This window comes from Antechinus flavipes, chromosome 4 (genome assembly GCF_016432865.1).
Source record: "Antechinus flavipes isolate AdamAnt ecotype Samford, QLD, Australia chromosome 4, AdamAnt_v2, whole genome shotgun sequence".
Classification (NCBI taxonomy): domain Eukaryota; kingdom Metazoa; phylum Chordata; class Mammalia; order Dasyuromorphia; family Dasyuridae; genus Antechinus; species Antechinus flavipes.
The window spans coordinates 443,985,243-444,129,421 of record NC_067401.1 but is presented as its reverse complement, the minus strand read 5'-3'; the positions used below and the strand labels follow the sequence as shown (position 1 = coordinate 444,129,421).

At 34.1% G+C, this 144,179-nt stretch overlaps 1 protein-coding gene across 3 annotated transcripts; it reads left to right on the top strand.

Moving 5' to 3' along the window:
• Positions 1-54,070: 54,070 nt before the first annotated feature.
• SSX2IP (SSX family member 2 interacting protein) lies at positions 54,071-125,037 on the top strand. Of its 3 annotated transcripts, none has more exons than XM_051999201.1 (15): positions 54,071-55,900; positions 78,305-78,360; positions 86,879-87,002; positions 88,634-88,803; positions 89,003-89,215; positions 91,968-92,078; positions 93,623-93,758; positions 100,151-100,226; positions 100,332-100,509; positions 116,728-116,878; positions 118,261-118,397; positions 118,611-118,784; positions 120,094-120,208; positions 121,162-121,324; positions 124,157-125,037. In XM_051999201.1, the coding sequence occupies exons 3-15, from the start codon at positions 86,960-86,962 to the stop codon at positions 124,335-124,337; spliced, it is 1,848 nt and encodes a 615-aa protein (XP_051855161.1). In that variant the 5' UTR covers positions 54,071-55,900; positions 78,305-78,360; positions 86,879-86,959; the 3' UTR covers positions 124,338-125,037. The 3 variants fall into 3 exon arrangements, with proteins under 3 accessions (XP_051855161.1, XP_051855162.1, XP_051855160.1); XM_051999202.1 differs by lacking the exon at positions 54,071-55,900 and adding an exon at positions 56,072-56,093 and having other exon boundaries at positions 118,614-118,784; XM_051999200.1 differs by lacking the exon at positions 54,071-55,900 and adding an exon at positions 56,074-56,093.
• Positions 125,038-144,179: the final 19,142 nt, after the last annotated feature.

Here is a 144,179-nt window from a genome sequence, read left to right as displayed (position 1 = left end):
TGCCTCAATATGAGATTACCCTAAATCATACTCAGTTTCTCCTACATGCCTAATAGAATTCATAGGGCCGATCAATTCTCATCCCAAGCAGTAAAAATGACCTCAAAGAGCAGGAGCAGGAGATCATTATATACTTCAACAACAATACTATATGATGATTAGTTCGGATGGACCTGGCCATCTTCAGCAATGAGATGAACCAAATCAGTTCCAATGGAGCAGTAATGAACTGAACCAGCTACACCCAAGGAATGAACCAGCTACCCAAGGAAAGAACTCTGGGAGATGACTGAACCACTACATAGAATTCCCAGTCCCTATATTTTTTTCCACCTGCATTTTTGATTTCCTTCACAGGCTAATAGTACACTATTTCAAAGTCTGATTCTTTCTATACAACAAAATAACTGTTAAGACATGTATACTTATATTGTAGTTAATTTATTCTTTAAAATATTTAACATGTATTGGTCAACCTGCCATTAGAGGGAGGGTATGGGGGGAAGGAAAGGAAAAAGTGGAACAAAAAGTTTGGCAATTGTTAATGCTGTAAAATTACCCATGCATATAACTTGTAAATAAAAAGCTATAATAAAAAAATAGAAAAATAAAAGAAAAGAAAATGACCTCACAGTATAACACTAAATTTTCAAGAGTATAAGACAAAGACCTGTGAGTTTGATTGAGCAAATGATAGATGTGGTTTGATCTCAATGGGCACGGCCAATGGGATTGAGTCTGATTTCCAAATCCTGCTAGTGTTTTTCAAGATGAATGAATACCACAGAAGCAATCAAGAAAGTAATTATGTCTGATGTCTTGCAAATCTAACCAAAAGAGCTTTAAAATATGTAGATTAGTGAAGTTATAATAGAGTTGAGCTACAATGAAAAGGAACTAAGAAACCCAAGAGTTCACAGAATTTAAAAATCCAAGAAAGAAGATGGCAGCAAAATCTGTGACCCTAAACATTTGCACACAAATTAGCCAAGTTTTAGAAAATAAGCAAGAATAATTATTGCTGCCAACAGTAAGAGGTAATTTTGATCTGATAAGACAGAGTGAGTATTGACAATGTCAAACTTGTGACTAGAATATAGCTCTGAATAGATATTACTTAAGTAAAAGGTAGTAGGTAAACAAGTAGGAATGAGGAATAGGAAAAGTTTGTAAAATAAAAAATAGCACTCATGTGAGGAAATCTAGGAACTAGAAAAGGGAATTAAGGTAGAGAGTATTTGGGTGAAGACCATTGGAGGGAGAAATAGAAGCAACTTCACTTTTGGATTATACTACAGTCTCTGGACAAATAAATGATGGAAATAGTTGAAGAGATCCAAGAAACACATTATAAATTAGACAGAAAGAAATATTATAGTTGTGACTATATCTTATCCATATATCTTCTGGGGCTTTCTTTCTCTCTCCCTGTCTCCATCTCTTTGTCTATCTTTCTTTCCATCTTTTTTTATCTCTCTTTGCCAAAAAGAGACTACTTAATAACATCTTCCTTTTTTAAATGAAATTTCATCCTTTTATAGGGAAATTCTATATTGACTCTGATTCTCTCTAACAGGGAGTTAAAGTAACTTGATGGGGAAACTTCTAAGATGTATTATTAAAATATATTATTAAAGATCATCAGTAAATGTCTAGAAAAGGAAGAAATAGGAGGGATTTCAGACAAATACTAGCCTGGCTTCCACAAAAATCAAGTTATATCCTTTTATGATAAAGTTTCTTAAGTAGTAGAAAGCTGATTAGTAGGACAGAAATGAGGAAAAATTTGAAGGGTAGTGACAACTCTGTCAAGAGTTTGTGATAGTTGAGTTGGAAGTTGGGGTATGGTCTGATGCTCATCCTAGATTTTGTAAGATCAAATATCAAAAAGTTCAGAAAAGAATAGTCAGAATCTTCTGGACTACAATTTTACAAGAGAAAAATCAACTCAGGAACTCAGGAAGCTATTTTGAATTAGGATATGAAGAAAAACAATTCTGAGGAGAAAGAAAAAAAACAAGAGGTATCTGAAGAAATGAATCAAAATGCATAGAGAAATCATTAATCAGCTTAGATTTTTAAAACTATTTTTAAAAGATATCATGAAAAGAGAAGCAAGGGCAGGTAACAGAGGATAATATGATAAAATTGAGGCACAGTTCTGTGAAAAATAATAATGTCAGGAATCAAAGCTTAAAATGAAGTTATTCCATAAAGGAAAATCAGGACCACAAAATGGCTTTTGTTTTAACTACAGTGGTGGGAGAGGGCACTCAAAGAAGGAATGAGCCTTCTACTTTAGATAGCACAATGACAACAAAATACACAGAAACAAAAAGTACTCATTTCCTATTTTTCAAATGCCAATGAACATAACCATTGGATTGGAAAAACAAACCAAAAATGGCTAATGGGAAGTTGTGTGTGTGTGTGTGTTTTTTAAATGGAATTGTTGTTCAATTGTTTGACTCTTCATGACCCCATATGGAATTTTCTTGGCAAAAATACTGGAACGGTTTGCTATCTCCTCCTCCAGCTCATTTTACAAATGAAGAACTGAGACAAACTGGGTTAAATATTAGCTCAGGGTCATTATAGCTAGTGTGTTTGGAATCAGATTTGAACTCAGGTCTTCTTGTCTCCAAGTCTGATACTTTATCTACTTTATCCACCTAACTGTCCTAGATGGGGAAATAAACCAAAAACAAACAAAATCTCCCTGGAGATATGATGTAATTCATATAGGGAACAACCTTATTAAGGAAAATACTTCAACCACTTTGGATGTGTGCCTGCTTTGCTTTTTTATAGGCTTGAACAGTTGCTTGGGGAAGTTAGGTTATTCACCTGTGATCATGCACCTGGTAGTCTCAGGGCCAGGACTCCAATGGAAGTCTTCTTAAATCTGAGGCTGGCTTTCTATCCATTAAGTCAGTCTGCTTCTTGAGAAGTTAATACCCACCATAAATAAGGAGGTGGTAGGAGAGCACCTAGCTGCTTTTGATAGATTCAAGTCATTTGGCCAAGATGAATTACTTCAAGCCCTGAAAGGCTTGGCAGTTATGATTGCTGAGCCCCCGTCAGTGTTCGGTGAAAGATTGTGGAAAGCAAAAAAAGGTGCCATAGGACGGCACAAGGGCGAACCAATGTTCAAAAAAAGAAAGAAAGAACAGAAAGATGCAAGTGAGCTTGACTGTGATTCCTGGCAAAATTCTAAAATGTATGATTCAAAAGATGATCAATGAATGCTAAAAAAAAAAAAAAAAGAAGAAGAAGAAGAAGAAGAAAAAGAAGAAGAAGAAGAAGAAATAGGAGGGATCTCAAAGAAATCCACCCAGCCTGGCTTCTGCAAGATCAGCTTATTCCAGATGCACCTTATATCTTTTTGTCATAATGTTTCTTCTAAGCTACTTTAGAGGCAGTTTACCTAGGCTTTAACAATGTACTTGAGGATATTTCTCATTTGGTTCTTGTGAAAAAAAATGGAAAGATATGCACTAGATAATTGCACAACTAGACAGATTGAGATATGGTTTAATAGCCAGACTCAAAAAACAATTATTAATAGTTCAATGTTAATACGGCAGGAGTTGTACAGTGCCCCAGGGGTCTGTTCCTGTTTCCTGTGCTGTTTAATAGTTTTTATCAATGACTAGAATCAAAACATAGTTGGAATATTCATTAGATTTGCAAATGACACACTGGGTTAAATCTTATTGAGATAATATTTAATTGAAGTAAATGTAAAGTCTTATTCTAGAATTAAAACTATCAACATCACCTTACAAGATGGGGTAAATGTGATTCAAGAACAAGTCTAGAGACTTTTACTGTGGGGCTTGGCCTTTAAAACCTAAGATCTTTAACAGATTTCAGTTTGACTGAGGCAATGCCCAAACAGTGATTAAAGCTAGATAAGAATTATAGAGCTAGGGAAAAAATGTCAAAATTAATTGGGAAAAACAAAAGGACAAGAATTTCAAGTGAATTAATGAAAAAAAATCATATGAAGATGGCTTAGCAGCACCAGGTCTAAAATTATAAAGTGGCAGTCATCAAAGTTATGAGGTACTAGTTTAAAAAATTAGTGGATCAGTGGGAGATATATATGTATATATATATATATATAGATAGATAGATATACATATATATCTAAAATCTATATATATATAGTAATTGACTTTAGTAATCTTGTGTTGTGTTGTGTTGATAAAAAGTCTACAAAGACTACAGCTTCTGAGATAAGAACTCACTATCTGACAAAGATTGTTGGGAAAACTGGAAAACTGTAGAACTAGGCACTGACCAACATTTAACACTCTACACCAACATAAGGTTGAAATGGGTTCATGATTTAGACATAAAGGGTGATACTATAAGCAAAGTAGGAGAACAAGGATAGTCTATCTCTCAGATCTGTGGAGAAGGGAGGGATTTATGCCAAAGGAAACTCAAAAACATTATGAAATACAAAATGGATTATTTTGATTACATTAGATTAAAAAGTTTTTGCACAAACAAAACTAAAGAAGCCAAGATTAGAAGGGAAGCAGAAAGCTGGGGAAAATTTCTTATTGTCAATAATTCCTATAAATATCTCATTTCTAAAACATATAGAGAATTGACTCAAATTTATAAGAATAAAGCCATCCCCCAATTAATAAATAGTCAAAGGATATGGACAATGATTTTCCAGATGAAGAAATTAAAGCCATTTCCACTTATGAAAAATTGTTTTAAATCACTTTTGATTAGAAAAATGCAAATTAAGACAATTTTGAGGTACCACATCACACCTCTCAGATTGGCTAAAATGACAGGAAAATGATAATTATGAATGTTGTAGGGGATGTGGGAAAACTGGAACACTAATGCAATGTTGGTAGAGTTGTGAGTTGATCTAATTATTCTGGAGAGCAATTTGGAACTATGTCCAAAGAGTTGTAAACTATACATATCCTTTAGATCCAGCAGTGTTTCTACTGGGTCTGTATCTCAAAGAGATCATAAAAGAGGGGAAAAGATCCACATGAACAAAATGTTTGTAGCTCCCCTTTTTTGAAGTGGCAAGGAACTGGAAACTGAGTGGATGCCCATCAGCTGGGGAACAGCTGAATATAATGAATATAATGGAATATTATTCTATAGGAAATGATGAGCAGGCTGATTTTAGAAAATCCTAGAAAGACTTACATGAACTGATGCTAAATGAATTGAGTGGAACCAAGAGAACATTGTACACAGCAATAACAAGATTACATAATGATCAACTGTGATGAACTCGGTTCTTTTCAACAATGAGGTGATCTAAGACAATTCAATAGACTGATGATGGAAAGCCAGCCACATCTGAAGAGAGAACTCTGGAGACTGAATGTGGATCAAAGTATATAGTATTTCCACCTTTTTAAATTGTTGTTATTTACTTGTTTTTTTTCCTTTCTCATATTTTTCCCCCTTTTTAATCTGATTTTTTTTGTATGTGCAGCATGACACATGGAAATACGTTTAGAAGAATTGCACATGTTTAATTTATATTGGATTGCTTGCTGTCTTGGCGAAGAGGGGAGCAGGGAGAAAGGGAAAAAATTGGAAGAAAAGATTTTGCAAAGATGAATGTTGAAAACTATCTTTACATGTATTTGGAAAAATAAAATACTATTTTTAAAAGGCTATAAGAAATGAGGCAGAACATTTTTTTGACTAGATAAAAGGAGCCGTGTGTGTGTGTTTGTGTGTGTGTGTGTGTGTGTGTGTATATATATATATATATATATATATATATATATATATATATACATATATATATATATACATATATATATGTTATGCACATATATAAAAATGAGAGGGGAAAACACTCATAGTTTCTGGCCAAAACAGAAATAATTGCTCTTTACCTTCACTCTGAACCAATCGTGGCTACTATGAATAAACAATGTAATATAATAGCAAAAAAAAAAAAAAAAGGTAATGAAAAGTTGAGCTGCATAGCTTTGTGGAATAAAAAGATAATAGTCTCACTGGACTCAGTTCCAGATTCCACAGATTAGGAAGGATATTAATAAGCTAAAGAGTATCTATAATAGAGATTCTTCCTCTGGGGCCCATGGCCCCTAAGATCTTATTGAATAGCTTTCAGTTGGTCTATGAACTCAGATGATTTTTAAAAATACCTTTTCATTTTCACTAAAATCTAATTGAAATCTAACATTTCATTCAGTTATTAATTGTTTTTAAAATATTATCTTGGGGAGGGTTCCACAGGCTTCCCCATACTGCCAAAGAAGTCCATGACACAAAATAAAGAACTCCTTATCTAGAGAAAGGTACAGGGATAGTGAAAGATCTTGAGTCCACATTATGTCATGTGTCAAGTATGTCATATGATTGTTCTCCTTCATACTTGAAGATGACCAAAATGACATCATTTTGGGTTCAAGGTACAGTGTCTCTGATTGTGACTGGTCAGAACATTCTACCACAAGTTGGGCACAAATACTCCATATGAACATTTGGAATGGGGATGTCTCTAAATTTGCACATCTCATGTTTCTTTAGCGCTACTGCAATTGTGCTTTGCTTATAGAGTATAGAACCTTCTCTGAGGTGGGCATGTCATGCTAGGCAATCCCATACCAGTGTCTCCTATGTCTCACCATCAATTCCAAAGTTCTTGAAAGAGCTCTTGAGAGTATCACTATTCCTAACTTCCATGGAAGTGCTTGCCTTATATGAGTTTTCCATAAAACAGTCTTTTAGGCAAACATAATTCATCAGAGTTTCATTCTCCATGGTAGTGTTGGAATAATTGGCAGTTCATCTCAAAAAAAGACCTAAGTTTCTGCTACCTTATCTGCTATCTTCAGAATCTTCCTAAGACAATTTAAATGGAAATAATTCAATCTCCTGTCATGGTATTGGTATGTTGACCAGAATTCATAGGTATACAACAATGAAGTGTCAGCCCAAGGGCTCTGTAAACATTCAGTTTGGTAGACAGCCTAATATCTCTTCCCTTTCACACTTTCCTTCAGAGACTCCCAAACACTAGCTCCAGCAATGTGTGCATCAACCTCATCATCTTTGAGGACTTCCCTGAAAAGTATACTGCCAAGATAAGTGAACTTATCCATAGGTTCAAGATTTCTCTATTTGTAGGAAAAGAAAATCAGTTGTATACTTTAACATATTTAACATGTATGGACTACCTGCTATCTAGGGGAGGGGGTGGAGGGAAGGAGGAGAAAAGTTGAAACAGAAGGTTTTGCAAGGGTCACTGTTGAAAAATTATCCATTCATATGTTTTGTCAATAAAAAGCTATAATAAAAAAAAGGTGGGGGGAGAAAGAGGGAGAGAGGGAGAGAGAGAAAGAGAGAGAGAGAGAGAGAGAGAGAGAGAGAGAGAGAGAGAGAGAGAGAGAGAGATCTAAATCCTGCTTCTGGCACTTAACAGCTATGTGACCTTTCCAAACCTCACCGTTCTTATCTGTTGTTCTAAGCATGAAATTAAATAATTTACCTGGAAAAAAAAAGATCAGTTGAAGGAACTGAATTTATTTAACCTAGAGTAGAAGTGAAGGCTTGGAGGTAACAATCCTTGAAGGTGGTCGTGGGGAAAAGGGATCAGATTTCTGTTTTACTTAGATGGCAAAACTAAGAGAAATGGATGAATATTACAAAGAAGTCAATTTAAGGTTGATGTCAAAGGAAAAAACTCCTGGTACATAGTAGGGTGCTTAATAAAAGTTCATTGATTGAATGATTAATAATTAGAGCTATCCAAGCTTGGAATGAGTTATCTCAGGAGTGATTAGCTTTATAGTGGAAGCCTTCAAGGAGAGATTAGAGAACAATTCATCAGATATGGTTTGTTTATGACCTTTTGTGTCTTCCAATTCTAAAATGTTGTGATTCTGTTTCTTCATTGACAATGATATTCTAAGTTGCCATAGATCTAATCTGAAGTTCACAGAACTTAGGGCCAGTACACACTATTTCCCCTGATAGAATATAAACACCTTGAGGGAAGGCTCTGCCTCATTTTTGTATCCCGTAGTACCAAAGTAAATTATATTCATTTGATGAATGCTTGTGGATTGATAATTTGAGTAAAGATCATCTAGTTAACTTTCATGCTTGTACAGATGAGGAAACTGATTCCCAGAAGGTAAAAGTGATTACATATAGCCAGTAAATGATGAAGCTCAGATTCAAATACAGAAATCTGGTACTTCATCCAATATGATGAGACAATTGCCTCTGACACCTAATTTCTTCATATTCTCTGTCACAGGCTGGAAAATAATACTGATTGGTTTATACAGAAATATGATCTTTAGACTTGCAATTGTTCACGATTTCTTTTTCTGCTGAGCACCTTTCCCCCCTATTGATTCCTTGCCTGCGCACACATTGTGTAAGCTCCTTCCCAGGGGACCATGTGTGAGTCACAGATAGAAGTAGGATTGATTAACGTCTGCTCATACTTGTCTTAATATAAAATAGGATTGCTTGCGCTCCAAATCCTGTCAGATCATTCAGTCTAGCTACTTTGTGTCGGCCAATTATGAGACCTTGAACTTGGGAGTGAGATTGCTGTGTTTGTGGAGACTCGGGGAAGAATGGGAGAAGTCTCCCTGTCATTTTCATAGCAAGGTTTATTTAGGGATAAGACACCTGAGAAAGGAGCAGTCCATGAGTCAATGAGGACTTGGAACAGAAAGGGTACATGCTCATCACCCCACTCCCTCACACTCATGGGCTTTAGCTCACCCTGAAGTGGGGTTTTAGCCCTCTACAAATTCTATTCTACATCCAAATGTACTGCTCTCCTAAGCTATCCCCTATACCTGCTTCCCCACTTCTGCTCTTCCTCATCTGTTGAAACAATAGCTTTTATTTAATCACAGATTCAGATGCCACTTTCTTCACAGAATCTTCTCTGATCTCTCCAATGGGGAATGACCTCCTTTGTTCTCCCTCTGCAATCAATTTTTTTTTCCCATATCACTGTTAAAGTCAGTGGTCTCAGTATATACAGTGAACACATATAGTGATCAGGCTGCAGGTGTTTTGCCCTCTGCCCAATTGGGAAGGATGCTCTGGGCTAACATCCTGGCTCTCTCTGGCTCTCAGACAGCTGGCTTCCTCTATCTTCTTAGCTCTCCCCTTTTGTGAGCTTTTGTGCTTCCCTCCTCCCTTTCCTGTTTTCGCATTCCTTATTCTCTGTTGGGTACTCTTCCAGTGTACCATCTAGGGACAATGGCTTTCTTGCTATTACACATAGGCTCCATCTCTAAGTTCTGGGCATTTTCTCTGCTGTCCCTCATAACTAGAATGATCTCCCTCTTTACCTCCACATTAGCTTCCTTCTAGTATCAATTAAATTCTGTCTTCTACATAAAGCATTTTCCAACTTCTCTAGATTTGAATATCTTCCCGATTAAACTGCTTCCTATTCATGTCACAAGTGGCTTGTTTGTATATATTTGATTACTTGTTATCTTTCCCAGTAAAGTGTGAATTCCTTGAGATCAGGGCCTCTTTTTTGGCTTCTTTTTCTATCTCTTAACACAGCACAGTATAGGGCTAGTTTAATAAATGTGTATTGACTGATTGAACTGGTGACTGACCAGCTTTTTCATCTTGGGGTTTGGATGAGTATTTACCCAATTTGTCTAAAAGGATCATGACTCTCAATGCTGATATCTGTTTAAAAAAAAAAAAGCTACCCTACTCCTATTTATGCCATGTTTTAATTGAGGTTGTTTATAAAGGCAGAATCATATTCAGCACTTTAATGGTAAATACTAGAAAAGAACAGATCAGATACCTCCATGTACCTTGTATAGAAATCCCTTCCCAGTCCATGAGACCCTCTTCAGAGTTGACTCTATTCCATTCTCAACATTCAAATCAAAAAAACAGAGGAGCTCAGTTCATCCTTTAGGTCCTCTCAGGGAAAGTTAGTAAGGTTAAAGTACAGAAGTTTAGAGCTGGGAGGACCCTAAGAAGCTCTCTTGTCCAACCTCCTTATTTGGTATCTAAGAAAACTGAGGTCCAATAACTATGTGACTTACACAGCTACTAAATGGAAGAGCTATGATTGAGACTCAACCCCTCCTGATTCCAGATTCAGCACCCTTCCATTATGTCACAGGGGGTTTTCTCACTCAGGGCAAAGCTTCCTGGAGTAAGCATCTAGTCATTTGAATCAACTTATCAATCAACAAATAAGCTTTTAATCAGTGTCTATTATGTGTTGAACATTGAAATACAAAGACAAGTGAAACAGTACCTCCCCTCAAAGAGCTTTTATTCTACAAAGATATAGAAGTGAGGCAACAACAGCTAGATACATAAGAAAAGGGATAAGAACTATTTCTCTGATACCACTGATATAGGGAATTCCCAGATGAAAAAACTTCTGTTAAATTAGCACTTACTCTGTCCTAATTATCTTAGAGTTACCTAGATTGCAGGGCTTTTAAACTTTTTCATTTGCAAACCCTTTTCAAATGAGAAATTTTTAACTATATAAAATAGGTATACAAATCAAACATTTACTGATAATAAATCCCTCATTTCATACCTCCACATTCAGTTACAAGACGCCATATAGGGCTTAGAGTTGAGATATTAAACATTGGCTGTAACATTATTAAGAAAGATTCCAACTAACACTAGCCCAGCTCTCTCTCTCTAAGTATAAAAATAAGGTGATTGGAGATGGAGAGGCACTCAAAGATTTTCTGTTTCCTCCCTCTCTCCTTTCTTCTCTACATCCCTCTATCTCTGTCTCTGTCTCTCTTCTCCATCTTTCTCTGTATATCTTTTACTCTCTGCATGTCTTTCTGTGTCTCTATCTCTCTGTCTCTGTCTGTCTCCCCCATCTCTCTCTCTCTCTCTCTCTCTCTCTCTCTCTCTCTCTCTCTCTCTCTCTCTCTCTCTCTCTCTCTCTCTCTCTGTATCTCTTTCTTTCTGCATGTCTTTCTGTGTCTCTGTCTCTCTCTCTGTGTCTCTCACCATCCTATCCCTTCTTCCATCACACAAACCCGGAGTTCACTTTTTCTTACACTCTTGATACTCCATTCTCTACCCTTCTTTCAGATGATTAGATGTGAGGGTAGGGAGTTTCCTACTTGCTGCCCAGATCTTTCAGTCTGGTCCAAAAGGTTGGAGGGAAAGAAAAACAAAACCTCCTCTGAGCCAGGTGTTATTACCCCCAAGGCTCCCCTTCCCAGCTTAGTTCAACCCCTTCTTTTGAAAACATTCTCATGCCTCTAGTTTGTTTTCTCATTACTCCAACTCTGAAGCTCTGTGGAAGGGCCATGGGTTCATTCCCTACCCAGGCAGGTTGTTTTGTGTATTGTGTATGTAATCATAGAATGGGAATTAAAAAGTCATCCACTCCTTTTTTCCTCTTTTGACAGACAAGATCATTGGAACAGAGAATCATAGACTCATCAGGGAACTTAGAGATCATCTAATTCAACCTCTTCATTTTATAGATGGGGCAACTGAGACCCAAAGAAATTAGGCAACTTGCTCAACTCACAGAGATAAGTGTGAATCTGAGAAATGAAGTCAGAGATTCTGACTCCCGATGTAAGACTCACGCCAATACACCAAGGTTGAATCCACTACATCACCTTCTCATAGTGTCCTACTGGGAACCAATGTTGATTGAGTTAAGAGGAAACATGGTCTTTGTATTTATAATTCTTGTTCAGGATTGTTGACCTCCTTTTCCTGCCTTATTGATCACTGTCTGCGCACACAGTGTCTAAGCTCCCTCCTGGGGGACCACGTGTGAGTCATAGATAGCCCAGGGCGGGGTGTGTTTGCGTGTGTGAATTGATTAATGTCTGCTCATACTCACCTTAATATGAAATTGGATTGTCTGCATCCAAAATCCAGACAGTTTGTCTTGTGTAGCCAAAACCTTAATACTCAGTGTTGACCAACTCTGGAGGATGGCTTGGGTCTTGAATAAAGAAATTGTGACAATGAGATTGATTTTCATAAGCCAGACAGGAAAAGCAGACTCCTTATTTCATTGTCATGCCTTGTGTATGTTATTCTGAATAGTTAAAAATGATTGGATTTGGGTCATCTCATCCAACTTCCTTTGTGGCTGAGTAGATTGTGACCCACTCCAGGTCAGTGTTGAAGACAAGGCTAGAACCCTCATGTTTTGAATCCTTGTTTAGTTCTTTTATGATCCCTCCAATGTTCAAGGTGGCTTGTGTCCATTCTTTGGTTTTCTTCCTAAAACAAGCATCTTTAACTTGGGGGGTCAGAGAACTTGTTTTTTAAAATATTTTGATAATTTTATTTCAATATAATTGGTTTTCTTCTTAATACTGTGTATTTTATGCATGTGAAACATTATTGTGGGAAGGGATCCATTAGCTTCACCAGACTGCCAAAAGAGTTTGAGATATACACACAACACACAACACGACACACACACACACACACACACACACACAGAGTCAAGAAGCCCTGTTTTAGAAGATGATATTCTATCGTTCCAAATACTTATAGAGTGAAACAGCAGGGTCAGAGAATTCCAGGAAAGAGCTACTTTTAATGTTTTTTTTTTATTATTCTGCAAAGGTATGGAAGGACCATTGGGGTAGGGTGCCCATCTCCTGGGGAAAAAAATTGGCATCCTATACCTTGCAAGAAAGATATCACTGATCCAACATAGCATGAACAAGGAGTTTTCAAAAAGCATGGTTTCTGATGGGCACCCACAAAGCCTTTTAGAAGGCTCAGAGATGCTGTGACCAGCAACATCTCAGGTCAGCAACATTCAGATAATAGTTGTGCTGACCTGGACATGATGCTGAAAAAATCTGACCACACTTTGAACTTGGAGGCTGAAATCGCTGTTTTTGTGTTTACTGAGATAGAAGTAGCCTGGGCACACTAAGATTGGGTGGGAAGATGGGTGAAAGGTATTTCAGGTATTATGAGGATGCAATGGGATAATTGTGATGCACACACTACAATATCTGGCATATAATGGTACAATATGAATGTTAGCTACAACAATAACAACTCCTCTTCTTTCTCCTCCTCTTCTTTCTGCTCTTCCTCCTCCTCCTCTTCTTCTTGCTTTTCCTCCTCCTCCTCGTTGTCCTCCTTACTACTACCATTAGTACTACTACACACAGTTACTGTGGCTACATAGGGTATGATTTCATGGGGAGATTGTGCCTCATTTGTTTCCTTCAGTCTTCTCATTTATGAAAGGCCATGTGGCAGGCTAGCTGGAGTCTAGACTTGCAGTGACCAGTAAGGGAACTCTTTAACTCATCTGCTAAGTTATGTATAGATTGTGATCTAGGTTCTTCGATGAATTGAAGTCCAACTCAAAAACCACCTCCCCTCCATGAAGTTTTCCCTGCTTCTCCACGAGATCATGTCTTTCTCCCCCTTCAGATCTCACATAACACTTTATTATTTCTCTTGTGCATTTCTCATGTATTATACTTAATTCTTTATATTTTCTACAACTGTAGAATGTTAGAACTGGAAGGAAACTTAAGGATCACATAGTCTGTACTTTTCATTTTAGAAATGAGAAACAGGGACCTCAAGAGAAAATAGAATCTGGAAGAACTCTGAGGTCAATTAATCCAACCCTCTCATTTTTACAGATAGGGAAACTGAGACCCAGAGGTTAAATTATTCATCCAAGGTCTCCCAACTAGTTACATAGCAGAGCCATGTGTCAAAACTAGATTCTCAGCTCTCAAATCCATCAGTCCTTCTAGTGCCTTCTTCCTGCCTGGAACCCTACTGTCATTTGTGTGGTTTCTTGAAAATTGATTAAGGATTTTCATTTATGTAACTGCTGTGTTAAGGGAACATTCATTTCTGTAGATTTTTATTTTTAGGGTTTGCATTTTTTATGAACATGAGCCAGCCCAGGAACCAAAAGAAATTAGACTGCTGGGAAGTAATTTAATAATTGTACCATTTGTATAGCACTTTAAAGTTTGCCAGGCACTTTGCATACTTCATCTCATTTGAGCTCCACAGCAACTCTTGGAGGTGCTGAAGGTGTTATTAGCCCCATTTTACAAAAGAGGAAATAGAGGCTCAAAGAAAGAGATTTCTTGTTAATAAGCACCAGAGGTGGGATTCAAAGCCATATTTTCCCCAGCTTCTAAACCAGAAGTTAAGACTTTTATTCATTCTTCTTTATCCTATAGCATGCATGCATAGTCTGACTATTAATGTTGCCCATCACCAGAGGCAGATTCATATGATTTGGATAAATGAGGGAAGGGCTCATATATTATATATGCACCTGGACTGGACTCAGGTGATAGCAACCATTTCAGCTCATGACTGAGGATGTTTCAGGTAACGGTGAACATTAACCAATTACCCCTCTCAACACTCTCAGGAGGTAGGTAATGATTATGGCAATGCTTGGCTGGAGTAACTTAGAATGTCTTAATAATCACTTTTTACAGAAGCTCACCATGAGAACCAAATTACATTAAATGGGCAAACCAAGTCAACTGTGAGAATCAACCTTCGGAAATAAAATACTGTGGGGTTTTTATTCTGGAAAATTTCAATTAACAGTTTGCCTTAAAAAAGAAAAAAAGGGAAGGGGAGATTTGGTCAAAGGGCTTGGACACTCCAGAAGATGAATTGCACAAGATCAGACTTGCTTTAGAATTATTACATGAAAAGGCAGCATGGCATAGTAGATAAAGTGTTAGACTTGGAGTCATTTTGAACCTAATTTTCCCCAACTATAGAATGGAAATCATGACAGCCCCTGCCTGAGAGGGTGTTGTGAGAGTCACACAATGAAATGTCTGTAAAGTGCTCTGCAAACTTTCAGGTCTATAATGTAAGCTGTTAGCAGTGCATTTTGTAAATGATGATCCAAGTTGTTTAGTTGTAAAGTGAAATAAACTCTACCTGTGGACGAAGCAGGGTGCCTGTGTGATTTGTCGATTAATGTAATGCTGTATTTTAGAATTCAGTAAAGAACAAATGTGTTCCCTGCTCTTGAGAAGCTTACAGACAATAGGGAAGTCTGGACTATTGAGGTAATCTCCTACTGGGTCCTCCTGCGCCAGTCTTTCCCCTTCTATTATACAGTTCTGACTTGCCAAAAAGGTCCCATTATGCCCTTTTCTACATTCAGTGTATGATAATCTTTATCAAAGCTTAGCCACTTGACTTGACTTCTACATCTTTTTTCCTGTCATTTCTTATCAGCTGTATTCTTTGTTAAAAGATTTTGTTAATTTTGTTAAAAATCTTGTTTTTTTTTTTCCTATCAATCCAGATTCTATACTTCTTCCAATAATTTTTTCTGTTGTTGTTCAGTCATGTCTTATTCTTTGTGACCCTATCTGGGGTTTTCTTGGTAGAGATACTGGAGTAGTTTTGCTATTTCTTTGCCCAGTTCATTTTACAGATGAGGAAACAGAGGCAAACAGGATTGTGACTTATACAGAATCACACAGCTAGGAAGTATCCGAGGTCATATTTGAACTCAGGTCCTTCTGTCTCAGGTTTGATGCTTTATCTATTGCACTTCCTATCTGTCTTTAAATAACTCTAGTGGTTAGCAAGCTTTCTTATATAAAGCCAAACTTGTCCCTTTGCAAACTCTGCTGTAAGACAAGAATTACAAGGCAAGTTTTATCTATTATTCCTTGACCTATTATACATCGAATATGTGTGTATAACATGCACACATATTGGCATATATACACATGCATGTATGTATTTCTGTATATCTTCAATTTAATAAATATCTATTAGGTAACTTTTATTTGTCTGGGACACTGTGAGGTGCTATGAAAATATTTTTTAGTAGACCTTGGTGCAGTGATTTCCTTGATGCAGGGAGGAAACATCTTCTACTGACACTGTTAGTACCTATTAACAACTTGTCATCTTAGAGAATTTTGTCTGGGTCACATAGTCAGGATATGTCTGTCAGAGAAAGGGCTTGAACCTTGGTTTTTCTGGCTCCTCGTTTTAAGAAGTTTTATATTCTCTGTGTTTTGTCTTTCCAGTGAGCTTACAATCTCTTTAAAAGTGAGGGCCGTGTCTTTTGTTTATCTCTATCTGCTATAGTGCTCAAGGAGGTGCCTTGAACATAGTAGATTGTTAAGTTAATTTTGGATAAAAAGAATGTGAAAATGAAGAGCAAATGTATTTTAAAAAAACAAACAAACCTAGGTTCCACAAATATAAAAATTCCATTTTTAAAAGAAACATAATTATTGAATAATAAAATATAGTAGTACAAACATTTTAAACATAAAATATTCCTTTTATTATTTTTTCCCTGAGGCAATTGGGGTTAAGCGGACTTGTCCAAGTTCACACAGCTAGGAAGTGTTAAGTGTCTGAGACTATATTGAACTCAGGTCCTCCTGACTTCAGGGCTGGTGCTCTATCCACTGCACCACCTAGCTGCCCCTTCCTTTATTCTTAAAAAAAAAATTCCAGGCAAAATTTATAGTATCTCAAGATGGAAGAACAATGATTTCCAGTGTCTTCATCTGTAAAATGAGGGTACACTAGGGTGACTTCTAAAGTATTTTTCAACTTTGAATTTATGATTTTTAAGGATACTGGACAGAGTGTTGGTCTTGGATTTATAAGTCTTGGGTTAAAACCTCTGGTTCTGTCATTACCTGTTTCACCTGTACTTCTCTGAGCCTGTATCCTTTTTCTCAGTAGATTGTGAGTTTCTGGAGGACAAAGACTTTTTATTTTTATCTTTGTCCTCCTGACACTTAGCAAAATCCCTGGCACAAGACAGACAACAAATGCTTGTTGAATTGAATTGTGAGAGGAGGACCTTTTTTTCCATATGCCAGAAAACTAGTAAGATTAGGAAAAAAGGGGCAGATCTATTGTGATAATGAGGACTGCAAGATGTCAAGTTCTGCTAGGGAAAATGGTGGCCCTTGGAAAGAAATGCAATTGCAGTAGGACTCTGAGGGTGGTTGTGTGGAAGCTGTTACCCAAGGAATAAATATGGATCCATGAATATCTGTCACCAGGTGGAGAGAGAGCACCTTCTACGCCACTTCCATTAGATTTCACTACTTTGGAGCTAAATGGAGAATTCCCCCTTCATTTCAAGGTAGTTACTTCTCTGTGAATTGTAAAAAAGAAAACTACTTTTTAAAAGCAGGTGATGAGAGGAATATGTGTGTGTGTGTGTGTGTGTGTGTGTGTGTGTGTGTGTGTGTGTGTATGTGTGTGCAAACCAAATGGATACTTCTAGGGAAAATTAGCTTGCTATGAAAAAAAGAAAGGAGAAAGTAAAGATGGGTAAGGTATACTAATCAAACCTAGAGTTCTTTGAGTCTTTGAGCCCAGAGTATGTTTGCAGGGCAAAAACCAAACAAATAACATCCTAGAAATGGCAAGGATCATAGGCAAAGTTGGTGAGGGAATCAGATATTAATTCAGGGAATTTAAACCAGAATTTAGACCTGATTCTAGAGGAAGCCCGAGTAGGAAATATTCCTATTCTTCCAGATGCCAGAAAATAGGCTCAAGCCAAGCAAATGAGGTGAAAATAGGGTGAATGAAGCTATGGAGGCTATAACTCCTCAGGGTCAGGAACTTGAAAAAAGGCCAGGAAACTAAGGGGCAGTAAGTGATGAGTCTCTGTACCTGGAAGGGACTGTTTGTTACTTTAAACTGTGCCCTCACCCTGTGGCCATCAGGGGATTCACTGCTTTAACTCTGAATCAAGCTAATTAAATAACATAAACTATGCTTATGAGGTGCCACAATTATATATGGTTTGTAGCCCAAAATTCCCTCCCGCTGGAGTCAAGTTTAATTGTGCACCTAAATCGTCATTGTATTCTGGACTGCAGTGGGCAAGGTGGTGAGTCATGCTAATGCCTCCAATTTGCACACTCTTTTAGCTTTTACAAAGTGCTGGCCCCACAACAACCCTGCTGAGTAAAAGAGCTATTGGTGGAAGGTTCCTGAGGGAATGGGGGCGAAATTGTTCCAAGGTAATTGGGCTTTGTTGGAGAAAATGCCCCCCTCCCCATTTCTTTTTATTTAACTCCTACATGGTTGAAGTATGAAAAAATCAAAACTGGTAGCATCAGGCAAAGTCAGATACATGATTGCACTTGATGGCCACAATAGCTCTATGAAGGAAAGAGTGTTTATCCCCATTTTATGGATGAGGAAAACAAGACTTGTCCAGCATTATATATGTAACTAAGTGTCTTAGAAGGGATATAGCTAGCTAGCTAGATACATATATACACTTATAATATGTACATTATAGATCTTTACATATTTTATATATATCCTTATATATATATATTTTTAACAAATATTTTTATATATATTACAAACCTGAGTCTTCCTATTTCTGTTAGACCATATTACTATTATGGCCTGCTCTAACTAATCAAGTAATCAATCAACAAGCACATCTACTATGTGTCAGGCACTTGTGCAAAGAATAAACAGTCTCTATTCTCAAGTACTCTACTCTTGTACTCGCAAGGAATTCTAATGGAAGAGATGAAAAGTACATTTATAAGTGTTTATACAGGGAAAAAAACATAAAGTGAATATATACAAGGTACAGGGAGCGAATCAGAAAAGGTTTCATCTAAAAGGAGGACACTCGGATTCCACTTTTGCTTATGTTCTTAGGCTCACAGGTTTACTTAGATGGCTCCAGGAAGCTTACTGATTTGCCTAAAGTTAACCAGGTAGGAAGCATCAGTGAGGATGGGAAGGTGGGGATTGAACCCAAATCCTCTGACTTGGGAGCCCTGTTCTTTCTGTTGTGCCCTTCCTACTACGGCTTGCCAACTTGTCATCTGTGCATCGGGGGAAAAGTTTCTTGAATCCTGTCTAAGGCAGTTTGTTTATCTAGGGCTGAGATGGAGTTCTTTTCTGGCTGTTCAGCATTACAGCTGTGTCCAGTGGATCTGTGGCAAGGTGGCAGTTTGATCTGCTGCCTTGGTGATCAAGGGATGCTCAAATCCAAAGGATCCATGAGGGGGGGATTTGGGGGGCTGTGGGGAAGAGTAGGAGTTGTCCAGTGGGAACAAAACTTCTGTACTCTTTCAGCTTGTTCGATGTTCTCTGGGCTTTTGGGGGGAGGGGGATTGTGTGTGGAAGGGGCTTACAAGAAAGAACAAGCAGGAGGTGTCATTTTTCTCCGGCCGACGATCAGCAGCTGTCAGAGACCGGTTTCCTAATGAACACAGGGAGCTAAGTGAAATTGATCAGGCCAGTCCCAAGTTGCCTAAAGACTGGAGTTGCTTAATGCAGCCTTCAGGCCTGGAGCGGATTATGCTCACAGCAGCTTAACAGTTCTATCCAAATTGGTTTTCAAAAAGTTGTGCTTAGATGGGAATCACTGACACAAAATCTGAGGTACCTTTTCTTTTGGGAACAAACGCTTTCTCTCTCTCTCTCTCTCTCTCTCTCTCTCTCTCTCTCTCTCTCTCTCTCTCTCCCCTCCAATCCCCCTCCTCCAGCCTCTATTATCTATCCCTCTCCCCAATCTCTCCTACCCCAATAGATTTTCAAAACAAGACATTTAGGAAAAAGAGGAATCAAATCACATTGGGTTCTTCCAACATTAAAAACACACTAAAGCAAAACAAAGCTTGAAAAACAACTGTAAAAACAGAGATGGGTATTTGGAGGGAAAAAAGGCAAGAGGATGTGTATATGTGAGTTTTTCGGAGTACTTAAAAGCAAAAGCAAAGTCACCATAGCAACTGCTAAATCCATTCCAGTGTAATGTTTCGGGGAAAGGAAGGGCAGGGAATGTGGCTACAAGAAATCAGTTTGCAGGATGCTTGTTATTGTTTTGTTTTGGAGGGGAAATGATCAGGAAAAGCACTAAGCTGGGAAAGGATCAATCACTATTAAAAATCAGAAATCAGATATCATCCATGCAGAAAGTCCTGGAAAATTGCAAAAACAAAACAAAAAACTGCTTGGATTGAGATAAATGGCCGGTTGGTGGAGCTATTGTTTCATCATGACTACATTGCCCCAGACACCAGGACTGGGAAAAACAAGTCCTGCATAGCAAAGGGTTTGAGGATGACTAGGCAGGAATGAAATTACTTTTTTTTTTTTTCCCTCTTCTTTATAGGACTTTGGGGCTCATTCTCTAAACCCCCTCCATTGTCGAGTTCTTTTTCAACTTTTAACTTTCAGAAATATACTTTGTGTTCTGCTGGCTCAGTTCAATTCAATAGAGTTCAATTCCTTTCAGGGTGATATTGGGGAATGGGCACTGGATGGATACTAGACATATATACAGGGTAACCTTGAACATATTCCTTCACCTGTGAAACCTCAGCATCCTTGTACAGGAAATAAACAGGTTGGATCTGTTATGGTTGCTTCCAGCTGTCACATTCTATGATTATATAATTTTACTTTGATAGACACTTATCAAGCAGCTTCTCACAGCCAAGCCCTTCTCTGGGAATAGACGGGAAGAAGTGAAGGATTTGGAGGTAGATCTGAAAATTTGGGTATGAGAAATTGCCTCCTTTATAGAGCTTAAAGCATAAATGATAAAGGCACCTGCAGCTGTGGAGCAGTCAAAAGGATGCTAGTTTTGGACTCAGAATATCTGGATTTGGGTATAAGCTCTACCACTTTCTAGCTGTGTACAACTTAGAGTAAGGAGCTTCCCCTTTCTGAACCTTTGTTTCTTAATCAGTAAAATGAGGGAACTGGACCAAATCAGGGATTTTAAACCTGGAAGAGGGGTAGAATGGTCTGTGATCTTTAATATGAGTATATATATATGTGTAACTATATTTCAACATAATTGGTTTCCTTTGCAGTCCTTTACATTTTCTCTCTTGTCTTTAAAAACATGACTTTGAGAAGTGGTCCTAGGCTTCAAGAGATAGCTGCCCAAGGGATCTAGGATACACAAAAAAAGATTAAGCTCCTCCAGACTAGATGATACTAAAGGTCCCTTCCAGGTCTAACATTCTATTATTGTGTGACACATATACAGATCAGTATAATAGAAAATAATAGAAGTGCACAAGAGAGGTGTAATGTGCTATCGGGGAGAAGGAAGGTCATTACATCTTGGTGAAAACAGGGAACCTTTCAAGGAGGAAACTGTAATTGAGTTGCACTATAAAAGTGGGCAGACCTTCAATCCACCATGAAGGAGTTATGGGGAGGGGAAAGGGCTTGGGGAGAAGCATATTTTAAGAGAGACAGTGGTAGGAACAAAGATGCAGCAATGTTAGTCTGTGGGGAGAGCAGCATGAGATAAAGCTCATGAACCTTGCAGATGAGGGGCTATCTCTCTGGGTGCTCAGAGTTCACAGTGACACTGTGAATGTTTTATCTTTGAACACGTTTTTTAAAAGGAGATGAGAGGGTGACTCTTTCAATCTCTCCTCCCATTTCAGTGTGCCCCAGGGGCTTCTATCTCTAGAAGCACACAAACGACAGCCTCAAACTTTTTAAATTTAAGGTCTGTGGCCAGAACTGGACCTCAGAGACAAAAGCCATGGTACTGTAGCCAATATCTGGGCAATTCAGAAACCTCAAGAATTTAAAGGTAAACCTGGTTGTTATTCCCAAATCTTCCAAAGGGCTTTGGGACTGCCTGTCAAAGACCTTGCTTGGTTTCTGGCCCCAGGTGTGTGACAGGCAGCTCTCCTGCAGGGTCTGTGTCCAGTTAACCACAGGAGGACAGTTTTCTTCCCAGAAATGAATATTCTCTCACAGAGTAGTCTGCGTGAAAAGAACATTCAACTGAGATTCAGCTTTGTGAGTTCTTTTCCTGACTCTTACCCACTTGAGGAAGCCTAATCACCTTGCTCAACCTCAATTTCCTCATCTGTAAATTATAAGGTTGGATCAGATGACCAAATCCAGTCAGTTTAAAATTATTCAGAACAACATATGAGCTGTGTCAGTGAAGTAATGAAATCAGACGATTTTCCTTTGGGGCTTGTTAAATTAGTCTCATTGTTACATAGTCATAAGCCTTTCCTGATCCTTTTTAATACCAGTAGTGCCTTCCCTCTGTGATTCTCTCCAATATATCCTGTCTCTAGCTTGTTGTGTACATGGCTGTTTGTATGTTTTCTTCCCCAGTAGTCTGTGATCTCCTGGAAAGCAGTGATTTTGCCCCCTTCTTTTCAACTTCTCTTTTTCAACACTTAGCACAGTGCCTGGCACATAGTAGGCACTTAATAAATGCTCATTATCTTGACTTGACTTCACATATACAGGATCCAAACCAGACTCCAGACTTAGTCAACACCAAGTATCCAAGTTTTAGTCACACAAAACAAACTGTCTGGATTTGGAATGCAGACAATCCAATTTTATATGAAAGCGAGTATGAGCAGACATTAATCAATCCCCCCTCCTTCTATCTGTGACTCACACATGGTCTCCTGGGAGAGAGCTTAGACACTGTGTGCGCAGACAGTGATCAATAAGGCAGAAAAGGTGGTCAACAGAAGAAAAAATCCTGGATAAGAATCCTAACTATAAAGACCATGTTTTTTTCCTTAATCCAATCTGTATTAACTCCTAAGAACTGAAGGAGAACATAGAGACAGCTGTGGTAGAATGCAGAAAGAACAGTAGATTTGGATTCAGACCTTTGGCTTTAAACCCTTACCTGCCCATTTTGTAGGTGTATAATCTTGGGGATATTATTTGACCTCTCAGCTTCCTTCTCTTTAAGAGATGATCTCTAATGTTCCTTTTTAACTAAAAAACTCTATGTCTTACAGGGTTATTGTGAAGAAAGACCTTTGTAAATCACAAAGCTCTAAAGTAGAAATGTTATTATTGTAGTAGGCTCATCTGAGCAGCTTCTTCCCATCACAGACCTTCCCTACCTATCTTTGGTCTAGCATTCTTTCCATCTTTGTTTTCTTTAGTGTTGTTGTTGTTGTTGTTGTTTTTCCTATCTAACTGTAGCTTTTTTGGAACTGTGGTTAGAGTTTGAATACTCAGCTGCCATTGACAGAGAAAAGAGCTGGTGATGGAAATTTTTACTGACCTCCAGTCCATGACATATTCTAAGACAAAACAGCAATCTAACAGACTGTGAGACTAGACCAGATGACTTCTAACTCTGCTACAGTAACTCTTTTCTAACTTTACATTTCTGAATAATTGTCAAGAAGTATCATATGTCAATCAGCAGAATTTTGCCCCTCCTTGATATTAGGAACACCAAAGTTCAAATCTTGCCTTTGACAGTTGCTAACTGTAACCATAAAATAACTCTGCCTTTCTGAAGCTGTTTAAAATGTAGCTACTCCTGTATTCCCTATCTCACAAAGTTGTGGTATTGTCCAGGAGGAAAATAGAGAAATAGAGAATTAAGGAGGTAGCTTGCTTCATTCTCTGAGAAGAAGGGAGAGAAGAGATTAAGCAAGAAAGTTTCAGGTGTGGAGAAGGAAAAAGAGGAATTTCAGGGAAGATGGTCTCCTAAAGTAGAATGGTCTAGAGAAAAGGATTGGGAATGGATTTTTGGTTTATGGAGAAAGAAGATGGTTGAGAATAGCTACTAAAAGGAGTGTAGTAAGGGTTTATACAAAGGAGTATAAGAATTGGGGTTCCTCTATAACCATCTTGCTGAGGGTAAGATAGCCTGATTTGTAGTAGACTCAGGCTGAAATTTCATGATTTCCTCCATCTTTCTGCAGGTCATTAAATTCACCATCTAGTTTGGTCATTCTTTTGACACATAAGACTGGGGAAATACAATGACATTTCTCCTTATTCTCCAAAACTAGAGGCTGATATTTAAAAGCATGATGATATAAATCTAGGAAATTATTCTTTTTTTTTTTAATTGAAGCTTCTTATTTTCAAAACATATGCAAGAATTTACCTGGGTAAAAAAAAAAATCACTCTCTGCCTCAGTTTCTCCATATGAAAAATAGGAATAATAATAACATCTGCCTTTCAGAGTTATCATGAGGATCAAATAAGAAAATATTTGTTAAAAAAAAACACTTAGCACACAGCCTGGCACATAGGAGGTTTTATGTGATTGCTTATTTCCTTCACTCTTCTAGCATATGAAAGTAATCTGAAAAGAGTTGAACTGAATGGATCCTGAATTCTCTTCAAGCTCTAAATCTCTGATGTTATGATTCACAAAGATGTGTTTTACATTGTCTGAAAAAGGGAAAAGACGCTGTTCTTATTGTTTGGGATACCTTGATTAGAGTGTGGACTAGGGCACTTAGCATCATGTGAGAAATGTTGTGAAATTTGCAGAGATGGCAGTCAGTTCAGCACACAGAGAATTATTCCTCAAGGAGTTGGGAATGGAATAGCAGAGCAATAGAAGTATCAGTTAATGAAAAAAAAAAAAGAGGTGAATTTGTATTAACCTCTGTGCAAAATGGGCTTTCCAAATGAACCGATAGGATTATACTGACTACTCATCTTCATTCTGTACCAAGGAGTCCGGAATATCACATTATCAATAGTTAGTCAATCATAGGGTTTAGCCAGAAAGCAAAGCAGTCTACTGTAGCTCAAAAGACTTAGCCCTGATGACTTCCCATGCTACTCATTAAATATGGAGTTTACAATTTCATTTCATACAAATTGGATTTTTTTAAAGTCTTTTTTTTCACATTTTTAAAAAACAAATAGCAAACTCAAATAGGATATTATCCAGTTCTTCAAGAGACAATAAGGATAAGAAGCTTTTTTTTTTTTTGCCAGAGCATAAAGGGATAATTTTGTCTTTTAAAGTCAGAGGTTTGATAGCCAAAGACTCAATATTATTTAATTTCACATCTGAGACTGAAAACTAGTACAAGAAAGTAAAATCTCAAATATAAGTTAGAAAGTGCAGTGGATGGAGTGATGAATTTAAAGTCAAGAAGATGTTAGTTTGAATCTGGTCTCAAATACTTGCTAGCTGTGTGACCCTGGCCAAGGCACTTAAACTCACTCAGTCCCAGCTTCCTAATTTGTAAAATGGGGATAATGGCAGCACTTAGCTGTAGTCTTGTTGTGAGGATAAAATGAGTTAATATTTTTGGAGTACTTTCCAAATCTTTTTTTTCTTTAAAATTTTTTTTGTTCAGTTTTATTTTATTTTTAATTTCAAATTTTTTCCTTTCTCTTCTCCATCCAAGAAAACCAAATCTATTACAAATATTTATAATCATGCAAAATAAATTCCTAAATTAGCCATTTAAAAAAAAAGTCCATCAGTTTTCTTTCTAGAATAGCATGTTTCATCATGAGTCCTTTGGAATTATGGTTGGTTGGTCACTGTATTGATCAGAGTTCCTGAGTATTTCAAAGTTGATGATCTTTACCATATTGTTGCTATTGTATTAATTGTTCTCCTGGTTCTGATCACTTCACTTTCTATCAGTTCATGCAGTTCTCAGGTTTCTCTGAAACTATCCCCTTCATCATGTTTTATATCATATCATAACTTGTTCAGCCATTCCTCATTTGATGAGCATATCCTTAATTTTCCAATTCAAAAGAGATGCTACAAATATTTTTATACAGATGGTTCCTTTTCCTCTTCCTTAAATCTCCTTGGGGTGTAGACCTAGGAGCAGTATTCCTGTGTCAAAGAGCATACCTAGTTTTAGAGCTCTGGAGGGTATAGCTCCAAATTGCTTTCCAGAGTACCTGGACTAATTCACAGCCCCATCAAAAAAACACTGTGTATACCTTAAAGTGCAGGCTATTTTAACTGTCATTTTCCTGTTTCTCAGCCCTGTGTGACTCACTTGAGAAACAAAACAGAGCCCTTGATTCCTACAGCTCAGTCTCTGAGGTACCCAGTAATCTTTTTTGCATTTGATTATACCCTGGTTTTGGTCTAGTCTCTTTCAATGACTGCTGGAGGCCCATTTAATTTTATAATTGATAATCCTAGTTACTGAACCTAGTTTTGCCTTCACGCATCCCTGCTGCTTGAACCTATTAATTCTGAAGCCCATATTGTTGGGCACTGACCTCTGACTGCCTATGCTGTGACTCACCTTCATCCCAAGACCTGATCCTGGCTGAAACCTCATCCCTGATCCTCCTGTGGTGGGCGAGCTTCCATCAGTAATCCCCCAACCCTGCAGCTGAGCCTCCTATCAGGCCCTGACCCTGGGGAGAGCAAAAAGATCTATTATGTGGTTGAAAGCATTAATTTTGGGAAGGATGGAAAAATGAGTACTGCCCCTTCATTTTTTGAGACAGAACACACAAATGTAGCATTTGTGCTGAAGAAGAGGAGGCAGGAAAGGAAAATTCCTTGAGTTTCACATGATCCCCTCTTTGGACACTCTCATAACTAAGGCTCCATAGAGAAAAGATGGACTGATTTTTAGTTGGACAATTTTTTCCTTGGACCCTGACTTCCTCCTTTATTCCTTAAATCTTCCCATCATCTAACTGAGTAGGGATGCAGAAAAACAGATGACAGTCAACAGGAAGATGAAAGGAAAGGAGTCTGAACAATCTCAAGCCTGCCTGCCTCTCACACTCCCTCTGGATGGCACAGTGGATAGAGTGTCAGGACTAGACTCTGGAAGAGCTGAATTCAAATTCAGCCTCAGACATTAGCTGGATGACCTTGAGCAAGTCCCTTAATTTCAGTTTCCTCAACTCTAAACTAAGGCTAAGTTGTTGTAAATCTCAAATGAGATAATAATTGTAATAGCCTTTAGCCTGGGACACAGTAAGTGCTATATTAATGTTAGCTACCATTATCCTCATAATTATTATAGCTTTGTTTCAACATTACCAGCTGTAGTATTAAAATTGGAAGGAGTTTTAGTCATAATCTAGTCTAATACTATTCCCTCCCCATCCCTATTGTAGGGATGAGAAAACGGGTTCAGAGAAAAACTTGTTCAACATCACCCAACCAGGTGGAAGTAAAACCTAGTTAGAACCTGGATCACCACCTTAGAATTCCCTGCCTTTTCTGTTAGCTATTCCTGGACTGTGGAGGGGGTAGCAAGATTATTGATCCAGAACCTTGATGTTTAGAGACAGAGGAGGTCAGAATGGAAATAGTTCAATGACCATTAGATTTGAAATTTGTGACCTGGGCTAAATCCTACTTGTGCCATTGAATACCTGTGTGACCTTGGAAAAAACACTGAACCTTTCCCAGTTTCAATGTTTTCATCCATAAAATGAGATTGCTGGACTAGAGGATATCCTTCCAGCTCCAAATTTATGATCCTAATAGTCTGTACTCAAGTAGATAAATTTCTATTTTGTTGCTACATTTTGTTCAACCCTCTTACTAATGCCTGTGTGAAATGGCAGTCTGATTTTCTCTTGGTTTTGCTTGAGAAAGAAAACATTTATTGATATTGGGAATTCTCAGTGAGGAAGTCTCTTTTATCAATGAAGACTGGTCTTAAGGACTTACCTGGGATAGTGAGAGGCAAGTACCCAAGTTCCAAGATCAGCTTTCTACCTACCACACCACATGATCTAGTATTGCACAGAGTTGGAAGGGGCCATAGAAGTCAGCAGGGAATTTAGACTACATCTAAAGGTATTTCCTTCTGGCCTTATAACACCTTTTTCAGCACTAAAAGCTGTTACTTAAACCTGAAATTATAGTGATTGAATATGCATACTCAATAGATTGTGATTTTGTGCTATTTCTAGATAAGTCAAGACATTATTCTCTTGATGCTATTGGTCTTTTCAACAACCATAAGACTTGGATCCTATAAGATGATATTAGACAAATGTAAATTTAGAGGGAAAGGAAGATACTAAGGAGAGAAGTGATCCTATTACTTTAAAATTTGTTTCATTTATTTTGAATTTATTTTTGATGTAATTACCACATGTGAACATTGTCTTTCCCAGTAGAATGTAAGCTCCTTGAGAGCAAGGGTTGCTTTCATTAATTTTTGTGTATGGAGCCTGGCACATAATCAGAGCATAATAAACATGTATCGATTGATCAGTTGTTGTTCTCGGAACATCTCAAGTTAGTACTTTAACCAGATCTTTGGGTCATTACTAGGTCCATAGCAGATAGACAATGGGACAGGAAGAGGGAAGATTTCATTATTGTTACTTGAAAAAGAAAGGTAGGGATAACAACTTACCTAAACAACTCCAGTTCTTTTACTACTTTCCCTCTCCTCTATGACATTTCCACTTCGAGCACTGAACATTATATTGTACTGATGAAACACACAGTCTTTTTCCATTAGCATGACAAATAGCTGGTATCATTTCAAAATTGATATTTTGGTTGTAAAGTAAAATTCTGAAGTGAGCAATATACTACTTCTGTGTTTTACAGGTAAAGAAAGTGAATCACAATAAGGTTAAATAACTTCAATTCGTTTATTCATTCAGTCATCCATCCATCAACAAATATTTGCTGAGATATGTACTGTGCTGGGAGTCATGAGGAAAATAAAAAAAATTAAGATTCACTCCTTGCATTCAAAGAGCTTTCAGTTATGTTTGGAAGACAAGATAAACATATAACATGATTAAATAACAAGGTAGAGTAACCTATGGGATAACTAGGTAACCAATGGATATAGTTCATTGGGCCTAAAGTCAGGAAGACTTGATAGCCACATGATGAATAGAAGAACTTTTCTCTTTAACCAGGTCAGGTGGAATCTTTGAATAAGTCTTGAATCTTGTATGTTTCACAACTAACTATAAAATACTACATATGTCACAGAACCTTTACTACTAATAGAAATAGATATTGGGGCAGAGACAACTTCCTTTTTTGTCTCACTATGTCCAATGCCTGGCATGTAGTATATGCTTGATAAATGCCTATTAGTTGATTTAATCAGTATCAATTGTGGAGAGGGAGAATAGTGATCAATCTTAATCCACTAATTAGTCAACCAGCAGCATAGGTCATGTTGAGATTTGATCAGAAATTTGTAGTGGAAAGGGCTGGTTCTTCCAATTCTCTATCTTGGATTCCATGCTGAAAGCCTCACTATTGTATGTATAATAATTCTGATTATCATCTAGAGAAAAGGAAATCATGTATTTTTATTTTGCTATTCAAAATAAACACTTGATGGTGGGAGAACTTATTTTTCTTTTACCTTTCTACAAATACTAGAAGTCCTGAAAAGAATCTATGAGACTGGAGAAGATGATCTTTCACAGAGACAATTGTTCTCTCTGTTGGATGCTAACCCTAGGAATGGCTCATTGGAGAGAGTTTGTTTATCTGGAGGCAAGAGCATCTATGAAGTGCAAAGTGGAAGGCATTCCCAAAAGGGGCTGGCCTTTCCCAGGCTTCAAGAGTAGGACAAGATTGAAGGCTGTGACATCAGTTTACCTTTGTTTTTTATTATCCCCATATCCATTTTAATAATACCTTAAAAATGATTGGGAGAAGGAAGACTATAAGAGACAAAATTTAGCTTTACAATCAGAGGGTCCCATACCCTTTTTACCACACAGTCCATCTTTTTGCGTGGTTTTGCTCAAATAAAATACTTTTAAATTATGTTGTTTTCCCCACTCTCCCCCTACACACTCCCACCCTAAGTTCAGCTGAAAACCATTTTCAATGTTTCGTTAGTCACACACGTTTCTAAGCTACAAATTCCTCAGCTTACAATAACTAATGGTTCTGGCCAGAACTGCGATTTAATGATTTTTTTCAAGTCAGCGCCCACAGACATATCAATTAGGATTAGTCACAAAGTAAGGTTTCTTTTGTGAAGCACTGTGGGAGTAAACTAACGATTCTGTTGGCATATTGGAAAAGAACACTGAATTTGAATTCAGGTAACCTCTGGCAAGTTTTTTAACTCTCACTCTCACTGCCCCTCATTTGTACAAAGAGGGAGTAAGATTGGATGCTTCCCACAATTCCTTCCAGGTGTAAGACCTATGGCCCTTTGACTTGGGTGCAACACTGAGCACAGACATTTAACAGCTCTGTGACCATGGGCAACACATCTATACTCCCCAGTGTCAGTTTCCTCACCTATGAAATGGGAAGAGCAAACCTTTCACTACTTAGTTTATAGAATTGTTTTGAAGAAAGAGTTTTAGGGGGTTTAAATTAAAAAAAGATGGCACAGGAAAAAACAGTATAGTTGTAGCCATCAATTTAGATACCATATTGCAGGAATTCTTAACTTGGAGCTTAATACTTGTTTTTTTTTATATTTTATTTAATAATAACTTTATATTGACAGAATCTATGCCAGGGTAATTTTTTTTACAACATTATCCCTTGTACTAGCTTCTGTTCCGATTTTTCCCCTCCCTCCCTCCACCCCCTCCCCTAGATGGCAAGCAGTCCTATATATGTTAGATATGTTGCAGTTTAATACTTGTTTTTAAAAATATTTTGATAACTGTATTTTAATATGACATGATTCTGAGAAGGGACCCATAGGGTTCACCATTGTGCCAGGGCATTCATGTCACATGTATGTACACATGAGTATACATGCGCACATACACACATACAGAGAAACAAAATGGTAATAACTTCTTTACTTGCCCCAAGGACAATTCCATCTTTCAAAAAGTATAGAGTTTTTTAAGGTGGAAGAACAAAAAAAGAAATTCTATTCTGAATATATCATTGACAGAGATGATCTAGTAAATGGGATGGAAATTTTCAAAACCATGGAAGGAGTGACCACCTCAGAGATTTTGACTGAGAAGAGCAAAGTCAGACAGAGTTCACATTACTCTTTCAATTCTGGAACAGTAAATTTTAAATAATTCAGAGGAAGCATGGTAATATATAATGGAGTAAAATTCTATAAGAGAAATAGTTCAGAGGATTGGGAAACTTTTAAAAGTAAAATTCAGACACAAAGTAGTTCTAGTGTCTGAAAGTCAAGATGTGGATGCACAGTGAACTCATCACTCAATACAGATTTTAAGAAGATAAGTGCATAAGATGGAAGTAACAACTAATGACAGAAGATGAATAAAAAAGCATCGTACTCTCCTTTAAATAGTGTTGGTCTTATTGAAACATAGTTAACTGAGAAAGTTGAGGAAATGACCAAAAATATGACTAAAAACAGTGATTATTGGGAGGGGATAATTATATTGGGGAAAGAGATAATTCAAAGCAATATGAAGACTGATGCTTGCAGTGAATCAGCTAACAATAACTGATAACAAAGAGAAGACAGATTCTTATTTATTTCACTTTTCTCAGACAAGAATGACCTTTGAGTTGGAAAGATAGAACAAAACCATTCAGTAAGAAATTGATCTTCACAATAAATAAGGTAATAATGGTGTATCTAGCTACTTCTGATAAATTAAAGTCACCTGGCTCTATATTTGCCAGCCAAAAAAAATAGGTGGATGTGATTGCGAATCACTATTGTGATAGGTGAAAAATCCTGGCAAATTGAAGGAATACCTTAGTCCTGGAGAAAGACAAACATGACAGTGATTTTCAGGAAAGGGAAGTGAATAGAGTCAAGAAACTGCAAGCCAGGGAGCTTGGTTTTCATTATTGGCAAAAATTCTAGAACATATTATTTAAAGATGATTCAGGTGGACATAAAGAAAAGGAAGTGGTTATTAACAAGAACCAACATGGTTTCACCATTTCCTTTTTTGACCAAGGGAATGATGACCTAGATTTTAGCAAAGCATTTAATAAAGTCCCATATGATATTCTCACAGAAAAGATGGCGAGATATGGCCTAGACAATAGTACAATGAGACGAACTTGGAATTAACCTGTTAGATGACTTGACTTGAGACAGCCACACTAAAGGGGAAAAAAGGCATTAATGATTTGATGACACTTAGAAAGTCTACAGTAGAGTGTCTAAGATTTGGTCTTGTGCCATATAACACTCTTGCCAATGATTTGGATAAAGACAGTTGGCATGCTAACAAAATTTGCATATGATATAAATCTCTGGAGAAATAGCTAACATACTGGATGACATAGTCAGGATCCCCAAGGACATTGACAGATTCAAGCATTGGGCTGAAAATAACAAGATGAAGTTTAATAGAATCTAGATTAAAAAAAAACTGATTTTACAAATGCAGAAATAGAGGAGATATGATTAGATAGTAGCATGACTAAAAAAGATCTGGGGGTTTCAGTGGTCTGCAAACTCAATATATAAATAATGTGGCATAAAAAGTGTAAAAAAAATTAAATAGCTAATGAAATATTGAGCTGAACTGAGAGGCATAGCTCCCAAGAATAAAAAGATGATATCCTTACTCTAATCTACCTTGAATATAATGTTCAATTCTTCTCCATTTAGGAATGATACTGATGAAATGGAAAACATCCAATAAAGGACAATCAGGAGGATGAAAAACCTTTACTCAATGCTATAAAATATTCAATTGAAAGAACTGAACATGTTTAACCTCTAGAAGAGTAGATTCATGGAGAACTGTAATAGTTGCCTTAAAGTATTTGAAAAGGGTTATATATGCAAGAAGGATTTAGACAAATTCTATTTGGTCTCAGACAGCAGCACTAGTTGAAATTTCTAAAAAACCATTTAAACTGAGGCTTGATATAACTTTCAAACAATTAAATCTGTTTAAAAATGGAATGAGCCTTTGGAAACCAGTAGTTGTCTCCCTCCCATCTCTTATCCCTATTCGAGTTCTTGAAGAGAATGTTGGGATTCTTTCTTGTGTATGAGCTGGGAAAGATGCTTTCAAGGGTCCCTTCCATTTTTGAAATTTTATGAAAATACAGTACAGACCTTAAAGAGGTATAGAAATGTGAACCGTTAATTATTCATTCATCATTTCTAAATATATTTCATAATGGACCACCAGAATCACAAAAGCCCCAATGGCATCATCACTATCATATTTTTTGGTCCTTACAAGAGACTGACTAAATTTTATAAAAATTTCATCCCAGCAATGAATGGCATATATGTAAACCACAGTGGGAAAAGAATAGTCATTCAGGGTACCATCTGGTTACATCTTATTTCATCTTTGTTTGCCAACTTGTTCTTAATCTCCAAGAGATAATGTTTACAGGCTTGTTGGAGAATATGTAGTCAAAGTTGCCCTTTTCCACCTAACTCCTGACTAGATTGAACTGGGCATCTCTTTCTTGAGCTCAGAGATTCCAACTCCTTAACAGATCAGTATTTCTCTGCTTTCTGGGTAAACTGTCTTGCATCCTGAATGATCCAGCTTGTCTTTGAATTTCATATTAAGACTATTTAACCCAGTTTCCTCCTTGAATTTCTTCAGAAGTTTTTCTGTTTCTGAATTCTGTCACTTGGGAGTTTTAATTTTTTAGAGATGGTGCAGAGCATGGTACAGTGGGTAGAGAACCATTCTCGGAGTCCTGAAACATGCTACTCTGTGGCGCTAGGCAAGTGACAACATCTCAATGCTAATTCTAAGACTATAAGCTACCAAAAAAAAAAAAAAAAGACTATAAGCTACAGATGTGTTGGCAATATGCGTTTTTGGAGGTGGTCTCTACATTGGGAATTTCCTACATTGAAGTAAATCATTGGCAAGGTTCCCCAACCTCTCTCCATATCCTCAATTCTAAAGACAGGATTTGGAAATGAATTTCTTTTCCAACTACATTCTGCCATTTGCTTTTTTTTCCCCTTTGATCAGGACATACTCATCAGGTATATGGGTAATGATTTTGTCTGTTTTCTTTGCCTCATTAGTTGCATACATATATCTGTGATTCAAAAGAGAAGGGAATAAAAACAATCTGTGGCTAATGAAGGATCAAAAGTGTTGTTTTTATCCAGGTTGATCTTTTACTTTCTAAATCTTTAACCTTTAAAAGCTGAAATTCCTGAATTTAAGAAGTGAATGTTATCTCTGAGGTGATAGCCCTCTCCCCAACAATGCCTAAAACATGGCCCTGTGTTTATCGATGACTCAATCCATGGTTCAAAGTCTTTATTTGGACAAAGACAAACATTAATAAACACTCACAAAACATGAATTTAGTATTGGTATTATAATGCTCTTATATGTTTCCAATATTTTCCTTGTTTACCAGAAAATAATCAGTATTGAGGTCTCAGGGCTGCACTAATCTATTCTGGATTCACTGCTGGGATTGAGGTCATCCCTAAGGAAACTGGGTCCTTATTTGATTGGGCATGTTTAACAACAATCTCATTACAGAACTAGCTTAGCCTGAGAAGACTGACTCACAGACCTTCCCCTGGGGAGAAATGGGTTTTACTCTAGGTAGCAGCAGCTGAGAACACCAACAAAACAAGGGGGTCAGCTGCATTTTGCCTAGATAGCTACAGTTTAATTACCCTCTCAGTTATCAACAAAATAGCTTATTGTCATTCATGGGCATAGATACTGAGACAATAATGTGTCTATAATCCTTTTCTTTTGAGCCAGGATTGTAAGGGTTCAGACAGACATTCCATATTAAAGCTGAGCTAAGGTTTTTAAAAAGCTATAATTGTGTGTATGTATTTTTTCACATATATATATATATGTATATATATATACATATATAGTTTTTTTTTTCTTTTAAGAGGAACACATACACACATATAGATATAGATAGATATAGAAATGTGTTATTTGGCTGACTAGAAGGTTTTATACACATATACACACACTCACCAGTCCATTGTACATATAAACTAACTCTGCTAGAAATAATTCTATTTGTTTTGCATGGTTTCAAATCTATTATTTTCTCTTCTGAGAAAGAAAAGGATTTGCAGGTTGGAATGTTTGGTAATTTTCACTATAACTGTGCTATCATGTACTATTAATTAGAAAAAACAGTGAATTTTGGTGGCATTTTATAGAATTATCTTATTAATTTTATAGAATATCTGTTGGGAAACTTGAGTTTATGTCTTTTCAATCAATCCCTCAACCTCTCAGTAATCTAAACTATTCTCTAAGACTCTAGATTACAGATGAGATGATCCACATTTAGGAACTTACTAAATTTTGAGTTTTCTGAACTTATCAAATGACAGGGCCAGACCCCACTCCCTCTTCGCCCCCCCCCCCCAAAAAAAATTAATATATCAGAAAAGGGAGGCAGTATAAAATAGTAGATAAACTGCCACTTGGAGTCAAGAAGACCCAACTTCAAATTAGGTTATTCTTTTGCAAAGCATTTAGAGCAGTGCCTAGCACATAGTAGTTGTTTAATAAAGGTTTATTCTCTTTTCCCTTCAAATCCTGACTTTGATACTTAATAGCTATGTAACCATTGGAAAGTCATTTAAACCTATCTGAGGCTCTAACAGATCTCTGAAAGTATAAGATATAGATTGTAATGAACTAGATGACTGGAGAAAGTTCCCATGTGAACAAAATCACAGGTCTTTGATGTAATTATATGTCAGTAAAGCTCTTTGAAAGAAAAAGTATGATTGATTTAAAAATGAGATGGTGCTGGTCAATGCCCTAGGCATCCTGTGATTCCTTCAATATTTTTAAAGATGGCTAATCTGATCGGTGTAGGTGTTCTTTCCACAACTGAAGTTCTCAACTTTGAGAGTTACTATGGAAAAGGAACAATTAGGCGATTATAAAGGATAGAGCTCTGGGCTTGGAGTCAGGAAGATCAGAGTTCTAATATGACCTCAGTTACTTACTCACTGTATGACCCTGGACAAGTCACTTTGTTTGCCTCAGTTTCCTCATCTGTAAAATGAGCTGGAGAAGGAAATGGCAAACCACTCCTGTACCACTCCAGCATCTGCTGAGAAAATGGGGTCATGAAGAGCCAGACATGATTCAAATGACTCAACAATAATGTGGCTAAAATGTTACCTGAATTCAACTCTGTTCAACAAGCACTTATCAAGTAAATGCTGTTAGGCAATGAAGATGCAAAAACAAAAAACTTAGACTAAGAAGTCAAGAAAGCTGCCACTTATGAATGAATGAGTCTTTCATTGGAATAAGGCAATTAGTTCCCCAAATCCTAATCCCAGTGTAGACCATTTTTGCAAATGAGATTTAGATGTGTTCAACAGGGATGATTCACTATCTAGGATCAAATACTGATCCTAGATATACTGAAATATCTATCTAGGATTTGATATTACTTAAGGGTTGTGAATGAGCAGTATCCAAATGCTGGGCTGTGGGCCAGCTCTTCTCTGTGGCAAATATTTTAATGGTCTGCAAAACTTTTATCATCAAAGGGCTTTACTTCTTAAAACATATAAATTACTGACTCTTGTCAGAGAAAGTGAATTACAACTTAACTCACTTTGATCAATGTGAATAGGCCTTCACTCCCAATTAATTTCTTGGATAGGAAATTACAGTGAATGTATACCTAGGTCGGAGGGGTGACTTATCATGTCTCTGCCATGTGTCAGTGCTCTGAAGTCTGTCTTGAGATAAGTATCCCAGCAGACAATGGGAGATGTTCATTTTTTTAGATGTATCATTAAGTTATTTAAATTATCTCGTAAGAATGAGATTGATTCAATATTGTCTTCTGAAGCAGGAAAATACAATGATGATTTTTGAATGAAAGGGAAAAATACAAAAAAAATTGCTTAACTTTGGGTTAAAATATTAAAATATAAGTAACATTGCTTAGTCTTGGCCACAAATAAAACAGCAAATTAAGTACTTCAGATTTGGCTAAGGCAAACAACAAAAAAGAAATTCCATTGAATGCAGTAAACATTTATTAAACACAACATGCATAAGGCATTGTGTTAGTCATTGGGTATTCAAAAATGAAAAATGACATGTTCTCTTTCCCTAGAAAATTAAAGGAGGAAATAAACAGCTGGTGAAGATAATTGAGCATCCACTTAAGAAGAGGATATCTTGGGGTGGGATTTGGATTTCTGGATTATGACTTAAAATATAGGAATGATAGGTACCTGGCCAGGAATGAAGCATAACTAACAAAGGATATTAAGAATAGATTTGCTTGAACTTTTCACCTCTGACTAAAAAAACTTTAAATTGAAGAGAAAAAAAAAAACAGAGAAAGAAAGAAAACTGCTTCCATTCAGAAACCAAGCTAGATACCGTAAAGAGAAATGCCTGGTAACAAGAGATAAAATTTAAAAAGGGAGCCAGTACTGAAACCCACAGTCCCAAATGTCTATATTCAGATGTACAAAGCATAGGTAACAAGATAGTTAAACTAAATATCCCAATACAAAAGAGTATAAAAGTAGCATTGTATATTAAATTTAAAATAATTGTATGAGGAAATCTAGGAACTAAAGTCAGAGAATAAGAGAGCATTTTGGATGGAGATAAATAAAAATTTAAATAGAAATGATGTCATTTAAAAATAATACAGACTAATTCAGAAAATAGATTTCAAGTCTGACATGAAAACACTAGCATAGTAGTGATGGGAAATTTCTTTATCCAGACACTTGCTGAAATTCTTTCAGCCAAAAGTAAAGAAATTAATAATTTTTAGCTTGCTTTAATGATGTCATTCTTTAAAGACTGGAAGAGGCAGCAAGAGAATATTGTATTTTGTACCTGATACTCTATCAAGAAATCAAATATTCAATTCAATATTTATGCAATTCTTTTGCTGCACAAGAGAAATCAGATCAAAAAAAGAAAGTAAATGAGTAAGAAAACAAAATGCAAGAGAACAACAAAAAGAATGAGAATGTTATGTTGTGATCTACATTCAGTTCCCACAATCCTCTCTCTCTCTGTATAGATGGCTCTCTTCATCACAAGATCATTGGAATTGGCATCAGTCATCTCATTGTTGGAAAGAGTCCCAGAACATACTATTTTTAAAGGGGTCAGTGGACATCTAGAAAAGGAAGCAATGACCACAAAGACCCATCATAACTTCATCAAAACTATATCATGGTAGATTACCTTCATTTCCTTTTTTGACAGAATTTCTAAATGAGTCCATTTGGAAAATGTAATACCAAGCATTTTCCTACATTATAGTAATGCATTTGACAAGTATTTTATCTTTTTTCTTATAGAAAAGATGGAGAAATGTGAACTGCATATTAAAATAATTTGGTACCTTTACAACTTGGTCAGTGTCCCAAAGAATAATCTTTCATGATGCCATATTATCTTAATAGGAAGTTCTAAGTTGAGAATCCTAGAGATCAGTGGGTGATCTTTTACTGTTTTTATTCCCCTATGCTGTTTCCTGATTAGAACATTACCCATTTCTTGGTCATATTTTAGGCAAGAAGATAAATAGGGAGCATTCAGGGAAGGTTAACCAGGGTGGTGAACGGCCTCTAGATAATGTCACATAAAGAACTGGGGAAGTTTATCTTGAAGCAAGAAATGTATTACTTGAGACATAGCAATTCTTTTCAGGTACTTGAAAGGCTAGAAGATAGAAGGAGAATTACATTTACTCTGCTTGACTCTGATAAGTAGCAAGATGCAAAAGATGCAAGAGACAAAATGAGAGTGACCCTAACTAAAAATTCCTAATAATTAGAGCTATCCAAAAGAGGAATGAGGTTAGCTAGGTGGTACAGTGGATAGAATACCCAGCCTGGAGGGAGGAAGATTTGAATTCAAATATGGGTTCAGATTCTTATCAGTTGTGTGACACTGGGCAAGTCACTTAACTCCCATTTACCTCAGTGCCTCCTCTGCAAACTGGGGACACTGGAGAAGGAAATGGCAAACCACTTCAGTATCTTTGCCAAAAAAAACCCAGAACAAGTCTATGAGATTGTGAACAAGTGAACATGACTGAAAGACTGAACAACAAAAGTGGAATAGGTTATTTTAGGAATTGGTAGCTTTCCCTGCCTCAAGGACTTCGATAATCATTTGTTAACTGACCCTATGTGAAGCAATGCCATAGTCTTGGACTTGGAATCAGAAAGTCCTACATTCAAAACTTATCTTTACTTCTCAGATTTAAGAGGAAGTGGTTGATATTTCTTTATAACTTGCCCCCCATCCCCACCTACTATAGGTGTACTGCCTTGTCCTTGAAACTCTGGAATTCTTTTTATTGTTTGGATAAAGAGAACTTGCTAAAAGCAGGGGGTGTCATTTGTGGAAATACTTTGTTGGGGGGGGGGGAACATCCCAAATAATAAAACAAAAAATAAAAACAAGAGGCCAGAAAAAGCTTTTTCAACATTTAAAGACAAAACATTCAGAATTAGAGGAGGAGGAAATTAATCAATTTTTCAAATGAATGTGTCTTGAAATGAAATGCCAAAGAACTTTAAAAAAAAGATTTGTTAGTTGAAAAATCACTTGTGAAGGCTTTGTATTTAATTGCTTTTTGAATTGCTGTCAGCAAGAAACTATTTTGACAATATTAAAATCGAGGCAAAGAATTCATGTCACATCTCTAACTCCAAGGATAGAAAAATTAGTGAGTGAGAAAGAACAATTACAGTTTATCTTCAGCTTTGCAATCTTAAATTATTAGACATTTTACATAGCATTTATGAATCTCTTTAAATGTGATTTCTTAATGTGGATTTATTTTTAATGAAAGAAATAAATTGGAAAATATACTTTAAATTATTTTCCTTTTTATTGAAGCATTTAAAATATATGTATACAGAGATCACATGATCATTGAATTAGAGTTGGATTAGAGATTTCATAGATAATATAGTTCAGGATTTTTAATCTCAGGTTTGTAAAGTTGCTAATATTTTTATCATTGTTTTTTCAATATAATTGGTTTCTTTTGTAATCCGATGTATTTTATTTTGTGCATTTAAAAACAGTACTCTTTACATTGTAGGGCTCTGCTTATAGACTGTTATTTTCTTAAATGACAAGTTCAATAGTTCAAGTTCAATATTTAGAATTTCATTTTGTTGCAGAGAATAAGGACAGGAAAGAGGAATGTCAAGGCTTATTTAGTAACTGACAAGTATAGAAACAATCCATCTATAACTGTAAATGGTACTAAGTTGCCTGAGATTCAGAGAGTTTGTAATTTATTCATAGTCATATATACTGTCAGAGAGGGCATTCAAACCCAGGTCTTCCAGACCTCGGATCCAGCCATTATTTCTCCCACTGTGCCAAGATGCACAGAGTAGGTGCTTCAGAAATGTTTGTTGAATTTTTTTGAATTATTGTAAACACAAAACAATTTTGATACACAATTCTGAAAATGTGTCAGAATTTTAAATAAATTGTCATATCCCCAAATTGAAACCTGAAATGCTAGAAACTTCAGTCTTTTAGAATCTTCAGGAGTGGTGGGGTGATGGGTATGGTTAAAGTTTCTCCCACTGGAGGCTGGGTATGTTGATCCAAACACATATTCTAAGAAACTTCATCTTTTATAATGCAGTTGTTCTCATACTCAGTAGATGATGCAGTAAAGCTTTCTTTATATATGGAAGCTACTACACAGACATATGGACACACATACTCATTTTGTAGTTTTAACAATAAATTATTTGGCATTTTGGAAATGTATTTGTTTTTCTCCATGGATGTACTGCAGGATGATTAAAGTAAATTATACTTCGTTAGAATGTGGGCAAGAAATCTCATTTGGATTGTTTATATTTCAGGTATATGTCATTTATTATTAAGATTTTGTGTTCCTAAAGTAATGTACTTTCAGGCTCATTGCTCAATATTTTTCCTTGTGGAAAGCATGGGTTTATGAATTGAGTTGCTTAAAAACTTTAATATTAGGTTCAAAAAAACATAGATAATTTTGACGGATCTTTAATCTCATTGATGTGAGTAATCTGTCCCGTTATGCAGATTGCAATCTATCTGTATGTTCTCATCCAGTGGAACTTTTGTCTTCTTTGTGGCCTTCAATGGGGGGTTCTCATTGTACTGGGAGCATCACCCAGAGTTGTCTTGAGCGTGGATGACTGGCAAGGTCCTTCGGTTTGTTCTTGTTATCACTACATGAAGAGTCAACTTCCTTTTCCTACTATATATCTATCTTTTGGATGATATCTTTGATGTTCTTCCTGAACAATTTATCACTGGAAATGTGTTGCCATCTATTTACAACCAGTAAATGCACCTCTCTATTGTCTTTGAACTGACCCACCATTTTGATTTTTGAATGACTGCAGTACTGGTTGGCTTGTGACCATATGGTGCCACTGGATGGATACCCATGTTAAAAAGATAGGTTTTCATTACAGGCAGAATCATGAGGATGTTGTCTACCGTGGTCAGGTAATTTACCTGCTGGCCTCCTATTCAGGTCTGATTCAATTCATCATTCAGCTGCAGCATCAATCTAAGACATATTTACTTATGAACCAGCCCTATAGGCTGTCCTTTCAAATGCATATTATGATTATGTAGACAAGAAATAGCTAGCTGGTGTAGTGGATAGCATGACAACTTTCGAGTCAAGAAGGCTTTACGTTTACTACTTGTGTAATCCTGGGCAAGCCACTTAAAAAAAACAAAACAACAAAACAAAAACAAACAAAAACCCCAACCTTTTTCAGCTTGTTTCATTATCTGTAAAATGGGGATAATAATAGCAACTGTCTCATATATTTGTTTTGAGGATCTGACTTAAAAGAGAATCTGTTGGCCATACTCAATGGTTTAAGTACTCCGCTTTACACACTAGCTTAGTTACTTAAAAGTGTAAACAAATTTGAAGAAAGCTAATTCCTATTTTAGTTCCTTAGGGACTTAATACCTCTCTGTCTGGCTATCTGGCTCTAGGCAAGTCATTTTATTTTTCAGTAGTCCCCAGATGCTTCACTAAGACCTTATGTTTCCAATAACAATGGAATCAGAACTGGGAGCACTTAGTTGAACTCTTTTCATTTCACTAATCATTGAAATTAGCATTTAAAAAATAATGATCTAAGTGTATCCAGGTCCTTCACCTCTAGGACCAATAAGATCAATTCATAATTTACAAACTTTAGAGAGTCACTTGAGATTTAGGGACTTTAAGAAATTTGCTTATGGCTACATAGCTAGTGTGGGAAGTAGAATTGGAACTCAGGTTTTCCTGACTTCAGATCAAGCACTCTTTCTGAAGACAAATGATGGTATAGTAAGTAGATAGAACTTTGGGCTTGGTTGGAGTCAGAAAGACCGGAGTTCAAACACAGGCTCAGACACTTACTGGCTATGTGGCCCTGGGCAACTCAATTTCTTGCCTTAATTTTCTCAACTGTAAAAAGCACCTGCCTTGAAAGGCTCTTATAAGGATCAAATAAGAAAATATTTGTAAAAAAAATGCTTACTATGGTGTCTGGCATGTAAGTACTAAATAAATTCACCTTCCTTCTCCTTTCTTTCCTTCTTTCCTTCTCCACACTCTACCAAGCTGTCTCTCTCAATGGACATGCAGAGATTAAAACATTCTTAAAGGCATTGAATCTTGTGACTTAGAAATTCATCAATTTGGCAGAGAAATGGGAGAAAAAACTTTCTAGGGAGCCAATGTACTTTGTTAGTAGCCAAAGCAAAACTGAATTTGTAATTAATTATTATATTAAGTGAAAAGTATAAATGAAATGAGCTGTAAAATGGTATGTCCATTTTAAACAAGAGAGTTGGCATCTGTTGGGGAAATGTAAAATATGTTTATTTCTAGAAGAACAAACATTTGGGGTGTTCCACCCTTGGATAATATAATAACAGACATTTTCATTTGAGGCTCCTCTCCCTCCCCTTTCCCCAATCCCTAAATATATCAATTCAACTTTTGATGCATCAAATTAGGGAGACAGGGTAGATTTTCCCTTTTCTGCTGTTTTCAGCCCTTTGGGTAGACTAAAATAATTTTGATCTTAAGAAAAGGGAAATGGCACCAATCATTGTGAATAACTATTTCCTCCACTATCTGCCAACTGTCTCGCCCCCAAATGTGTGATTTCTATCTGACAATCCGTACTATAAGAAAACAAAAGCACAGCAAAGCCTAAAAGCACAACAAAGAGCTGAAGAAAATCTCTGAATAGCATCAGGTTGGGGAACAGCTGCTCAGATCAAATGGACCAAGAAAACTCAGACACAAGAAGCAAAAGACTCTCCTTTTTTTAAAGGGACAGCACAGGCTCCCGGAAGACTCAAAGACTCCAACCAACACTCTTAATAGGAGCAATATTCCCAGAGTTGTCAGGTTTGTCCACATCTGAAATTGTGTGTGGGTGGCCATTCTTTATTGTTTTACTCACAAGAAACTAGGCTTTGTTCTATGAATGGCTCTAGTCTTAAGTCCTAGAATTAATGGATTCAGATCTGATAAGGAACCAAGAAGCAGCAGGTTAAATGGAAAAACATCCTGGGATTGAAGAAGGTTCAAATCCTGCTTCTGAAATTTGTTTACCTGTGTGACCCCATTGGCTAAATCATTCTTCTACAATGAGGAAGACAATTTGGTATATAGAGTGTATAGAGGGGAAGAATAGAAGATAAGGGTAAGAGGAAAGAAGGGTAGCAATAGGGAGCCACTAGAAATTTCTTAGCTGAGAAATAAATCATTTGACCACAGAAGTACTTTATTTGGCAATGGAAAGCAGAATGGATAGAGAAAGAATAACTGGACCTGGGCTCCTGAAATATTCCTGATGAGTGATTAAAGGGCCTGATTTTAATGGAGCTAGCAGAATGGAAAGAAAAGGATAGACATGAGACTAAAGGCAAGATGATTAGATGTAAGCGGTGAGGGAATGGTAAGAGTTAAAACTGACTTCAGAGTTTCAAACTTATGTGATGGATATGATTAACAGAGAAGTCAAGAGGAGGAGCTCATCTGAGAAGGAAAGATGATGAATTCATCTCTGAATACCTGGGATGTACAGATGCTCTATGACACATAAGTGGAAATGTCTAAGCAGGCAGTTAGCATGTAAGGAAGATTTAAGTTAGAGCTGATAATTGAAGCCAAGAGATCAGAATTGATTGACAAGAGAAACATAGACAGAGTTGAGGAAATGAGCTTGTTTGGGAGTCTGAAATAGGAGAGGTGTCTGCTATTGAAAGAAAAATGAAGAAATAGGAGAAAACCCAAAGAAAGACAGTTTCAAGAAGAAAAAAGTTAGCTACAGTAGAAAATGTCATAGAGATGTCCAGGATGATAAGAACTGAGTTGGTTCATTAGATTCAGAACTTTAATGAGGAATTTTTGCATCTTGGACAATAGGTCAAAAAATTCCCTCAGTAGGTGACATTTGAGATAAAGACTCTGGGAAAACCTATCTTATCATTTGGTTGTTTCCAGTTTAATACAGTCTAATACAGCATAAACACCTGCTTTGAGCTACGGTACTTATACTGTGTTACAGTAAATGCTGGGCAATATAATGGTACTTGCTTTCAAACAGCTTACATTCTACTGTCATGTAAGAAATGAATATAGATATGCAAATACATAGTAACTTAAATAACTAGAGCATTAAAAACTAGAAGAATTAGAACAAGTTTTGTTTCCTGAAGTACTGAGCAATGAAGGAAAATTGGGATGTAAGACAGAAATAATATGGAAACTGAAATAGTTGGACGACCTAATTCAGTGAACAGGAACTAAGCAAGTTTGGGGGGAAAAGTGAATAAGGTAAGTAATGTAAAATAAATCTGGAAAGGGAGGCTGGATTTACACTGAGAAAGTCTTTGAATGCTAAATGGAGGAATTTGTCCTAGAGCTGTCATAGAGGCAATATGAAAGTTGTAGAACAGGGACTGACATAGTTAGACTTGTATTTTAGGAAGATGATTTTGGTAGCATAGATTGGAGGCTGGAGAGACTGGAAGTTGGAAGTTGACTTAAGCTGGAATTGCAAGAGGAATGAAAAGGGAATGAAAACTTGATTTACTTCTGTGGGGTGGTAGCTGAGGGAAGAACAAAAAGGGGATAGAATCAAGATATATTGTAGAAATTAAGTCTCTAAGACTTGGTCACTAATTAGTTAAAGGAAAGTAGGGTTAAAGTAGAGAGAAGAGTAAAAAATAATGCAACTATGTAAACCAAAGTGACTGAAAAGATATTAGCTTTTATTGGGAAAGTTTGGATGATGAGTGAATTTGGGAGTAAATAATGAGAGAGGAAGCATAAGATGGAGAATAGAGATGGTTATATAAATCTAGGAGACATCTACAAAGAGATAATTGAATCTATAGGAACTGATGAAATCACTAAGAAGGAAATTATAGAGAAAGAAAAAGATCCTAAACAAACAAAAAAAACTAATCCATGTTAGGTATTTGGTATGTATACCTACAGCAAAAAAGACTGAGATGAAGGGGTCAGAAAGAAAAAAAAAACATAATGATGTCATGAAAATTGAGTGAGAAAAGAGTATCCAGGAGGGGAAAATGATCAATAGTGTAAAATGTCAAGAAGGATGAGGGCTGAGAAAAGTCTATAGGATTAAGCAATTAAGAGAATTTTACTGAGTGGTAAGGTTAGCAATCAGATTGCAAGAGGTTAAGGAGGGAGTAAGAGGAGGTGAGGGAGAATGGATACATTTCTCTAGGCATCTTGCTGGAAAAAGGAGGAATGTGAGAGATGATTGATTCCAATTTAAACTTTTTTTGCTAACTAGTTGCTAGTTCAGCAGGGCCAGGATGGCAACTTTTGAGGTTTGGGAGAGGTACAACACTTTATACATTCATCTTTGGCTCCCCCAGTCCTACATGCAGTTCTGATCAGGATCTCATCTTTCCTCTCTCCCTATGATGGTGCGTGAGGTACAGTAAAAGGAAGGGGATGGCAAAGGGTCTTAATCATCTGCTGAAGATCAAGGGTAGTAGGAATGGGGATGTGTATCCCACCCTGGGCAAGCAGAAGCATTCTATAGTAGTATGCCTCCTCTCACCCTCTGGGGAGTCAGTGGCAGAAGGGACTCATTGAAATAGACTTCTGGAGTTTATGGAAGTGTCACTTCCATGCCAGTTGGGTAGTCCCTTCTGCCCAGTCTCTATCCATTGAGTGTAAGTCCCTGTTTGGCAAGTGATGAAATTGCTCTATTGAACCCACCAAATATGGGTAGCCAACTCCATTTCTTCCATGCCTTGAAGTTTGAAGATCTGGAAACAGAGCATTATAATCTTTTTGTTCTCTAAATCTCAATTTGGGTGGGAGGCATGTAGACTGTTGAAAGAACAGTTTGGAAGGGAGAATGAGAGAGAAGAGAAATTAGCTGGATTTGATTTTTCCAGACCCTAGTGGAGGGGCAATGGTGGTTGAACTGAGTTTACTGGAAGACCCCTGAATGTTGAAATGTCTTTTTCTTCCCCTTCATCCTTTAGCGTGTAATCCATATACCAGGATACCAATTTAAGAGTTTCTCAATTCAGTTCATTTGGGGTAAATTTCCATTGTCCTCATCCTGATTATAGCTCTGATTAGATTTGGCTATTAGAATGTCATTGGTAATGTTGAAGAGAGCAATTTTGGTAGATGAGAAAATTTCTAATGGTTAAGGAGTAAGTGGGTGAGGGAATATATAGAGAGAAGTTTAAAAGTAAAAGAAAGGAGAAAAATAAGATGACAATTTGAAAGAGCAGAGAATTTCTAGACTGAGAATCAGAAGAGATTTCTAAACCTATATAGTCCAGTTGAGGAAATCCATCAACTGAGATTAAATTATTGTCCTAAAACACACAGGGAGTACTCTTCAAGGTTGAGATTTGAGCTCAGATTCTATATGCTGTAAAAAACAGGTTCTTAATCTTTTTTTATTTTTAATCTTGTTTTGTTCATGGACCCCATTAGCAGTATAGAGAAGTCTATAAACCCAGCCTTAGAATGTTTTTAAATGTATTAAATAAAATGCACATTACAAAGGAAAACTGTGTTAAAACAATTTTTAGAAAATTTGAGTATTTCAGTTAAATATTTCTGATGTTGTTAAAAAGGAAGGAATAAGCAAGGAAAAAAAAGATTGAGATTCAAGAAAGAAGGAGATAATTGATGGAACAAAATCCTAAAAGAGATAGATAGGATAGGGTCAATAGCATAGATAAAAGTAGTGTACTAGATAGCAAAGGAATACATGCAGAGCTAATCTGTGACAAAATGTGTTATAATGGCCTTGACATTTATCAGCCTCCATAGGTAACTTTGATGAAACAATCAGATGGCATATGACTGAAGAAGAGTGGCATTATGTTCTATCCAGCATGTCAGTCAGCAACATTATCTAAAAACAAATACATGGTTTCTTAAGTGTGTGCCTCAAGAATGCATACAGAAGTATACAACTATTTCTCAATTTATGTCCTCCCTTTCAAGATGCTTCTGAATTGTATCACTGAAAAGTTTCCCCAGATATCTGCAAATGCATTTTGTATTCTCAGGTATTTGTGGCTTCTACATGCTTTGTTAAATCCACAAGAATGTTGCATAAAAGAGACTGAATAATACTGGACCTCTTACAAAAGAATGAGTCACTCTACTCTTCAGGAGGTATGGGGCAGTTAGAGTTTTCCCTTGACTTGATTGGCCATTGCATCATTGTGGAGACTAGAATGTCAAGGTACTTCTATACACACCCACACTGAATTAGGATCTGCCAGAATCGAAGTATATTGATGGTGGCAAATATTTCTCTGAGATTTGTGAATATAACAGAGCTATAAAAGAAACGAAACAATCTCAAGAAGAGAGCATGGCTTAGCCATAAAAGACTTCTCTTATTGAATTGCCTACCTTCCTTTGTCATTTCTTAGAAGTATTCAGAAATGAAAGTATAAAATTTAATATGTGGGGAGATTCATGTAGTCAACTTTTTTCCACCAATAGTATTTTATTTTTCCAACACATACAAAGATAAGTTTTCAACTTAAAAAAAAAACTGATGAAAATTTTTAGATTATAACATATACAAGTTCCCATCTCTTTATTAGAATCCAAACTTTTTGAAAGCAAAGGTTGTATCATAGCTTTGAGTCCAAAGCACTTAGCAAAGCAATTTGAATTTGGGTTGGGGGCTGAGTAGAAGGAGGTCTTGATCCAGACCAGTGATTTCACTTATAGAATTTGGAATCTCAAAACCCAAGTTTGAATCTTGGCTCTTCCAGTTACTTGCTAGCTGTATGACCTAGGACAAGCTACACCACCTTTTCTATGAAATAAAGGGCTGGACTAGATGACTTCTATTATCTTCTAGATACCAGGATGTATGAACCTGTTATACTGGTGTGGAAAGAATTTTCACCAACCTTTCTATAATGAGCTTTCTTAGAAAGTTGCTGGGAGTGTTGAGTTATATGCAGTTAATACATATACCAAGTAGGGCTTGAATCCTGTCAGACATTTTTTTTGAGAAAAAAAATTGGCATTCAACATGAACCAATTCTGTTGACTTCTAATGCAGGGGGTAGGATGAACATAATTATTGTCTGCTTGATAAAGAATTACATTGAAATCAGAAAAGTATTTTAAATAAATAACTGAAGGATATAAATACTTACAATTAAAAAGAGTATAAATAGGTTCTCAGTAACTTTTAAGAATGTGAAAAGATCAAAAAGATAATAAAAATTTGAGAACAGCTCTTCTACCTATTCTTTATAAACCTTTCTGAATCTGGACCCCATCTAATCTGTTATCTCTACTTCCAAGTTATCTATGTCTTTATCCACATCATCAATAAAGGGTGTTAAACTATATAGAGCCAAGAATGAGTCCCCCATGTACCTAGTACATGACTTAGGTAACATTTCTCCAATCTGACAAATGTATTAAGTCAATAAGTATTAATTAAGCACAAGTATGTGCTGGACATTCTTATAGGCAGTGGGATAAAATAGGAAATAGTTTTATATATATATGTATATATATATATATATGCATATATATATATATATATATATATATATATATATAAAGAGAGAGAGAGAGAGAGAGAGAGAGAGAGAGAGAGAGAGAGAGAGAGAGAGAGAGTGTACTGGAGGATATGTTCTTAAATTTAAATCTGACTTCAATCACTCATTAGTTGTGTTATTCTGGGCAAGTCACTTCATCTGTAAAATGGTCTAGAGAAGGAAATGGCAAACCACACTAGTATCTTTGCCAAGAAAACCCCAGATGGGGCTATGAAGAACTGGATACAGCAGAAATGGAACAACTACCACCATCACCACCACCTTTTTTTTTTTTTTCCTGAGGACAGGAGAATGAACAACAATACACTTTTTTTGGTGGGGGAGAAATAAAGAAACATTAGCAAATGGAGAAAATTAGAGGTTTCTTGTAGAAACTGGTGAAAAACTGCATTTTGAAGGAAACTAGAGATTCTAAGAAGCGGAAATAAGAAGCAAAGTACAAGCATAGGAAACAGCCTTTTCAAAGGCATAAAAATGGAAGATGAAAAGTCATTGGGGATGAAGCACAAGAAGGATGGCATGGTTGGACTATATAAGGAGAGTAATGTATAATAAGGCTATAAAGATAAAACCAGGTCATGAAAGATTTTAAATGCCAAATATGAGTTTATATTTAATCCTAAAAACAGTTGGAATCCACTGGACTTTATTGAGTAGAAGAGTGAAATGATCAGCCCTACACTTGAGGAAAATGACTTTTTGGCAGCTCTATGGGGGACGGATTGGAGTAGGAAAAGAATTGAGGCAGGCAGTCCAATTAGACAAGTTTTATTAACTTCTCCTTGGATCTATTAACCAGTTTCAAATTCACCTAATTGTACTCTCATGTAGTGCACGATCCCTCCATTTTATTGGCAAGCATAGTAAGAAAGGTGCTGTCAAGTGTTTTTCTCAAATCTAAATATGTCTGTAACAAGCTTCTGATATACCAATCTAGTTACTTGGTTAGAAAATATGAAGTTAATCTGTTAACATGTTTTTTTAAATTTATTTTTCTTCACTGGGAAATGAGTATGAACCACAACATAACATTTCCACTCTTTCTATTACTGCTTCCATTTTTGTTTTTTTTCTTAGGTTATTTTTACCTTCTTTATAAATCCGATCTTTCCTGTGCAACAAGATAACTGTATAAATATGTATACATATATTGTATTTAACATATATTTTAACTTATTTAACATTAGGACTACCTGCCGTCTAGGGGAGGGGAAGGGGTGAAGGAGGGGAAAAGTTGGAACATAAGTTTTTGCAAGGGTCAATGTTGAAAAATTACCCATGCATTTGTTTTGTATATAAAAAGCTCTAATAAAAAATTTTCTTTTTAGTATTCACTGCTAAATTTCTACAAATCATCTCTTTAAAAATGTGTTCTGGAGTTTTACCTGGGACAAAAGTTGGGATCGTTTGTGTATAGTTTTCAGACTCCAATCTCATTTATATTCAGTACATTTGCCTTTTTTTCTAGTCCTATCTCTTACAGGTGACAGACAATGGTTTAACCAGTTCTTTAGGATATAGGTCTTTTGGGTCTGGTGACATAAACTCATTAAGAAAATATAAATGCTTTCTGACCATATCATTATCTTGTTTTCTATTTCATGTGAACCATTTTGTGCTCTTTCCCAGGAAAATGACACTATCTCTTCTTTGAGCCTTTCCTTGCTTCCAACATAGCTAAAAAAACTCAAAACCCAAAACAAAATTTTTTCTGGCTTTAGTATTCACTGTCAATCTGAGTTCTTACTGGGCATTAATGCAGGTCAACACTATTCTTCTATATTCATTCTCAAGTAACTTAATTTATTTCATCATCTTTGGATAACTCCCCTTTTGTCTAGTTTTTGGAATAATGTTTTTTTACCTTCAGAATTTGATATGATTTGATTTATAAAAATCCAATACACTTTTAAAAAAACTGTTTCTGTTACATAAAATATTTTTGTATTAAGCAATAAAACACAAAAGGTTTGAAATTTTCTCAGACCATTATTATTCCCTGAAAACCCCAGTTTTAGTGTATTTGTGTATGTCTAAAGTCTATCATAAATGAGAAAAGAAAAATGTAATTGAGATAAGCATTAAGATATCACCTCCTATATATTATAATTCAAATTTTATTTGGACAGTTCAAGTTGTTTCCTGCTTCATATTTCATCACTTTGCTTACTCACACTATCATTTTGGCTTAAAACTTATATTTCACTTCTCTTCTTTTACTGGTTCACAGAATAGTTTCCACTGAAGATGCTGAACATGTTTAAACAGGCAAATGCAATAGCTCACATTCAGTTCAGTTTTCTTTATGACTGTCTGCCAAATTGTCTTTCCTGCAGAGGTAGCCCAACCCTGAAGGCAGAATGACAAAGGCAAATATTCTTAAATGGCAATGACTCAGTCCAGATCCCCAGTTTATTCTAGCATATGATTATATATCAGAAGGTTGTTTGGTTAGTACTGAATCAGAGCAAAAAAAGTTGGATGTTTGGAAAGAAATAGCTCCTCCATTTACCTGCTCCTCACACTGTATCCTAGAATAGTTCTTAATGAAGGAATCATTAGATGGCATAATTTATAGTAGAACACAATTATAGTATATTCATTATTATATATTTGTATATGCTCAGTAGCAAAAGCTGTAGCAGCTCAAATAATTGTTGGGGAGTCCTAAGTAATTGATAACATTTTCTTTCATTGATTCATTTATTTACTCAATAAAAATTTACTGAGGAGATACTGTGTGAAAATTACTGTGAAGACTACATACTGAATAAGACATAGGTAGACCTGTATACTTTGTTTATGATTTAGTAAGGGTAATAAGATGTTGACATTGGATCAGAGGAGAGAGAGAAAGCAGATCAGCTCTGTAGCTGTTCAGGATAGCTTCTATGTCAGTATTTTGATGACATTATCCTCCTCTACACCATGGCTATTTCTGAATAGATAACTGGTATGAGTCATTAAATTGAGAGTACCCAGTTATTTGTGAGCTGATTCTGCCCAATAAGAAGCAGTTGGCTACCAAAACTGAAATATTGGGAACATTAGAAAGAAGTGATTACTATATTTTAGAATTTGTAATAAAGGAAGGAATGCATGGTAAACCCTAAGCTTGGAAAGAAGAGATTTCAGAGTTCAGAAAAAGAATAGGTAGGATCCTATTCTTTAAAAGTCTACAGAAAAAGTTGAATCAAAAGTGATGGGATGCTCTTAGGAAAAAAAATCTGATGACACAAACACTAGTGATTCTGATGAAGAATAAAAGAGAGTATAATAATAAAAAGACTTAAAAAACTGATGTGGATGTTTCTGGACCATCTTGGAACTCTAAGAAAGGGATACAAAGATGATGAAAGCAAGGGAAGTTTACTGAGAATGAATACAAAACAGTGGCGTGGTCCTACAAGAATAATGCTCAGAATAAGCTAAATTTTTCAATGTATACTAAGGGAAATAAAAAAATTATTTTTATTGCTATATTGGGAGTAAGACTAAGATCAAAGAAGGGATAGGACCATGGCTCATGATAGAGGGAAAATAACAGATGATAGAGCACTACTCAACATGGTTTTTTGTTTTTTTACTAGGAAGAACAATCTTCAGTCTGATATGAACAGAACAAAAATGATTAACAAGGAGTTGAAACCCAAGATAATTAAAGAAATGGTAAGAAAATGCTCTGAATAAGTTCTAATCATTAAATGTAGATGAAATACATTTCAGAATACCAAGAGAACTAGCAGGCATCACTGACCACTGAACTGTAATCACCCACCAATCTTCTGAAAATTATGAAAAATGAGGGAAGTACTTGTAGATGGATTAACATTCCAGTTTTCCAAAAAAGAAGTAACTGATCAGGTGATAGATTGCTGAGCTTTACTTTTATTTCTGGAAAATTCTAGAATATATTAATAAAGAGATAATTTATAAGCATGTAGAAAGGGAAATCATGTCCCTTAAGAGTGAACACAGATTTATCAAGATTAAGTTAATCTAGACTAAATTCAGTTTCTTTTTGTGATTTAGTAAGGGAAATGCTATAAACACATTGTACTTAAGTTTTAGCAGATATTTGATAAAGATATCATATCATCTTTATGGATAATATGAATAAATGTAAATGACATACTGTAATCTGGTGGAATAAGCAATAGAGTTTCCCAAAACCACTAAGTATTGACAGCAGACATAAAACTGGAACAATGAGCCAGATCAAATAAAACAAAATTGAGTAAGTAAACTATAGAAGAGTAAAGTGAATTTAAAAAACCATACTTTTTGGCAAGTTTAAAAAGACAAATTGCAGAAATATCACATTTCTTGAACCACTATTGCAAATAAAAGACAAATAGTCAACATGTGTGAATATGTGTGAAATAGTCAAGATATATGAAAAAAATCTCAGGGTTTTATTTAGTCTATAACCTCAAAATTAGTCAACAAACTGTAGAATATGAAGGCTAAAAAAGAGAATTTAGAGAAGCAAAATGTAAAGAATATGGGAATTAATGCTTGTATTACCCTCTATTCTGATCAGTTGAAATATTTCGACAAGGTCTTGTGAGATATTGACAATTGCCTGATGGAGAATGTCTATTATGGTAAGACTAGAAACTCTGCCATGGAGATCAGTTGAAGGAACTAAGTATACTTAGTTTGGAGCAAAGAATTTGGAGGGACAAGAAATCTGTCTTCAAGAATTTGAAAGATGGCCATGTGCAAGAAGGATTAGAATTGGTTTTGGTCCTCAAAAGAGTAATAGGCCAACTGCAGAGGCAGACTTTGTCTCAAAATAAGTAAAACTTTGTAATACATTTGTCCAATGATAAAGGCTGCCTCTCCATCATTTAAAGGCACAGAGCTTAGACTTGGGATTTCAAATTGGCTAAAGAATTCCCAGAAGAGGAAGCACCCTTTATAGCAATATTAAAAGGTACTTTCTTGACAATTTAGGTCCTTAAGAGAGTTACTTAAATGTGGAGAGACTTGCCTAAAGTCACACAAAATGGGCCAGTATGGATCAAAAATTTGAACTTAAAGAGTCTTCTCTTTTTTTGAGCTGGTTTTAATACCAGCTCACTATCTAATATGTGGCCTATAAGAATCACTTTAAAACAATCAAAATAGTTATCATAAAAACTTTGTGTCCTGAAGTGAATCCCCCAGATATGCTGACCATAGCTTCTTTAGATCTCTTTGTCCTCCCCTTCATTATAAATTATTAGGGAAACTATAGATAAACTCATGTTTTGAACTTTTTATCCTTGCAGGTGTTTGGGTAAAATAATACCTAATGTGTTACTATTTAAGAAAAATGGCCAAAAGAAAGTACTAAGTGTATTTAAAGTTATTTTAAAATGAGAGAGCAGGTGATAATCTTCTCTTTCTTTGCATTTTAAGTGCTCAGTACCAGTGCCTGGCACATAGTAGGTTGCTTATTGACTTGTGACTTTTGAAGACCAAGAGAGATGAGGCTAATCGAGATCTTGATCTGTGATGGGTATTTTGGTCGTTTTTTCGAGAGTTTTCATTTCGGCATCATTCTTCTGGGTAAACCGACCGACTTTTCTTTTTTCCCTTTCTTTCTGCATTCTCTCATGACCAATTCGGTAGTATTGGTTGAAAGGTACGAGAATCATTCCATTTGCCTCTCAGATTCCCACTTCCATTAGCCCTTTACTTAGCGACTGGTTTGATGCAGTAACGGGACCATTACTTTGTCCATTTCCAAAACCGTCCTCTCACAAAAATTTCACCCTAGCAAATCGGAAAGTCTTTTTGGTATGAAACTTGTACTTTTCACAACTACATTTTCTTCTCACTCTCTTCTGACTTTATGGAAAGTCTTGGATTTGAAAAACAACTCCAAGACAGTTCTCGAGAGTGGCAAACTTTTGTTTTTATCTCGATTTATTATTTTACTCGGAGCAAACTGCCAAGAATCATATTAAAATGCTAAACTTGCATTTTAATGCCTCCTCTTCTAAGTCTCTTAGCTTCGATAACATTTATCGTTTTACAAGGCGTCTTGGTTTTATTTTGTTTTTTAAACTTCAATCCTTTGCTTGCCACGTTTGTTCTTCTATCCTCTCCTTTTACAAATCCTTTCTCTTGCTTTTTTTATCTTCCAGGGCATCCACAGGGGCACATATAAGAAAAACGAAGAGAGGACTAGTTTCTATCATCTCTGCTCTTGATATTTCTAGCATGCCAAACCACGCACATGGGTCGATCTACACATTTTTTTTACTGTGTAGGTAGAGTTTTGACATTCCTTCTGTTTATAGGATTCAGAGAGGCACATCAAATCTTGATCAATTTTCCTTCTGTCATAAGTTGCTCTTATTTTCTTTCTCTATACTTTCTGGTCTATTTTAGGCGTGCCAACTTCTTCTTTTTTGGAGCGTTGTCTGTATCCACGCATCTCTTGACTCTGACCTAATTCTGGAAGTCAATTATTGTTGTTCTATCGGTCTCCTTTTGCCAAAACTCATGGTTGGGCTCCAGGAAGAGGAAAAAACCTTCTCCGTCTAGAGTTGTTGGCGCGTGTTCACTTAGACCCTTTAGAAAATGTAGCCCAGAAATGCCCTCTCATCTGCATCCCGAGCAAGGACCTGAAGTGCGAGTGGAGCAGAGAGTGGGAGAACCAGGACAGCCCTCGCCGGGTGATTCACAGGATCTAACAGGTGCGTAGCTGCAGCTGCGCTCCCATCCTAAGCCTAGAGTGTGGGGAATAAGACTTTTCAGGGGGAAGGGGGTGGAGCGAATAGGGAGGCCCAATCAGGTCAATGTAGGCCGCCGTTATTCATCTCCTAGCAACTAAGGGATCCAATGGGAAGGAACTTAGGTAGAGGGAAGCGCGGGGGAGGGGTGGGAACAGTTCAAACCTGCGGCCCTAGGGAGGGGAGGCAGTGCAGAAGGGGGCGGAGCCTAAACTGGGGAGACAGTCGAAGAGGCGGGGCCTAGGAAAGGGAGGCTCAGCCTGAGGCGCCTCATTCTTGGGCCTGGCAGTTGGGGATTGTAGCTGCTGAGGGGAGTCTGGTGGTCCTAAGCGAGGAGCCCCTCACCCCCCCCCCCCGCTCGTGGGGGGGGCCATGACTGGTGAGTGCCCCCCCTCAGGGTAGGGTCACTGTGACGTGTACAGCAAAGACCTAGGAGCGTAGGTGGAGGGGGCGCCATTGATTGGGGGGAGGGGGTTGGGGTTGGAGGTGGGGGCTAGGGTGGGGGTGGGGGGGTGGGAAGAAGCGTCTTCTCTGCGGCTGGGAATGCAGCGAGGCGGGGGCAGGACAGGGAGGTGAGTGGTCGCCGCCCTTGCACCTGGCCCTGCGCCCCTCCCCCTCCTCTGGGAGGCGCCGTTGCAGCCGTTGGCCCCAGGGAGAGGCCGAGGCCCGGATTAGCTGCTGTTCCCCTCCCCCTTCTTCTCCACTAGCTGGGTCCTGGGCGTTGGGGGTGGGAGGAGAGGGACTGGGCTTCAGGTGGGGGACCCGCTGGGGGGGAGGGGAGCGCGGGGCCTGGACCCCCTGCAGAGGGAACAGGTGCCAGCCAGAAGGCATCGACGTGGGGGCGGCGGCCTCCCGGGTGAAGGTGAAATAAGGCAGGCGGGGCGTATTGCTCGGCGCAGACCCTTGGTGGGCGGGGAAGGTGGTTTCTGAGGAGGACCCTCGGCAGCGTCAATGCTGCTCTCGGAGCTCCGGAGCTCGAGGCTGGCGATTCCACGCTTTCTCCGCGGCCTGGACGAGGCGCGGTGGGGCCGAGGCGCGTGGGCACGCGTGGGGCCAGGGGCGTCCTCCCCGAGCTGCCCCGGGGACGCTCGCCCCCAGCCAGCCCTTCCTAGGCGTTCCCTCGAGGCCTGCAGAGGGTGGGGACGACAGACACATCGCTGTGGCGGTTCGGTGCGGGAGTAGCGAGATTTAATAGTGGACTGCCGGGAGTCGTCTTGAGCTGCTGTGTGCTGCGAGCATTGGTAGCAGAGCAGTGCCAGGCTCGGGGGTAGGGCGCACAGGGCGCTGGGGGGTCGCCTGCCCCCTTAACATCGCTTGGAGGAGGCGGGATGGGGCTCCCTGGAGTAAGGCGGAGATTCGGGGTCACGGCGCGGAGCTGTGCTCCTGCATGGTGGGGCGTGGTGGTGGACTGCCTGGAGTGAACTGGGGGTACTGCGGGGACGAGGCTCTCTGGAGTGCTGTGGAGTGGGGCGGCAGGGCGCCCCGAGACCTGTGGACTGCCTGGAGTGTACTGTAGGATACAGTAGGATGTGATGAAGCACGGTGCAATGCTGGGATATTGTGTGAGAAGGCACAGTCCAGGGACTGCAGTGTTGGGGAGGGGTCTGCTGCCGGATCACACTGTTCTGAGGAAAAGAGGGTGTGTACAAGATGGGGCTCCCGGAGCGGTGTCTTCCCAAGGAGTGGGGCGGCGGGGCGCTCTGACACCTGTGGACTGCCTGGAGTACCGTAGTGTGGGGAGATAAGGCGGGTGCTTCGAGAGCTATAGTGTGGTGCTGTGCTCGGGGGAGAGAGGATGGCAGGCCGGCGTCCCCGAGCGGCGCTGCGCGCCTTACACTGCCGTGGTGGCTCGGCGGGGAGTCGTGTAGTGTGGAGTGGTGGGACCCCAAATCAGACGGGGCAGCACCACTCGTGTGAGATTGGGCTTAGTGTTCGGTTACTGTAGAGTGCGAGAATGGTGGTGTGCTGCTTGGAGTACTGTGATGTTACATAGGATGATGCTGGACTTAAAAGTGCCGCTGCATCACGGTATGCTGCTCAGAGCAGCACGGCGATACTATATAGTGCAATAGCATTATATACTACATTTTGTAATGTTATAATAGCATATACTTTATTATAAAATGGTGTATATATTATGCAGTGTAGCATGGTACTACTGTATAATAGCGACTACTTAGAATAATATGACATGCTTAAAGCCTTGTAACAGTAATATACTATTGTACTAAAGAGTGTTAGGATCATATGATTATATTATTTGGAGTACTGTTATGTTAGATAACATGATATATTTAGACAACACCAATATCATGGTCGTCTACTAAAAGCAAGGTGATGGTATTATATAATCTTACATTGTAGGATTATATAATCCTACTTTATTGTACTACTCAAAGGACTTGTAATGATCTCATTTAACATAAAACCTGGAGTAATGTAATATTACATATTCTACTCATATATAGTTATATTGAGATCTATAATAATAGTATAATATACTACCTAATAATACAAGAATGGTATTCTACTTGACTCTAGTAGTTGAGCTAGACTACTAATACACATGGCATGCTTATAGTACTGTAGTAATATACCACTAATAATATAATTCATATCCTGTAATATGTAAATGCAGTATTATGTTCTTATGAGTTTTGTGATAAAATTATGACATATATTCAGTGCTATATGATATTACATACTAAGTATACTGTAAAATATATCAGATTTAGAGTACTGTAAAGTAGTATATAACATGTTGTTCATTTGCATCGGACTTTTCATGACTGCATTTTGTTGTTTCTTGGCAAAGATATTAAAGAGATTTGCCATTTCTCTATCACCAATTCATTTTAGAGGAAAATGAGATAAATGAGTTATTGACTTGAAAGGGTGGGGAAGAGGGTGTCACATAGCTACTATCTAAGCCTGGATTTGAACTCAGGAAGATGTCTTCCAGACTCCAAGCCCAGGACTGCATTTCCTGTGCTCCCTAGCTTCCCCAATATAACAAGAAACTTTTAATAACATAATATACTACTTAAGAGTTCTTTAATATACAATATAGAGTACTATGATAATTTATTATACTACTTAAATGTTGTATAATATAACATACTATAATAATTTGTGGTACAGGGTATACTATAAAGTATATTTTAACATTATACTCAGAGTAGTATAATAATGATAAACTAGACAATGTACACAATGTACTGTGATAGCATTATATAATATATTAATGTCATACAGTATGACAATAGATGAAGAGTACTCTGTAGTATATTATAACATTCTCATGATCCTATAATATATAATATTACATAGAGTAGGATAATAGGACAAAATACTAAATTAACTATATTATTATAGAGTGATGTAATATATAATATTGCATAGAGTATGTTTATAGTGCTGTAGTAGTATAATAATATGTTAAAGTGCTATAATTTATAACATTACTGTTACATACATATGTAAAACTTAAAATGCTGTAATATGTCTAGAGTACTATAATCATATAGCAGTATAATTATGTAATAACACATAATGATCACTAGTTAGCATTCATGGAAGGCAAGGTTTGCCAAGTTCTTTACCTACATAATCTGATTTGATCATATTAGCAATAAATCCTTCTACTCACTTATCCCTATTTTATGGAGGAAAATAGTTGTGATTATTTTGATATGTGACTCTTCCCTCCTTCCCCCTCCCCAACATTTATAGATTTAAAGATGCCAAATGTTTATATACATTTATTTTTATATCCTAGTGCCTGACATATTCCAATTGCTTAGTGAAGATTTGTTAGTTGATTGTTGATTTTTGAGATTTCTCTATCAACAGACCCCATGTGAATCTTTAAAGTTAGGGAGGAACCAGTAAGCCATGGAATTTAATTCTTAGCAATTTCATATCTGGAGGAAAATATTTTGGGATTGGATCTACATTTTTGATGTAGAAGAAAGGTGATCACAAATCATTTTGGGTGTGGTATGGTACAGCTCTGGTCCTGGGACTGAGAATATAGAAAGTCTTAGATTTGCAAATCACTGCTAAGGAATGACTCTGTGGCCTTGAGCAAATTATTCCCAGCTTAAGGGGTCTAGCTCTTTTCCTTATTGTTGAGATTAAGTAAAAGTATTTAAAAGTAATTTGAATATTATTAAAACATCTGCCAGCTTTAAATTTGATTTTGAAATAGAGTGGATTCAACCAACATTTGTAAAGAGATATGACTGGTTAATAATATTTTTAAAATTTACAACTTGAACAAGAAAAAAATGGCTTAAAAGACTTAGGTATGGGAGTTAAAAATTATTTGAAAAAACAAGAAGTAGATATATGGATTTAAATGTATTAGGTAAAGCTTAATAGAAGTGGAGATAGCAAGACATAACTAGCAACTTTAGACTTTTCATCCTAACTAAACTAACAACAAATGAATAATCATTAAATAATTTCACATGTCATGTCATTAGCACATGTGAAATGTCATCAGGAACCTGAGAATTAAAAATTTAAGACTTTTTGAATGTTAAGATGGTTTAATCAAATCATTTAAAACTCTCCTTTCCATATGGACAGTAAGATCATACTTACATCTAAAGCTTACAGATTCAATAACCTTATACAGCAGCTGGAAAAGAACTCTGCATAGGCTAGTTATTTACTTTACTTGGATGATTTCAATGCGCTGAAGTGCTCATCATAAATATATTAGCCCCTTCAAAGCCCTAATGTTGTAAACATTCCAGTGAAGCAGATCACAAAGATTGAAGCATTAACAGTTTTAAATTACCTGCCGAAGGTTGGCATAAAACCAAGATTATATTTTCCAGACACATTTATATAATTAGACCCTAAGGACTTTTCAGAATGTTGATTTAAATGGCTTTTCACTTTCCCAAATTTGATCAATTTGTGTTTCTTTGACGATTAAAAATCTTTTAAAAAGTATTTCAGCTTCACCTTTCAATGCTTGGTGAATATTTGAATGTGTGATTGAAGCCATTTGGTTTAAACAATCAAAAACTTGTGTTTTTTCTAATTCCAGCTAGTCATTTTGTAATTGTTTTTGCTTGAGGGATCAGAGAGTAATGAATATTGGAGACCTCACAAGAAAACGTGGATTGCATCTCACTATATAGATAAGGATAAAGATAGAGAGCTTTCTTTCAAGCTCTGGTGCTTTAGATTGCAAATCCGGTTGCTACTGTTTTGTAATTAAAACGTATACTCAAAAAATGAATGAATCTGTACATCCTTTGATGGTCATTTTCACCTGAGAATAGCATTATTATCCTAATTATTTTTATGTATGCATTGTTATCCTGACTAATTTTTATGGGTGTTTATGTAGCTTTAGAAATAACTCATTCACAGGAATCTTGACTTGTTTGTGAAACTTTGTCTAACTCATAAAATTCATACAAATATTTGAAGAAAATCTACACACCCAACATTTAAGATCCTGAAGAGAGAAATATACCAAAAATCACTAGGGGTTTGTTTAAAAAGGGATAATCAATCTTTTGATCCTCTAAATAATGAACACTTAAAATAGTTTTGTTTTGTTGTTAAACATCACAAACCATAATCAAATGCTGCTATCAGCTCTTGATTTTTCAGTAGTAATTTTCTGTTACATGGCTAGTGGCTGCCTACTTACATGCTCAGTTTCAGATTCCTAAAAGTAAGAATCAGTAGGAAATCAAGAGTCAGTACAGATGGGATTGAGTTCAATGAGTTAGGGAGTTAAAACATGGAAGAGATGGGGTGGCAGTTATTTTAAATGATCTTTTTGGTTCCCTTTGTCATTGTGGATAATTGAGTTGACCCATTGTCAAGTAAGAGATATGGCAAATATACACATAATTATAATATGTGATAAAGGTATGAAGTACTCTGAGAAGGGTAGTCTACTCATTACTGATTGGAGGTGGGCGGGGAAGACTTGGAAGAGATATGGCATTTGAGTTGAACCTCAAAGATCGAGTAGGAATTGATTTGTAAAGCAGTTTATAGAAATCTCTTGAAGAATGCTTTTCTTATCTAGAAGAGAGAAGACATTCCAGGCTTGGGGAACAACATAAACAGAGGCATAGAGGCTTGAAAATGCAGGGTATTTAAGTTCTCTTTGGCTGGAACATTGAAGATATAGAAGAGTACTATGATATCAGGCTGGAAAACTATCCAGAAGTAGAATGGATTGCTTTAGGAAGTAGTGGATTTTTGTTTGGGGGAACTTCATGAGATACTGTAGACAGAACTGCTAGTTGAATAGTTGGATGTGAGAGGGAAAGAGAGAAGTGAACGATAATGCTGAAGTTTTGAATGTAGGGCACTCTATAAATAGTGCTACCCCAAATAAAAGATGTCAGGAGTCTGAAGGAGAGGGAGCCCAAGCTTAGTTTTGGGCTGCTCTTTCATTTGAAGTATTAAGGGGCTAGATAAAGATGACTGACTTTTGTGTCATTAGAGATGTGGCTTTTGTAGTGTAAAAAAGATGGCAAACTAGAGACTACAAAGTTGATTCATCTGAGGAGAGGAGATAGATGGTATTTGGAATTAATACTATTAGAGTGTAGAGTAAGGAGAGAAGACAACTGGAAAGGGTACTTGTTGGAACGCTGACATTAAAGAATTGGGAAAATGATGTGGGGCCTATGCAAAAAAAAAAAAAAAAAAAAAAAAAAAAGATGGGGAAGTAGAAAAATCAGGCGAGAGTTAATGAAGTTCAAGGCATGAGAAGTGATCTGAGTTGGTCTTCAGTGCGAAATATTTTTTAGAAGCCAAGGAGAATAAGGATTGAAAAAGCGGGATTAGATTTATTTAATTAGAAAGTCAATGGAATTAATCAGAAAGGCAGATTCTATAGAGTGGTGAAGAAAATCAGATTGCAAAAGGTTGATCAGGAAAATCTGGATAATGGGACGAGTCGGTGGAAACTAGTTTCATGGACAGATGAAACTGAGTGAATCTCAGTTGCAACACTTAACTGTGACTTTTGGACAAGTCATTTAACATTTTTACATTTCAGTTTCCTTATCTGTAAAAATGAGGGGTTGATCTAGGTTACTAACCTTCCATTCAGCTTGAAAATTTTATGATGTGCATTTTTGGACAAATCATTTTATCTTATTGAATGCCACTTTCCTTTTATCTAAAATAGAGAATTTTTTAGCTTCCTCAAAGAGTAGTTGTACATAAGTAAAATGTTTTATAAATTCTGGGTAAATGTTTAGTGGCTAGTGGAAGGCTGCTTTAGGAATGACAGGAACTGGTTATATTTATAATGATAACAGCTAACATATATTTATATAGTGCTTTTAAGGTTTACAAAAGGACTTTTACTCATATAATCTCATTATTTAAATTTTACAAATGAAGAAATTGAGACTGGAAGAGTTAGAGACTTGCCCAGAATCACACAAATAGTAATTGTTAGGTAAATTCATTATTATATATATAGTTGTGTGTCTATTACAGGATTTGAACTCAAGTCTTTCTGACTTAAAATTAGAAACTCTTATTACTCACTACAAATAGGCCAATGGAGAGCATTTAAAGGAGAAAAAAGAGGAATAAATTTGATGGAGGTAGAAGAAAATAGAATTTGTTGGAATAAGGATGCTTTTCCCCCTGAAACAGATTTTCAACTGAATTTGCTCTACAGAATAATGTTACAGTGAAGTTCCCATGTATTTTGTTATTCTAATAATTAGAGCAGATCAGAGCCTAATGAATTTATTTATGATTTACATTCTTTGAGGCTATACAGGCTCATTGTGCTTACTTTACTACCTTAGTAAATGTAGTCCTTAGTTAAAAGTATGATAGTTATTTTCCCAAGCATGAGATTGAAAACTTAAAAATTGTTTGCAGAGTACTATAATTGAGCCAGAAAATAAACTCCAGTGCCTTTCAGAATGGAACTTGCATTTAATTGCTTTATGAGGCTTAAAAACTTGATGTTTGGGGAAGATTAAGATTTATTGCTATCCCTCATTTTATAATGGAAGATTTTTTCTTTAGAAGTTTAGAGATTGTTTTTACAATATATAAAATGTCATACTTTTGCTATATCTACAAAATTAGCTCATATATTAGCTGGCTTTTAAATAAAACTAACCCACATTGAATTAAGAAAAAAATCTCTTATAGGTACTATGGTTAAATGACAAACTTGTCACTTACCTTGCAGATCAAACTTGGGAAGGACCTGGCTTTTCCAGGAAAAAAAAAATTTCCCTGCAGATCAGAAGGCAAGGGGGCCTGACAATTTCAGGACGTGCTCTTTGTTAGGCAGCTTTTCCTTATGTCCTCCTGAAATTTTCCTCCCTGCAGCTTTCCAGAATGGCTCTTGGGGCCAAGCAGAATATACACATGCTTCTCTTTTTGATAGTATCATTCACATATTACAAAACTGAGTCCTTGGTTTCTGATCCATATTGTAAATTCCCAAGGACTGCTTCTCAATAGTTGTAGTTGTTGCTAAAAAGATGTTATAATCATCATATAGTGTTTTCCTATTGAATGCTAGAAATAAAGAATGAGTTTCTGTAGAAGTTTGGTCCCAAGTAATCTATATGTTCAGTACCATATGAGAAAAAAAAAATAAAGGTAAAATCAGTAATTTGCCCATAGGGGAGGAAGGTATATTAGCAAGGGAACAAAAAATTTAAAAATGAACAGGAAGAAACAATATATTCAGATGCAGATGATTCTTATATAATCCACAGACTAGTTAGGAGTTCATGGAAAAGAGATAAGAAAAACACAAAATCATAAAAATTAGATTAATTTAGAAATTCAATTTTCCTAAAAACAGCATTGAATATCCATACCAGTATTTTATGTGGAAAAGTGATTGAGAATGGATATTTATAGAATGCTGAGGGGTTTGCTTCTCCACACTTGTAGTTATTGCTAAAAAGATAATTGTAAAAGCTGTTTATTTTCCTATTGAATAGCTGTATAAAAATAGAGAATGTGTTTCTGTAGAAGTTTGGTCCCAGGTAATCTATATGTCCAGTACCATGTGAGGGAAAAAAAAATGAAGATAGAATCAGTAATTTGCCCCAGGGGAGTTTGTATATAGCAAGGGAACAAAAACAAACATTAAAAATGAGCAGGAAGAAACAATATATTCAGGTGGTGATGATTCTTATATAATACACAGATTACTTAGGAGTTCATAGAAAAGGAGATAAGAAAAGCACAGAATCTTAAAAATTAGGTTTAGAAATTCAGTTTTTCCTTAGAAACAGCATTGAATACCAACACCAGTATTCTATGAGGAAAAGTGATTGAGGATGGATATTTAAGAATGCTGAGGGGAGGAATTTGCTTCTTAGTAGTTGTAGTAATTACTAAAAAGATGACTGTAAAAGCTGTATATTTTCCTATTGAATACCTGTATAAAAAGAGAATGTGTTTCTGTAGAAGTTTGGTCCCAGGTAATCTATATGTCCAGTACCATGTGAGGGGAAAAAAAAATGAAGATAGAATCAGTAATTTGCCCCAGGGGAGTATGTATATAGCAAGGGAACAAAAACTAACATTAAAAAATGAGCAGGAAGAAATAATATATTCAGGTGCTGATTATTGTTATATAATCCATAGATTGCTTAGGAGTTCATAGAAAGGAGATAAAAAAAGCACAGAATCTTAAAAATTAGATTAATTTAGAAATTCAGTTTTTCCTTAGAAATAGCATTGAATAGCCACACTAGTATTTTATGAGGAAAAGTGATTTGAGAATGGATATTTATAGAATGCTGAGGGGGTTTGGTAAGCACCAATAAGTTATAATTTATTCAACAATATTAATTTTAATATAAATAAGTTTAAATGTAAAATTCATTATTTTAAGAAGCATCATTTGCACAGAAGTCTCACTGTTTCCAGAGCTACTGTACTCTGGGTCATTTCCTATAAACTGATTTGTCAGCTTAAATGAATTCAGCATCTTCCCTTTCTCCCCTAAATGGTATTTAAGCATAGCAAAAAACAAAGGTGAGATAGCATGGCATAGGAGAAAGAAAAGGAACCAAATTTGGATTTAACCCCTGTGTCTGAGAACCTGAATAAACTACTTAAATCTTTTGATGCTTCCTTAGCAACAAAAGAGGAAACTGGAGAGGGTGGTCGTGGTAGTCCCTAGTTCTAGCACTGAAAGAGTTAGAGATTCAGCTTGACCATTGTAGTCTAGCAAGGATGATCATTCCTTACAGGTCATCTAGTCTCCTTGGCCCCTTGTTGCAGATGAGAAAGGTCAGATTTGTGCAAAGTCCAAGTGTAATTGAGAGTTTGTAGTCCCTGCATAGATTTGGGGTGTCTGAACTTGAATAGAAAAAACCCTTTATTTTGATATAATTAATTTTCTTTTTAATCCTATCATTTAAAAATATGCTGAAAAGAAGTGCATAGGCTTCATCAGACTTCAGAGGAGTCTCATGGCATACACAAAATAAAGAACTCTCCCCTATCTTAAGTGAATGTTTCACTTGTGCATCCTCATTTGGTTGTTCCAATAACCTTGTGGAGAATATACAATTGGTATTACTATATATCCTTTTTCCATAGATAAAAAAACAGGTTCAGAAGAGTTTTGAACCCAGGTTTTTCCTGATTTAGAGCCTACTGTCCCCATCCTTGTTTGATCCTTGAAATTCCAATATCTTTAATTCCATTTGCAGTGATTCTTAAAAAAACACAAACCAAAACAAAAAAGTATATCAGTTTTTGTTTTTATTTTTCCCTATTGATATTTTAATCACTTATTGCATCAATCTGTTACCAGTTTTATTACAAAACCTGATTATATGTGCTTTCCTGCATAGTTTGTATTTAAAAATTTTCTAAATATCAGGATCTTCAGTACTAAAATCTACTCCCTAAGTTTTTCCTTTTTACATTTTGATTTTTGCATAGTGGGATTCTTTGAATGTGGAGTGCATAATTTAATTTAGAAAAATGATTATATTGCCGGTAGTTTTTCTTTTCAGTCATTACATAAAGCAATTCCTTCACCGTCACATAAAGCAATTCAACCTGCTTACAGGGTTGCTGCTTTCTTTGAAAATAGTTTCTCCCTCTTCTCAAAATATATTTTGATTGAAAATACTTGAGGTTTTGGTATATTATTTTAGAATTAGTTGTGATAATAAAGAAGTTCACCCTTAACCTTGGAAATTAAAATGTTTACTGATACTTTGGGGTTAGGGGCACTTTTTTATTTGTATAAAATTTGAAGATGAATATTTTAAACTCAGAATTAATAATTTGATTGTATGTATTGATACTCTTTTAAGAAGCTAAAAACTAGAAATGTAGTGCTTCCTATGTTTTAGTTTTTACCCTGATATCTAAAATTTATTTTGCTTCTATTAATTTTTGTTGAAGAAGCAGATTCATTAAGTGAATTGCTTAAAACCATATTATTTGATAAACATCTAGACCAGAGTCTAAATATATTAAATTCCCTCCCAAAATTTTCACTATTAGTTGTTTATATAAATGGATGAATATTCCTAGCAATTTTAAAATCCCTGATTATTTTTTTCCAGCAGCTAACCTGAGAGTTTTCAGGCATACACACACACAAACACACACACACACACACACACACACAATACACACATATATATACACACAAACACTTATATAAAAATTTGTTACTAGCACAGTATTCAGAGAACCAAATCTAAAAATTTTATAAATATAAACATTTTATAGATATATTTATATTAATATATTTAAGTGTAGTGCGTGCCGTGTGTGTGTGTGTGTGTGTGTGTGTGTGTGTGTGTGTGTGTGTAAAATTGTCCCCTTCATAGAATAATTGGCTTTGGATTTTTTTGGAGGAGTTATTGTACCATTACCATTGTTCATTAGATAACTGACAGCTATACTCTTTGCTTATGTTTTTCACTAATGGAATCATCTTGTTATTCAAGAAAATTCGAGGTATTTGCTAAACTGGACAGAATTCTTAGAAGTTGGCTTTTTCTTTTTTCTTTCTTTTTTTTTTTTAATATACACAGGGCACCTATAAAATAGTTAATAATTTCTAGGAGAAAGGGATATTTAGTTTTATAAGAATGTAGCTTTTAATCAGTGAATGTTGTAAAAAATACCACTTACCTTTACCCCAAGGGAAGATTAAGATTATTTTACCAATATTTAAATCTTTTGAGTTTATTTCTTTCTCATTTAGATCCTAAATATAAATGTGCTGTCTGGAAAGATAGGCATTTATATACCTTCTTAACTTTTGACTAAGGAAAAAACAAATAAAAAATTTAAAATGTGGTCACTTAGATTTTTTTTTTTTAACCATCCTAAACTTTAATACAACTTGATAGAAATTTTATTTGTTTTTAACAATTTTTAGATAAAATTTCTTATGCTTAAAAGGAAGAAAAATGAATTTTCTTAAATTTGGATAGTACTTCTGTCCTTTATTTTGAATAGATGATTTTTGTTTTGTTTAAGACACTTAACCAGGTGTTTGTTAATTTGAGAGGATACTAATATTCTAGTTGCTAGTTGGAATAATGTTCTGTTAACATATATATTTTAATGCAGTGTGGTTACAATTCACAATTGAATTTAATTTTGTATATTGTAAGCCCAATGCATTCTTTGGAATTTAGTGTTTGTAGTTTAAGGACTTTTCTCTTTTCTTCCAGATATTCTAACACTTTGGTAAGTAATTTTGTTTAAATATTTGAGAAAAGATTAGTATTTTGCTGTTAGTGAAATACCTATGAAGTGTTTGAAGGACTAGATAATGTTAACTGCAATGCAGTATTGTGAAATGTTTATCCTATGTTTGATTTTTGAAGTCCATTTTAGAATTAGTTACTCCTACTCATGTTTAAATTTATTTACTCACAACAATGTGAATGTGAAACCAACTCTTTAAAACACTGTATTTATTGATCTTTTAGTTGTTAGAGATGGGGAAAGTTTGGGCATGAAAAGAGTTTAAGAAAATTGCATAGTATAAGGACTGATGCTAGTTTCCCAAGAAAGATTTAACCCAGAAGTTATTTCTTTTTATTGTGCTATTTGGTAAATATTCAGTTTTGTTTATTGGACTATATAACAAATCAGTCAACATATATATGTTGTACACACTGTGCCCATATGTTAAATTGTTTGGGGGGATTATAGAAAATGTAGAAAGGAATGAAGGGGGTTATCCATATGTCAAGGAGAATGTAGAAAACATTCACTATTGGGCTGGAAAAGTTTGTGAAGAAGGTTATAGGAGTATAGTTAGCTAGGACTGGGCAGTGTTGAAACTAGCAAAAACCTTGAGGCTGACTGGAGTATATAGCATGTATGGACTTTGTGAGGAGAGAGGGGACTGTGTTGGGGTTTTGGTTGTGTGTTGGGTGAACTTTTTAAAGAAGACCTTGACAGTCAAGTAGAAGAAAATAGAATAGGTTGGGAAGAGTGCAGTATAAATTGAGGGAATTTTATCAGTGACAGAAATATGATATATTTGGCCTGTAAAGAACCCTTTGGTTCTCTAGGTTTGAAGGGTAGTTGTAGTTGAAAGGAAATAGAATTTTGGAAATGATTAGTTTGGAGTGAAGGGGGATATCCAATTAGATACTTTTTGGGCACTAGAAATTAGGTTAGAAGAGTGCAAATGAAAGCATAAGGAGTTGGGAAGTCATGGAGAATATATAGCTAGACCAAAGACTAATTTGGAAGAGGGTACCTTTGAGACAGGAAGAGAAGCAGCCCACCAGCCAAGCCTTATGTAAACTCATGTTAAAAATCTGTTATGGTAGTGCAGGAATCTTTTTAAAAATTTTTTAAATTAAAACTTTAATGACCAAAATTCTTTATTTTTCTCTCCTTTCCACCCCCAGTTCCTTTGGTTAAAAAAAAAGAAAAAACACTTGTGACAAATATGTATAGTCAAGCAAAACAAATAATCTGGAGTGATCAGCTTCAAAGACTATTCTCTTTTTTAGTATAGCAGTAATTAACTTGAATTCCACAGCAGAATTGTTTTTTTTGCTAGTCAGGTTATAAACATTTTATCTTCAGTAGTGACTATATCCATGCTTGCTCTTGGATAGACAAAAAAAGTAAAACCAGTTTTCTTAATCCAACCTCTTTTAAATTTTTATGAAATGGACTTCTGTTTTTTAATAATGCATTTTAAACAAAGTACTTTGGGAAATGAGTAGCATTATAGTAATAGTGTGAAGATTCTTGTTTGTGGTGGAGCATAGAAAAATTTTTTGCTTTATGCAGTGAGTGACTCTGGCTAAAATAATTCAAATGTTTTCTATGTTAAATTTTAAATATGTAAATTCACATTTTTCTCGTAACATTTCAAGCTGTTTTTTAATCTAAATCATTTCAGGCATTAAATTCTTAGCATTTTTTACTAGAAATTATCAAAAATGAAACAGCCCCTACCCTCAAGGAACATACATTCTGAGTAGGGAGGTAGGAAATCCTGATCACAAAAGTAGATAAAAAGTAATTAGGAGAGGGGAGCAGAAAGCAGAGCATTAATAATTGGGAGATCTAGAAAGGTCTCTTGAAGGTTGTGAGATTTGAACCTTTTTAGGGAGCTGGGGTCAAGAATATTCCAGGTTTGTGGGGAGATGAAGAAGTGAAGGGCGATCACTGAGACATGGAATGTTTTTTTTTCCTTCTTTCAACAAGTATTTTCTGAGTCTCAGTACTCCCTTATGGTGCACTATATTTTTTTGGAGAAACTGAGATAAGGTCTCTCTATCTTGGGGGGGGAGTCTCAGTCCAGGAGAAAGGTGAGAGAGAGTAATTTTTATTCATGTGCTTATTTGTACTCACATAGCATGTGACTAATGTCTTATGAATTAATTAAAATTCATTTTTAAGCACTTATTATATTTCAAGTCCTGGATATACAAATTAAAAAGCAAGACAGTCCCTATCTTGAGAGTTCCATTTTAAAAGGAAGGTAGAAAGGGACATCAAATCTCATGCAGTAGTCTCCTGTTATTCCCGGTGGAGACAGTTTCTTAGATGGATGTGGAGAGAGGGTTTTTGTGTGTGTGTGTGTGTGTGTGTGTGTGTGTGTGTGTGTGTGTGTGTGTGTGTAATCCTGAGGAATCTTATCCTCCTCTCTATAGAAGGCTTAATCATTAACCTTTACCTGTCATTCTTCCCATTCTTGCTAAAATTCATATATTTAGTGCCAACAAATCTTGGGAATACATTGGGGATACATCCCCTTGTGTAATTTCAAAAAGAAATACAAAAGAAATACTTTCCCAGTTTATTTTGCCCACTATCTAGAACTTTTGGAAGTTACTTGTAAATTTTTTTTTTTTACCTAAAATTGGTGCTAATTTTTTTTTTTTCCATTTAAGAGATGGCCCAAATATCCACAACTTTTGTAACCATTGTTCATTGCATATGTTTTTTACTCTGAAATAAATGTTAAAGGAGTATTATAAAAGGGAGTGAATAGTACACTCTGAAAATCCTACAAAGATAAACTTAAAATAATCAATAAGGTATTTCTGGTCTATATCAGTGATTTGAAGCTGTTTGGAAAAGTGCTTTGGAGCTTAGAAGGTTATGAGAATGCTGTGAGACTGTCTGCACAAAACCTTTCCTTTGCCGTTGGGACTACAAGAGAAAGAGGATACCTGTTTATTTTATACTTTTTTTTTTTTTTTTGGGTAGGTGGGTTTTCCTTCCTTTATTGACATTTCAAGCATAGGAAAAAAGTTAGCTTGGTCTCTTCCCACCTGTGTGTGAGTCAGATAAAAGAAGTGATTTATTTTTTATAAAGGAGCATTTTGGATTGTTAAGGACTTTTTTCATTTTTGTTTTGTCATTTTCAAATTTACCTTTAAAAAAAAAAAAAGATAATCACCTTAATCTTGACCAGATGCCTACTTTTATGCATTTAGTCTTACGATATTTCTTCTGAAGCTTTTAGGACAAAATGAATTTGTGGCAGTGTTAAAACTTTTTTTTAAAGCAGAGAATTTTTTTGTTGTTAAATTATGTTTGAAAAGAATCTTAAGGTTATAAGGAGAATATAATATTAGAGCCCCATTATAACAAACTCTGTTATTACTTAAGTAGTATGTATATATGTCATGCCCTTGCAGATAATATACACACATATACATATATACGATGAATGCATGATATGATGTGATTAATTATACAGTATTTCTTCTGAAGCTTTTAGGGTAAAATGTTTGAGTGGCAATATGAATTTTTAAGTAGAGAGGTTTCTTTTTTGTTTGAATCATTTTATAATAGTGAATCTTCAATACCTAAGGAGAATATATTAGAACTGTGTAATATTTGTTATTTAATTAATGTATGTGTGTGGATATTGTATATACATATACACACATATATATACCACTGTAGCTGTGCAAATAAAATTATAACATGCTTGATATGATGTGATTAGTTTTACAATATTTTTTTCTGAAGTTTTTAGGGCAAAATGATGTGGCTCTGGTAAATTTTTTAAAGGAGAGATTTTTGTTTATATTGTAATGAATCTTGAACTTGTAAGTAGAATACAATAATAGAACTTGTAGCAAGATTTATTACACAAATTAGTATGTATGTGTAAATTCAATATATGTTGTTTATATATATGCCTATATATCAATCACATAGCATCATGATTTTGCAAATAAAATTTTATATAAGAAATGCCTAATATAATGTGACTAACTCTTTTTACATCATTCCTTTTGGAACAGATTCTTTTTTCTACTTAATCTTGGGCTTTTAAAAAGAATATAATAAAACTTGACAAGATTTTTTATTAACCTGAATTGTGAATATATATTTATAAATACAAACACCAAATAATCATGTCTGCAAATAAAATTACATAATTAACAAAAGCTTAATATAATTTGTTTAGGGTTTTTTTTTTAAAGCTTCTGAAGCTTTTAGGACAATTTTTTTGCAGTATATATTTTTAAAGTAGATTTTAAAATTATTTTATAAAATAATGAATTTTGAGTTCCTAAGGCAAATATAATGGAACTCTTATTATAATATTTATTATAACATGAATATGTTTATAATACATTTATGTATACACATATATACAGCATCATGTCCCTGTAAATAAAATTATATATAACAAAAGCTTAATATAATAATTGGTTTTTACAGTATTTCTTCTGAAAGTTTTAGGGCAAAATGATTTTTTGGCTCTGGTAACTTTAAAGGAGACTTTTTTGGTTTGTTTTTGAATTATGTTATAATGAATCTCGAGTTTCTAAGTAAGACTCTAACAATAAAACCCTATTGTAACAAGATTTATCATTGCATTAATTAGTATATATTTACACATTTATATAAATGTGTGTATGTATAAATACACTGCATCATGCTCTTGCAAATAAGATTTTATATAATAGTTGCCTAATATAATGTAATATAATAGCTTTTTTATTTCTTCTGGAACAGATTTTTTTATAATTGTTTTAATGAAGCTTGAGCTTTTAAGTAGAATATAGACTATTGTGATATGATTTGTTAACATAAATATATATATTGTGTGTGTATATATATATATTTGCATACACAAACAGCATCATGCCTTTACAAATAAAATTTTATATATAACAAATACCCAATATAATGTAACTAGTTTTTTAAAAAAACCTTTATTTCTCTGAAGCTTTTAGGGCAAAATGATTTTTGTCAGTATTAAGTTTTTAAAGCACTTGATTTTTTTTTGTTTGAATTATTTTATAATATAATGAATCTTGATCTTTTTAGTAGAAAATAATAGAACTTATAATGAAATTTATTAACTTGAATTAGTATATGAAATATACATACACACATATATATATATATACCATCTTGCCTTTGCAAATAAAGGTATGTATAACAAATGTCTAGTGTAATATGATTAGGGCTTTTTTTAATATATATATATTCTGAAGCTTTTAGGACAAAATGATTTTGTGAAAATATTAACCTTGTAAAGCACTGATTTTTTTTGTTGTTGTTGTTTAAATTATTTCATAATATAAAGAAACTTTTGTATTATATATACAGTATTATAATGAGATTTATTAATTTTAATTAGGATATACATATGTGTGCACATATCACCTTATCTTTGAAAATAAAATTATAAGAAATGTCTAATGTGATTAGGTGTTTTTTTTTTTTTTTTTTTGAAGCTTTTGGGACAAAATAATTTTGCAGCAACATTAAGTTTTAAAACAAATTTTTTTTTGGTTTGAAATGTTTTAATAAATATTGACTGAGCTTTTAACAATTTAATAAAAACTATTGTAACATGATTTTATTAATTTGATTTAGAATATAAATTTTATATGCACCATCATGCTTTTTGCAAATAAAATGATATATAACCAATGCCTAATAAAATGTGACTACTCTTTTTAAAAAAATATTATTTCTTTGGAAGCTTTTAGGACAAAAAGATTTTGTGGCAGTGTTAATTTTTTAAAGCAGAATTTTTTTTGGTTCAAAGTATGTAATAATTATAGTTGCCTTTTAAAATTTAATATAATAGTAATCTAACAAGATTTGTTATTAAAATGAATTAATATATGTGTGTGTGCATGCAAACATGATTATACATACACATACCATCATTCCTTTGCAAATATATAAAACATGCATATTACAATGTATGATTAGTTTTGAAGTTTTTCTTGTAGTTTTTGACAATACATTTGTCAATGTGAGCTTTTAAAAACATTTTGTCTTTTGTTTAAATTTGTTACAATAAATCTTGAATTTCAAGATTTATTGTTAGAGGAATTAGAATGTGTATATGTATATTATACACAATTCTTTTGCAAATAAAATATTCAAATGCCTATTATTAATAATGAGTTTAATAGTTTTTCTTAAGCTTTTTGGATAAAATGATTTTGTAGCACAGTGAATTTATAAAAACATTTTTATTTGAATTATGTTGTGATAATGAATTTTGAACTTTTAAGTAGACTGTAATAGAACCCTATTATAACAAGATTTATTATTAACATGAATTACTATGCATATATATGGATTTAGATATACCATCATGCCCCTCACAAATAAAATTATATAAGGTAAATTCCTAATATAATGTATATTGTGATTAGTTTTACAAAAGTTTTCTGAAGCTCAAAGAATGATTTAGTATCAGTGTGAATTTTTTAAAGAAGATATTTTTTCTTTTAAAAACATTTTTGTTTGAATTATGTTGTGATAATGAATTTTGAGCTTTTAAGTAGAATGTAATAGAACCCTATTATAACAAGATTTATTATTAATATGAATTAATATGCATATGTATGGATTTATATATCATACCATCTTGTCCCTCACAAATAAAATTATATAAGGTAAATTCCTAATATAATGTAATTATATTGTGATTAGTTTTGCAGTATTCTGAAGCTTAAAGAATGATTTAGATTTTTTCTTTTGTTTGAATTATGCTATAGTGAATCTTGAACTTCTAAGAAGAATAATAGGATCCTATTAACAAGATTTGTTTTTACATGAATTAGTTTATACATGTGTGTGTATATATATATATATATATATATATATATATATATATATATATATATATATGTATGTATGCACACATAGAGAGACTGACTGTATATAGGTAACATGTCATTTACTTTCTTTCAAATGAACTTAAAACAAATATCTAATATTAATGTAACTAGTTTATTTCTTCTGAAGCTTTTTAGGACAGAATTATTTTGTAGCATTTTATCTTTTTAAAGCAAAAAAAATTTTTTTTTATTGTATCATAATGAATCTTGAGCTAAGGAGAATATAATTGTAGAACCCCTATTATAATATGATTTTGTTATAAATTAGCATGTATGTACTACACGTGTATATTAAATTGTTTTGCAAATAATATATATTCCAATATAATAGGATTCATTTTACAATATTTCTTCTGAAGCTTTTTATGGCAAGTATAAACTTTTTAAAGGAGAGGGGTTTTTTAAATTTTGAATTATGTTGTTAATGTAATGAACCTTGAATTTCTAAAGACAATATAAGAGAATCTTATCACAAGATTTGTTAACTTGAATTAGTGTATGTAGATATATTTATTTACACACACCACTATTCTCTTGCAAAATAAATCTCTATATGACATTTCTAGTATAATGTGATTAATTTCACAGCATCTCTTCTGAAGCTTTTAGGACAATGATTTTGTGGCAGTGTGAACATTTAAAAACTTTTTTTGTTTGAGTTAAATTATAATGAATGTTGAGTAAAGAAGAATATAATAATAGAATTTTTTATAACAAAAATTGTGGTTTCGTGAATTAGTATATATCTATTTATATAAACATTGTGCCCTTGTAAGTAAAATTACATAAAACAAATGTCTGATATGATTAGTTTTCTGGTATTTCTTCTGAAGAATAAAATTTTGTGGCAGTGTTAATTTTTTAAAGGAGAATTCTTTCAGGTTTGAATTCTTTTTTAATATAGTAAATTTTGAGTATTGGAGATAGGAAAATATCAAATTTAGTATAACAAGATTTGTTATACAAATTGCATATGAATGTATTTGTGTGTGTGTATATATATATGTGCAATCATGCTTTTAAAAATGAAATTATATATCACAGTTATCTAATATAATGTGATTAATTTTGGAGTTTTTTCCCTGAAGTTTTAGTATAAAATGGTTTTGTGGCATTCTGGACATTTTAAAGGAGTTTTTTGGTGGTTGTTGTTTTGTTTTGTTTTTGGTTTAAATTATGAAATAGTAAATTATCTCTTGTTATAGCAAGATTTCTTTTTTGCATTAGTTATGTATGTATGATTGTGTGTGTGTATGTATGTATGTATATACACACATATACATGTTTACAACCATCATGTACCAGCAGATAAAAACAAGCTTATTAGGGTAAAATGATTTTGTGGTAGGGTTAACTCCACTTTTAAAAGTGGAGAATTTTCTTTCTCTCTCTCTCTTTTTAAAATTTGAGCTAAGGACAATATAATAGAAGCCTATTATTGGGAGATTTGTTATTGGATGCATTTTATACATATATATGTTTAAATATGAGCATATATGTATATACAACCAATCTGGCCTTTGCAAATAAAATTACATATAATAATTGTCTAATGTAATATTATGAGTTTTACAGTATTCTGAAACTTTTAGGATAAAGTGATTTTGTGGTAACAGGAACTTTTAAAGGAGATATTTTGAGTTATATTCTAATAGAATATAATAATAATGTAGCACAATATTTGTTATTACATGAATTAGCATATATATAAAACTATGTATATACAATCATCATGTCCTTGCAGATAAAATTATAAAAAAAAATGTCTAATATAATGCAATTAGTTTTAAAGTATTTCTTTTGAAGCTTTTAGGATAAAATGATTTTGTAGCAGTGTGAACTTTATTCTTGTACAATTAAATAGATTTTCAGCTTCTAAGGAGAAAACCAAATAATAGCAATCTATGACAAGATTTGTTATTACATGCATTTGGCATATATGTGTGTGTATATTTGAATATGTATAAAGCTATCATGTCTTTGCAAAAAAAATGTCTAATGCCACTTGTAATTACTTTTATAGTGTTCTGAAGCTTTGAGATAAAATGATTTTGTGAAAGTGAACTTTTAAAGGAGTTTTTTATGTATGTGAAGTATTGTAATATGAATCTTGGGCTTCTAAGATTCTTCTGTTATAACAAGAATTTTGTTTTATGTATAGTTTTGTTTTATATGTATTTATAAAACCATCATTCCCATACAAATTAAAAATGTATATTATAATATGATTAGTTTTCCTGAAGCTGTAACTTTTAGGATAAAATGATTTTGTAACAATATGAACTTTTTAAAGGAGAGGTTTTTTTTTTTTAAGTTTGAATTCTGTTGTAATGAATTTTGAGATTAAGAGCTTTATAAAAATCTTAGAAAATGTATTATTAAATGAATATATATATAAACATATGTAAACAAACATACATATCTCCATCACATTCTTGAAAAAAAACCCTATCTAACAAATGCCTAATACAATGTGATTCTTTTTATATAGAAGCTTTTAGAACAAAATGATTATGGCAATGTGAACTTTTTAAAGCTGAGATTTTTTGTACTTTTTGAATTAAGTTTCAGTAAAAAGAATCTTGAGCTTCTAAGGAGAATATAATAGTGAAACATTATAACATAATTTGTCATTACATGATACATCCATCATTATTTAAAAAGAAAATTATAAATGACAAATATCTAATATAATGTGCTTAGTTTTACAATTTTTTCTTCTGAAGTTTTAGGACAGAATGAATTTGTAGCAGTGTGAACTTTTTAAAGCATTTTTTTCTTTTGTTCAGAGTTTATTGAAGTTGGCTAAGGATTAATTCAAAATGACTATCTTTGGAAGTTAGATTTTGCCTTTTTGAATGAAATATTAGCTGAATTAATAAATTAGCACATCATTTTGCTTCCTTGATTTCTAATGCCCTTTTAGAAGGACTCAGTTATAAATTTTCATTTAATAGAAACCTTAGTACAATAGAATTGCACTTTTTAACAAAAGATTTTTTTTTTAATACTGTTAGTATGTGAAACATTTGAGAAGCCAAAATAGATTTTTGGCTTTCAAAGGATAATTTGTAAAAGAATATAGTATAAGAAAGCATTTCAAATAGTAGTGCTCAGAATGTTCTGCAATTTGATTTTTTTCCCCCTTCTTTTAACAGAACTACTGTGAAGACATCATTTCTGAATTTATAGATATAAGAAAAACCAAGTTCAGGTAAGTTTAAAAGACAAAGCATTTTATGAATATTTTATTCATTTAAACATATGATAAACTAAATTTATTGGCTTGCTCTTTCTAGACATGGAAAATGTCTAGTTTTTCTCATTTTATAGAAGTGGTCTTTTATTTTTTATTGTGCTACCACCCCTGTCAAAATTTTTTTGAGCTCACATCCCCAATATATATTGTTGGTTTTTGTCTGTCTCTGTCTCTCTTTTTCTCTTTCTCTCTCTCTCTCTCTCTCTCTCTCACACACACACACACACTTTTATTTTCAAAAATACATTATCAATCATTTTTGGTGGGTTTTGTTAATGTGGTTAAATGTGCCTAATACAGTTTTGAAAATCTTGGTTTAACATTTTAAATTAGATTTGATACTTAGTTGTGGTTCTAGCTGAAAAAATGTAGTACATCATTGACTTCATTTATTAATTTGTGATGCCCTTTCACTAACTATAGTTATTGAAATTTTGACTAGTAAATTTCCATTTTTCCTAATGTCAATCAGTTGTACTTGGAAATTAATTGCAAGATATTGCATTTTTTATTTTTAACAAATGGGATCAAACCATTTCCCCCTTTTTGAAATAACCTCATTTTAAAAATTACATTAGATAATTCATTTTCCCCTTTTTAATAGTATTTTAATTTTTTCCAATTACATGTAAAAATAGTTTTCAACATAATTTTTGCAAGATTTTGAGTTCCAAATTTTTCTCCCTTCTTTCTCTTTTCCCTCCCCAAGACATCAAGCAGCCTTATTTAGGTTATATATGTACTGTCATGTTAACTATAGTTCCCCATTATAATCATGTTGTAAAAGAAGAATCAGAACAAAGTGGAAAGACCACAGGAAAGGAAAATACCCTAAAAAGTGAAGATGGTATTCTTTGACCAATGTTCAGACTCCATACTTCTTTCTCTGGATGTGAATAGTTATTTTCCATCATAGGTCTTTTGGAATTGTCTTAGATCATTGGAAAGAGCTAAGTCTATCATAGTTGATTATCATATAATCTTGCTGTTACTGTATACAATATTCTTTTAATTCTAATGTTCATTTTACTTGGCATCAGTTCGTGTTAAGTTCTTCCATGTTTTTCTGAAATCCTTTTGCTCATCATTTCTTATAGCACAATAGTATTTAATTACATTTATGTACCACAGCTTGTTCAGCCATTCCCCAGTTGATAGGCATCTCCTCAATTTCCAATTTCCAAAGCAGTTATAAATATTTTTGTGGATCTTTTCCCCCTTTTAATGATCTCTTTGGGGTACAAATCCTAGAGGAGAGAGAGGTATTTCTGGATCAAAGGGTATGCAAAAGAGTTTTATAAACTCTGTATAAACAAAGGGCTTTTTAGCTCTTTGTGTGCATAGTTCAAATTGCTTTCTAGGATGATTGGACCAGTTCACAACTCCAGCAGTGCATTAGTGTTCTAATTTTCCCACATTTTCTCCAACTTTTATCATTTTTCTCTTCTGTCACATTAGTCAGTCTTATAGATGTGAGATACTACCTCAGAGTTATTTTAATTGGCATTTCTCTAATCAATAGTAATTTAGAGCATTTTTTTATGTGACTATAGTTATAGTTAGCTTTAATTTCTTCATCTGAAAACTGCCTATTCATATTCTTTGACCATTAATTAATTGGGGAATGACTTGTATTTTTTATAAATTTGACTGAATATTCTATTTTAGAAATGAGACCTTTATTAGAAACACTGGCTATAAAAGTTATATCCCAGTTTTCTGCTTTCCTCTTATCTTGGTTGTATGGGTTTTGTTTGTGCAAAAAACTTTTAATTTAGTGTCATCAAAATTAGCCATTTTGCATTTCATAATGTTCTCTATTTCTTGTTTGATTATAAATTCTTCTCTTTTTTGTAGATCTGACAGGTAAAACTATTCCTCCTCCTTTGCTTAAACTGTCATCCTGTATCTAAATTGTGCACCAATTTTGCCTTCATCTTGGTGTATAGAGTGTGAGATGTTGATCTGTGCTTAGTTTCCGACATACTATTTTCCAGCTTTCCTAGCACTTTTTGTCAGTTGATGAATTCTTATCCTAGAAGCTGGAATCTTTGGATTTATGAAACAGTGGAATACTATTTCTTAGCCAGTACTAAACAGTTTTGATGACTGTTGCTTTATAATATAGTTTTAGATCTGGTATGACTTTAGATCTGGTAGACTGGTATGACATGTTATTTTCATTTTTTTTCTTCATGATTCCCTTGATATTCTTGACCTTTTTGTTCTTCCAGATGAATTTTATGTTTTTTCTCTTTAAAAATATTTTTTGGTAGTTTAATTGGTATGGCACTGAATAAGTGAATTTACTTTAGATAGAATTGTCATTGGTTCTGCTCTCCATTTTTTAGTTGTTTAGATCTGACTGTTTATATGAAAAGTGTTTTGTAATTGTGTCCATAGTTCCTGTTTGTCTTGTCAAGTAGACTTCTAAATATTTTATATAACCTAGTTTTTTTTTTTTTTTTTTTGGTTGGTAATATATAGAGATGTTGATTTTTTTTTTTTTATATCCTGCAGCTTTGCTAAATAAAGTTAATTATTTCAAGTAAATTTTAAATTGATTCTCTAGGATTCTCTGAGCAGTCATATCATATTCAAAGAGTGATAAGTTTTATTTTTTCATTGCTTATTCTAATTTATTCAATTCCTTTTTCTTCTTACTGCTAAAGCTAACTTTCTTATAGTAATGAAAAATAGTAGTGATAATGGGTATACTTGTTTCATCCCTGATTTTATTGAGAAGGCTTTTACATAGAATGCTTGCTGATGGTTTTAGAAAGATAGTTGCTTCTTATCATTTTAAGAAAAATTCCTTTTGTTCCCATACTCTCTCTATAGTGTTTTTAATAGTAACAGGTGCTGTATTTTGTCAAAAAACTTTTTCTACATCAATTGAGTTAAGTCATATAATTTGTGTAAGTTTTTTTCCCTTTGATAGAGGATCTATTGTGCTGATAGTTTTCCTGATATTGAACCATCCCTGCATTCCTGGTATAAATCCCATCTGATAATAGTGTTATCCTAGGAATTAATTGCCATCATCTCTTTTCTAATATTTTTTTTCATAAATATTTATTAGGGAAATTGGTCTGTAATTTTCTTTTTCTGGGTTTTTCCTGGTTTAGGTATCACTATGATATTTGTGACAAAAGGAATTTGGTGTAGGTTTCCTTCAGTTATATATTGTATTGGAATGAATTGCTCTTTAAAGATTTGGTAGAATTCATTTGTAAATTTTTTTTTTAAGGGGAGTTCATTGATGGCTTGCTTGTGCAATTTCTTTTTCTAAAGTTGGGATTGTTTTTTATTCTGTTTATCTGAGCAATTTATATTTTTGTAAATATTCGTTTCATTTAGATTGTCAGATTTATTGGCATACAGTTTGGCAAAACAGCTCCTTTATTATTGCTTTAATTTACTCTTCATTGGTGGTGAATTATCTTTTTTCATTTTTGATATTGGTAATTTTAAGACCAAAGATTACCAAAGGTTTATCTATTTTATTGTGTTTCTCATTAAGTTCTTAATTTTATTCAGTAACTTTCTTTCAATTTTATTAATCTCTCCTTTGATTTTTTTCAGAATTTTTAATTTGATATTTAATTGGGGGGTTTAAAATTTTTTCTTCTAGCTTTTTTAGTTGCATGGCCAATTCATTGGATCTCTTCTTTCTCTATTTTATTCATGTAAGTGATAGGAAATTTCCCCTAAGAATTGCTTTGGCTGCATCCCAAAAATTTTGGTATTTGTTTTATGATTGTTTTTCTCTTTTGAATAGTTATTGATCATTTCTATGATTTGTGGTTTTACCCATTCATTCTTTAGTATAAGATTATAGTTTCCACTTAATATTTAGTCTTATCTTTCCTTGATTATTTCCTTTTCTTTCTAGGTTTAAACAGTGTTCACTTCCACCCTTTCCTTTATTACATGTAATTTTTATTTTACCCTGATCTGAAAAGGATGCCTCTTAATATTTCTGCTTTTCATCATTTGATTTTGAGCTTTTTTATGCCCTAATACATGGTCACTTTTTGTGTAGGTACCTTGTACCACTGAGAAACAGTGGTATAGATAGTGGTCTTTATGTCCCCATTCATTTTTCTCTAGAGATCTATTCATCTTAATTTTTCTAAAAATTCTCTTTACCTCCTTACCTTCCTCCTTGTATGTTTTGTAGCTACATTCATCTAGTTATGAGAGGGGAATGTTGAGTTCTCCTACTATAGTATGTTTTGTTTTCTATTTCTTTCTATAACTTAACTTCTCTTAAGAATTTGGATGCTATACCATATAGCATCCCTGGTGCATATATGTTTAGTATTGACATTACTTCATTATCTATGATATCCTTTAAGCAAGATGTAGTTTCCTTCCTTACCCCTTTTAATCAGATCTATTTTTGCTTTTGCTTTGTCTCAAGATTGCTACCCCTGCTTTTTTTTTTTATTTAGCTGAAGCATAATAGATTATATTGTACCTTTAATCTTTGTGTATTTTACTGCTTCAAATGTGTTTCTTTTCATCTACTCTGCTGTATGCTTCCATTTTATGGGAGAGTTCACATTCATTCAGTTATTACAATTTCTCTCCATCTAATTCCTCCCTCTCCCTCATTCTTAATTTTCTCTATCCTTTCAGCTTGCCCTTCCTTGCTAGTGTTTTGCCTCTGAATACTCTCTCAATTTGCCCTCTCTCCCATCAGTCCTCCCCCTTTCCTTTTCTTTCCTGTTTCCCCTCCTCTATAGGATAAATTTCTATATCCAATTGAGTAACGTTATTCCAGATTTAAACTATCCTCACTTCCTCTCTTTTTTTACTCCTTTAGTATAATAGATCTTTTTTGGTTCCTTTATGTGATTTAATTTATCCTATTCTATCTCCCACACTTTTCTCCCAGTACAATCCTTTTTTCACCTTAGTTTTTAAAAAAATATCACATGATGATACCCACATCCTCTCAATACTCCTCCTAACTGCTCTAATAAAGATCTTGCTTTTTAAAGTTTACAAGTATCATCTTTCTGTTTAGGGATGTAAACAGGTTAGTGTTCTTGAATAACATGGTTTTTTTCTTATATGCCATCTTGTACTTCTCTTGAGTCTTGTATTTGAAGATCAGATTTTCTGTTCAGCTCTGGTCTTCTCATCAGAAAAGTTTGAGACTTTCTTACTTCATTGAAGGTGCATCTTTTCCCCTGAAATATTATTCTCAGTTTGCTGTGTAATTGATTCTTGTGGTCCAGACTCCTTTACCTTCTAGAATATGATATTCCAAGCCTTCCAGTCCCTTTAACGCAGATGCTAAGTCCTGTGTCATCCTGACTGTGGCTCCTTGATATGTGAATTGTTTGTTTTTGTCTGTTGATAATGTTTGTTCCTTGACTTGATAGTCCTGGGATTTCTCTTTTGAGAGTGAACAGTGGATTTTTTTAGCGACTATTTTACCCTCTGTTCTGAAATACTACCAGGACAATTTTCCTTGATAGTTTCTTGAAAGATGCTGTCTTGGCTAATTTTTTTTTTTGGATCATGGCTTTTAGGTAGTCTAGCAATTCTTAAATTATCTCTACTGGATTATTCTGCAAGTTGTTTTTCCAATGGTTGTTTTTTTAAAAACATTTCCAAAATGTTTTACATTTTTTTCTTTTTTTAAAAATTATTATTTATTTGATTTCTTTATGCTTCATAAAGTCATTAGCTTCCACTTGCACAATTATGATTTTTAAAGAATTATTTTCTTCAATTAGCTTTGTACTTCCTTTTCCATTTGGTCGACTCTACTTTTAAAGGAAAGGCTTTCAGTAGTGGATAATTTTTTTCCCCATTTGACCATTTCTAATTTTTTAAGAAATGTTTTCTTCAGTCAGTTTTCTTCTTTTTTCAAGCTGTTGATTGTTTTTTCATAATTATCTTTTTTCATTCATTTTTCCAATTTTTCTTCTCCCTCTTTTATTTGATTTTCAAAATACTTTTTGAATTTTTAGGCTTCAGACTCAATTTTGAAATTATTGTCCTCTTCTGAGTTAGTGTTTTGGACTTCTATATAATAAAGAAGTTTTAGTAGTTTCTTTCTGATTCCCTATAGAGTATCTCACTCTTTGGGGGGTGTATGTGTAATACAACCTTGGAGAACATTGGGATGGAGGTTGTTGTAAGTTGTTGTTAAGAGTGTGATCAAGGACTTGAGGATATCAGCAGCATATGTTTTTTTCCCATTTCATGTCACATTATGTCCTGAAGATTAAGAATAATATATTGTCCTTTTGGTACATTGTACATCCTTATCTTGAACATTGCCTTTTGAATCCTGTTCTGTTGTTGGGAGCCATGGGCAAAAATTTATTATACAACTTAACATCTAATGTCTAGACTCCAACTTTTATTCTGTGGAGTAGACCCTGCTCATCTAATTTGGCTCCCTAAATAGGAAGTTCTTCATAGTGAAAGATTGATCTGGTATCATATTGTATAGGACAAAGGATTAGTGTCAGATTTGGATGTCAAGTTCTTGAAATAGTGTAATATGGGACTCTTGAGTCCAAACTAAACTCAAGTATTCTTGGTGAAGCCATTTCACATAATAATCTTTGTGTAAGATGAAAACTCACCAAAATGTACTGTTATTTGACTATAGAAGTTTTCTTTATTTCTTTAAGATACTCTGTCAAATAAATTTTAAGTTAGAGCTAGGGAAATAGTATTGAGTTTTTTAATCTTCAGAATTATTAGTTTCTCTTGCCATGAAGGTATTATGAGGTAAAATGGTAAAGGGTTTCTCATTTTAATTTAAAATTTTGCTTACGGGGAAAAGAGAAGCACAACTATCTTGATGTGGTATTTGCATAGTGAATACTGTGTTTTCCTTTTTCTTAAATTCAAATAAAGCAGGCTATATCACTTGTCTCTCCCATTTGCCTAAAACAATATCTAAGACAGAGGTAATAAAAATGATGAAGATGGATAGCAGTAGCAGAGGGGTGATTCAGCTTGGGTAGGGATAATTTGAAATCTTTCAGGAATAAGAATAAAAATGAAAACATTTCTGCTTTTAATGGGCTACTTTTATTGGAAAAATCTTTTTTTTTATCTTTACCTGTCATTGTTCCAAAGAGTTATGTGCAGAAAATGGGGGGAGGGGAAACAGAAACAAAACTGCCTTCCTCTTCCTTGATTTTCATGGTGCTTTTTAGACATCAATCCAAGTGGAATTTCTATGCATTGAGTGACTTACCCTTTATCGATTCACCCCATTTTTTTTGTTATGTATGGAAAAGTGGGTCTTTTCTTAAAAATTATATATCTGCTATAATGTCATCCTAATTAAAAAATTAAAATTTGTTATAATTACATTTTATACATTTCTCTTCATTTCATAAACTACATAAATAGGAAAATAGCATTTTGATGTTATGGAATTTTGTTTAAACTGTTTTAAAGAATACTTTTCTAATGGATGCTAATATGTCTACAATACATCCTTATATTATTTCAAGTAAGATGATCATTTACTTCACTGTTTTTTAATATTGTTAGTAAAATCATGGTTTAAATACTTGGAAAATTTGAAATAATATAGCAAAGAAGTTTTTGTTGTTGTTGTTTTTATTTAGTATGCTGCAACATTAAAAAACCAACATTTCAGATACTATGGGTTCAAAACTCAGTTGTTGTTACAGAACAAAGAATGGACTTCATATGTCCATAGATCAGACTTTCTAGTCATTGTTCTTCTAAGCAGTGGTGGACAGAAGTTTGAATATAAAAAGAAATAAATATAAAGTAAACTTCTGTTACAGAGTCCCTTCCTATACCATAGAAGTTCATTCTGTAGGCTTCATCATAGCCTTCATAGTATATGCATTTAGTATAATGAATGAATGAATGTAGACATTTGAAAACATGTAAGTGCCATGCACTGTAATATGAAAAACCTATAATGCCTTTGGAAGCAGAAAATAGAGTTCTGTGGACTGTTCTAAGTAATTTTTTAATAATAGTCATGATAATCCTAGTTAATATTTACATAGCTTACTATGTACCAGGCATTGTGCTGACAGTTTTGTTATCTCAATTCATGAGATACTCCAACACTACAAGTTGGAGTTATTATTCCTATTTTACAGATGAGGAAACTGAAGTAGATGGTGATGAAGTGAGTGGCCCAGGGTCATGCAATCTAGTAAGCGGCTAAAGCCAAATTAGAACTCAAGTCTCTGTGACTACAGGCTCATTTATCTATCTACCCTATCACTTAGTTGTGCCTCTTGTCTTGAGGTAATAACCTTATTATATTTGGATTCTGTAGTATATATTGTTTTATGTCTGTTTTTCTGATAAATATTTGATATTTCCCTGTTTGTTTTTGAGACTTAGTTTAATCATATAATTAGGCATTGGATTTTCATACATCTACATCTTATGGATGTATTAGTTATTATTGTTGAACCAAAATCTTTTCTGTTTTTAGATGATGCCTACATAGAAGCAATTGGACTGAATGCATTATTGCTGAGCCAGTCACTCAGGTATCCTAGCTGATTTGGTTGCTATGGGAGATTGGAAAACTATTACAGTGCCAATTCCATCATCAGGTAATTATAGTTTATTAAAAAAGTATAGTATCTTGAATGAACTTTAATTCTTACTTAGGTTAAATAGTTTGTTGAAAACATGACTACAGAAATACCTTCTGAAGAGGTGAATGTGACACATTTTTGGACATTCCCAGTGTTGGAATCTACTTTGCATATTTGTTAATGGTTTTTTGGTTTTTTTGTAATTCACTGCAGGACAGGGAGGAGAAGGGAAGGAAAAATACTTGTTAAATATGTAATAAAATGACATTTACAAAATCACATTATACAATTTCAACTTGGCCCTCATTGAGTGAAGGCATTCTTTTTTATTCTTCCCCAATTGATTGCCTAGTATATTCCCTCCCGAAACTATTCTGGAGATTCTCTTCTATCTCTAAGCCCTTGTACTCATCTCTCCCTTCTTTTCCTCCTTCTTAGCTGAGGAATGTTACTTTTTACTGAGATACTTGAAGCCATTTAATATTGGCATCTTTTCCTATTTTCTCCATCTTAAAACCTTTTGACTTCATTTTCTGCCTCCTTAACTCATTCTTGGACAAAGAGGTGGTCCTTCTCCTTGGCAAGGCCAAAATCTGTACACATAGACTTGATTATGAGCTTCTGGAGGGCAAGAACTGCTCTGCCTTTCTTTGCATCCTGGCACTTAACATTGTGCTTGGCACTTAGTAGGCACTTTTAATGATTACTGACTGCTTCTGGAGCTCTAATTTCACTGAGGTTAGTACTTCCTCTTACCTGTTTCCCTTTCTTGTATAGTTCTTATCCCTTCATTTCCTGTAAATCTCTCTCAAGCAGTAAGCAGCCTGCCATGTCGTGAGACTTTGTTCTAGATCTTTTAACATTGCAAAGTTATTGGGAGATCACACGGACTGTCAGTTTTCTCACCATGTGATCAATCCTTTTTTCTTTTTTTTTTTTGGTCTTAATCCTACTTTATAGTAGTTGATATTCATATATTTTAAATTCCATATAAGTTTACATACATATACAAACAAGCTCTCTTCATTTTACAAATGGGGAAGCTGAGACTTAAAAGGTGAAATGACTTGGTGCTGGTCACACAATATGTAATAGATGGGGCTTCTAGTAAATTAACAGTTCCTTGAACACGGCTTGGAGTGCTCTGTTCCATCACTACTGCCTCTTTAATTTTCACAGCTTTCTTTAAGGCTCAGCTCAAACCCTACCTTTTATTGGTTTTGCTTAGTCCCTCTTGGTGCTACCTTAAACCCTTAATGGTTACCTTCCATCTACATATTTAATCATTAGATTATGAGCACCTTGACCAGGGACTTTCACATTGTAATTGCTTAATAAATGTGTTGGCTATCTGAAAATTTTTTATAAATTATGTGTGGTATAGGTTGAATAGATTTTTGTTATTCATTACGTCTAAATTAAAGTTTTATATGCTAATTTAATGGTGGTTGGGATAGGAGAGAAAATGATTTAAAAACTATTCTATACATTGACCCTTCATGGGAATGAATATAATAGTATTTTTTTAAAAATTAAAAATCCTTATAATTTGACAATACTCTTAAAATCTACATAACTTAAGAGTACCTTTTTTTTGGTGAATATTCTAAATAATTTATATTAAGTATTTTTTTCTTGACTTCCAGAAAGCAAAAATATATCTCAGTTTACCTCAGAAACCAATATGTCTCCTTCAAGTTTATACTCACAGCAAGTTCTGTGTCCTTCACTACCTTTGGCAAAGAGTGTGCACAGTTTTTTCAGGGCTTTCTGCACAGAAGAGAATGTTGACCAGAGTATATCCTATCTTGATCAGGTAATTAAAAAATAAAATATGGGCAGAAATCAGTTTAGTCAACCAAAGAGTCTTAATAGCTCTGAGAGAAAACTTTATACAGTAAGGACAAGTATATTATATTATTTAAGTATTTTGGGGATAATTTTGAAAGCCATTATCTACTTCTTAAGTTTGTTCAACAAATGCTTTTAGAAAAAAAATATTTTTCTCCTACCAGGAGCTGACTACTTTAGGTTTTCCTTCATTATGTGAAGAGTCCAAAGGTAAAGAGGTTAAAAGAGACTTAAATATAGTTGCAGTTTTAAATTGTATCCATGAACTACTTGTACTTCATCGAAAGAACCTCCTAGCTCAGGAAAATGTGGAAACACAGAATTTGAAACTGGGAAGTGATATGGACCATCTGCAGAACTGCTATTCCAAGCTGAAGGTAGAAATTATATTCAATTTGCATTTGAATTATGTTATGTAAATTAATGCTAGATATTTTCATTATTTTATTTGCCAAACATGTTAAATAAACTTTAGTGATAATTATCTTACTATTGTTGTTTATGTGTTAATACAAGTACTTAATGCAAGAAGGCATTAATTTCTACATCTTAATATTTATAATGAAGATGTTTACTTTATGAACTGTTTTTGTGGCCATCTGGATATAGCAGATACAGTTAAGGAATAATAATGATGAAATTTATGATTTTAAAGAACTTGTTTCCTAACAAAGAAGATGACACTAATAAACAGTCCTATTAAGAAGCTAGTGCTCAAACCTGAGAACAATATTTTTATTTAAAGGAAGCTCGTACCAAAGGACCCAATACTCAATATAATAGTGGGCCAGGAGTTAAGCAATCATAGATGATGAGCTGTTCCTTGCTAAAGCCTCCTGGGCTTTCAGATGAGAAGATTATGGCAATGTGTGACAAAATACCATTACTTTGTTTATTTAACAGAAGAATTTTTTCCCCCTGGTGATCTGCTACATCACAATAGCAATTTTAAAAAGATTGCTGATCAGTCTATTAAGAAAAAAAGATTTTCTGAACTAGCTGTACAGTGGATATATCATATATTTTCTTTAGTTTATTATGTATATTATATAAATAAGAATCACAATATTCTGAATCTTTCTTAATATAGTCAAATCATCTTCCTTATTTAAAAAGATCCCTGATTATCCATCTTTTTTTTTTTTTTTTGCTTCTCTCTCTCTCTGTCTTGTCTCTCTCTCTTTCTTTTGTGTTTCTCTCTTCTTTCCTTCCTTCCTCGTTATCTATCTTCTTAGGTTTTTCCCTGCTTCTCTTGAGCAGAACAAAAAATTGTTTTACTTTGTTTTTATAGTACTTTATTTTTTTCAAACACAGTAAAGATTGTTTTCAGTATCCATTTTTGTAAAACTTTTTCTTAATTTTTCTTTCTTCCTCTAGACAGCAAGGCAATCTGATATAAGTTAAATATGTGTAATTCTTTTAAACATATTTCTATGTTTGTCATATTATGCAATTAAAAATCAGACCAAAAGGGGGGGGGGGAGGAAGCATGAAAGAAAGAAAAAAAAGCAAAAAGGTGAAAATAATTATGCTTTGATCCACATTCAGTATCTAGAGTTCTTTCTCTTGATGAGATTGGCATTTTCCATTCCAAATTTCTATTGGAATTGCCTTGAATCACTGCGTTGTTAATAAGAATCAAGTCACAGTTGAGCATCATATAATAATCTTGTTGCTGCACACAGTGTTTTCCTGGTTCTACTCACTTCACACAACATCAGTTCATGTAGATCTTTCCAGGAAAAAATTAACTTTTAAAATATTCTTTGATAAGAAAATGATATATTATAGGTGTTGAGATGGTGGCTGGTCTGTTCTTTATATGACTTTTTTGATTCTTTTTGGAATTTTAGAGAGTTGCTTCTTGCTTAACTCCTAACAATTGCTGCCTTGCTGCTGCCATTGTAGCCTAATATTGGGGAATAGTATCAGTTGCTTTTTTAAAAACTCATTTTCTCTTGAGTTCAACTGATTCACAGTAACAGGTTTTTTTTGCTGTTGTTTGTTTTAAGAATGTTTTCTCTCTCTTTTTTTTTTTTTTAAAACATCCTGGATACCAATTGAGATTAGCTCAATGGGTAAAGCTCATTGGACTGAAAAATTAATAGTTTGGAAAGTTCCACAGAGCTTTGGTCAATATTCTGGTATAGCACACTCTATCCCCTACAGGACTTCCTGGGACAGCTGGCACAGGCTTTCTAAAAGATCCATTCAAAGTCTGGGTGGGTTCTGTGGGTAGAGGATCCATGAAAGTTAATTATGAGAGTTACTTCACTGTGCTAAAATTTTATTTGGAAAATCTGAGAACTAAAAGATGGATCCCTATGTTCTCTTTCTTCTCTATTTTCCAGAATTGGATTGAGACATTAATTGCTGTGAATTAGAATACTAATCTGCTTTCCTCAATAGTTTGGACCCAACATAAAGGGGAAACAGTAGGCTAATGGTTATTTCTCTACAGGTTTGGAAAAAGAACATTTCAAAGAGTATATATAAGATGTGACTATAAATCCACAAACACATCAACATTTATGCACCCCAGGGCATGTTGTTTCTTTCAGAGGGCTGCTCTCTTGTGTTCTAATTATGTTGTTTAGAATGTTTTTAATTCTTTGGGAAATTAACTTTAGAGTTTAATAAGCCCTGTAATAAAATCAGTTAAGTTACTTTTTTAGTTACACCTAATTTTGATTCAAAAACATGTTATCAACTATCTTCATCAAATTTGACTCTTAACTTAATTTTGCCTATCTCCAAAACCAAACTGAACCAGAAAGAGTAATGAGTTGACTCTTCTGAGAATGTTCAAAAGATTCTGAAGTAGTGTTTGAAGCCTATTCCTGAAGCTGCACCAACATTTTGTATAATGGTAGCATTGGGTCACCTTCCGAAGTGCATAATTTGCAAGAAATGACATTCCTTTGGTTGTATAAATTTTGCTGTTGCAACTTAGTTGTCTTCCTCATTTTGTTAGCCAGTCTTCATTAAAAGAAAAACAGCTTGTGTGAAAATAGACATCTTTTAGATGGCAAGAATTTTAATGTATCTATAACTTATTTAGACTCTTAAGAGTAAACTAGGTTTGAATTCGATGTGAATTTTACTTAAGGCTGAATATGGATGTTTTAGGAACAACTAGAAACATCTAGGAGGGAAATGATTGGGCTTCAGGAGAGAGACAGACAGCTACAAGGCAAGAACAGAAACTTGCACCAGTTGCTTAAAAATGAGAAGGATGAGGTGAGTCACAGTCCTAGTGATTTTTTTCCCCCGCCTAGTATAAGTTATAGAGATTTTGTGTCCATTCTTTCCTTAAAGTAGGAAAGAGCAAAATCTCGTCCTACATTGTCATATGGTGTGTCATATTTCAGTTTAAAGGTTCAACTTCAGATTTAATGTCTTTTCTGCTTTTTTTGTCATAGTTAACTTCCCCTCTCCTGGCTAACTGCTCTTCTGACTTGCTTTCACTTTTTAAGGTTGACCCTCTTAATGACCACCATATGTTTCCAACTCCTGCCCTACCCTCCTTTTCACCTAATGATACCCTCAACGTTGCCACACATATTAGTGGGGGGGGGGAGTTAGTACAAAAAATATTGTATATCAAATATCATTTTTATCATCACGCAATGATATCTTAATTTTAGCTTTGTGTTTAGTCCTGCTGACTTGAAACTTAAGTTTGTAGATTCAGTTATTAGAGTTCAGACTTTTTTTTTATTGATGGTATGAGAAAGCTGTTGTCTCAATTGCCCTGCCATATAATCCTTGATATATGATAATTCAGAATCCAGAATACCCTGTTTACTTTCAATAATAGTATAAAATGTATTAAGTATATTTAATTGCTAGTTTGAGATAGCTGGTTTAAAAACTTTTTTTAGGAATGATTTTACCTCAGTAGCTCTATATCTATCTACCAAATAGGTGGCAACTAACTGAAAATTAGACAATTTTATATAGAATTCAGAGCAATAGTTTGGCTGGAGGATAGTAGAACCCCAATTATCTCATGTTGAAAGTGATTATATAGAGAATATCATCTCGTCATAGGAGTCCTCCTCTTTGACATACCAACACTAATATTGAATAAGAATTCCTATATAGGCATTGGACTTATATTAATAGTTAATGGGTTGTGCTTTAGAATTGAGGGGCAAGATATTTTTATATTTTTGGAATGGAGGAGATTATTGTAGAGCTAGAAATATTTTTATTCTGAGTTTATAATTATTAAAACAATCTAGCATTTTAGAATTAGTGAATAAATTAAGAAACCTTAAGGATCTGTGATTCATTAAATTGAGTTATACATGTAGATTCTATTTCCTCCACAATTTAAGTGATTTAATTAGTCAATTAGTCAAAAAACCTCATCGCCTACTGATGGCCCAACATGAGAGTTGATGAGCTTTTTGAACTTAACTAGGCTGTTCCTTGGACAACAGTTTTTGCCCCTTTGTTTGAAGTTTCAGTAATCATATGAAGCACCTCTGAGATTCAAGCAATTGCCCTGTGCCATAAGGAAGCAGTATTTCAGTTGCTAGAAGAAAATAAGGCTTTGTACTAGTATGATGTTTTGCAGAAATAAGATTGATTTTTTTAATTCTTAAGATTTGACCTCTTTTCAGTTAATGTAGACAGGTGGGATGAATGTGATATAGTCCTCATCCATAATACCCAAGGAAGAAAGGCTTTTTACTTAGTTACTTTTGGAATTATTAATACAAATGCATAAATTGTTTAAAGGAATACCTATTTAAAAGCAAATGCCTTTTTTTAAGGTACAAAAATTACAGAATATCATTGCGAGTCGGGCAACTCAGTATAATCATGATATGAAGAGAAAAGAGCGTGAATATAACAAGCTAAAGGAACGTCTTCATCAACTTGTTATGAATAAAAAGGATAAAAAAACAGGTAAACGTCTGACAAATAAGTCGTAAAGAAGTTGTAATTATTGGGGGGATGTTTTGATTTTAAAAAATCAAATATGAGGATTATATTAATTTGGAGTGTTATATTTTCATTCTTTGGTTTTAGGTGAAGAAAATCCATAAAGCAATCAAAGTATTGCTTTGTGGAAAAGGAGAATTGCCTGCTTTGCCTGTAAGCAGTTAATAATTTTTTATTTTCTTAACCTAACAGCTGTTTATTTTTCTAAAATTGAAGAGGAGGTATAGAAACATTAAGCCTTAAAACAGTCTGCTCTGAATTCATTTTGGTCAAAGAATATTGCAAAACTGACAAGGCAAGGAACAGTTATGACATGGTCTTCAGAATTAGAATAGAGTGATTATATAATAAAAAGCATGCATCATTTTTAGTGTTAATTCTATAAACATTTAAGTGCCTGCTGTGTGCCTTTCTTTGGGATAGGTACTGAGGGAAATAGATAAGTGAAATGCTTGTTGCTTGTCTCAAGAACCTAACCTCTCAAGGTTCTTTTATTTTAATAGAGGGAAAAATATAATTTAAATGGCTTTTCATAAAAAAGATTATTAAGTCCTTTGAAATTAGATCACTTTTAACTTTGAGGAATCTAGTAAAAGAAATCAAATCTTAGGGTTTTGTCTCAAAGTATTGTCTGAACTGTACCTCTGGCTTTTCTTTCTTTCTTTTTTTTTTTTTAAATCATTTGAGAAAGATTTTAAAAGCTTTAGTGCCAGGCAATTATCAACCTTTATAATATATATATATATTTTTGCTTAGCAAACATTTATTTTCACTTTCTCCGCCTTTATGCCTCTGCTTCCAGTTAAAATAACAAAAAGACAAAGAAAGGAAACAATGATACTATGCCTAATCAGGCTAAACAGATTTCTTTTTGGCCACATTCAGAAATGTGTAACTCCTTCACGTAGTCATGTGATTCATCTGCAGTCATCTGATATTGTGGTTTGCTTATTGCATAGATAACTTACTAAATTCTTTGAATGCTGTTTTTTTAAATGTTGTCATTGTATAAATTTGTTTCCTTGCTATTGCTTGCATCATTGTGCATCAGCTTACATAAATCTTTCCAGTTTAGTTTGAAACTGCCTATTTTTCATCAGTTCTTAGTACCATAATAATATTACCAATATAATAAATAATATTACATTAATAAATCATAATGTTTAGCATCTCCCCAATAGATGGACACTTCCTTTAGTTTTCAGTTTTTTGCCACTACAAAAAGAGATTTCTTGAAGAGTGTGTGTGTGTGTGTCTATATATATATATATATATATATATGAATAAACAAAAACAATCTCTATATGTCTAATTGTGGTATATCTGAATCAAACTATGTACAGTTTAATAATTTTAATATAACTTTGCTTTTGAGGCCACTTTTTATGTATTTTAAGTCATATCTCCATTTACAATTTATCTTCATATCTATACAAAATGGCAATTTTCACATTCCTTTCAAGGATTTTTAGCATTTATTACTAAATGGTGATTTTTTGAGGGTCATTGAATACTATATGCTCCTGTGTTTATTTACTCTGTGTTAAAACTAATCTATTTCACATACCGATTGCTCCCATTTTTAAACTATTATTTGTTTTTAATGGTTATAGCTTTATAGTATTTATAATGGAGATCTAGTACTGGTGAATACTACTAGGTCTTGGTTGTTCCCATTTTTTTATTAATTTCCCTGATATTCTTAATAGTTTCACTGTTATTTTTCTTAATTCTATAAAATAATCCTGTGGTAGTTTGATTGTTTTGGCACTAAATAAGTCAATTAGCTTAAGCAGTGTTGTCATTTTTGTTATATTAGCTTATCCTATCCTTGAGCAAGTAATATTTCTCCAATTACTTATGGACTTCCAAATATTTTGTTATTTTAATTCAGATTTCTCTTGCTTCTGAATGTTTTTTTTTCTTTAGTAATATGCAGAAACACTAATGATTTATATGCATTTATATTCCACAACTTTTGCTTTTAACTTTGTGGATTGTTTCCTGTAATTTTGAATGTATTGTTTCATTTAATTTTTAAATGACTCTAGGATTCCTAGATAAATTATATGATCTGCAAAAAGCTAGGGTACATCTTCTTTGCCATGTTCTATTCTTCCAATTTCTTTTTTCTCATTTTATCTTTCTTCTAGCAATGTTTTTAAACGATAGTCACAATAATAGACATTCTTGCTTTCCTCCTGATCTAATTGGAAAGGCTTCCAACTTTTCTCTTTTACACTTAATGCTTATTTTTGGTTTAAATAAATACTACTATTTGTTCTATATTAAGGAAAATTTATTTCTAACTTTAAAAATTTTTTTAATAGAAATGTATTGGATTTTGTCAAAACTCTTTTTAGCATCTCTTGAGAATAACCATAACTCTTGAGATAACATTTTGTTATTTGGTGTGGTTTCTTATGTTTGTGTTTTTTTTTTCCCATTGAGTCAACAATTTTACATTTTTGGTATAAATACAAATTTGGGATATAGTATAATCTTGAATACTATGTTGTTGTAGTCTGTTTACTAATATTTTATGTTAAAATTTTGGCAGCAGTGTTCATTGCTTTGTAGTTTTGTTTCTCGGCTATATCTTTTATGTATAAAGACCACTATTTAGGTCTCTTTCCTCTATTTTTACAGACAGTTTATGTAATATTGGAATGAATTATTCACTGAATGTTTGATAGAATTTATTTATAAATCCATCTAGTCAGGAAACTTTTATCTTTGGAAATTCATTTGTGACTTTTAATTTCTTTTTCTGATAATGAGTTTTAAGTAATCTTATTTTATTTTGTTAATATAACATATTTTTGTAAATATTCATTAATTTATTTTAAATTAAAAGTTGTAAATATGTTAAACAGTATAAGTTCTGATAATATTTTAATTCTTCAGTTGTTATAAATTTTTTCTTTTAAAAAATGCAACTTTAATCAACTCTATCAGTTTCTTTTGTAATGAGCTTTAAGCTTATATTTTTCAATTTTTTTTTCATATTGCTTCTTAGATTTTCAGAAATTTATTATTTTTGAGGGATTTTTATATCTTGCTCTAATTCTTCTAGTTGCATGTCCAACTAATTGACTTATTTTTTTCTCCCTTTTGTTGATGAAAGTATTTTAGAGATATATTTTCCTATAAGAATTACTTTAGCTGCATTCTAAACATTGTATGTTGTCTTATTACATTTCATTTAAAATTTTCCATATCTGTAATTTGTTTTTTCACACCAGGTTTTTTTTTTTTCTTTTAGTATTATTTGGTATACAATTAATTTTGGATTTTTTTCATCATAAGATTTCTATTGCATTGTCGTCAATGATGGGCTCAGTATTTCAACTTTTTTTGCATTTGGGTGAGGTATTTTTTATGCTTCACTATATGTCTAGTTTTTGTAAAATATCATATATATGGCTGAGAAAACTATAAAATCTTTCTGTTCTCATTCAGTAATCATCAGAGATATAAAATTTCTAGTTTGTCTCTTTTATGAGATTGTCTAGATCTAAAGAAGTATATTTGAGGGTGCCCACTACTATTATAGTTTTTTTTTTTCCCCAATCTTTGGTTCCTCTTGTAATTAAATTAACTTTTCTAAGTTTTTAGATATTCTGTTATTGGGAAGGGCGGGGCAGCATGTGTATGTATATATGTATATCTGTGTATACACATATGTTGCATCGTTTTTTTGGTGCCTGTAAAACTATTGTACTTTCCTTGCTTGTCTCCTCTTCATATTTCTTGCTACAATAGCCTTATCTGAGACCTGTTTGCTACCCCTTTTTTGAGTTCAACTGAAGCATAAAATGTTGCTCATTTTAACTCTTAAGTGAGTCTTTTACAGTGTTGTTTTTAAGTGATTTATTAGTTGGTATTACCATGAAGCTTTTATGTTATTTCAGATAACTAAAGCAGATTACAAGGTAGCAGTTGAAAAGTTCCCTATCTCAGCTCTATTTCAGAAATACCATAAAGTTTGCTAAATTGACAAGAAGGGGTATAGATCGAGATAAACATCCAAATCTACTTTTCATTTATTTCAGCAGGCTTGGTTTTTGGAGATTGGTGATGGTAATACCACCAGGGAAAACTTTTATCTAATGTAGCTAAGACAGAACATTTTGATAGAAGATTATTAGGAAGATTTAAGGTTGATTGATTGCCTACTTTTAAAATGATCTATGAACTAGTAAAATCAAGTACAGTTCAATTTATTAAAATGACTACATATATGCACAGTACTAGTACTGTGGTAAATGCTGTAGTTATAAAAACAAAACATCAGTGGCAATTAAAAATGAAATCCTTAAAATTCTATTACTAGCATAGCAGTTTTGATGTTTTTCCTAAGAATTTTTCAGGTCTGTTTTTTAAGTGACATACATACTAACTTGGGTTCTCCTTGGGCAAGAAGAGTTTTAAATTTTGGGGGGGAATCAAATATTTAGGGGTAAGATACTTTAAGGAATTTAAGGGATTATTTTGCAAAGTGTCTTTTATTAGGTCTTTTTCTTTGCTTCCTAAATAGTTTGAGCTCTGCTTTAGAAACATTTTATGAAACATGATCATCTTTATCAAGAAAACTGAAAACTAAGTTTAATTTTCACTTATAATTCTGAATTTCAGTTATACAAAGTACCTAAAAATGTGTGTATGGGAGAGAGGGGAAATAAAAGGAACTAGAAAAAGAAACAAAAAACCTGAAATACTTTACATGGCTCTATACTGTGGGATCCTAAAATGTTTATTAACAATCTTAATAATATCATCAGTATAATTAATTATTTAATATTAATACTCTTTAATAGTAGATTTAGATTGTCTTTGGGAAATTGGGTTCTTTAATGATCCAAAACTTCTCCTGGAAGCAAGTTTTTTTTTTTTTTTTGGACACCAGTATTATTCTGTTCTGGTGAGATTTTGTGATTGTGAGTCAAGAATACCACATTTTCTGAAAAATTAAAGCTTAAACACCCAGAGGATAATAGAGTTTGGCAGCCGGGGGGGGGTGGGGGGGGGAGGGGGAGAAGAGTGTTGCATGATATTTGTATGAGTAGGCTAATGCTTATTACCAACCAAGAATTCTCCAGGAAATATGTCAGAAAGGATGCTTCCTGATTGATGTACAGTTGGAAGAGAATAGGGGGGCAACTTATACAGCAAGAACTAAGATAAGTGATGGCTAGCTTTATATTTTCAAGAGCTGAAGTAATGTAGAAGAAAGCTCCCTAGTGAGTTTAATGAACCTCACATTCTCCACTCCCATCATATCCCCTGGGACATGGACAAAGAGGCAAGAGGCTCAAGGATTAAAGAATGCAAATGCATTGTAATTTGCATTATTGAAAGGAAATCACTACATTGATGGAGGTCACTGGCCTTAGCCTTTATACTACCTAGATTAGGAGAATGAAGTAAATTAATTTATGTAAAATATTTTATAATGTAAGGTTTTAAAATGGTAAAGCATCTTTTTTCCCCCTCAGACTTTATAGGTTTTGACTTAAACAGTTGCATGTATGTGTTTTTTTGGTAATTTTTTTTGTTCTGGATTTCCTTGATAGTCTGGTAAAAACCAGAAACCCCTTTGAAGAATAATGTTTGTAAGTGAACAAGGGAAATCTGTTATATTGAAATACATTCATCAAATAGATATTTTTTAAAAGTTCATAGACCTCAGTTTAATTATTCCTGATATAATCCCCCTTTTACATGTTAGCTATTTAGATGCTTGAAGTTAGCTATCATATCCTTGTGTTAGTCTTCATTTCTACAGACCATCATCCTTGGGTCCTCCAAGCAAGATTCATTGTGTAGGCATAATCTTGAAGCTTTTTTGCAATACTGATCTCTTTCTTCTGAACATTCCTTAGTCTACTTCCCTTCCTTAGAATGATATGCCCAGAACTAAGCAAGACACTGATGAATAGAATTACCACTTCCCTAGTGGTGGGCAATTATTATGCCTCAATGTAGCCTAAGATTATGTGGATTTTTTGGCTGTCATTTGGAATGAAGGATATTCAACAATTAAAATAGAAGTTCATAAGCATACAAGTATATATTAAATCCCTTAAGCTTTATTTTACTTTTTATTGGATAATGTTGCTTTACTTCAACCCCCACCCCTCACCTTTTCCATTTTCTTCCCTTAGTATAGGGAAAGAGTTTGGGTTGGCACATGAATTCATTCAGTGATAAAGACTGATAAAGACTCAGGTTGATCTATAATCCCTTCTTCTTTACCATTATATGGCATAGATTTAGTTTTTAAAAACTTTGGAACCTATAACATGTTTTTTTTGTTTGTTTGTTTGTTTGTTTGTTTGTTCCCTTATTGGTAGCTATGGATATTTTAAATTATGTAGGGAGAGCAGATGGAAAGAGAGGAGCCTGGAGAACTGGCAAAACTGAAGCTAGGTAATATTTACTTAAAATTTCCAAATTTGTATATTTAAACTAAATTTCTTTTTTTTTATAATATTCTTAATTCTGATTGTACCCTTCTCTTCCAAACAATGAAAGGAATGAAGATGAAATGTATAAAGTTCTGTTGAATGACTATGAACAACGCCAGAAACAAATTCTGTTGGAAAATGCTGAGCTCAAGAAAGTTCTTCAGCAAATGAAAAAGGAAATGATTTCTCTTCTGGCGCCACAAAAGCAAAAACCTAAAGAAAAGGCTGAAGATAGTCCCGGGGCTGTAAGTATCTTTAATTTTTCTTATGTCATACCAAGAATTATTTTACTATGTTTCTGATACTACTTCTTCTTTTGCTGATTTCCTCCCCTTTTCCACTAAGAATGGATGGGAATGGATATCCAGAAATAGGAAAGTTAGATGGGGTTGATTTGGAAAAGGGTATAATCAGCTCCACCCTGGGCATGTCTGTATTATCATTAGCAGCCTCCTAATTGGTCTTTTTTGCCTTCCCCCTTCACAATCCATTCTATATACTTCTCACAGAAATCTAATCATGAGATTTGTCACCAACGTTTGGTGGTTCCTATTGCTTGTCATGAATTATAGGTTCTTTAACCTGATACTCAACTGTTACAGGTCTAACTCATTCCTATATTTTCAGCCTTATTTCACACTTTCTGTATTGAAGATAAACTGGGGCTGCTTTCTCCACTTTATACATTTGTGCACATTGTTTCCTGTTGCTAAAATGGATTATTTTTTATATTTAATATGATTATACACATATAATCTGTCTATCTATCTATCAGATTGCTTGCCATTTTGGGAGGAGCAGGAAAAAGGGAAAAAAGTTTGGAACTTAAAATCTTACAAATGAATGTTAAAAATTGTCTTTACATGTAATTGGAAAAAAATAAAATACTATTAAGTGGGGAAGAAAATAAAATGGATTATTTCCACAATAGCCTCTTGAAATATATTTTTTTTAAATCAGGTGGTAAAGTGGATAGAGCTCTGGGCTTGGATTCAGGAGAACGCCCTGAATTCAAATCTAGATTCAGATAATTACTTGTGAATTCTAGAAAAGTCACTTAATCTCTAGTTATTTTAGTTTCCTCAATTATAAAATTGGGATAATAGTACCTACTTCCCTTGGTTGTTATGAGGATCAAATGAGATCATATTGTTTATCACAGTGCCTGGTACAAAGTAGGTGTTTAATAAATGCTTATTTCCCTGCTTGCCTTATATCTCTTCAGTCTCTTCCATGAAAGGTTTGTGTTTATTTTTTTCCTCTACTCCATCTACAGATAATCCTCATTCTCATTTCTGTTTTTGATAAATTATAAACACTTAATCCCATTCTAGCCTATATCCTATTTTTAAAAAATTTATCTTTACTAAATGTATTAGTTCCCAGAGGAGAGTAGGGACTATTGCCTCTATCCTCAGTGACTCACACAGCTCTATGTAATAGGTCATGGGAAAAAATACCTTTTTTAATCAGCAAGCATTATTAAATAGTTTCTGTTTGCCAGGACCTCTGCTAGGAATGGGGGGATATAAAGACAAAAAGTTAAAATAGTCTTTTCTCTCAAGGAGCTTAGATTGGGAGAGATAACATGAATGTATATAAATGTTAAGGAATATATATTGATTACATTTAAAATAAATGCAAGGTCATTGGGAAAGGTGCAAGAGGGTGATTGTAGAGCTGCATTCTTGATATTTAAGGACTTTATAAGATAGAGGTGAGAGTACATTCTAGGCAGGTGGAACAGTTAAGGCAAAAACCCAGAGGGCAGTGATGGAGGGTCATTTATGTGCAATCAAGAGGAGGGGTCAGTACGTGAAAAGCTAAGCTGGAAAGGTAGAAAGGGACCAGTTTTGTGAAGAGATGAAGATGCCAAAGAGGAAATAGATAGAGGATCATCAGAATTTGCTGAAGCTGGGAGGAAGTAAGATGTGTGGCTTGATCAGGAGCTCTAAGGAGAATGACTGTGGCAGTATAGAGGGTAAATTGGAATAGGGAGAGGCTTCAGGTAAGGAGACAAAATAGTTTTATTTATAATATTCCAGACTAGAGGTGATGATGGCCCAATAAATGAGTGGAGAAAAGGGGACATATTTGAGTGATACTGTGTAGGAAGAAATCAGATTTGGCAAATGGAGGATGAAAAACAGTGAGAATTTTTTACCCAAATTAATGAACTTGGATGGCTGGAAAATTGATAGATGCTCCAGGGAGGGCATCCAGTTCAAAATGTCAGTGGGACAATTGTTATTCAGGGTTAGAGCTTCACAGAGATTAGGACTGGGTATAGACTTGGGGCTCCTCTGTATAGAGTAATTGATTCTGTGGGAGCTAATGAGATCAGCAGATGAAAAAGCAAGACCCCCACCTCTGAGGGAGTGTTAAGAATTGTAGAGTGAAATAAAGAAGCAAGTTATTTAGTTTGAGTGAACTTGAAAGAGAAATGTATTTGAAAAGATTTTTAAACAACACGGAGCTTTTTGATTGTTATTTTAATCTAGTCATTGTGGTGTTCTCTTCTTTTGTATAATGTAATAGTTCTCTGGGAGCAGGTTTCTTGGAGAGGTTTTCTAGAGGCAGCCTTAGTTTTGGTTTAAAGTAATAATCACCCCAAATGCAGCCAGCTGATAAAATCCAGTCCTTTATTGTGTACTTCAAAGTCTTGAGCTGCAGCCCCTAGCTCCCTTCGAATGTCTCCAGCCAGTACAAAAGTGGAATATGGAATGAATCTGTCTCCACCTCCAAGAGTGGGCTTCTGTGTCTCCCAGAGTGCTCTTTGGCCCCGAGAGCTTCTTGCTTATATGGTGTACACTGAGTACATACCAATCATTATATCACTGGGAAAGCATTATTTGTTGTAGGATTAAATCAATGCTAAACTAGATTTAACCATTGTCTCCTCAATTCCACTTAGTATCTTGTTTCAAGTTCTGGCCCATAACATTTCTCCTTGTAGGATCAGATCAATCATAGTGAACCATGCTAAATTAGATAATTATTGTCTCTATCAATTCTAATGACTTAACACTTTGTAAGGATTCCAACACTCATACTTAGTGATTTTTTGTTTGAAGGTTAGCCACAGCAGAGATCTGTTATGTACATAATAATACTGGTAATATTTTTCATCTAAAAATCTCAATTTTTTAACTGTTTCTTTAAAAAAAAAATTTGGAGTGCACTTTATACTTGTCTAAGCATTTTCATAAATACACAGTTTCATGTTGATCTGATTGCAGTCTTGTGGAATAGGTACTGCTTGATTTTAGCAGTATCCAGAGGTACTAACCTAGCTAGTGATAGAAATAACACTAAAAATTACTGTTTTTACTTGACACCTAATTCAGTGTTATCTCCATGAAATAATTTTGCTTTAGTAGCATATGATCTTTTCCCATTAAAGATTATTCTTCATTTAAAAGAATAAACATTAGAAACCTAATGTTGCACATTAATACAACCAAATTTGTTTAAATACTTTGTTCAAATTAATAATTTCAGGGATTTTTGTAAGTGCTGACTTCTTTGATACAAATGAAAAATTAAAAAGCTTTTAGAAAGCAGTTTAGTTTTTTTGCTTATAATACTGTTTATGTTTCCTTAACTGCTACCATTTCCCACTGCAACTCTTCCTTATTTAAGCAAAGCTAAATGACATAGTAATGCATTCTAACAGTAGACATATGCATGGTTATCCCTGTGTTATATCCCACCCTCTCCCAAGAAGAGAAAGAAATTATTTAATTCCATTAGGAGAGTAACAGACCCAGAGCTGCAAAGGAGTTATTGAGTTTGACTCTTTGATTTTACACATGAGGAAACTGCAAGTCAGAGGAGTTAAATGACTTGCCCATAATAGTATATGTAGTAAGGGCCTGTGGGAGGTTAAGGTTCTACTACCTTCAAGTTCTGTGATTGCTCTCTTCTCCATATAACAACTCCGTATAGCTTCCTTCTTCATTGACATGATGGGATCTGTTCCTCAATTGTGGAGCACCTATTTTGTTTTCAGATTTTGCTGTCAAGATAAATCCTGTTATTAACAAGGAACTTTCTTTTCTGCCTCGGACATGTCCCCCTTTTCTTTCATCTTGGGGGAGAGGGATAAACTTAGCCATTAGGATTTCTGGGTTAAAAGGTTTCAACAGATAAGTGACTAAGACAATTTCATAAGGTTTTCTAGAATGGTTGGACTAATTCATAGGTCTTCCAGAAGAATATTGTTGCTGTTTTTTTCTTCTCAGAGCTGTTTTACATTGATTCTTTTCATTTTTATTATCTTTGCCAGATTATTTGGTGTGTAATAAAATCTGCAAGTTCTTTAAATTGGCATTTCTTTTATAGTAAGATGGAGAAAACTTATGCTTATTGACTTTTTGCATACTTAGCACTTTGCTATTTGTCTTAGATATTAAATGAAAGATTTTTATTGTTTAACATTCACTTGTTTCTCTTTTGCATTGAGGGTATTTATACAAAAATTCTTTCAATGTCACCAAAATTATTTTTGTTTTGTAAATCTCTATACCTTTTTTGGTTACAAATTTACCTGCATTTTGTGAGTACTCCATTCGGTTTTCTTCTGATTTTCTAAAAATATGGTCCTCCTTATCTTACATGGAATTTTGGATCTTCCTATCTGTACATGGAATACAATGTTAGTTCAAATTTCTGATAAGTTTCCATCCAGTTTAGTTTCCTAATAGTCTAGATTGAGTTAGGGAATCTTTTCCCCTCTTTAGTTGGTGTTCTTAGATTATATTAATTTATTTCTGTGAGTTAACTTTACAATTTACTCTACTGTTTGTTTATATTTTGTAATTGGTATCAGTTCTGAGTAATCTTTTTAAAAATTATTTAGCTTAAAAAATTTTTTTTGATATTATATGTGCATTCATTTTTCTTTTAGAAATGTCTTTTAGACATTTCCTTATGAGTTATATTGGGGGAGAAAAATCAGAATAAAAGGAACAAGAGGAAAAAAAAAAAGAGAAAAGAAGAAAAGTCACGTACCCATTTTGACCTTAATTTTTATATGGGGGTGTGAGATATAGGTCTATGCCGAGTTTCTGACATATTATTTTCGAGTTTTCCCAGCAATTTTTGTTAGAGAGTGAGTTTTTATTCTAGAAGCTGGAATTTGAGGAGTTATCAAATACTAGATTTCTATAGGCCTTGGTTATTGTATCATGTGTTCAAATCTATTCCACTGATCTACCACTCTTATTTCTTAGCCAGTACTAAATGGTTTTGATTATTGCTGCTTTATAATACAGTTTTAAGTTTGGTACTGCTATGCCACCATCCTTTGTGGGTTGTTTTTTTTTTTTTTTTCCATTAATTCCCTTGATATTTTTGATCTTTTGTTCTCCCAGATGAATTTTGTTAATTTTTTCCAGTTCTATAAAATAATATCTTGGTAGTTTGCTTGGTAAGGCACTGAACAAATAGACCAATTTAAGCAGAATTGTCATTTTGGTTATATTAGCTTGGCCTAGTCATGAACAATTGATATTTTTCTAATTGTTTAGATCTGACTATATTTGTGTAAGAAGTTTTGTAATTGTGTTCATAATAATTCTTGGGTTTATCTTGACAGATAGACCTTCAAGTATTTTATTTTGCCCACAGTAATTTTAAAGGAATTTCTCTTTATATCTCTTGCCTGATGGGCTTTGTCAGTAATATATAGAGATGCTGATTATTTGCGTAGGTTTATTTTATATCTTGCAACTTTTCTAAAGCTGTGAATTGATTCCAGAAGGTTTTTGGATGATTTTCTAGGGATTATCTATCTATGTATATCATCTGCAAAGAGTGATAGTTTTATTTTCTCATTGCCTATTCTAATTTAATTTTTTCTTTCTTATTGCTAAAGCCAACATTTCTAGTAAAATGTTGAATAATAGTGATGATACCAGGCATCCTTGTTTCACAACCTTGATCTTATTGGGAATGCATATAGCTTCTCTCCATTACAAATAATGCTCGCTGAAGGTTTTAGACAGATACTGCTTATTATTTTAAGGAAAGCTCCCTTTATAGCTATGTTCTGTAGTGTTTTTAATTGGAATGGGTGTTGCATTTTGTCAAAAGCTTTTTCTGCATCTATTGAGATTATCATATGATTTCTGTTGATTTTGTTATCGATATGGTCAATTATGGTAATAGTTGTCCTGATATTTAACCAGTCCTGCATTCCTGGTATAAATCCTACTTGGTCATAGCATATTATCTTGCTGATAAATTGCTGTAATTTCTTTGCTAATATTTTATTTAAAAGTTTTGCATCACTCAGAGTTGTTTTCATTTGCATTTCTCTAATCAATAGTGATTGAGAGCATTTTTCCTATGACTGAAATATGTGTCTTTAATTTCATAATCTGAAAATTGTTTATACCATTTATTGGGGAATGACTTGTATTCTTTATAAAATGTAGCACAGTTCTTTATATATTTTTAAAAAGAGACCTTTATCAGAAGCACTAGCTATAAAAATTTTCTTCCTAGCTTTGTGTTTCCCTTATCTTGTGTTCATTTTGTTTATTTGTAAAACCTTTTTATTTTAATATAATCAACACTGTCCATTTTGCATTTCATAATGTTCTCTAATTCTCTAATTCCTCAGGTAAAATATTCCTTGCTTTCCTAATTTGCTGATGGTATTGCTCTTCATGCCCAAATCGTTTACCTATTTTGATCTTATTTTAGTATGGAATGTGAGAGGTATTCCATGCCAAGTCCTTGTCATATTATTTTCCAGTTTTCCCAGCAATTTTTGTGAAATAGTGAGTTTAGCTGGAATTTTGGGGTTTATCAAATAGTAGATTACCATAGTCATTGATTATTATGTCATGTGAATCTAACTTTTTCCCCTGATCTTATTTCCACTCTTATTTCTTAGCCAGTACCATATGTTTTTGATGACTGCTGCTTTATAATAGAGTTTTTAGGTTTGGTACTGCTACGCTACCATCCTTAATTTTTTTTTTTTTTTTTTTTTATTAATTCCCCTGATAAGTCTTGACCTTTTTGTTCTTCCAAATGAATTTTACTTTTTTTTCCCTAGTGCTATAAAATAATTTTTTGGCAGTTTGATATGTAGTATTGAACAAGTAGATCAATTTAGGCAGAATTGACATTTTTATTATGTTAACTTGGCCTAACCATGAGCAATTGATATTTTTCCAATTGTTTAAATCTGACTTTTAGTTCCTGGCTTTGTCTTGGCAGGTAGACATTCAAATATTTTATTTTGTCTACAATTATTTTAAGTGGAATTTCTCTTATCTCTTGTTAGCTGGTCTTTGTCAGTAATATATAGAAATGTTGATGATTTGTGTGGGTTTATTTTAATATCCTGCAACTTTGCTAAAGTTGTTCATTGTTTAAAGTAGATTTTTGGATGATTCTCTAGAATTCTTTGTTATACTATCATTATCATCTGTGAAGAGTGAGTTTTATCTCCTTGTTGCCTATTCTAATTCCTTTAATTTTTTTTTTTTTTTACTGCAAAAGTCTGTATTTCTATTACAATATTGAATAAGAGTGGTGATAATGGGCATCCTTTTTCACTCCTGATCTTATTGGAAATTGAATGTTACTTCTTCATAATAACCAGTGACACCTCCTGCTTTTTGTTGATTGTTAACCCTACAAGATTTTTTTAAAAATGAATTTTGCTACCTTATTTCTATATAGCAGTCTTCCTTGGTAGTTGATAAAACACTGAATCTCTAAATTAATTTAGGTAACAAAATAATTTTTAATTATACTGGCATGATTTTATCACACACAAATGACTCCCAATTATTTTTGTATTTACAAAAAGCCCTCTTTGTATTTGTGTTAAATTCCTGAATATGTGTGTTTTTAGATAGCTGTTAATCACATGTGTATATGTATTTACACAGCTGTTAATTGTTTCTGTTTTTCTATTGTTCTGTTAAGATCTCCTCATCCTTTTCATTTAGATTTTATCTTTTTTTCCCTTTCTGTAAGAACATTTGAGGATGTCTCCTCCTTCCCCCTCTCAAGTTCTTACTGATATTACTCTTACTATACTCACTCCAGAGTTAACAGTTCTGAATTCGTCATTTTGAATGGAACTTCTGTCACTTTCTTCTGATTTTTGCTAATTCTCTATGGAAATAGTGATGATTTTTATTTGGTTTTATATTCTCTTTTACTGAAAATTTTGTCTCAATTTCTTGTCTCTCAAGAGATTAAATAAGTTTCTCTGGAAGTGAGCTATCTTATCTGCAATTAGAGATAAATTTTCTCTCTTCTTGACTGATAATAAATATGTATGAATATATATATATATATATATTTTTTAATTGACTGATGTTATATATAAATATGTATATATTATATATATAAATCTTTATTAAGAAGAAACTTTCCAAGGTTATATGCTTGTTAGTTTTTTTTAAAGCATTATAAATGAATGCTGTATGTTTTATTCGATGTTTATCCCAATTTTTGAACTATTCTTGGTATCTCTACTATAAATACAACTTAATCTTAATAAAATATTTTTTACTGAATAGTTTTCTTTTAAAATATATTTTATAGTGGCAGCTTTGCTAAGGTTTTATTTCACATTGTTTGTGATAATGTCCTAGTGAAATTGATCTATGGTTCTCTTTTCTCTTTTATCATTTCCTTATTTGGATGGCAGAATTTAAAGACCTTAGGTAGAGTGCTATGCTTTCTAATTATTGAGAATAGTTTTGTAACAGGTATTTATTGCTTTTAGTATATTTTATAAAATTTATTTGTAAATTTGTCTGTACAAGGGATTTTTCTCCTAGGTAGTTCATTTATGATTTACTCTTTCTACAATTGGGATGTCTTTGTTAATTTGGTTATTTTATATTTTGTAAAAAGACAAACAAGGTAATCTAATCCCTTTAAATTCTCAGTTTTTTCTGGCCTGAAATACAGTATAGTAATTTCTTCACAATTTTTTATAATTACATTTTGCAGTTCATTGTGAATTCAAATTATTCTTGTGATTTGGTTTCCTTCAGCTATTTATTATTCAAAAAACAGTTATGGTTTTGTGTTCAATTCCATATAATCTTTTTGTTTTCAATTTAATCTCTTTATTATCTGGTTTTGACAGTTTGGTTTGTGCTTAAAATCTTTGTTAATTCTGGTTTTTATTATTTATGATATTATGGCATCATATGTAACATATTACATATGTCATAATTGTACAAAATATATTCATATTCTTATTAATATAACACAATATAAACATTTACCTATATTATTACACATTTACATATTAAACATTTTATTACATATTTATTATTTAAATTATATGCTTTGTTTCTGTTTTATTGTGCTTTCAAAAATAATGTTGTATATGAGAACTCTTTTAATATCTACATTCCCAAACTTTTAGCATACAGTCTTTACAAAATTATTAATCACTTATGTGATTTGTTTTTTGACTCAAGGATGTCATCATTCTTTTAATAGATTTGTATCTTTTTTTTTTTTTTTGGTTTCCTTTTTCTACAAGTACATTTAGGATGTTTCCTAAGCTTTCTCATCTGAAAATCATTCTCAACATTCTTCTTATCCCACTGCCCTTATATTTTTTCTTTCCTTTTTAGTCAGGTCACCAGAAACATATCTCCAACTTCCTTTTATCATTTATCTTCTTATCTCCTCTGGAATCTGCTCTCTGAATAAGAATACCTCTTCCTACTCTCAAGCCTCCCCCACCAAAAAAAAAAAAAATTTAGGAGGGTAACGGGTTGCATAGTCTCTGAATTGTTCATTTTTTTCTTAAAATTTTCTCCCCCCTCTGATCAGTGAGACATCTTTGTCCCTTGATAAATTTATATTCTCTGTGCTCCTTGATCATCAGTATAAACAAAAATTTTCTTTCTAAACAGTAATCTATTATAACCCTAGAAACACAAGAAAATTGATTTCCTTTAGACTTTTTTTTACTAATTTTATTTATTTACATTTCTTGTATTTCTCCAATTTAAATTATTTGCACATCAGAAAGCCCTATTCATATTTTGGAATCTTTTCAAGGAATTTTAATATCTTTCTTGTTATAAAATAATTACTGTTTTTTTTATGAATATATTATAAACTTAGCTTTATAGGATATGTTATTCTTGAATACATCCTGTTTCCCTTTACTTTTTAAAATGTTTCTCTAGCTTCTTAATTTTGTTTTAGAAAAATAGCCCTCAGATATTCATATTTACTTTTTTTGAGAGTATAAGTACTTTTGATTAACTTTATAATATTTGTGGTTTTGAAGGGTGAAATACTACAGTTAAAGCAATGCATTCCTTGGTGATTAAAGCTAGGGATTTCTTTCATTCATTGTCTCATGGAGTCTTTCAACTTTATTATAAAGTTTTTCTAGCATGTTTTTCTAGCAGTGTTTTGATCCTTAGATTTATCTCTATTAATTCTGTTCTCCATATCAATTATTTTGTCATATATAGGACTTGGGTATTTTGACTGCTTCCTCTTCTTGCCCTTGGAACTCTCCCTCCTCTACCTCAACATTTTTTTTTTTTTTTTTTGGCCAGTTTTTTCCTTTAGATCAGTATTTTAAGTTATTCATCTGCTATTATCCTTTTGAGAACCTCACATATTTGGAAAGCATCCACCACATATTTAAAAATTGTCTTACCTTGCCAGGTTATTGAAAGCTCTTTTCAACATTAATTTTAGTTCTATGTTCTTTTACTCTTGCTTTCTGCTTTAATTTTTCTAATTCTTTTTTTTTTTCTTTTCTTTTTCTTCTTCTTTTTTTTTTTAATCACTAGTGGTTGCTTCATTATTCCTGGGGGACCTGCCAAATGTTGTCATCTTGATTTATTTTTCTTTGTGAATTTTCAGTACATTTTTCTTTAAATACTATTTCTTAGCTGTCTTGTGACTTGGTCTGCCTACTGATTTTTTTTCTTTGTCTTTCGCTGCAGTTTTTTTTTTTTTTCCTGAAAACTTTGATTTTTCTCCATGCTTTTATCTAGCCGTCTTTCTCTCTGCTGCCTTCTATATCTATATATTTGATAGTTTTTCTGTTAGTCTCCTTTCCTGAACTTTTTGTGCTCCAGATGCTTGAATTAGGAATGAAGGGTAGAGTACATTTAATTCCCTTCTGGATGGAAATTACAAGATAGATGTGTACTTCAGTTGGTAGGCAGGGGGAGAGAATGGTGGTTAGAAATTATCTACTCTAGCCTTTGATGTTGTGGTCTACCCTTGGGGAGAGCCAGGTGTGAGTAGAATCAAGAATTTTTAACTCATCTCTTTGTTCTTATTTCAGGCCAGGAGGGTTTTTATATTGTAGTTAGTGTTTCTTGTCATTTTCTTGCTTCGAGTTTAAAAATATGTCTGACAAATAATTTATTATTTTTTTTTTTTTACTAAGCATATTTATATTGCCAGTACGATTTAAAATATCTTTAGATGCCGCCTACTTTAGAGGTAAGAAAATGGCTCATAAAAGCCTGGAATTTTAGAGATAAAGGATACTTATAGAGATCGTATTTCTAGCTCCTTTGTATTACAGATGAAGAAAGTGATAGCATAATTGAGTAAGCAAAATTGAGTAAGGGACATGCCTAAGGTGTAAGGTTAGGTAAGGGATGTGCTGTGCCTATAGTATAACAGCCAATTTATAGCTTAGCTGTGACTCAAACTCAAATCTTCTGATATCAGGCTTCAAATTCTGAAGCTGTTATTTTATCTAAGGGACCACGTACTAGACATTTCTGAGTCCCAAGCAACTCCCCAAAGCTGGTAATTAGGGGCTCTCAGAGGAGCAAGTTCTTGACATTCATGCATAAGATTGCATGAGGTAATATTTTTATTTCCAAATAATGTGGCTGCAGCTGTATCTGAACCAGAGGACAAATACTGTGACTTTCTTTTCAGTAAAGTATATTAAAAAATACTAGTTTTACCACTATTTCTCCATAGGATATAGGTCTTGTTCTTTTTTTTTTTCTTTTTAAAAAATATTTCTTTAAAACTAAATACAAAATAAGAAAAAAAAATCCAAAATAGAAAATGAAAGTAAAGAAAAATTAAAAAAAAGTCATGTGCCCCAGTAGAACATCAGGGAGGATTTCAAAATATGTAATAATAAATTTGCATTTCAAGAAAACATAGATGATAATAGAAGATTCATGACTATCAGTCTTTTCTTTGATTCGTTGTAGGTTATTCTTTTTTCTCTGCTGTGCACTTGCCTAGTTACTTTATCCTTTTTACCTCTTTCATCATCCCTATCTCCCCAAGCAGGCTACAATTAAGCACAGAGATATATGTGTATACACACATATACATATACATTTATACATATGGAGGCACACATCTAAAACAATATTAGTATGGTTGACATTTAATGTAGATTTCTTTTTTAATTGAATCCTCAAGTTTGAATTTGTCTGAGATCAATAATTACTAGCCCTTTTTTTCTGAATAAATTCTACTTCTAATCTTTGTTATAGTGTTTGTGTATATCTCTTCTTTTTTATCCCTGCTAACTCTTCTGCTTTAATTCTGTTCCTTAACTTGCCTTGCTTTTACTTAACCCTCCCCACCATGGTTTCTTCCTTATCTTCCCTTTTCCTACCCTTTCCCTTCCCCATTAATCTACACACCTTGTCCTACTTCATAAATCTATACACCTTTCTATATTTTACTTTATCCTATTCCTTCCTACTTTTTTTCTTTATAGGTTTTGAAGGCTGCTATACCATTCTTCTCTCTCTCTCTCCCTCCTTCCTCTCTCCCTTACTCCCTCTCTCCCTTACTCCCTCTCTCTATTTGCCTCTCTTCTTCCCTTTCTATTTTGCTTCCTGGTATATGTTTTCCAAATTTCCAACTTTCTTCCCCTCTCTAATGCCCTCTGTGTCAGTTCTCCTTCTGCACTTCATTCATAGATTTTTATATTCAGATCCTGCTCAACTCTGCCCCAATCTTTCTATTGAACCTACCCAGTTATTGATGCTAATCTTCAACATATGGTTTACATTTCCATGTAAAAAACGTAAATAATTTATTCTTGTTAAGTAACTTGAAATTAATTTTTGATATTAGCTCTTATATGCTAAATTTTCTATTGAGTTAAGATTTGGTTGAGACACCCTGAAAACCTGCAAGTTTGCTGAATGTTCATTTTTCCCCTCATTCAATATTATGGTTAGTTTTGCTGGATGTAATATTTTTGGCTGCAGATATTCTTTTAATTGTTGATATTTATTATTTCAGAATCTGAAGTCTTTTATTATAGCTGTTGATAAATCCTGTGCAATTCTAATTATTGCTCCAGCAATAACTTCTTGGAAGATTTTTTTTCTTTGATCAGGAGTTTAAAAATTTAGCAATAATTTTCCTGTATGTTTTATTTGTAGGATTATCTTGAGGTGTTGATCGATGAGTTTTTTCCCCCCCATTTTTACTTCTCCCTCATGTTCTATCATTCCAGGACAATTTTCTTTGATGATATCTTACATTAGTGTGTCAAGTTTCCTTTTTTAATTACAGCTTTCCAATAGTTCATTTATTCTTGTTTTCTCTTCTCCAGATCTTTTTCTATATTTTTCCCCTATATTTCATATTTTCTTCTATTTTTTCATTCTTTATATTTTGTTTTATTATTTCTTGGTCTCTTATAGCTTCACTGACTTTGCCTTGCCCAATTTTAATTTGCAAAGAATTATTTTCTTTTAAGATTCTACATCTCCTAGTTGATTAACATTTTTCCCCCATTATCATCTTGTTTTTCTTGGATGGTTTTGTTTTGTTTTGTTCATTTACTTTTTAGTTTTTCCTCAGCCTCTCATTTGGTTTTTAAAGTCTTTTTTGAGTTCTTCTTTAAGTTCTTTTCTGTCTAGGAAACCAATTTAATGTTAGTCTTTGGAGTAGAAAAGGCTTTTTTTTTTTTTTTTTTGTACTGCACTGTCTTCCTCTGAAGATGAACCCTGGTCTTTCCTGTTCCCATAGTAACTTTCTATGTTTGAGTTCTCCTTTTCCTGATCATTTTTTTTTTAAATGACAATTATTAGTGTAAGCATCTCTAATTCTGGAGTGGTGGGATGATGGCTCTGGCTTCCCTTTAGCAGCTCTTCTCTCTGGCCTGGAATCTCAAACCAAAAGCCTCCCCCCTTCTAGGAGTGCCTGCATCCAGTGGTTCTCTGCCCCTGCATTCCTTGACCCCCTTTCTGCAGCACAACTGGGTCTGGCATTTGGTATCCTCGGTGTTCAGATCCCTGACTTCCCCATGTCTCAGAGTTGAATGTTCATGTGGTTTAGCTTAGGCCATCTCCAGAGCCAACTAGTCCCATTTCTCCTGGCTAGCTTTTTCTGTGGTGCTAGCCTGGAGGTGTTTATATTTCACACCCGATTCTTTGGTCCTAGGGTCTTTTTTCAGTTTTTTTCAGGTTGTCCCAATGGGACCCTATTCAGCCCCAAATCTTATTTTTCACTGATCTTATTTGTTGTTCACCCTGTAGCATAATTTTGTTTTGTTAGTGGGGGAAATCTGGAGAACTTGAAATTTTCTGACCTAGTTGGCCATCATTACAGAATCCTTCCCATAAATACTGTTCTTCATATTTGCAGAATCTAAACTCTTTTTCTATTTTGATTGATCCTTACTTTGCTTCTAGTATGGGTTTAAAGGGTTGCAGTGTCCTGAATCTCCTAGGTTCTGTTCTTTAGAAGCCAATACACCAATGTAGATCACTCTCCAAGATCTTTTCTGGGACTTCTACTGACTTTTTAAAATGTAGTTAATGTTTTGATTCTAATCTCTTTCCAAGTAGATTTACATGTCTGATTAAATTGAGCCATATATATTTTCATTTTCCTTTTGATATTTGTATTTTTTACTTTTACAAGTATATTTGGAGATTGTATTTTGTTGCTTTGTAGACTTATGTTGTTCTCAAGCATCAAGTAGTTTGATGAACACATATGACCTATATTATTAGTAAAGCCACCTCAAAATATTTTCCATTTGTGTGACTGGCAATGTTGCCAACATCTCTCTTTAGATAGGTCCAGGAGATCTTAGTCCAGGGTGATTTCTTTGTTGGTAATGGGGCAAATTAGCTACAGATCATCAATTAGCAAGTGGCAATGGCATACTTTATATTTTGTGGGGTCTAAGTATTTAATTTTGGAGAAGCAGTAATACGTAAATTTCCTGGGTAGAACTTTTTTTTCTACCTTCTGTTCTTTCTTGAAATCTGGCCTAAAGTTTTTGTATTTTATCCTTTCAAACATATGTATAAGTATTATTTCTAATTGCATGATGGATAATTGCATAGGGCTTTTTCCCCTCAATTTCTATGCATGACTGAATAATCTGTAGAAAATGTGGCCTGAAACCAGTGATTTATTTCAATGCAGCAAAAGTAGCTGTTGTGTTTGAGGCAAACTAAACTCCTTGTGTGTCCTTGGGAATTGACAGGTGCCAGTTACCCTGTGCTGGGCTAAGAATCTGTGTAGCTGGAATCCTATATTTAAAGCAGACCATCTATCTTCATAATCTAGCAGTTTCCAAGGGGAAAAAAAGGGAACTTTTACCATCATCTGGCTTATTCACTTGGAGGAGAGGGGGTGTTTTGTCCTTTGCCCACCTGTACTGCACTTTTCCTTCTTCCCTGTCACACTTCTTAGGGTAGAGATTTATGGTATCTCATTCTTCCTTTGTCCTTTGTCTTGCTGTTTAAAAGAAAAAAATGAGTATTTTGTATGGATTGTGAATTCCTTGGGCTCCGTGTGCATGTTCATTTCTCTTGTAATAAGCCTCGTTTTCACCGAAGTTTCATGAAGGTTGTGATTGCTTGTTGACAAGTTAACAGGACTTGTAATAACCACATTGGCCTGAGACCAGAGCTGCCTGTTTTTTCACTTTCACTAAGCTATCCTGTTTCTTACCTTAGAACACAGGTTCTACAGATTCATCCTTTTGCCCCTACTCAGGTGTTGAATGACTCTCCATTTTAGCTTAGACTGATCCTTAGACAATCATCAGCCTCTGGGATCTCTTAGGGTTATAGACTTTGGCTTAGAGAAGGGATCCTTGTGGTCTTTCCAGTTGTTAGAGGACCTGCTGGGGTTCCCATTCCTCCAGCAGAGCAGGATCACCTTCTTCACATTATATTATGATGAGGTATTAAGATAGTACTCAGTATACTTGTCAATCAGGAGAGGATTCTTGACTTTGTGACAGAAGAAGATTTATGTATAGAAAATATACTTTGAAATTCATAAATTGTTTTTAATGATTAACAGAAGAAAATTAATTATGAAAGCTCATGTAAAGATGATAGAGAAAAATGGATGTTTCATCATTCTGAGTTAGTAACAATGTATGCTGATGTATTCTGAGTTTTTCTGTTTTTTTCCTACATTTTCTATTTTTCTACTAATATAATTCTACCATTTATGTGTAGGTCCAGTCAGATGTTGAAGAAGATACTTCAGAACTAAGTAAAGAAAATATGTGGGAACTCTCCTGTGAAACTGTGAGAGAGCAGCTTACTAATAGCATTAGAAAACAGTGGAGAATTCTGAAAAGTCATGTGGAAAAACTTGATAACCAAGGTGATTGTGACTTCTATACATTTTTAGCAAAATTGTGGCACCAGATATGATGACAAAGAAATGTTCAAATTAACGTGTTAGTAAATCTTGCAGAAACATCTTTGAATGCATGTATTTATTACAAAGGTTATATGATATCATGTTCATATATAATTTCTAACCCTTGTTGAATAGATATCTAGAATACTAGTTACAGGATCACATTCATATATGTTCTGGAACAACTTAAAGCACTTTACTTAGAAATACAAAATTTTGTCTTCTTTTAGGCATTTTATTAAGAGTTCTTTTGCCTGGAGAAACTTAACTTTGCATTTTCTCTTTGAGAAAAAAAGCACATTTGGGTGCCTGCAGTATAATGTACTCTAACAGTGAGAATGAATAAGGTCATTTTGTTTTATTCTAAACATTTTAAAATCAAGTACTACTTATAATGCAATATAAATTCACATAGTCTTTCCACGTTTCCTTATTCCATATTAGACATTTCTTAATGTAGATTTCTAGAATATATTCTTTAATATTTTGTATGTTTAACTTTGAACAGAAATTACACAATTTTAGTTATTAATAAATTTGTTATTGGGTATACCTATTTATTTGAAGAAGTTATTGTCCTACAGAAAAAAGTCATCATAAATTGCCCAGCTATAAACTCGGTGCTGACAAATGTCTTCAGCAGGAAAGAATGACTAGTAAAATAATGTTTATACTTCTGTTCCCAAAACTAAGTGTTTAAATATATTACTTTGATTTCAGCCATTATCAGCAGTAAATAAACTGTGCTTAGATTTTACAAGTAGGCTTAAAGTTTGTAAATCTTGCATTTAATACCAATGAATAAGGCTCAGATAACATTTTCATGTGCTGAAGCCTGTAATAAAGGAATGAGTCCCAAGTTAAATAATTTGCTTTGAAATAGAAGTGGCAGCAAAACATAATTCATGAATTTTATTGCATAATCTTGCTTGTAATATCCACAGCAGTGGAAATTACCTCTTTTTAGCCAAGAGAAGTGCTTGGATAAAGTTAATATAAAAGTCATTATGGTATATGTACAATATGTGGAAAACTTTAATAAGCAGGAGAAGTTAGATAATTTCTAACATAATAAGGTACATGCTAGCTGTACATACAGTGGAAGCCACTTTTTTTTTATATCTACGATATTGAAGGCATTTGATCTTGAAATTTAAGTTTATGGTGAAATTTGACATTTAGAACAACAAAGATCTCTACTTTTAGAAATGGTTAAAATTTTAAAGAATTCATGAAAGTCTTGAGTGATAAGAATCCTAAAATGCTTACTGTTTTAACATATGCAAGGGAACTTTAGGTATGCTTGCAGATTTTTATACCATTGTTAAATGTTTTTGAATCAGTGTCAAAGGTACACTTAGGAGGCTTTAAGGATGAAGAAGTTATCTCAAGACAGGATCATGAACAAGAAACTGAAAAATTGGAGTTGGAAATTCAACAATGCAAGGAAATGATCCAGACTCAACAACAACTTTTACAGGTAAATATCAGTTACTTAGTTTAACTGTTGTGTCCTGCAATTCCTGAAGATTCTTGTTCTTGTTCTTTTCTTTTCAGAGTATTTAAAATATTGAATTTCTTGCGTTAGTTATCCTTTTCCATTTTTTTTGTATGGAGAGTTTACTACAAGAACCTCAACCTTATAAGGTGATCCACCTTAAAAACTTTAAACAGATTTTGTTTTAATTTGTAGCAGCAATTCACCACTGCATGTGATGATGACACCTCCTCATTATTACAAGACTGTTATTTATTGGAAGAAAAAGAACGTCTAGAAGAAGAATGGGCCTTATTTAAAGAACAAAAAAAGAACTTTGAGAAAGAAAGACGGAGTTTTACAGAAGCTGCTATCCGACTAGGACTAGAGGTATTTTAAATGACTGGATTTCTAGCAAGTTCCAACCTAATATAGATTCAAAGCTGGAATGGTCATATTTGAAAGAATCAACAATAGAACATTTAATATAATTATTAATTAGTGTATTTTAAAAAATATATAAACACTATAAAAGTTTTTTCTTTTTTCACCTAGTTTGAATCAAACAGATGATCTGGGCTCAAACTCTTAGAAACAAATGAGAATATTCCTAGATTAACATGAATTTTTGTTTTTATTGTTGAATTCATTTGCATTGAATCTTTGGAAAAGTTCTCTTCAAACTTTCTTTTAGACAAAGTTCTATTAGAGCCAGATTTAGATATGTACAGTGACCACTCAGGGACCTTATCTAAATAACCTCTGTGAGATTTTTTTAAGTGTACATCAAAAGAATGTTTCTGCAACTCACTCCTAACTATTTAGAAGCTACTTGTAAACACTTCTTTTGACCTTGTTCTTTATAGCTGGAATGGAAATTTGCCAGTTTTTAATCATCACTGTGTTTTAATGATCTTGAAGGGACAATTTAATACTTAGTATTGCTTATAATGCTTAACATTTATATTAATTTTAGCCTTCATTTAAAAAAATTTTGAGTTGCAGATTCTCTCCACCTTACATTGAGAGTACTCATTATATATATGAAGTCTTAGAAAACGTTTCCATATTCGCCATGTCAAATCCCTCCCCCTCTCTCTGGAGGCATAAAGCATTTTTCATCATGGGTCTTTTGGAGTTACTTTGCATCAGTGTGTTGATCAGAATCATGTGTTACATTTAAAAAAGGATTTCTTTTTATATTGTTGCTTGATCCTCCAAATATCTTGTGAAGGAAGAAGAGCATATGTGGAAACTAAATTTGATCTTAGTATGATTGTGACAAACAAGATCACATAGTAAGTGATTGAAGACTCAACTCTTTGAACTGTTGCTTTGAAATTAGTTTTAATATTTTCTTAATACAAGATACTTCCTCCCTCTGATTAACTGACAAATCTGCAGAAATATAGCCTGTATCAGTGTACTCCGATATCACTTAAAACTTAGATTTTTAACATTTTACATTATTTACAAGTTGTATACTACTCTGCTTTGATTTGTAAACTGCTTAATTCAGAGGCCATTTGTATTTGAATATATTGGACAAAGAGTTTATAGTTCTTGTAAATGAACTAATAAATTTTTCTTAGCTTTCTAGGAAACTAACTTTACCTGATATCAAGAGCGATCCAGGAAATAAAATCATGACACAGGCATTTATTTAATTTTTTGTGTGGTTGTGTCTATTATTTCATAGAGAAAGGCCTTTGAAGAAGACCGAGCTGGTTGGCTAAAGCAACAGTTTTTAAACATGACTTCTTTTGACAACAAGAATTCAGAAAATGGGAAACCTCAAAGTGCCTTCTCAGGAAGTAAGTAGTTTACACATGAAGAAAAACAAACAAACCTGAGGATATTTCTTTTGGAGACATATTTGTTAATGCAAACAGTTACAGTGCAGACATTATTTGTTTTTCAAAATCAGTTTGGATTTACATGTTTCTTATCACACTGAACATGAGTGCATCAGTTAATGGCAATCGAACATTTCAAAGCCTTGAAGTCAGTTGTAGTACAAAAATATTCTGAAGAATCCTTCCATTGAGGTCCTGTGATGTCTCATTTTGGTACGAAAGTAAGCAAGATTTAGGAGGCCCTGATGAGTGGAGCTTGAGAATATGGCAAAGCCTTCTCAGCTTATAGTTGCAGCTCCAAGTATGATGACTATTGTCTGAGCCCCAGCTTGGCTGAATCCAGAGAGCCTCATTGAGAGGTTGGCTGTATCAGATGAGAGGAGTCTTTCTTAGGGCCTTTTTACTAAATTCCTGATGGGGTTGGCTTAGTGTCAATGGGAAGGATATCTACTCAGACAAAATTATAGATTTTTTTCGAAATAAATCCACAGTAGCTCATTTAGACTTTTGGCGAGTTCTATGATTTTATCAGTTCAGGGAACAACTCCCTACGTGGACATTCCCTTTATCATCATAGTTCAGTAACTATGATCTATAGAGTAAATGAATTTAAGTTAAAATTAACTGAATTACTGAAAGGTTAGGTAAATGCTTTGCCAGAGTCAAACAGCCAAGTGTGTATCACTGGAATTATTTTAACCCAAGAGTTCCCCACTCCTAAGCCCTTCTCAGATTTCTATTTTAATAACACGGAAGAGCATTCCTAGGGAAGTTGGAATCCTAGGACCAGAAGTATATTCAAAAACTCACCTCATTGGTCTTAGGTCTACTAGACCATTTCACATATTTAGTGTCTCTGTAGTTGAGAATCTCTGAAGAAACGAACATTTTTTGCTCTTTTTCTTTTTCAGGTTCTGATCAGGACAATCTAACACTATATTCCAAGCCTGGACAAAAATTTTATTCTGTGTCTAGCGAGTCTTCAGTATGCACATCTAAACTCACTAAATCTCTGCCTGTTTCCCCTTCTACTTCAGAGCTTTTCCAGACAATTCACCATTTATCAACAAATAGGTATTAGTCTATAGATGACCTTATTCTTATATACTTTCTGAAAAATGTTAGATGCTTACATTGCTGAAACAAAAACTGCCTTATCAAATGCTTTTGTCCATTGAAAAATTTTCACTTGTACACAGAAAATAATTTAGTACCAAATGAAGATAATACATACAGATGTTATTATAATGTTCAGTTACTTAAATATTTTAAAAATACAATGGTTTAGAATGAATGACAGGAATTATTTAACTTTTAAAAAAGTACTTCAAATACCAAATCAATTCCTGATAATTAGAAGTGTGTTTAGGGGGAAATGCTGTATGTCTATTTTAAAAATTACTTTAAAATGTACCCTTTTGATCTTTTTAATAAGAAAACAAGGAACTTAAATCTCCCTACTAAATTTTGAATAATAGTGTAGAGTCGTAAAATCTGTTGATGTTTTAGATTTCTCCATCCTTTCCTCCTTGTCACAATATTTAAGGTATCCTTAAAGTTATCCATTCCATTTTCTCTTCTTTGGAGTCGGACACTATACTTTGCATTGTACTTTTTCCCCAGATGAACTGTTAAGAAAATGCCTGAAAAAGGAAAGAATGAGCAAAGCAGATGGGAAAGTATGGAGTTATAGCAGAAATAAGTGTTGATAGAAACAGGGTCCTTGTTGACAATTAGGGGGGAAGCTCATCAGTATTTCCTGAATTCCAGAAAGAATTGAGTCTAGTATAAAAGCATCCATGATCTGGCTGTAAGGAGGAGCATTTGAGTTCAAGGCAATGGGGAAGCTGAGAAGAGAAGGGAGATCATTGAGCAACAGAAAGGCTGAGAAAGCATCTTTTTCCCACTGTTGGCTTTGTTTAAAAGAAAAAAAATGCCAACATGAAGGGAAAATAGCCCTCGGTATTTAATTTGTAGATGATTTTAAAAGAAGGATGAGACTTTAAAGGTTCCTAAGAGTATAGTTACAGAAAAAATTATCAAAGAAAAACATGCTTGTTAGAATCATTGAAAAACACATTAGCAAAAACATGAGGTCTTTAGTTAGTCATTCAACACAACTGATACAGATAATTTAAGGAAGGACAGGTCTTACCATGTTTAACAATTTTTTTTTTAATGTTTGTTTGATCTTAATTAATTCCAAGACAAGATTTTAAAATAAGTGAAAATGTAGCACTGTCAGTCAAAATGAAAATACAGTGAGCCCAGAGAATGTACTTATGGAACATTTAAAAAGCCACCCTTCCAGGAATTACCTCTAAGAATCACGTGGCATCAGGTTGTTATTAAGTGTGGTTTTACTTAACCTAAAAAATTAAGGGTTTTCTTTTGAAAATCAAAAATTTACGGGCAGCGAAGTAGTGTAATAGATAGAGCACCAGTCCTGAAGTCAGGAGAACCTGAATTCAAATCTGGATTGCTGGCTGTGTGACCCTGGGCAAGGCACTTAACCCAAAATTGCCTTAGCAAAAAAAAAAAAAAAGAAAAAGAAAAGAAAATCAAAAATTTAAATGTTATTAACAACAAAATAATGTGGTTGGCTTAATCTTTTAAAAATTATCTTTGAAATTTATCAGTAATGTAAGTTTATATCACATAAAAATGTGTAACAACACAAAACTCTTCTGCTAGTCTGAAGGCCAATATAATGAAAACATTTAAAGTAGATATGATTACCTTATTTCATACTTCAAGGCCTTTGAAATTGGAACAAAACTATAAAAAGTGGTTTTAGAAAAAGATTTTCAAAAAAATATTTCAAAAATACAGAACTGTATTATGACTTAATATAACTTAACTATCAGGTAGAATTCACTAAGAAGTATCTTAAATCCTTTGGTATGACACAATCCATTATTAAATGACCTAAAAAATCCTTAGGGTAATTTAATTTATTATGTATCTTCATGACATATAATTCAAGGACAATATCTCAAGAAGGTCCAGTTGTATATTTATTATGATATTGGCAGATTAAGAAGTTCTAGTAATTAATAGAGATGCCCTCCTCTCCCTTTTTCAATTCAAGTTTTCATTATACAAGATAATTTTTATTTGAAGCCTTTTCACAATTTCTTTGAAGAGTATATCATAGAATATTGAATAGATAGAGAAACCTTAGGAAATGTAGCTCACATGCCTCATTTTTAACTATGATAATGTTGAATGCTGAAGAAGACCCTATTGGTAGGAGAGCCAGAATTTGAACCCACATTTAATAATTCCAAATACAGTGTTCTTTTTCCACATCATGTGCAGATAGTGTTTAGAAAACCAAAATTAAGTCTTAAGAGAAATGTTGTAGACTATTGTAGATAATTTTATAATTTCTGTTGAAAAAGAGTATTGTAGGAAGTTTAGTTGATAAAGCAGATTTAAACATGACTGTTCAGTATTTATCTTTAGTTTAAAAAAATTTTTTTTTCATTTATTTCTGAGGGATGTGTGGATATCACTTTAAATGAACACATTTTAGACTATATTATTGAAATTTTGCTAAGCACTTTAAATGTGTGGGGAAGCCATGCAAAGAATGGAACTGGGGGTAGACTACACCCTAATATTTATGAAGAGCCCTGTTCTGCAGATGAACAAGCTTACTCCCAGAATTAACTGGGATTTATTGTGTTCTTTTTTTCTGGGGGCCAAGAAGTCAAGGAGTATAGGGAGTATTCAAATATTGCAATGAAATTATTTGAAGTACTTCTTCCTCTGCTCCTCCAATTAACCTATACTTTTGAAACTGAGATAATGGGAAATTTTAAAAACATCTTAGAAATGAGGTACAAATATAAATATAGTAATACTAACTTTCCCCTTTCCCTCCCCCCCCTCCCCCAACAGTTCAAGCAGGGTACTGAGTGTAACCACAGAAGACACTAAACCAAATCAGGTTGGAAGGGAATGCACGACTCAGAGATGGAGCATGGCATCAAGATCGGACTCACAGGAAGGAGGCTGCTCTGGTTCACGCTCTTTGGCTTGTACAGATTCATCCATAGAACACAGAGATGGCTTACCATAGGCATATCGAGTGGAATGTGCTTGGTTAAGTTAATGTGTTCCTAAATTCTCTTGTCTAAGATGCAAAGTGGGATAAACTTGATATCATATTTAATGGTTTTAAGAAAGGTTGTCTTGAATTTTGTTCTGAATTCCCTATACTATTCCCCAAAGAACTGAAATGTTATCTATTGAAAAAGATACAAAAGCTTTGGATTTTTAGTAACAGAAACTTCTGGTTCTGTGAATAAAGGAATGTAGACACATTTCAGATGGAAAGTGAAGCACTAGAAAAAGGAGCACTTCCTTTTATTGATATTAAAAGTAGCACTTTTAGGAAACCAATTATTGTAAATGTTTAACTTTGTCTACAGTATAACTGGCATTGGAAGTTTTGCCTTTACTTGAATGTAAAATGTAGATTTTTAACAAAGCAAGCTCTATATTTATTACGTCTTGTGTGATTTGAAATTGCCTCTTTCATATGTTTTAAATTGAGATTTATGTATGTTTTGTATATAGTTATACATGATTATGTTAAGATGCTTTAAAATTTAATAATTTCATGCATCCATAATCATAATATTTTACAATGCCAATTTAAACCTTTTTTAGTAATATTCTGTTTACAGATGTATTAGGGCTATTGCCATATTACATTAAAGGACTGGACTTTTTAAATATATCTGGGCAATAAATGTGAAAAAACTATTCTTATGAAACTGAGTTTTAACAGTGTTTATTATTGATTAATGTGGAAATTATTGGGTTTTAAACTATGGACCAGTTATTTGAGAGAACAATTTTTATATATACACATATAATATATATCACTTGGGGGAATGGAATCAGAAATGCCTTTAAAACCACTTCAGAATATTTCTAAGGGTTAGAATATTGATGATGATGATGATATTTGACTGCACAACAGCAATTATCTGCTATTAGCGAAAGCACCTGTTTCATCTGCAGATATTAAGTGGCCATGTAACCTTTAGGGTTGACCACTGAAACATTTTGGTGTGCTTTTATGTGACAGCGTTGTGTTAAAGGTTCCTTGTTGTGCAATCTAGTTCCTAACACACAAGCACAATGAGTATAACATTCTGTTTGATGATTTCAAAAAGGAAGGAATAAAATCTGAGGCGAGAAGAAATGTCCGTGTTCTTCCCCATAGGAACTGTCCTTTTGCCATCAAGTACTATACTGTAAGGCTTCATAGAGAGCCACTATGTGCGCTCAGGGACTACATATCAGAGTGAGCTATTTACCATTGTTTTGGGGCAATTACCACACATACACACACATCCATACGTGGTGTGTGTGTGTGTGTGCACGCGCGCGCAAACTATGTCACTCCTTCACAAGCTTCAATGAGTCGTCCCTATTCTCTGAAGAATAAAATAAAAATTGTGGCATTTAGAGCCCTTCATGAGTTGGGCCCCGATTTAAGTTTTATAGCCTTTTTTCACATTGCTCATCACACATTTATTCAGTGGTCCAAAATAGTTTCTGGTCTTTCCCAAGTAGCTTCAGTGCTATTTACATAGGTTTTCTACCAGGTTTTTGTTGCCCTCTGGGAATCCTTAGCCCTCTTCAGGTTTTACAAGTGCCACCTTCTACACATTCTGAGGGAAAAACAAAGATGTCAAAGAGAGGATTAATTTAAGTGTTTAGAGCTCTATTGGTTTCTGCTGGGTTCTAGGAAACTCATAAAAATACCCACTGCTGCTGGGTGCGACTCATAAAAGTAGCTAAAGAAGCCTTGGGGTCTATGGTTTTAAAAGATGAAACTCTTTTATGTAGGGCAAAGTCTAATCAAAGAAAGAGCAGCCAAAGGTAGCAGACAGCAGCCTCGAGGAGACCTCAGTAAATGATAAAGGCCCAGAGAGCCATGAGATAACATAACATAATTCAAATTTTCATCATTCCATCCCCTGAAATTGTCAATTGACAGCATTGACATTGGTCAGGAGATCTGGCTTCATATCCTTTGCCTCTAATGTTAGTTTCTTGTGTAACTGTGTCTAATTATCTTTTTCTGGACCTTAAGTTTTCTCACCTGTAAATGAAGGAGCTGGACTAAATGACCCAGTCTGAGTTCCTTAGACTTCTTATAATCTATGAGGACTCATATCCCTCTATTTGAAAGCTTGATGTCTACCTCTACCCTTACATCTTGTTATTTTGTAAGTTGATGAAGTTTTAGCTTCACTACTTCTGCAGCTTTTCTCCCTACTGCTAATATGAAACATTTTGATTATACCCCTCTAATCCATACTCTAGATATATCCTTAGTGACAGATGCTTGAAGGTCTACCAAACCAAGTGCCTTTTTCTTTGAGGTGCTAACTGCATAGTGACCATCAGTGTTTAGAGAAATGTTTCATAAAAGATGTGGAAAAATACAAATCACAAGGATGAAACAAACCAAAGGAAAGCAATCAGCTCATTGGGAAGAGTATCCAGATCAATGAAATAACAAAAACCAAAGAATTGAACAGTTAAAATTTATGTTCCCTATTTCATATAAAGCTCAGTTGAAGAGTTTTTGTTTAAAAAGAATTATATTAATATGTATATGGCGTTTACTGATGAGCTTTAGCTCTTGATTTACAAAACAAAAGCAATTCATAACCAGTGGAACTGATATGCTGTCCAAAGGAGCAATTTTTCTTCATTTTCCCCTAGTCCCAGACTTTCCCCAACTCCGTAAACACCCTTCACCAATACCATTCTTTGCTCTCATTTTGTCAATATTACTGTGTTTAAAAAAGATCTTTTGACTAGGGTCATGGTGACCAGAAATACTTTCTGTTGTGTTCAAAGGTCCATCAGCCTTTTGTAAGTTACATCATGAAAGATCAATGTTAAAGAGATGGACAAATGACATTTTAAAAAAATTCTTCTGAATTTAGAAGTCAAGATTTCAAGTCAAGATTTTCCCATTTTTTTTCCCCCAGTTTTCTTAAAGGAAATAAACACAATCTAGTTTAGTTAATGGGCATTCAAACTGAGTTTTTGTGGAATGTCAAGATCCTTTTATATCTTATCAGAATATTCCAATATTCAATACAGCAAGCTAAGCAGTTTTTAGAATAATGAAGTGAAGGTAATACCTCGAGGGGAAAGCATGGAATTGGTCTATTCTCTAACACAGAGTCATATCCTGGAATTTACCCTCAGCCATATCCCTCTCATTGAGAATCCTCTTTTACATTTGTGTTGGCTTTCTAGAGCTTTCTAGAATTTCTGCTTCCAAATGGAAGGAATTGTAATGTTCAACTCTATATGTCTAATCAGCAAAGTACTCAAACATTTAGTAAGCATTTGTGTGTGCAAGATAATAATTGGCTCAAAAAAATGACAGCTCTCAGAGTACTTCCTTTCTACCAGAACTGCAACATATGTATATCAGTACAATTCCAGCTAAAATGTGACTTAGGCAAAGAAGGACCCAGACAAAGCGGTACAGGAAAGTTTGAGGAGGGAGAAAATCCTTTTAATTGGTGTTCTCAGGGAAAGTTTCATATAAAAGTCAATGCATGAGTTGAGTCTTGGAGCAAATAATGGCCTTTATCCTAATTAGTGGAGCTAGCGTGCTCTGCCCAAAAGAGCAGTTTGCTCTCTTTGTCGTTCCCTCATCAGCCAGCCTCTTCCTTGCCCCTGACACCAATACCTTTCTTTAGGGGAGGGTCACAAGACCTTAGGAGATGGAGTCTCATGTCGGGGAGAGCAAGGACAGCTTGGATGTGAGAATGTGGAACAGAGAGTTGACAACTAATCAAGAAAGATGGGTCTCGTGTTGTGCAAGACTCCTCAAGCAAGCCCTACAAAGCTTTATTTTTATTATATTTATTATTTATTGTTATGGCTTTATTTTTATCCTAAAAGCAATAAGGAACAATTGGGGTTGATTGAATTAGGGCAGTGACAGTCAAACCTGAACTTAGAGAAAGATCACTTTGACAGTTGTATAAAGGATAAATCAGAGTAGGAAGAAGTAAGACCAGGAGACCAATTTCTGTGGGAAAAGAATATGACTACTGCTGTATTTTCTGCAACAGGAAAAAAGAGTGTGAGATAGTAGGGAAGTAGTTGTTTGAGCAGTGAGATGATTGTGAGAGATGTGGAGGTAGAAAAAGTTTGGCAATTTGCTGGTTGTATTGATATATGTTGTATGAGGGAGAATCGGGAGTCAGGAATAACACTGAAGCTGTAAACTTGAAGACTTGGAAAGTTAGTGTGAGGTTGGGAAGAGGAGTGAATTGGTAGGGAAGGGGGGGATGCCGAAGGGATATCTGTGCACATATGGTTAGAAGTCCAGTGCACAGTTGGCTCAAGTTCAGGAGAAAGTTTCCCAAAAAAAGATGGAGTTGAATGTCTGGATTGGAGATGTGATTTAATGTTAATTCCTTGAGAGCAGGGATGGAGTCATTTTGTCTTGTCATTACTAGTACATAGTACAATGGCTGCCTAAGAGTAGGTGGTTAAAAATCTTTATTGACACAGAACAATCGAAGAATGTTGCTGAATTATAAAGAATAACCTTGATCCCAAAGAAGAGATGAGAAGACATCTTCCCTTGAGCCTTTGCAGAGATAGGGAGTCCCTAGGAAGGGGGAATATGCGGAACAGTGTATATGACATGGTTTCTTAAATGTGTCAATCTGTTTTACTGATTTTTTTCATCTTGAAAATTCTTTGTTTTAAAAGATTGCTCTTTGAAAATCTTGGCGATATAAAAAACTCAAGAGCAATAATCTGGTTTTTTTTAAATGCTTGTTGATCTGCATAAAAACAATATTTAAATATTAAATATTAAATCATGGAAGCTGATGAGGTTACCAAATAAATGAGACAGTCCAGAACCTTGGAATCTATCCACATTTAAAGTGAATGTTAAGAATGGTGAGTCAGCAAAAGAGTTAGAAAAGTAGGAGAACTGGGAGAAAGTAGTCTCATAAATACATAGAAAAGAGAATAAGAGGAAAGGTTGGTCCTCGTCAAATACAGAGGTAAAGAAGGATGAGAAGGTGGATTGTAAGTTAAAATTTTTGGTAACTAACTGGAGAAGAGAGTATAATGAGAAAGGAAGCCAGATTTGTAAAGAGTTGAGAAGTGAGTTAAGAGGAGTGGAAATAGGAACAATGAGTGACAGATGTTTAGGAGTTGGCTGAGGCAAAAAGGTCTAGGCAACAGGATAGCAACTAAAAGACAGGAAGAGTTGAAGACTGAAATGGCAATCAGCTGGAAAAAGAGAAGGGATGGAATTAAGAACATACTTAGAAAGGTTGGTCTAGGTAAAGAGAGAAGGCCTGCCTCCATTATGGGAAGAAGGGCATAGGAGAGACGTTTGCAGAGAGAGGTGGAGAGAGACTTGATTTGGGAGGAGCAAAAAGATTCCCTTGCAGTGAGATGGATCCAGAGTGTCAGGTGGTATAAATGTATAATGTCACCCAGTCCACCTTAGTTGGATAACTTCAGCTTTTTTTCCTAACAAGAGAGTAGGGGTGCAGGAAGTATATGTTATAAGTCATCCATAGTTAGAATTAACAAGGCTTGAGTAAGGATATAACAAAGATTCAAAGTATTCCAGAAAAGAAGGGCGTGAAAAAGGATTTCACATGTCAGGGAAGATGAGGCCTGAGAAAAGACTTGGATTTAGAAAGCATGAATTTTATTGTTGGTCTTGGAGAGAAAAGTTCAGGTGATCTGGGGAGTCAGAAACCAAATCATAAGGAAGGAAAAGATAGTAAGTGACAGCAGTTAGTATAGAGTTATTTTTAATAGAAAACACATTTTTAGAAAATAGTGTCTTTTCAATTCAATAAACATTTTATGTGCCTACTGTATAATCACTATGCTAAGTGATATAAATAATAAACATTAAGCACCTATGTGTTAGCTACTATATACTAAGCACTGGGGATACAAAAAGAGTCAAAAGGCAGTCTGCCTAATAGAGACAACATGCAAAATACATAGATAAATGCACACACACACACGTACAAGGCAAAGCTAGAAAATAACAGGGAAGACATTGGAATTCAGAGGGATTGGAGAAAACTTGGAAAGTGAGATTTTATTTGGGATATAAAGGAAGCCAAGGAGATCAGTAGTTGGAATAGAGAGGTAGGAGATATGGGGAATAGCCAGGAAAAAATGCCTACAACCAAAAATGGAGTTATTAACAATAGCTAGAAAATCAGTATCAGTGGATGGAAGTATGTGTTCGGAAGTAAGATGTAAAATGAATAGAAAGGTAGGAAGGGGCTGGGTCACAGGGCTTTAAATACCAAATAGAGTATTTTTAATTTGAATCCCAGAGGCATTAGGAAGCTACTGGAGTTTACTGAGTAGGGAAATAATATCAGACCTATACCTTAGGAAAACCATTTTGGTGGCTGAATGGAGGAGGGCTTAGAGCAGAGGGATGCCTGAAGCAGGCTTTGGAATAGTCAGGTGCATCAATGAAGGGCCTACGCAATGGCAGTGTCAAAGGAGAGAAGAGAGCTTATTAACTAGGAATGTTGCAAGGGTGGAATTGATAGGCCCTGGAAGCAGATTGGCTGCGGAGGGTGAGAGATAGCAAAGAATCCAAGGTTGTGAACATGAGGGATTGGGGAAATGGTGGTGTTATTGCTTTCTACAGCAAAGGGGAGATGGGAGGGAGGATTTGGGAAAAAAGACAATTTCAGTTTTGGAAATACTGAGTTTAAGATAATCCACTAGAAATCCAGTTTGAGATGTCTGAAAGGCAATTGAAGAGGTACAAAATTGAAGATCAGCAGAAAGTTTGTGGCAATTTAGCATAGAGATGACAATTAAATCCATGGAAAAAAGGTAAGATCACCAAGTTAAGTATAGAGAGAAAAGAACAACAGATCAATGAAATGTCAATCAGTGGATGGGCAACATAGATTCAGAAACCATAAAACTCACAGACTGAGGATATGATAAAGTGGAAAACATGAATTACCTGGAGAAAAACTTAACTATTTGATAAAAGATTTCTGGAAAATCTGGAAAGCAGCCTGGCAGAAATTAAGCTTAAACCACTGTCCATGACACATTGAAAATCCATACCTGCCTTTAATAATGAAGATTATATATGATAGCATAAAATATTAGAAGAGAAACAGATCAGGTACCTTTTATAGCTACAAGTAAGTGATGTATTCTTAACCAAACAAGATAGAAGCAATTACAAAAGGGAAAATAAACATTGATTACTTGAAACTAAAAAGCAAAGAAAATAATGCATCTAGGATAAGAAGGGAAGTAGTCAAATGGGGAAAAAATAATCTTTGTATTGAATTTCTCTGATAAGGATTTCCAAGTTATATAAGCAATAAAAAGCATTGTGTGTTTACATACACATACACACATATATAACTAAGTCATTCCCCAAAATACAAATGGCCAAAAGAATAAGCAGTTCTCAAAAGAATTACAAACTATTCACAATTACATAAAAATGCTCTAAATCACTAATATAAGAAATTCGGATCAAAACGACGCTGAGGTTTTTACCTCCCTCCCTATAAATTGGCAAAAAGGACAATAGTGTTGGAGTTGTAAGAAGTTAGGCATACTAATATATTATTGGTGAAACTGAAATGGTACATTTTTGAATCATGTGAGTAAAGTGATTAAAATGTCTATACCCTTTTATTTTGGGGGGAGGAGAGCCATTCAGTGTTAAGTGACTTGTCCAGAATCACACAGCTAGAAAGTTGCTCCATTCATCGTGCCATCTAATTGTCCCTTGTCCTTACCCTTTAACCTAGGCTTAAATCCAAGGAAGCCATCAATAAGAGCAAAGTCATCACACTTTTAAAAGTATTTTATTTTTCCAATACATGTAAAGAGAGTTTTCGACATTCACTCTGTGTTCTAAAATTTTCTCCCTTATCTTCCCCTTAAAGGAAAACTCAAAAAGATTTTCTACAATAGCTTCCACTTTGTCTCCTCTTACTCTATTCTTAATCCCTTGCATTTAGACATTAGCTCTTTTCATTCTACCTAAACCATTTTCTTCAAGGTTACTAATGATCTCTTAGTTATCAAGTCCAGTGGACTTCTCTCAAGCCTCATTCTGCTTGGCTTTTCTTTAAACCCTTGACACTGTTGACTTCTCTGTCAGTCTTTGATATAGGTTAAATGTGTGCATTCCTTTTAAACATACATATTTGTCATGTTGTACAAGAAAATTTAATCTAAAAGGGGGAGAAAACACGAGACAGAAAAATGACAAAAAGGTGAAAGTAGTGATTCACATCCAGTTTCCATAATTTTCTCTCTGGATGTAGTAGCAACACTTTTTGTGATAACTAAGAATTGAAAGAAAAATAGATTGCCATCAGTTTGAGGAATGACTAAACAAATTGTGGTACATAATAGAATAGAATACACTTCTATTCTGTAAGAAATGATGTGTGTGATGAATACGGAGAAGAATGGGAAGATCTTTGTGAACAGATGCAGAGTGAAGCAAGCAGAACCAAGAAAACACTAGATCACTACAATGTAAATGGAAGAACAAAACTAATTGTATCAAATGATAAAGCTCAATGGGACTCAAAGTAACCCACTCTTTGGTAAAGGTGGGGAGGTCTATAGGTGTTAAATATTGCACATATTTTCAGAATTTTTCTTTTGCTGAGGCAATTGGGGGGTTGACTTGCCCAGGGTCAAACAGCAAGAATGTGTTAAATGTCTGAGACCAGATTTGAACTTGGATCCTCCTGACTTCAGGGCTGGTGCTCTATCCACTGTGCTTCCTAGCTGCCCCAACTGTTTCTGATTGTATTGATCAGTTAAGTTTTTTTCCTTGCTAAAAAGCAAAGAACTCTGTCCCCCATCATTTCTTATGACATAGGGAAGGATACATGAGAAACAGAAAGCATACATATTTTTATAATAAAATTAAGTTTTTAATAAAGAGAGGGTCCAGGACAAAACCATGAAACACACAATTAGAGGGACATAATCTGTAAGAAAAACCAGAAAAGAGACAGAGATGTCAATAGGGTCGAAAGTGTGCAGAAAAATCAAGCAGAATGAGGCTTGAGAAAAGCTCGTTGGACTTGACAACTAAGAGAGCATTAGTAACTTTGGAGAAAACTGTTTAGGTAGGAAAGATCTGAAGTCCAATGGCAAGGAATTAAGAATGAAGCAAGAGGAGACAAAGTGGAGGCTGGTGTAGAAGATCTTGGGGAGTTTAGCCCCACAGACAGAAGAGATACAGAATGATGATTAGCAGGGATGAAAGAAGGACCAAGTGAGGATTTCATCAGGATAGGGGAGAAATGGGCCTGCAGAAAGGGAGAGATTGAACAGCCTCAATTTTTTCTTTAAAATATGAGGCAAGGTTTTCAGTTTAGAGGGTGATAGGAGAAGGAACCATGGGATGTTTGAACAAGAATTAAAAGGTTTGGAAGAATCACTGTGGAATGTGGGATATTGAGGGAGGTGAGGTTGTGTAACATTTGTAATGGACTCAGTAGTGTGATTTTTTTTTTTTTTTTGCACTTTCGTTCAACAGCATGTGGTGAATAATGGGAATAACCAAGGCTATGGCCTAACTGGGTAAAATTGGTGATAGCATAGAAAGGTCAAGGATTTAGGAGAGAAAAGATTTAAGAGGGGTAAGTTGGATCACCAAGGAGTCAAGATGGAGAGAAGAGAGAGTGGTGGATAAGATGGCTAAGGACAGAATTGAGGGGCCAAGTGATTGGAAGTCATGGTTAAGATGAAGATTGATAAGGCAGAAGGAAAGGTGAAAAGTCTCAAATTGTGACTGGAAAGGGAGATTTCAGAATTCTTAAAAATAGAGGTGACAATGTGAATGATGGCAAGACCAAAGATAGGACTGTGAGCTGAGGTTGGGTGGAGAGGCTGTCCATTGGAGAAATAAGTGGTTTTGATATTTAAGGGGAAAAAAATCAATGTTTGCTGAATTACATCAGTGTGAGAGCAAGAATTGGGAACTCAGGTATCAAACTCATTGAGGAAGAAATATTAGAGAGTCACTGCCTTAGGATGATTACAATTTAATGGGGGAAGACAACATAGTGAAAGAAAGCTGAAGGAATTTCCCAGTGTTCTATGGAGGTAAAAAGCAAGCAAAACTGCTGATGAAAAATGGAGAATTACCTGGAAGGTCAGATTCAGAAAGAACAGGATTAATGCTCCATCCTCTAGCCCTCCTATGAGAAGGAAGAGATCATTGAGGAAAGTGAAAAAAGTGTTGTATATCAAAAATTGAGTCAGTCAGCATGGAAATGAGATTTCAGGTGATCTGTTATTGGCAAAGCTTCATGTTCTGTAGAATCTTAATTTCACAGCTTTCCTTTCTTATCTCGTTAATTCATTATAAATATAATTTCTTAACATGACTTTTTAAAAATGAAATTACTTAACCCTGAATATCTAGTAAGACTTCATACTGTATAGTATAAATTTCCTGCTCTAAGATCTGGAATGGTAACCCCTAGCTGTTAAAGAGAATTAACTTTTTAAATTTAGTTCTCCTTGTTCCACAGACTCATGGTGAGAATAAGAACACTGCAGCATGAACAGGGTATTAAGAAGGAAACTCAGTGAAAAGATATCAGCTTAAAGATTCATGACTGGAAAAAAAAGATATGTTGATAATGGAAGAAGAGTTGAGGGATAACTAATAGCTTACATATTCTATATGCCATGTTGAGAGAACTCTAGGACCAATATTTTGGGTGGATCCCTCTTATTAAGTTTTAGGGAGGAAATAGATGAAAATCAGCCTCTTGGGCATGGATGGATTATAGCTTGTGTGTTTAGAGAGAATATATGTTATTTGACTTTCTCAATAAAAGGTATAGCTCAACCTTACAAAGAGTGAACTGGATGCAGTTGTGTTGTTTAATGGATATTTGTCTTTTTTTTTCCTCTAGTACCTAATATTTGCCTACACATAGCAGGTCCTTAAGAAATGCTTGTTGATTGATCTTTAACGTTCAGGTATCTCCAGTACTGAAGGTAATGGAAGACATCAATATGTGACCAATGCAGTTAGTAATTTGCCTGTAGCTTAGGAGCCTAGCCCTAGATGATTGCATGCAGTTTAGAGAGGTGATATCCATACTTAGAAGAGGGAAAATTTAGGCTAGGGCTTCCAGATTTCTGTGGCCAGTCAGGACACCATCCACCCTGCCCACCATAGATGACAGAGGTAGCATAAATAAGTGAAATACACAGATATCCAAAGTTTTATTTTTGCCACCAAGTCTTTTTTTTTTTACTGCAGAAAATTGGCCAAATTGGTATGCTTGAGTTTCATTTCATTTTATTTCTTCTAAAGACCTTAAGAGAGTGTGCTAATGAGCAGTTTAACAGCCTCTCAAACACTGGAAATTCACCCAGTGTCCCCAAGGGATAGTCTAATCCTATCCAACAAATGTAATTGAAACATATTTCTGGGTTTTATGCTCCTTAAAGGAGAGTTAAAGGACAGATGGAAACATTTTAAAAAAACAAACTATTCTTGCCAATAAGTTTCAGCTTCTGTCCTGATTTTAAGAGAAATGAGATCAGTTCTGAAAGACATCATAGAATTTTAATAAAATTTGAAAATGCAGTTCAAAGTACTACCGTTTATGTTATGCAGTATTATTATTAGATATGTCGTCTCTGTAATGTGAAGGGTTGATGGAAATTCAGGGAGGATAGCAGAAGAAATATGAGCAGAACATGGAACTCTAAGTCAGAAGGTTTAGTTTTGAATTCTAAATTCTGATATCTTGAACAAATATAACTGAGCAAATTATTTCATCTCTAGGGCTGAGTTTCCTCACCTGGATGATGGAGAATAATAATTATCCATTTTATAGGGTTGTTTGTGAGAACCAAATGAGAAAATAGATGATCTTATTAGTTATTGTCTATGTAATTGTATATAAACATACATAAACATGAACATACATATTCATATATATAGGATGGGTAATCAACAGTTCTTAAATCTGTTGGTGATTTCAGAGGATGTCTATCCAAACCACTCCCACACCCCATGGGCTAATGAAAAAGATTTGTTCCCATGGCCAATGAAGATGGCTAAAGCAGATTTTATGGAAAATGAGAAATTTGTCAGATAAGGAAGACTTGCCAAGGTCATCCACTGTTTCTCAAGCCGTCACCAATTGTCTTGAGTTTTGTCTTGCCATTGGACTTTGACAGATCTGGAAGAGAGAGTGAGGTTGATGATTTTGTGCTACTTTTCCTCACTAAAATTCAATTTATGCAAGAGACAAGATGTCATGATGTCATTGATTCTTTTCAAAAACAAAGGACAAATAAGGACATATGTTTACAAATGTGAGTTATCACTAACTTTATGGGGCCAGGTTAAGATTTAATCTTAACATTTGAGCTGTTGGAATCTATTTTCCTCTAAGCAACACTCAAAATGCAGTTGTAAGCATGGTGTTAGTATCACTTGAAAGATTCTAGGCTTTGCCTTGGAGATCTTGAGCTTAGATTTGTTATATATTTACATCTATCTATATTTATACATATCTATATAGATCTATGTACATATATCTAGATCTATATAGATGTGATTTTATTTTTTCCAAATTCATATAAAAGATAGTTTTCAACATTTATTTTTATAAGAATATCAAATTATAAATTTTATTTTCCCTCTCATTCTTTCTATTCCCCTCTCCAAGACAGCAAACAATCTGATAATAGATTATATATGTATAGTCATTTAAAATATTTCCATATTAGTCATATTATGAAAGAAAAATCAGAACTAAAGGGAAAAACATGAGAAAAAAATGAAAATAGTTTATGCTTTGATCCATATTCAGTACCCATAGTTCTTTCTCTGGATGTGGATGGCATTTTCCATCACAAGGAACTGTCTTGGATCACTATTGCTGAGAAGAGCTAAAGCTATCATAGTGGATCATCACACAATGTTGCTATTGCTGTGTACAGTGTTCTGATTTTGCTCACTTCCCTCAGCATCAATTCAAGTAATTCTAGGCTTTTCTGATATCAGACTGCTTATCATTTCTATAAAAAATAATATTCTATCACATTTATAGACCATAACTTATTCAGCCATTCTCCAACTGATGGGCATCCATTCAACTTCTAGTTTCCTGCCACTACAAAAAGGGCTGCCACAACATTTTTGCACATATGAGCATTTTTCCCTTTTTTATGATCTCTTTAGGACACAGACCCAGTAGAAACACTGCTGGATCAAAGTATGCTCAGTTTGAGAACCCTTTGGGCATAGTCCCAAATTGGAGAATTCGGACTCTTTTATATATAGATTACGCCACAGATAGGATTGAGGGAGGGAACACTATTTTAAAAATTACATTCTTCCAAGGAAGTAAGTTTTTGATTGGCTTAGAGGTATTTCCTACTATTTAGTGGTGTGCTTAGCACAGTGGTTGGTACCTGTTAGACACTTGACTTCATTAGTCATTTTTGTGTATGTGGTTCAGGCTTACAGTATGTAGATGATGTAAGACTAATAGAAAATAAATACTTTGATGCAAAGGACTGTTTAATTTGTGACTTTTTCCCCCACTGTTTGACACAGTGTGTGGGACACATCAGTTGATACTTAAACATCTGTGTACAGTTGAAACTGTTGAATCTGTTATCAACCTGATTCAGGTCCCGTTTCCAAACTAAAGAAAACTTTATTTGGGTTTGATAATGCATGCCTGTAATTCCTTCTCTTGGAAGACTGGTATATTATTTGACTTTAGGAGTACAGAGTTCTAGTAGGGCTAAAACTGATGGGGCATCTAAACCCACACTAAACCCAGGAAAAGAAAGAGCGACGCGGTATAAGGGGAAATCCGCCTGGTTAGGAAAAAATGATCAGGCAGAAACTCCTAAACAGTGATGAATTCAGGCTGTGAGGGGTCTCTGAATTTCCAGTATGGGCAAGATAAGGAAATTCAGTCTTCAAAAACAGACAAGCAGAAGTGGCTCAGTGGATAGAGCCTTGGCCCTGGAATCAGGAGGACCTTAGTTCAAATATGCTTCAGACACTTACTAGCTGTGTGACTCTAGGCAAGTCATTCAACTTTGCTTACCTCAGTTTCCTCATTTGTAAAATGAGCTGGGTAAGGAAATGGTAAACCACTCCAGTATCTTTACTAAGAAAACCCTAAATGAGGTTATAAAGAGTTGAATGTGGCTAATCAATTGAACAACAAAAATTAAAAAGGCAGAAAGGTAAAATAACTAAACAAAACCTTATAGAGAAATGTCAGCTTTTGCATATAGTAGTTTGTTTAGCAGTTTGTTTTTGTTTAGTTTTTTTTTCCCCCAATGATGAATATATTAAATCCACGTTTGGCATTTAAGTCTGTTAGATGGAGAATAATTTTGTCTTGTTTGGGACTGAACATGAAATGGCATTAATGGTTTTGGATGTGTCCAGAATCATCTGTCTAACTTTAATTAGCCTGGTTAAATCTGTTCAAGTGGTTGGTGTCATGTCACTGAAAGCTCCTCATTATGAACTTGAAGCAATAAGAATAATTACAGAAAATGATACCAAATCTGCCTTTCTAACCCGTTCTTGAAGTTTTAATCTGAATCTCCTTGAAAGTTTAAACTTTTCTGGTCTTTGCACGAGTGCATTGCTCAGACAAATATCTTCCAAACCTCAGCAAAAAACCTGTAATCTGATTTCCCTTCTACTCCCATGGGTGCTTTAAAGCACCTTCCTGAGCAGTCCAGAAAGTTTCTTAGTCTATATTCTTAGCTGATCTTTATAAGCTTGGGAAATATCTATGCAGTGCATAACACACAGTAGGGTCTTAATAAATGCTTGTTGATTTGACTTGAGTTGCTAGCTTTAACTAAACAGATTTTCCCCCTAAATAAAGTATAATCCAGGATTGAATAGAGAATCCAGGGAAGAGGCCAAAAGATTATTTTCCCTCAAAAGGAGAGTGAAAAATTTGAAACACAAAGTTTTGTAAGGGTGAATGTTGAAAACTATCTTTGCATGTATTTTGAAAATAAAAATCTCTAATTAAAAAAAATTCCCTTCTCCTTGACCTGACCTCTATTCTTCCCTTCTCTATACTGTGGCCCTTTTTGGAACTGGTAGAGAATATGATTCTGTTGAATTGGAATGGATCCCACTTGTCTCCCAGTATAAGAATCCCTGTCTGAGACATCCTTGACAGAAAGTCACTCAGCCATTCCCTGAACATTTCCACTGGTGGAAAACTCATTATTTTGTGAAACAGCCCATTCCAGCTGGTAATTGTTAGAAAGTTCTTCCTACTGTTGAGCCAAATTGATCTCCCTGCATCTTCTACCCATCAGTCCTAGTTATGCCTTCTGGATCAACAGAAATATGGCTACTTAAAAAACAACTGCGAGATTTAGCACAGGGAGCCAGCCGCAAGAGTGACAGGAAACAGAAAAGCTTCGTTTGATAGGGAATAGGCAGGAGGGGAGGGAACTTCATTTGAGCCTCAGTACTATCTTATGAGGATAAATGTTATTGATGTTCCCATTTTATAGATAAGGGAACAAGTTCATGGAAAAGAAAGTGACTTCTTCAGAGACATAATCAGTAAGCATTTAAGGGAAGGTCAATATGACATAAACAATCAGAAAACCTATTATCTTCTTGGGGTACGTATTGGGAAGCTTCCTGGGATACATATTGGGGAGCTTCCTGGGATTTGTCAAGCCTGATGATACTGAGCCATTACTGGTGATTCTTATGAAAAAATTTGGTACTTCCAGAAAGAACTCAAGAAACCGGAGGTAAAGTCCTAGCAAAAATAGTCAAAGACTCAGTGGTATAGATGAGCTTTCATCATTGCTATAGATCAAAGGAATGGGATGACAGATGTAAGCTGTCAAAGACTGATTAAGAAGATCATAATGTCTGAAAAATAGAATTTGGGTTCTAATTTCAGGATTTAGGATGTAAAAATGATGAGATATTGGATAGAGATGGAGCTCATCTATTAAAAATGATTAAAAATATAAAAAGGATTATATGTATAAATAAGTATATATAATATAAAAGGAAATATAAAATATAAAGATATATATAACATAAAAGTATCTATAAATATAAATAAGGATTATTAAAAATACTAAAAGGAAATGTGGATTTCATCAAAGGGGGGTAATGTTAAAAAAAAAAAAGAAAAGAAACTGGGGCACATAAACCTGCTTACACATGTCTACTATGACATATCACAGGTAATAAAAGATATGACCCAGGGAAAAATATGAAGATACCCACTAATTCATAAAAGACAGTATCCAGGACAGAAATTATACCCATGCCCTTAAATGTTTGTATACACATGTACAAACTATGAGAAATTAACAAGGTAAATTAGATATCCCAATTCAAGTATCTCCTAAGTATCAGTGGAATGTGACTCATGCCTTGAATGTGGGTATAGAAGGGTATAACATTAAGAAAAAATGATGGACAATATTGGAAATTCATGATCTCGGGGTTAAGATGGGATTCAATGAGACAGAGAAGCAATATTGAAATAGGTGAGAGAGTTTAGAAGGTAGGGTAAATGACCATTTTACATTAGATTGCAGTCAATCCAATGGCATCATAAAGAGCCTATTACATACAAGTCACTATGTTAGACTCTAGACTTAGACAAAAATAGCAGTATCATGATAATTTCTACCTGGACATCATTAATATTTTCATTTTTATTCCACAGTTAATCTCCATAGATCGCTAATTTCCTCCATAGTGAATAGAGGAACATTTTGGTAGGCCATAACATTCCAATCTGTTCTTTATAGAACCTTCTTCCTTCTCTCTCCCCTTTTAAACAAGTTTAAAATATTTTAGATTTTGGCAAACAAAAAAAAAAACTAATATTGGACATAATATAGCAGCTTTATTTTTATTTTCCCTGTCAGGTAACACAACATTCTTGAGGAAATATTTATTCTTTAGGATTATTTTGTTAAATCATAAACATACTCCATCCTAACTTTATAATACACTTTTTTATTTGTAAAGAAAATGTCATCTTTACATTGGCTTGGATACATCATAACCTTAGCTAATAGTTTTTTTCCAAACTTGGAGAAAATTCTTTTTAAAAGGTTTTACATGGAAGATAGTTTTTTTTTTAAATTCTTTTAGAAGGTGGATTATTTTCCAATTTACATGTCAGATGCACATTGGTTTCTGTGTGGTTACTTTGTAGGCTCCAGGCTCTATTTGTCACATACTAACAGCTGTAAGAACTTCTGATGATAAAGTTGATCCTATAAATTTTTTAAAAACCAGCAGAAAGAGAATTGTATAAATGTTTACACATATTGGATTTAACATAAATAACATATATTGGATTGCTTGCCATCTAGAGGAGGGAGTGGGTGGAAGAAGGGGAAAATATGAAACACATGGCTATGTAAGGGTCAATGTTGAAAAATTATCTGTGCATATATTTTGAAAATAAAAAAACTTTAAGAATAAAAAAACAGTTATTTTCAGAATATTCAACAGAATTTTCTTTTTGAGAGCATCTCATCCTTTTGGAATGACTTTTCTTGGATAATTTTAGGCCATAGCATCCCACTTACCTTTTTTCCTAGACCATTTGAAATCCATTCTATGAACATTTAGAGTACAAATCAGCATATGTCCAGCTTCCGTCTCTTAATATTTTAATTAAGGTTTGCAACATGAACATCACACTTGACCTCTACCTTTTCCTTTACGTCCCTTGAAATCTTCATAAGCAGTAAGTGCCATTGTAACCAAGATGATCCCACTGGAGTTGCTGAAGCAGAAAAATGACAGGGGCAGACCTGTGTTGTAAATGTATAAATTTGGCAAGCTGTGTACAGATAAACTGGAGATGGCAAAGACTAGAGGCATTAAATGCAAATTCTTCATCCTGCATTTAGCATCATTCTATTACATTGGTGAACTTATTATGTAGAATTTCTCTTTTAAATAAGCTATAGTCCACTATCTTCCATTTTTCACTGCCTGTAATACTCTTTCTTTATCTCTACTTCTTTGACTCTCTAGTTTATTTGAAGGCTCAATTCATCTTTCATCCCTTGCAGAAGATCTTTATCCCTTTAATGTGAAATTACCTTGAATTTGCTTTTCTGAGTGCATGTTAATTCCCCCCACTAAGTTCTAAGTGCTTTCAATGCTAAATTAAATATTAGGAATAGACCTCAATAATATTTTCAAATGATGATAAATTTTGATATACTTAATTCTTGTCAGCAACACAATGATCAAAGACATTTCCAAAAGACTCATGATGTGAAAAGGCTGTCCCACATCCAAAAAAAGAATATGGAGTCTGAATGCACACACTGAAGCATACTAATTTCACTTTTTTTTCTTTCTCCTAGTTTTCCCGTTTTGTCCCAATTCTTCTTTCACCACATGATTAATATGGAAATACATTTAATATGAGTGTACATTTATAATCTATATCAGATTGCTTGCCATCTTGGAGAAGGGTTTGAAGAGGGAGAAAAAATAATTTGCAACTCAAAATCTTATAAAAGTGAATGTCAGAAACTCTTTACATGTGATTGAAAAAAAATAAAATACTATTAAGTGAAGAAAATTAAAAATGAAGCAAAACAATCTGCAAACAAGAGATATGAAGTATATCATTTTTTATAAAGAACAACTCTTTCATTCTTTACAATCTGTCCTCCAAGGCAGTGATGAACACTTCTGGCAAAAACATGCATCCCTATCTAATGTTTTTGTAAGTTCTAGCACTTAACACAATGCCTGACATATAGTGGGTTCTTAGATTCATAGGATCTTAGATTTAGAATTGAAAGGGACTTCGAGGTCAGCAAGCCTAATTTCCTCATTTTACAGATGAGAAAATTGAGGTTCAATGTTTTAAAGTAACTTTCCAGGATTACAGAGCTAGTGAGTGTCTGACAGAACTATTCAAACCCAGGTCTTTCGAATACAAGTTGCACAGTCAATCCACCATGTCAGCTAGCTGCCTCAATAAATCCTTGATTGCGGGATTGATTCCCTCTTGACATCAATAATCAGAGGGTAATTGAATAGAGCTGTCTCTGTGATTGCATTTATCAAGGAGTCCTGTATGATCTTAACTAATACTTGAGAGAGTCTTTGACAAAGGACAGCCTTTAAGAGTGTATTTGCTCAAAAGCTTTTTCCCTCCAATCAATAAACAGAGAGGAATTTTGCATTCTCTGCACTTTCCAGTCAATTGTGTGACAAAATCAAAGTGTCATTTATAAAATCTCTCCTCCATTTCCAAATACATGCCTTCTGTATTTCTATCTAGGATACCTTTGTTACAAGTACAGATAATTCTCATCAAAATTTTGACAAAAATGAGAAAGTAAGCATTTGGCTTGGGTAGTTATGATTATTAATCTCTTGAGTATTAATACTGGAGAAAACTTTCAAGAATTCTTTTGAAATTTTGTTTTCCTGAGATATGTATTTTTTGAAGTCCATAAAGTTTTCAAGAATGTCCTACATTTGGTCAATGTTGCTCAGTATGTATCTGGTATGGCTTATCGACTCTTCCCAACTTTGTATGCTTAAGGGTGATTTCCACTTCATTTTACATTCCATTCACTCACCTAGAAATAACATCTAAAACTTAAAAACCACATTTGAATAAAATTTTCCCTGTCAGATAATCACTGTTTCTTAAACAAAAGACATAAAAAGACAAAAATATTTTTAAAATATTATTTTTAGAATAATAACTTATAAACTAATGTTATTTTTAAAAATTAAAAATAGGACTTAAACAAAATAAAAATTGAGGATTTAGGGTCCATGTTT

What these genes read in the sequence shown, in the direction of transcription:
- SSX2IP (XM_051999201.1), top strand. Translation starts at nt 86,960, where the DNA reads ATGGGAGATTGGAAAACTATTACAGTGCCAATTCCATCATCAG. An exon ending in TAAAAAGGATAAAAAAACAG is followed by an intron (nt 93,759 to 100,150) that starts GTAAACGTCTGA and finishes CCTTATTGGTAG; the next exon opens with CTATGGATATTTTAAATTAT. An exon ending in ACTGGCAAAACTGAAGCTAG is followed by an intron (nt 100,227 to 100,331) that starts GTAATATTTACT and finishes AAACAATGAAAG; the next exon opens with GAATGAAGATGAAATGTATA.